This window comes from Mytilus californianus, unplaced genomic scaffold (genome assembly GCF_021869535.1).
Source record: "Mytilus californianus isolate M0D057914Y unplaced genomic scaffold, xbMytCali1.0.p SCAF_1, whole genome shotgun sequence".
Classification (NCBI taxonomy): Eukaryota; Metazoa; Mollusca; class Bivalvia; order Mytilida; family Mytilidae; genus Mytilus; species Mytilus californianus.
Window position 1 is genome coordinate 139,230,358 of NW_026262581.1, and position 130,940 is coordinate 139,361,297.

At 32.5% G+C, this 130,940-nt stretch overlaps 1 protein-coding gene across 1 annotated transcript; it reads right to left on the reverse strand.

Moving 5' to 3' along the window:
- Positions 1-34,277: 34,277 nt before the first annotated feature.
- Positions 34,278-90,192, reverse strand: LOC127736765 (hemicentin-1-like). Its single transcript, XM_052247359.1, has 25 exons — positions 89,893-90,192; positions 88,777-89,082; positions 86,927-87,226; positions 85,627-85,932; positions 84,927-85,223; positions 84,289-84,585; positions 82,099-82,395; positions 79,673-79,978; positions 78,906-79,208; positions 77,194-77,496; positions 75,717-76,016; positions 75,291-75,590; positions 74,395-74,691; positions 70,809-71,108; positions 69,932-70,237; positions 68,502-68,756; positions 65,343-65,621; positions 58,533-58,784; positions 57,792-58,055; positions 55,814-55,924; positions 51,889-52,039; positions 49,757-49,804; positions 42,358-42,393; positions 35,727-35,801; positions 34,278-35,547 (listed from the first exon to the last, which is right to left on the reverse strand). Exons 1-25 carry the CDS (start codon positions 90,047-90,049, stop codon positions 35,331-35,333), a joined length of 6,063 nt encoding a protein of 2,020 aa, XP_052103319.1. The 5' UTR covers positions 90,050-90,192; the 3' UTR covers positions 34,278-35,330.
- Positions 90,193-130,940: the final 40,748 nt, after the last annotated feature.

The window sequence follows — 130,940 nt, forward strand, 5'->3', positions numbered from 1 at the left end:
ATTTAATAAAATTGAAATTTAGATTAGTATTAATTTTTTGTATAGGGATCCCTCAATGATATATATAGCATGGACAGAATGAGAAGAAATGTTATTCATCCTCAATTTCTTGCCTATTACAGGATAGGGAAATGCGTTGTTTTCTTTCAATATTGGTATAACGCCCCCTTTCAATTGCTAGGGAATGGGCACTGAGTACTGAAAAACTGATCTGTCAGTATTTAATTTACAAATATTCATATACGGGGGCCTTTTTCCATTTTTTTAGTCTTTCTAAAGAAATTTAGTTTTTTTCACATTTAAGGATAGAACAGTTCATAATCTGATAAGCCTGGTCAACGATTCTTTGTTGGATAGTATTAATATAATATCTTATATTAATGGGGTCAAAAGTAAGATGGCAAAATCTTAATTTATTTAACCAGCCTTTTACAATGTTAACCCATTTACTTGTTTTCTCTACATTATTATATATTTGTATAGACTAATATTTGAGAAAATTGTCTTTTAACATGTTTAACAACTATATTTATTTTTGACCAGACACAAATTATTAATACAACAGCAGTATGGATTTGAGAAAACAAATCTTGTCATACAGCACTCATTAAAATAATTAATAAATTGTTAGAAGAAATAGACAATGGAAATGTTACTGCTATTCTATTTTTAGATTTTAAGAAGGCATTTCATACTGTAAATTACAATATCCTATTGTCAAAACTAAAATTATACAAATGTGGTGACCACTCTGTAAAATGATTTTCATCCTACCTCTCTCCACGAGTGAATAAAGTTAAGTTAGGAACCACTGAATATAAAACTATAACTTTTGTTGGAGTTCTTCAAGGTTCTATACTTGGACCTTTATTATTCCATGTTTATATACATGCCTTACCATCAACTTTAGAATATGCAGAGCCTGATCTATATGCTGATGATACAACTTTGCATTTGTCATCTAAATCTATTGTAAATTTTAACATATGTTTAAATAAAGACTTAGAAAATATCATTAAATGGTGTAAAGAAAATGATATTATGATTAATAACTAGAAATCAAAATGTATGCTTGTTGGATCAGACAGAAAACTTGAAAACTGCAATGAATATTCACATGTTTTATCACAAGATAATATCTCTTTAGATAATGTAGAGGTTGAAAAAACTTTTTGGAATTTATATTCAATTTGATAAAAATCTGTCATGGTCAAATCAAAATGATATAATATATGAAATTATTTCAAGCAGAATATACCTGATAAAAAGGTTGAAACACTATTTGCCATTATTATAAGGGTGTTTTTCTCTTTTACAATAGCTTTATATTACCCATTATTGACTATTGTTGAACAGAATTAGGCCTTACCACAAACTGCAATCTGGAAAGAATTCATTTAAGCTCCAAAAACATGCAGCAAGATTAATGTTATCTGTTTCTTTTTATTTTCCGTCAACTTTAATGTTTAATAAGCTTGAATGGATGACTATATTTACGAGGATACAATATTTTCAAGCTGTCTTAATGTTTGAATGTAGGAATGGTTTAGCACCTGGTTATCTATCTAATACATTTACTGCATGTGCTGATCTTTATATTAATTAATCGCTCATGTCGACAACATCAAGACTAATTCATGTACCAAGACCTTATTTTGAATTTTTAAAAGAACAATTAGATATTCTGGTTTTATTACCTGGAATAATTTGCCAAAAAGTATTAAGGAAACAAATAATTTCGATACATTTAAGATCAAATGTTCAAATTATTTTTTTTAACTTTACAGAATGAAGATACCACAATCTAATGTATTTTTTCTTCTTTTGAATTCATATGTGCTTATTCAATATTTAAGCTGCTTTATATAAATTAACTGTATTATGTATTTTATTTGTCTGTATTTTTTCTATTTGTATAAATAGTTTATGAAGGGCTCAGGAAAGATTAACATGTTATTGTTTTAAAATAGTTACCTTCGTTAAATGAAGAATTTTATTATCATTATTATTATTATTATTATTTATATATTTCACAAGAGAAAGATTCTCCAAAACGAAAACCAGGTAGTGACTTACTATCTACATAACCCTTTAGATTATTTACAATACCTTGTCGGACAGAACACACATATTGCTACATATATTATATTGAAAAAAAAAGTCTTTTGTACCAATGCAACTCTTGAGTGCATCATAAATGTGAAGGCTTAGGTGAGACTGATACAAATTAAATGGTATATTATAATGGTTCATTTAAAGGATGTAAAGACTTAATAAAGTTAGATTTTAGAAACACTGTGTCTAGTCTGTGTCTGTTTATTAACCAAACGGAAATAAATGATATGGGTTCAAATAACATTTTTTTTATGTAGATAAATATAAAGCTTTGGTTAAACAAGAAAATTCTTTTAAGAGTAAGGAGAAAGAATTAAAGTCCAGAGAGGTTCATCTGTAAGAAGGAAAAAGAACTGGCAGGGACACTTAAAAAAATCTGTAATTGTCAGCCATTTTTCGTCGAGCTTGGATCTCTCAGATTGGGAAATCTCCTGTTGTGACTGTTGCTGATTCGACTGAAAAGCTGTAAGTCTGTCCATCACTGTAATTATGCTGTTTAGACGAGTAATATAGCCGCTTTAATGGAATTGTCTAACTCCGTGTCTATCATGACCAGTTCGAAGTTAGCGAGAGAATGATCTAATAGGAAAATTAACCCGCGAAAATTTACCAGTCATGTAATATAACAGTTATCATCACGTGTTCAAACATTTATATATGAAAGAACCGTTAGTACAATACTTTTCTTCTATACTTCGAAACGCGAAAAATTATGTATATCATTTACTAGGAGATAAAGAGGGTAATAAAGTTGGGTGCAGAAGATATGCAATCGCGCAAGTATTAAAACTAGCTGAAATTTTAAAATACAAGTACCGTACAATCAAATGATGTAAAACTGAAGAGAAAACCGAGTAGAAAAAGATAACATCAAGAAATTATTTCAAATAAGTAAAAAAGAATAAAAATAGAAAAAATTAAGAAGGGAGAAGGACACTATTTTATAAGTGGAATGTGATGAGTCAAAAAGTGAATAAAGGAAAGCTCATAGACAGCGGAAAGCTCAAACACAGAATTAATATATATTTTAAAATAATTTTGGAGAGCCACGAATATAATCAAAATCTTTTTTATAGACTTGTACGCAGTCAGAGAAGTAACCCAGTACAAAGATAAACCAGTTTAAAAGTTTTGGAAGTATTCATGATATATGTCTCGTGCTATCGAGAATGCTTGCCAGCGGGCGGATTATTTTGAAATCTTAGTAAAAATTTGGTTTGGAAGTTTGGCTGTATCTGTAAAACTTATTTCAAACTGGATAGCACATCTTCCTTTTTTACGGAGATGATAACTGAGCCCGGAAATTTAGGTACGACTCGGGTAAACTTATTAATCCTTTAAACAAACTTAATATTCTAAAAGGTTACCAATTCAACATTGTAATTAGATCTCTAAATTGTTGTTTTTATTGGTTTAGATATTGATTTTGTTATCAGTAAATTAAAATCAAACTAGATATTATTGTTAGGTATATATATACATATGGACATTCACGGTTCTACAATCTGTCAATACCTGTATTTTGGCATTGCACAAGGTCGTGTTTTGCTCTGCTTTTTAAAGACGTCTTTATACTAAATCCATTGGATGTTGGATATGTACTATTGATATTTTAGTCTTAGATACATGATTTTTATTATTAGTTGTCATTGTCTTTGAACTAGCTGTCAGTAACTGCGAGTACTCTCAGATCTGTACTAGTGTCTTTTTTGTTGTGAGGATGTATAAATACCCTGCCACGTCCGGTCTGTGTTACTTGTTTTTCTGCTTTGTTTTGATCTGATGAGCCCTTTTCCACTGATTTTTATAGTTTGTTCATATGTTATGCTGCTACACCAATTTCCCAGTCTAGGGGAGTGTTGGGCACCCGCAAACATCTTTAACCCCGCCACATTCTGTATGTGCGTGTCTCAAGTCAGAAGCCTGTAATTCAGTGGTTGTCGTTTGTTGCTGTATATCATATTATTGTTTTGTACATAAACCAATCCGTTAGTTTTCTCTTTTGAATTGTTTTACAATTGTCATTTCGGGGCATGTTATAGCTGACTATGCGGGATCGGTTTTTGTCATTGTTGAAGGCCGTACGGTGACCTATCATTGTGAACTTCTATGTCATCTGGTCTCTGGTGGATAGTTGTCTCATTGGCAATCAATTGTACAGAAGTAGCCGAAGCCAAAGATGGGAATTATCCATCTTATGCAGTTTTTATTGGTTCATCCAAAATGATTGGAAAGTACTTGATGATTGTTACAAAGAACTTCAAAACTATTTAAGGAAAAGCAAGGCGTTCGACAAAGTTATATTTTCTCACCCTTATTGTATAAAGTATTCATAAATCCATTATTGAAATAGTTTGAAGACGAACATATTGGTGTAAACATTGGTTAAATTCACGTAGGATCGCCAACATGTGCGGATGATGCATTTCTACTGTCACAGAGCCTATTTCAATTAAAAACTATGTTGCTGATGCAAGAATATTCTGAGGACTGTGAAAGTTTCATTTTGTCCAATGCAAAGAGTAAGTCTATGACTTTTAATAATAATAAATATACGGTGGTCGATGGGGTAAACTTAAAGCTGCATGGCAGTCAGCTTGAAGAATTTAAATTTATACACACATTGGTATACAGAGAAACTGTTGCAAGTGAAACCTTATATCGGAAAGAATAAAAATGGCACGGAGAACATCCTATGCGTTCATGGGAACAGAATTTCATGGTTATAATGGTGTAAATTCTAAGGTTAGCGTCATGTTATGGAATAAATATGTTATGCCAAGATAAATTTTTGGACTTGGAATCAGTAGTATTAAAGATAAAGGATAAGAAGGAGCTACATCAATATTACAAGAAAGTTCTAAAGAATATACAAAATCTTTCAGATCGAACAGCAGTATACATTCTCTCTAGGCAGTTAACAATTGAGTCTAAAAAAAATAACAAACATTGATCAGACTCGGCAGTATCATGTGAAATGATGTATTGAGAAGGAAATTTGCATTCGTCAGATACCTGTTAAAGATGACACTTCGAATAGCTTATATATATATATATATATATAGTTGGTTTATCTTTGCAAGGACATTACTAGATCAGTATGATCTTGCATCCAATTTGACTCTTATTGATATCTCCAACTGTATTGAAGAACATATGGTAGATCAGAAAATAAATTGCCACTGGAAGAAAAAAGTGGAAAAAGACGCAACAAATAAGTCAATTTATGTACATTAAAATCGCAGTGTGACTCCTGGTACACTTCATAATATTTGAATATCTGCAGGTTTAGAAACCGTGTCAATCAAGAAGACTATTGTATAATAGCCAGAATTGTTACTGGAGTATATGTCCTACAGAATGAAAGGTCAAAATTCTATGGAAACAGAGGGAAACCAATTTTTAATTATAATTATATAAATACATTTTTAATTATACGTCAGTTACATCAGACGTCATTTAACCTTAAAAATTCATCAACTTATTACTAAGAGGTAAAATGGCTAAAAGATAAAGTCGACTACTAGCGCACCTAGCACTTGGACTAGCTCCAGTCTCACTCAACATGTATATCAAGTCTGTAAAAACTTTCCCGGTGCAAGGCAAAACATAAACATCTAGATCTAACTGTTGAGATATTCCCCTGGTTTGTAGTACCATTGACAAAAACGAATGTCAAATGTCTAGTATCATGCAGCTGTAAAAATAGTCTACTTCACTTTATAGGATTTGTAGAGAACTCGATTTTTTTCATCAAATTTTCTAGACTGTTGATGAAATGTTTCCTAATATTTTCTAATGTCTTACACTTTCATATATTATGTTCAATATCTACTTCACCATCGTTACAGAACGGACAATATAGGAATAAGGAGATGTGGTGTGATTGCCAATAAGACAAATATCCTTCAAAGTTCAAATGAAGTGGATGTAAGCAATTATAGGCAACCGTTCGGCCATAAAATAAAGAGAAAAACCATACCGTATAGTCGGCTGTAAAAGACCCCGACATGAAAAATATGAAGATAGAGGACTACACATTCATCCTGTAGACCAAGCAACCATCCTGAATAAGCAGTTTCAATCTGCATTCTCTTCCAAGGAAATATATAGTCCAGATTAATTCAAATGTAGTTGTAATATACCAGGCCAATACCCTTCTGCAGAAGAACTAAATATAACAGAAAATGGAGTGCTGTAACTACTCACAATCAAAGCGCGAATGCGATGTAAGGCAATTACCTACATGTTTTGTGATTTTATAGTCCAGATTGATTATAATCAAACATATTTCTTTTGAGAAAAGGCTAACAATACCAGATATTTAGACATTTTTCAATTATTATGATAACATTGATAATGGAAACGGGGAATGTGTCAAAGAGACAACAACCTGACCAAAGTGCAGAGAACAGCCCAAGGTCACAAATGGGTCTTTAATAATACAGCGAGAAAATCCCACACCGGAGGCGGGTTTCAGCTGGCCCCTAAAAGATAATATAAACGGACATCACACTAAACTCCGAAACATATAAATGAATCCAAATTAAAAAAAACACACTAGACTAACATTTCTTGCCGACTTGTTTCTTCATTATTATGAGGCTGACTTCATACAGAAACTTCTTAGGAAGAAAGATAAGAAGTTAGCAATATCCTTTAACTAGATACGTTCCGCTATATAGATGATGTTCTCTCACTAAATAGTACAAAATTTGGTGACTATGTTGAACGAATCTATCCCATCGAACTAGAGATAAAGGATACTACAGATACAGTTGAGTCTGCCTCATATCTTGACTTACATCTAGAAATTGACAATGAGGGTCGGTTGAAAACAAAACTTTACGACAAAAGAGATGATTTCAGCTTCCCAATTGTGAACTTTCCATTTCTATGTAGCAACATTCCAGCAGCGAGTATATATCTCCCAATTGATACGATATTCCCGGGCTTGTGTTTCCTATCATGATTTCCTTGTTAGAGGATTGCTGCTCACAAGGAAGCTTTTAAACCAAGAGTTCCAAATGGTGAAGTTGAAATCATCCCTTCGTAAATTTTACGGACGCCATCACGAGTTGGTTGACCGTTATTGAATAACCGTTTCACAAATGATATCGGATATGTTCCTTATGTCGTAACTACAATACCCTTCCCTTTTCACGAATGTGACTTACCGAATTAGACTATTTACCGGATTTGTAATAACATAAGCAACACGACAGGTGCCACATGTGGAGTAGGATCTGCTTACCCTTCCGGAGCACCTGAGATCACCCCCAGTTTTTGGTGGGGTTCGTGTTGCTTAGTCTTTAGTTTTCTATGTTGTGTTATCTGTACTATTATTTGTCTGTTTGTCTTTTTATTTTTGGCCATGGCGTTGTCAGTTTGTTTTCGATCTGTGAGTTTGACTGTCCCTCTGGTATCTTTCGTCCCTCTTTTAATGCCAGAGGTTCCTGACTTGGGACAGCCGCAAAAATGCGTTAACATGTTTTGTGAGATCTCAACCCTCCCATATTATGGCATGGAAATGGTAATGCTACATTGCATTTCCAAACAACATATTATTGCAGGAGTATATTAATGCGCTAATATATTTTAAATAAAAAAAATTACTGGCTACAGAGCAACTTATAATTGACTTTTTCGTCATAGTTTTATTCATACTCAACAAAGTGCAATTGAATATTTAGGGCCCATTTTGGTTTTAACTATTTTGTGGTTATTCACATCTTGAGTTTGAGAAAAACCATTCCAGTTCATCATGATGGTCTGGTGCGAAATTATCTCAAGACACATCGAGTTTAATAATGCATCTAGAAGTGTCAACTCTTTCCAAGAAAATCATTATTCTTTAAAAAATTACTCCGAGCAAAAAAGTTAATAATTCCTAGTAGGACTCCAAGAACTGGCCATTCCAGGTCACCAATTATTGTTTGTGATTGTCAATGTACAACTTCGAGAAAACCTGATAGCACCATATTTTTGTTATGTATGTAAGTCTGGTAACTTTAGAAAGAAGTAAACTTGCTTCAGATAGTTATTCTAATGCAATTATTTTATATCAATGGTTTTGATTGGATGAAAGTACGCGTATCTCTATCTCCCTGTCTGTAACTAAGGAAGCCGACATTTTGAATTCCGGAATGTATTGACATGTATTTTCTCAAATGATTAGCAAAAAACTCACATTTTGCATCTTGAAATCTTCTTTATATAACATTTTATAACATTTTGAGGCGGCCAAGAAGCAAGAAAACGGCCGGTGTTTAAGTTTGACGCCGGACGCATACCTATGGCGTCACCTAGTTTAGGGGCCAAAGAAGATAACATCATTTCGCGGAATTTTCGTTTAATGAAAATTTTATTATTTTCATCCAATCAGAACCATTGATACGCATCGCCAGGTAAACTAAGTTTGCGACAGTAAAACTACCGATGGACGTCCGCAAAGCTTCAAGTACAATACAGTTATATCTCTAAATTAATCCAACATTTTCTACATTAGGAAATGCCTGTACCAAGTCAGGAATATGACAGTTGTTTTCTATTCGTTTGATGTGTTTGAGCTTTTGATTTTGCCATTTTATAAGGGACTTTCCGATTTGAATTTTTCTTGGAGTTCGGTATTTTTGTTATGTTTTCTTTTTACAGGGATGTCATTTTGCTGGATTAAATATAACTACACAATTTCAGTTAAAGTTATACAAGGCTTGAGCATGTCTTCAGAAGCAATTACTTTATTTGAAAGATCAAGGTTAAGGCGCTCCGAATTATGCCTGAGTGGCAAGAGAGTCAAATTAGAAAATATAATTTCACGACAGAGATTGGTATACTAGCCTGTGTTTGTGTTTGATGATAACATGCCTATTTATATACTCCACATTTGTAAGACTTGACCCAGTTAGTTTTGCATACAAGCCTGCTGCAGTGGTTTTTGTTATTTCTGTTGTTTAAAAGATTTTATAGACACGGTTTTTCAATTATCACCCGTAGTAATAATCTTCGCCGCTTGGCGCGATTTAATTTCGTCCGCCATTACAGTAATGATAAAAGTGTAAACAAAGCATTCAGTCGTAACGAGAAATATATAAACAAGTGAAGTTCATCATGTCTACTGAAGTTAAAAGTTCAATGCCAGAAATGTTCAAAGAAATAAAGGACTGGAATGACGATATGAGGAGTTGGCCAAATTTAATGTACGGTGACATTTATAACTACTTGATAAGATCAAAGGCAGTTGATGGAGAAGAAATGAAAAACTTTAAGAGTTTACAGTGTTACAATTATTTTCAAAGCGGAAATGTAGACAAAATATTGCATTTCAATGCAACAGATAACAAACTAGTTATGAAGGCGAGTGTACGATCATCCCAGACTGTGAGTAGACTTAATGATGCTTATGTAATGTGCACAAGAGAAGGTGCCGTGGAACAAGCCTGGTGTACGTGCATGGCTGGTTTAGGACTTTCATGCAGTCATGTCGGAGCATTTTTGTGGAAGAACGAGTATGCTGTGAGAAATAGCATGACTGGAGTGAGTTGCACAGACGAAACTGCCAAGTGGAACCGAGGAACTACCAGGAACATTGAACCAAAGCCACTTGTCAGTATTCAGCTGAAAAAACCAAAACTTGGTGAAAATATGATAGGTAACGAAAGTGTCCCTGCTGCGAGATACACCATTTTATGTTTCAAAAGAGGAATTTAAAGAAGCCATCAATGCCTCACCAATGCTACCTTTATTTGAAATCAAAGGAACAATCATGAACAAAAGTTTTAAAAGTAATCCGTCAGTTCGTACTAAAGAAAGTATTGAACAAGTTCATGGTGAACATAATGATTTGTCATCATGTGCTAAATGTGTGCAGTTTTTTTCTAAATATGTGTTCCTGACGGATTCCCTAGTATTTAGATTACAGACTGAAACAACACTTCAGTCCAAAAGCACATTATGGAAAGACTGTAGAAAGTTAAGAATAACTGCCAGCAGTGCTCACAAAGTGCCAGTTAAGGAAACGACAGACAGCACGAACTTTATACGTGAACATTTACACCCAAAATTTGTTGGAAATAAATAACCTGAACATGGCCAGCAGGGAGAAATAGATGCAAAAGTGTATCTGAGCTCTACTGGACATCAAGTCCAAGAGAAAGGCATTTGTGTGTCGCAACAGGAAAATTGGTTGTCCGCAAGTCCAGATGGAATTTTTGATGGACAAAGTCTACTAGAAATAAAGTGTCCAGTGCCTTCTTCTAGTTGGTCAACATTAGATCAACTATTTGAATCTGGAAAATATGATGTCGGAAAAGATGAAAATGGAGATCTTGTTGTAAAGGAAAAAGGGAGCAGGGGAATTTACCTACAAGTTCAGCTCACTATGTATTGTACGGGATTAAAACAGTGCAAGTTGCTTGTATGGCTGGGCGTAGATGAACATAAATATATTGACATTTTGTATAATGAGACTTACATTAATAACCAAGTCACCAGATTAAAAAACTTTTATGTAAAAAAAGTTCTTCCATGTTTAGTTAATGAAATCCAGGATGACCGTCTGATGATGAGCAAAGCTTTTGTAAAGTTTATGCATATTTAATAATATATATAAATACATGTACATTTGCTTAATTTGAGCAGTCAGATTTTGAAGGGAATGTATAATTTATAAATGAACACCAATGTAAGTGCTTATTTTCAATTGAAAATTATTTCATTTATTTTAAACTAACATATATATTATTTGCGAGATGTGGTATGATTGCCAATGTGTGTATTCTTCAAACAACTTGATTGTCACTCGTGTGCTTACTATGTATATATACATGTACATTTTGTACATGTATATTATGTAAAAAGCATCACTTCCCTTACCGAAAAATAAGCCCTGCGGCAAACATTTGCCGCAAGTTTGCAGCAAACATTGCCGCAAGCTTGCAGCAAACATTTGCTGCAAACTTGCCGCAACCATTTTACGATGCAAATGAAGGTTGCGGCAAGCTTGCTGCAAACATAATTATGCAAATTAGATTTGCCGCAAGCTTGCGGCAATTGTTTGCTGCAAGCTTGCGGCAATTGTTTGTTGCAAACTTGCGGCAAACTTGCAGGAACTACACATATACCAATGTCATGTGTGTAGACACATTCAATTTATCTCTTTCAAATTACACAGCAACATTTTTAAAAGAATTTCTGTCTGTATACAAACAGGCATTGAAAGAATTCTTGCAAACTTAAAGATTTAAGGAAATACATACATGCATTTGAGTTTTGAAAAAGGGGGCAGGGGTTATTCTCAAATGACATCATATACCTGTATTAAGAAATGAAAAAGGAAAAATCTCCAATGTGTATTGGGTATAAAGCTATAGGTAATAATTGCATTACAGAATTGAACTTAATTTTAATAAACATGATACAGTACATCAGTTACAAAATTCAAACTTATAATAGCTAAAGTTTTTCAAACACACACATAATTATATATATATATAGTTGCTTACTTAATTATGTATGATGGTGACATTAATTATTTTATTAAAACATGCAGTTCTATGAATTATTTGTACTTACAAAATTACCTATTGAATATCCTATATTATTGAACCAAAATGCCTCCTTGATCTCTAATATGTGAAATGCATTTTCCAAACACAATCAGCATGACCTAGACACAATTTCAAATTGTAGCTTCCAGGAAGTGCCAACTAGGCATGCCCAGTCAATATTGTGTAATTCTTGCAATGTTCTGGCAAACATATAGAATGGTCTAAGTTTTCTGCAATCTTGCGGCAAACATATTATAGAATGGTCAAAGTTTTCTGCAATCTTGCAGCGAACATTATTTATTATCTTAACTTTCTGGCAATCTTACGGCAAACATTAATGTTTCTGCAAACTTGCCGCAAGCTTGCAGCAAAAATCTGCAATGTTTGCTGGAAGTTTGCAGCTAGCGGCAAGCATCTGCAAACACTATTTTCAGTGTTCCTGCAAACTGTTTGTTTGCCGCAAGCTTGCAGCAAGTCTGCTGCAAGTTTGCGGCAAACAATTCAGTTCCATAAGGGAATTGTTGTGTAAATTAAACATTCAAGCCTTTACACTTGGATTGATCATTTTAGGAGACCTTTCATTTTGTTGTGATTTTTCAAAGTTGCTCTTGATACATGTACTTTTATTTTTATTATATTATTGTATGGTCAGTCTTTCTACATCTCTTACATGTCTTAGGATAAATTTACAAATATGTGTCTAGTTTGGTTCAGATAATAATAGCAGGGAGCCTTTAGTTGTACTTGTTTGTTTACATTCTTCAATCAGAAATATGTCAATTAATTGCCCTACTGTGTTAAGTAATATTTACACAGTTAATACCATGGTGTGTCTTAATTATCTAACACTGATTTTCCCCATAGTTGTGTGGTCTGGCTTATCACATAGAATATGAGGCGCCGTTTTACTATTTATTACCTATTTTCTGATATCAAAAAATTATTTTCTGATATCAAAAATTCTATTTTTTGATATCAGAAAATCGATTTCTTGATATCAAGAAATAAAGAATATTTTCTGATATCAAAAATTCGAATTCCTGATATCAAAAATTTATTTTTTGATATCAGGAAATAGATTTTTTGATATCAGAAATTCGAATTTTTGATATCAGAAAATATTTTTGATTTTTTGATATCAAGAAATAGATTTTGTGATATCAAAAAATGATTTTGTGATATCAAGAATTCGAATTCCTGATATCAAAAAATGATTTTTTGATATCAGAAAATAAGAAATAAAAGAATGATGGCTCCCTGTGTGTCATTTGAAACATTCAGGCTCACCAATGAGGCCAACCGTCAGGAAATATCTGAAATAATGTTTTCGGTAGACCAATTGTTTTATAGTGTGGAGTACCACTATACACGGTATTGGTCATTATATTGATGACATTGTGTCCCTTGTTACAAAAACAAAATGCTTATACACTTCAAGTTTTATAAACATGAATAAGACTTCAAAGTCTCCGGAAAACTGCTATTTAATAACAATATTTGAAAAAAATATTTACACTTATCTTCAGTTTGATCAAACTTATTACGAAATTCAGGACACATGCACTTAAAGACAATAAATGGAAGATTTTTTTAAAATTATTCCTGAATAAAACATATTTACTCTCTTGTGTCGTACAATCCGAATTGGCGGGATATGTCGACCTAAGAATTTACTACATACTGGAAAATGTTACGATTGCTCGATAATATATTCAGGTTCAACTGGCGATATACACGATCTTTTCACCTTATATATCTGATACAATGCATAAACAAGTCTAAATTGAAAACAACGTTCAAACCTATGATTGCGTTGGATTAAAATCGCAATTTGTATACGGGCGCATGCAAAACAAATTTCTTGGTAGAGGGGTGTTAATACAGCACAAACAACATTTTCCAAAAGATCAAAAAAGTGAAAAAGTATATTTTAACAAAACGCATTTGACTTACAGGTCGAACAACGGATGTTCTTAAACCCTGCTGACTGCCATTGGCGATTGCCAAATAAACGGATCACAAGATGTAACAAAATTGATCTATATTATTAATTTAATACCAAACAGAAAACAATAAACTTGCGGAAAAGATGGTATACCGCAAACATGAGGTGCAAAAATTTGTACACCATATCCGGATTTCGACAATTAATGTCTCTTCAGTGATGTTAGGAATCGAAGCGGTATTTGGAAGACCATATAATTTACCTCAATTTAAGATAGACTCTTGAATTTTGAAGAGTCGAAATATATACCCTACTAAATTGTACTTACCACTTTTCTCAAAATGAAGTAAAAATTTCTTGACAATCCTTTCAATATAAAGACAAACTTTTCCAAAATGAAGGTATTTTAGAGATGAAAACGTACATCCAACCTACTAAAACGTTTCATTACTTCACAGAAAAAGCTCATATGCATTTAAAAGGTTTATGGAAGACGCGGTTCATAAGAAATACTAGCAGTCTCGTAAAAAGACGAAATAGACAAATCTTTTGAAAATACAAGACATGCATTTTTTTTATGTTGTTGTTGGCTTTGAACTAGTTGTCACTATCACATCTGTAATTTGCGTCTTTTTGTTGTTGTTACCCTACCACGTTTGTTCTTACACTATGTTGTAATGTTGCGGGATTAGACATGTTTTGTGAGATCTCAACCCTCCCCCTATACCTCTAGCCAATGTAGAATAAACAAAACATAGCAATACACACAGTAAAACTCAGTTTAAAAGAAGTCCGAGTCCGATGTCAGAATAGGTAACAAAAGAAACTAAGCAAAATGACAATGATACATAAATTAACAAAGGACTACTAGCAGTTACTGACATGCCAGCTCCAGACCTCAATTAAACTGATTGAAAGATTATGTCTTCATCATAAGAAAATCAAGTACAATCCCTCCCGTTAGGAGTTTAGTATCATACCATCATAAAATATATGAGAAGAACATAAACCGTATCATGCCAACAACTGGTTTTAGAATAAATGTGTTTATTTCCGATGCAAAAACCCTATGAGTGAATCAATATTAATACCAAAATATGCAATCATTAATGACTAATTGACAACAGTATCGTAACTACCGGTATATCCTTTCCGAATAAGTCTGTTTAAAGACTTAATGTAAGGGCTCATTGGTGAACGTTGATGCTTTTATTGACACACAGGGAGCAATCGTTGATATTTTTGTTATTTTCTGATATCAAAAAATCATTTTTTGATATCAGGAATTCGAATTTTTGATATCAAAAAATCATTTTTTGATATCAGAAAATGTATTTCTTGATATCAAAATATCGTCAGTAATATATCTAATTCTTGATATCAAAAAAGGCAATTTTTGATATCAAAAAATTGAATTCCTGATATCAAGAAATATTTTTTTATATCAGGAAATATTTCCTGATATCAAAAAATCATTTTTTGATATCAGGAATTCAATTTTTTGATATCAAGAAATATTTTTTGATATCAGAAAATAAGGAATAAATAGTAAAACGGCGCCTCATAATAGAACCCTGTGTTATTTTTAAGGACATTTAAACTGCTTGTCGGTTGTAACAATTTCATCCCATTACATCAGTTAAAGAGATGGATGTGAAGTTAGCAGCCGGTTCGTTATTCGATATTCGATATTCAATATCCAACCGGCTGCTATCAGTCGGTTCGATATTGAAATTTAGTTGAAAATCATTAAAAAATATAATATTTGATAACATTAAAAGCATGATTTTTATAGTTGAAAGGAGTGAAAAGATACGTAGGAAATCGTTTTATGACCCCTTCAAGTTGTCTTAAACTCTCGTTGTCCTCAAATATAAACCCTTATCAATGCTTATGTAATTTGCATATTTGTCTTTATGTAATATAGATTTTTATCAATAAAACGATATCAAAACTGTAATTTTATATCTAATATTTCTTAAAACAAAAACAAAAACCGATCACTCTAGAAAAAATTTAGAAATACAAATAGAAATATATATGGAAAGCCCCCAAAAAAGAAATACATAGTGAAAACCTACCTGAGACCGCTTAAATGACGGTGAGACCCCCCTGTTCTTTCAATGTCCATAAAATTCGACGAATTCATAGACTCTGTATAAATAAAGTTTGCCCTGTGCCCTTTGTCCCAAAATTTTGACAATTTTTAGATGAAAAGTGACAATTTAAGCCCTCCGTAGATATCGGAGATGACATTATTCTGGGAAATCCTTTTAATACAACCTTTACATATACAGAGTCTATGATCAAGTTGAATTTTATGGACATTGAAAGACCAGGGGGGTCTCACCCTCATTTAAGCGGTCTCAGGTAGGTTTTCACTATATATTTCTTTTTTTGGGCATTCCATAAATATTTCTATTTATATTTCTAAATGTTTCTAGAGTTATAGGTTTTTCTTTTTGTTTTAAGAAATATCATATATAAAAGTACATATTTGAAGTTGTTTTATTGATAAAAATCTATATTACATAAAGACAAATATGCAACTTAGAAAAGGGTTTATATTCGGGACAACGAGAATTTACGACAGCTTGAAGAGGTCATTAAACGATTTCCTACGTATCTTATCAGTCCTCCTAACTATGAAAATCGTGCTTTTAATGTTATCAAGTATTTAATTTTTCTTATGATTTTCAACTTAATTTTGAATATCCAACCGACTGCTAGCAGTCGGTTGGATATTGAATATCGAATATCGAATAACGAACCGGCTGCTAACTTCACATACATGTTAAAGAGTAAAAGATCTTTAAAGGTTTATCATGAAACCATTTATTGATATAAAAAGGTGTCCAAGTTTAATGTTTTCATTTAAATACCTCCAATGATGTTTTTACTCTTTGATTGATGTATTGCGATGAAAGTTTTATTATAAATTATGAATAAGAGGAGATGAGTGGGACAATGCTTTACATCAGTGCGACAGACACCCAATTACAAAATAAATTTGACCCTAAACAAAACAAACACCAAGGTAAATTTAAAAAGGGAGAGTTCATAAAATAACCAAAAGACGTCTAGAGGGAAACAAACAGAATTCTATTCAATTCATGTATATGTCATCCTGAATATGCATAAACTATTTGCCACTGGACGTTAAACAACCAACAATCAATGGATCTATACTATAATACAATCATAATGCAATGTACGTCTATAGCATTTACATTATTCAACGACTTAAATATACATGTACATGTACAGTGTATACCCAACCTGTTTAACAAACAAAGAGAAAAAAATAACAAACTAATTTCACTCATTACTTTCATTAGTATCTCAGATCAGATCTGACCGTAAATTAACCAAAGCAGAGCATAAAAGCAAAATGTCATCAAACAGTTTTAAGGATGATACAGGCACAGTCCCACTTAGAATTTTGAAGACCTTCAATCGTCGAATTACCCTTTCAACATGTATCCGTACTCTGGCAATCCTTCTTGTGGTTGTCACATCCTCTGCACTTAACTGAGGTTTGTTTTTTTGTGAACGCTGGAATGTTCAGCTTGACACGCAATGGAAACAATAAGTCGTCTATTGTAAAGCCACGATCTGCCATAATCTCGTCGCCTGGAAGCAAGTAATATAATTCATGAATCCACTTTTTTCTACAATAAATTTGTCACTAACACGACCACCAAAAGCTTTGGATATGAACATAATTTGTCCATGTGGGGATATTCCTACTTAATATTTAGCTGTATTATGGGACTTGTTATTGCTGTACGTTTCACCCCTACTCCTTAAATTAGTTGGTCTCTGAATAAATGTTTCAGCACAGTCAATAATACAAGGGATAATTTTCCCTAAATGATTCGGGACAACAGTCTCTTATTACTTCTCTAGGGAGCCAAACAATCAAGGACTTAAACTTATCTGCCAACACAGGAATCCACGAATTAAATATTTTGCAAGCTAAACCACTTGATATACCAAATCTTCTGCATAGATCGTCAAAAATTAAATTTAACTTTAGTCTCATGAGCACAAGGAGTAATTGATCTGCTACCTCTAATTGAAAACTGAATGTATTGAAAGGAGTAAAACATTTCACCAGCGTGAAAAAGACCTCTTTTGTGACCCCTGTATACAATAAAGCGTCATTGTCCGTTATTAAATTTTGTGCAGCAGACATAGTTGCTCCATCAGATTTACTTTGAACTCCCTTTTCTTCCGTTAAAACTATATTTGTTTGAGAAAATTTAGTCTGAAAATCGGTCCATTCTTTCCCGTACGTGTGATCTTTCTGCGGTAAGAAGTCCGATTCAAGATATTGTGTACTAACAAGCAAACGATTGGAGTGATACTTGTAAAAAGTCTTAACTATAAATCAAATATGTATAATATTTTAATTGATGCCGGATTGATATTCTTTATCATATTTTCTATAACTGGATCTGCTCCTGTTTACAAAAATTCAAAACATTCTTCAAACAACGTGTATCACTACCATACACGTGATGGACTGTGAAACTCATATCATGAGTCTTAATGTAAGCGTCTGATGTACAATTTGTATATTTGTGTGTCTTTTCTTCAATCTTTCATCTGCATATAATTTAGTAATGTGTTTACAGTAGCCTTGTAGACTTTTCATCAATCTTTCATCTGCATATAATTTATTAATGTGTTTACAGTAGCCTTGTAGACTTTTCTGCAATCTTTCATCTGCATATAATTTATTAATGTGTTTACAGTAGCCTTGTAGACGTTTCTTCAATCTTTCATCTGCATATAATTTATTAATGTGTTTACAGTAGCTTTGTAGGAGACGTTTCTTCAATCTTTCATCTGCATATAATTTATTAATGTGTTTACAGTAGCTTTGTAGTAGACTTTTCTTCAACATTTTAAAATAGAACAAATATGCTGACTCTTTTAAATGTATGCTATCTTTTATATAGACATCACATTCATAAATTATGATTTTGTTAATTTGAAAAACACAGTCTATGTTTATGATACAAAAGAAACAAAGATATATATAAACAATATTATATTAACGATATTAAAAAAATGAAGATATATAACTGATAATAGTTATTTCCTTGAGCTTTAAATTTAGTTTTTTTTGCAGGTTCTTCTCTGTTGTGAAGCTCATCAATTTTAAATTGAATTCCGCCTTTTTAATAAACCCATTGATAATTTACATATATTTTGCTTTCAAAAAATTAAACAAACCTTCTGATTACATAATAGATTGAAATTCTTAACACTACAAACCAGAAAAAGTCAGAAATGGCCTATATCTGTACTCGACTGTACTGATTAAACTCGACCAGTCTGAATTCGTCTGAAATTTACTCGACATTTCTCATCCCCAGTCTTAACCATACTCGACTTGCTGATTTGTACTTGACCCTTATCTTTGCCTTTTAAAATAGTCTGAAGAATTACTCGACCAGTCTGAAACAGTCTTAACCAATTCTCGAACTGTACTCGACCTATTGGTTTCAGTCTAAATCATACCCGACCAAAGGTCTGAACAAAACTCGACCAGTCTGAACTATACTTGACCAAATAACCTCTACTTTTTGTACTTGTACTGCTAAAATAAATTTCTTTTTAATTGACATGACAACAGCCACAACAAAATAAAGATATATATAAAAAAAAAAAACACTTTACATTCTCACATGATTCTCAGATTTATCAAATAGAGACAGGTAAATCAAATTATCTTTTATCATAATTTAATTATATTAATTGTAAAGTTTTAGAGTTTAGTTACATTAAAACCACACCTATACGGAGAGTAATAAAACCTTTTTAAGGTGCTTCTTGTTTGGTATATGGTTTTTTTTCCAACTTTGATTTCCTAAATTCTAATTAAAAACTACATGAGGTAACAACAGCCAATAAAATCACTGAAAATGTTTAACCTTATACTAGAAATATATCTATAATATATATCAAAAAGGGATAAAACTGAAAGAAATGAATACAATTGTTCTTCTGATTAGCGGTGAAGTATAAAGTAATACCTCCTGCTTGGGGCAAAACTCATTAAACAGATCACACCTGGTCAGAGAGTATTACATTCTAAATTAAAGTTAGTTACTCTATTGCTCTTGCAACTGACAAACAAACATAATTAGACAACAGAAAATTGACCAATGACCCATAAAATGAGGTCCACTTATTATGCTCTATGACTTCTACTCTATATAGTGGAGTAAACACAAAAAAAGAGTGTATAAACATTATTTATTAAGGACTTTTCTTTTTGAATTTTCCTCGGAGTTCAGTATTTTGTCATTTTGATTTTTCTATCACAGGTCAAGTACTTTGAAATTTTTTGTTGCTCTTAAATTCTTGAGGATTATGGTTGTTGAGGTTTTTCTATGTTATTTCACACTGAGTATGCTAGAAATATGTCTATATGTTGAGATATAATTATATCAGGATACATACTGAGGTGAAATAATTTTCAATAAAAAGTCCATTTTTTACCTCAGTTTTATAAATAAAGGTAACAGTAGTATACCGCTGTTCGAAACTCAACAATCGATAGAGATAAAAACAAATCCGGGTTACAAACTAAAACTGAGGGAAACGCATCAAATATAAGAGTAGAACAACAACACAACAAAAACACAACATTAAAATGTAACACACACAGAAACGAACTATAATATAACAATGGCTATTTTCCTGACTTAATACAGGACATTTTAAGAAAAAATTGGTGGGTTGAACCTGGTTTTGTGGCATGCCAAACCTCCCGCTTTTATGGCAATGTTAAATATAACATTAAAATGACAACATTACATGACATGACTACAATACAAATAAATGGGAGAACATATGGGACAAAGAAACACACAAATAATAGCTAACAAAAGGTACTAGGTTTAGAATTTAATACGCCAGACGTGCGTCTCGTCCACACAAGACTAACCAGTGACGCTTAGATGAAAAAAGTTTGAAAGCCAAAACAAGTACAAAGCTGAAGAGCACCGAGGACCAAAACTTCCAAAAAGTTGCGCCCAACACGGCCAGGGTTTTCTGCCTGGGACAAGAACATCCTTATTATTTAAAATAATATATACTTTTGCAAACAGTAAATTTTATAAAATGACTATATAATAGATATACATGATAAAACCGAAGTGGGGACTAACTACAGAATAAAAACGGATACATTACATAAAACAACTTAATCCAACACATAAAAACACACAGCCGAGTTAGCCAAAGCCTCAACGCACAAAATGACGTCACATTTGAAATTCTATAAAAAAAACACACAAACTGACGTCACGTCATATAACTCATGTATACCCATAGTCCAAATAATAATGACTTCTTAAAAGGTATTAGGTCGATCCAGCCACAAGACAATTTTAATAGAAAATAAATAATTCCAGGATATTTCGAACAGTTTTGTGAAGTATTTAATTTTCTGAATAAAAGAGTGCCCTTTTTTTTCATTTGAACCACCGTAACCAATTATGTTTGAATGTGTTAAAACATGTTTGTGGTCATAAATTCAAAAGAAAGGTAGTGTCACCTAAATTTGTGACTACTGTAAATTCAGAAATTATTGCGTGCATTTATTTTGCGATTTTGTCCTTTTAGACTCAAATGCGATTTTAATTTTTGCGATATTGAGACAAATCGTGTTTAATTCATATAAAAAAAAATCAAAATGCGAGTTTAAATTATTGCGATTATAACCCAGTAGCATTTTTCGAAATAATAAAAACATCGCAATAATTTCTGAATTTAATATAGAGATATTCAAACGGAATTCATCAAACTAAAAAAAAAAGATATTTGATTTTACTGTCGACATAGTTACCTAAGAACTTCATTAAAATAATATAAATTGGTTCGATTCTTTCGGTTTTATAGTTCTATGACCTAGATTGCTAGTGTAAACAAATCGGCAGTTTATGCCAAGTTCGTGGAAATATTGTTTCTTCTAAAAATGACGCAAGACGAACACACAATATGGAAGCCCAGTGGAGAGCATAGAATTGAAATTTTGTATAAGCAAATGCCTGTACATGATTAGTCAGTATATCTACATTAACGTTAAATATGTATATCACATATAATTGAAAAATATATTTCATACAACTGGCAATGAATTGGTTTTGACTAGTTGTTGAACACAAGGAATGCAAATCATGATAAATGTGTACTTTGTTGCCGAAAAACAAACGTAAGTATTAAAATCAATGAGCGATAAGAGTGGATGCTGACTTAAAATTTCAAGTATAAATGCCAAAGGAAATTTTACATTGTGATTACGCACCACATTCGGGCATGACATCTATCTCTCCCTTAAACCATGACTTCAGTAGGAGATAAAAAAAACTATGTACGGGAGCAGATTGACCATGAGGTAGTCCGTAAACTGGGGTTGTAAAAGTAGAACTGGGTTTGCGGAATATGTAAGGTATTTGACTGATAGTGTGACAACCTGACAGTACCTCAACTCAGTTACGAATTATATATAAGAAGATCGATAACTATCGCATATATAGGTTTATTCATTAGAATATTAAATTTGGAAGACATTATGCGTAATTTACATGAAATAACAGTATGAACATGGGTCTACATGTTAAAAGTAAATCAGCAAACTTACCAAACTTCAAGGAAAACTCAAAACTGAAAGTCCTTTATCAAATGGCAAAATAGCTCATGCACATCAAACGAATGGAAAACAACTGTCATATTAATCGTGTAGAAAATTGTAGATTTTAAAGCTAGCCAAACCTCTCGATGTATGACAGTCGTATATAATTCCATTACATTAAAATCGATGTGTAAGCGAAACAAACAGAAAATTTATTATACAAATTCGGTATCAATGACACAATTGTGCAATCGTCGATAAAAATATTAAACAGAAATTCTTTATTCTGGTGAATTTTTTTAGCATCTAGTTTTCTGCCCTCTTTATTCCATACTAGTTCTACATTTACCCTCCAACTTCCCGTAAAATCTGTTGTCTTTTAAACCCTTGTCTTTTAAATTGAAATTGTTTTCAAAGTACAATTTTATTATTATGTGTTTATATTAACATTTGAAATCAAGGTATGAATTGGTTCTGCAATCTAAACCTGAAAAGGTTTGGTACCACTAAAACGTTTAAACCCGCTGCATTTGTTTGCACCGGTCCTAAGTCAGGAATCTGATGTTCAGTAGTTGTCGTTTGTTGATGTGGTTCATAAGTGTTTCTCGTTTCTCGTTTTTTATATAGATTAGACCGTTGGTTTTCCCGTTTGAATGGTTTTACACTAGTAATTTTTGGGACCCTTTATAGCTTACTGTTCGGTGTGAGTCAAGGCGCCGTGTTGAAGACCGTACTTTGACCTATAATGGTTTACTTTTTTAAATTTTGACTTGGATGGAGAGTTGTCTCATTGGCACTCATACCACATCTTCTTATATCTACCAATTGTGTTCATACGATTCGCTCGTGTATGTAACAACGTATTAGATTTTAGCGAGAGAAATTTATATATTACAGAAAAATTATTTCGATATCATAAACTAGTCAAAACATTTACTAAATTTTATCATCGGTATAAGGACATCATTCGTAAATATAACTCAACATGCAGACATCTTATACGTTCGGGTATTTCACATCCAATCTTTTATGGTAATATTCTTTACAAAGCACAAAAATGTCAGTATTCACCTCAAAAGCTAACAAAACCTTTAAAAAGACTTATTAAGAAGGGATATATTTACGATACTCTTGTTAGGTCATTAAAAATTGCATATTTTGGCTTTAATATTGATTCACTTATAGGGTCTTTGCATCGGAATTAAACATATTTATTCTAAAACCAGTTGTTGGCATGACACGGGTTATGTTCTTCTCATATATTTTATGACGGTATAATACTTAACCCCTAACAGGAGGGATTGTGCCTGATATTCATATGATGAAGACATAATCTTTCAATCAGTTTAATGAGGTCTGGAGCTGGCATGTCAGTAACTGTAGTAGTCTGTTGTTATTTATTTATTATTGTCATTTTGTTTATTTTCTTTTGTTTCCTATTCTGACATCGGACTCGGATTTCTCTTTAACTGAGTTTTACTGTGTGTACTGTTGTACGTTTATTTTTCTACATTGGCTAGAGGTATAGGGGGAGGGTTGAGATCTCAAAAACATGTTTAACCCTGCCGCGTTTTTGCGCCTGTCCCAGGTCAGGAGCCTCTGAACTAGTATACATATTTGTTTTTGGGGCCAGCTGAAGGACGCCTCCGGGTGCGGGAGTTTCTCGCTGCATTGAAGACCCATAGGTGGCCTTCGGCTGTTGTCTGCTCTATGGTCGGGTTGTTGTCTCTTTGACGCATTCCCCATTTCCATTCTCAATTTTATAGCATGTAATTACTACAATGTAACATTTCAAAAGAAGAACGACAATTGTTTAAATATGTTCTATATGATAAATCCATGCAGAACAGACTTAGTTTACCTGAGCTAGGTATAATATTACTTTAAACATAATAGAACACTATTTGCTGTCCGTGATCTGTAGAAATTGAATCCGGTTCGATACAAATCTAACATTATTATCTAGTTTTAAAAAATATCGTTTAAGCACTACGTAAATAAATGTTTCGTTGGGGTGACGATTTCCAGAATTTCAAATGAACTTTCCTAGTATTCTATCATTTCCAAACTCCCATGCTTCACAGTGTTATAGTGAAAGGGTGTTTTCTATAATATAAAATAGCCTGAGCTAACTTTAGTTAGTCCTCAAATCTTAGTTTCCAATGAATCACAATACTTTAACTGTTAACAAAACTTTGACTTCTTGAAAAACTAAGGATTTTCTACCTCAGGAATAAATACTTAGTTTTTATTCTGTAGTTAGTCCCCACTTCGGTTTTATCATGTATATCTATTATATAGTCATTTTATAAAATTTACTGTTTGCAAAATTATAAATTATTCTAAATAATAAGGATGTTCTTGTCCCAGGCGGGAAACCCTGGCCGTGTTAGGCGCAACTTTTTGGAAGTATTGGTCCTCGGTGCTCTTCAGCTTTGTACTTGTTTTGGCTTTCAAGCTTTTTTCATCTGAGCGTCACCGGGTGGTCTTGTGTGGACGAGACGCACGTCTGGCGTATTGAATTTTAAACCTAGTACCTTTTGTTAGCTATTATTCGTGTGTTTTTTGTCCTATATGTTCTCCCATTTATTTGTATTGTGGTCCTGTCATGTGATGTTGTCGTTTTGGTGTTGTGTTTGACGTTGCAATTAAAGCGGGTGGTTTGGCATGCCACAAAACCAGGTTCAATCCACCAATTTGTTCTTAAAATGTCCTGTACCAAGTCAGGAAAATGGCCATTGTTATATTATAGTTCGTTTCTGTGTGTGTTACATTTTAATGTTGTGTTTTTGTTGTGTCGTTGTTCTCCTTTTATATTTGATGCGTTTCCCTCAGTTTTAGTTTGTAACCCGGATTTGTTTTTATCTCTATCGATTTATGAGTTTCGAACAGCGGTATACTACTGTTGCCTTTATTTAGCTTTATTTGGCAAAACTTTTAAGAATTTTTGGTCCTTAATGCTCTTCAACGTCGTACTTTATTTGGCCTTATTGACATTTTTTTATTCGAGCGTCACTGATAAGTCTTTTTTAGACGAAACGCGCGTCTGGCGTAAATATAAAATCTCAATCCTGGTATCTTAGATGAGTTTATTTATAAACTTGTCAACATAAGTTTGTAGATCTTTTTTCTTATTTGGTCAAAATTGTTGAGTCATCTGCCTAAAGGATAACTAAAAAACTGAATAAAAGTATTTACCAGGTTTACAGTATGTTGCATTTCGATTGTGAGTTGAACCGGACACTTTTTTAGATATTCCTCTTGATCATCCAAACAAAATGAAACTAAAAACGAGAATACAACCTTACATTGTCGCAATTTAATCTATCATTCGAATCATTCTGATTTGTACGTTGATGTATCTATCGTTTACACCCTTAATCATAAGTTCATGTATTTTTGTTATACTTTCTATTACCAATGTTTACCAAGCCTACAAAGTGCAGATTCATTTCTATTTTTTTCACAAGTTTCCAAGATTTCAAATAAAGAGTACACAATGACCATATAATTAACAGTTGAATAACCTTTTCGATTGCATCTATTAATTGGAGTACTTATACATAGTTTGCCAAAATATCTGACAGTATGGAGGCGGATCATATCGAAGGAATGTTCAAATGATAACGCCATGGCAAAAAACAGACAACGACCAAAGACAAACAACAGTCTACCAAACACAACGGAGAAAACTAAATACTAAGCATAACGAAACCTGATAAATATCGAGAGTGGTCAAAAGTGCGCCGGAAACGAGGGGGAAGGGGGGGGGGGGATGCAGATCATACTTCAAACGTGGCATACATAATAGGACTACAATTGTTCGGTTTATATATAATCCCTAAAAATGGCTTGATAACACAAAGATCCACCATTCTATATTTTTTCCAGAATAAAAAATTATGTTTAAATATTTAAAAGAACATTAAAAAACTGATAAACTGTTGATTTTATATATTCTTTTATATATTTGTTTTCGCGCACTCTTTATTTTAACTTGTTTTGTTATTTGTCTTTATAATTTAATTTATATTATCTAACAAGAAAGCAATAATGCTATATTTTTTTTTTTTTTTAGTTCTTTGAGCTCGATGTCAATCTTTACAATGTGAAAAACGCAATATTTAAGGGCCCGGATTGGTCTTTTTTAATTCACAATTTGTGTTTAAATGCTCAAATATTCATATAATTTTTATAACAGGACGTAAGTATTTATTCGTGCCATTCAATAAGATAAATTTCTAGGAATTTGGTTTCACATTCATTGTTATTAATTAGCGACACGGACATTTCCACCATGCTTTTTTACGGTATTATGTATTTCGAATGAGAAAATCACCAAAAGCAATTTTTATTATGTCTTTTCAGAGGTATATATGTTTTTCTATTATATATAACGTAAGCTCTTGTGTCCTTATTATTCATTTCTTTTACGATAGAATTAAGACCTAAAACATAGGATAAAAATTAATATACTATTTGACAAACCTTTGTGTTATGGACAGCAACATCCGTATCATAAAAAAATAACCAAATGTTGACTACCTTTTACACCAACATAGAATAATAAAATATAAATATCTAAAAATAAACTGGCGGACAAATTTTTTCACTTTTGCAAGAATTGATTCCAATCAAACAAAATGTTAGTGTCCAATTGTGCTTATTATAGCAGGCAGTCACAGCTCAAATCCCAAAAAAAATTAAAGATGTAAACACACATAATTAGATTAGCTTTTGTTATTATCATAATTAAAGATCTTTTTGCAAGAAATACACCAATAAACAAATAACCGAAGCACTACATATTCTCTTTGTTTTTGTCGTGCAAAAATGTTTAAAATTATAAATAATGTATATACATATATATAGTTTTGATGTAATGAATTAAATGTTCATACCAACTTTTAGTGCGGTGACTTACTTTATTTGAGTTTTTTTAGCTACCAAAAAATAAAATTACAAAAATACCGAACTTAGAGGAAAATTCATAGTGGAAATTATCTTACCAAATAGCAGAATCAAAAGCTAAAACACATCAAACGAATGGATAACTACTGTCATATTCCTGACCTTATACAAGTATTTTCTCTTATTTCTGTGCTATTTTCACATTTCATGAGCGGTGTGAGAAAATATTTGTCCTCACTAGTGAAATATCTGTTCTCAGCAAATGCTTGGTCTAAATCTAATTATGACGTTAATTTTTTCTTGATTTCTTCTGAATTGTCTATTGTGATGTCATAAAAAAGGCGACCATTCCTGACGACGTCACGTATAAAGAACACAACTCTGTGGAAATCTATGAAAAGAAAGGATAAATACCATTAGAAAAACAGATTCAACACACTATAACTCGTGTTTTACGATATTTTTCAACTCTCAGCATTAAAATTTAAATACTTAAAAACCTCAGCAAGCCTCATGCTTTAAGTATTAGAATTAAATTGTTTCGAGTGGAGAAATATCGTAACACACTTGTTGCAGTTATAGAATCTTTATTTCTTATGTAGAACATATTGGTTTAAATCTGGTTATACAGCTAGCTACATCTCTCCCTTTTAAGACAATTACATACAATACCATTATATTGACAACAATGTGGGAACAAATAAACAGACTTAAAAGGCACGATTGTCAAAAATCAGTCAGTTATTTTGTTATAAGCTTAGTCATTATAAATACAAACAAATATGTCAACAAAGATAAACGTAAAGGTTAGATATATAGAGAAAGCACATTAGCAAAAACCAGAAAGACCAGAATAAAAAGAATAGTACAACAACTAAATGACGGAAAGTATAAGAACCGAACCATATTAAAGGAATATTGCCAAAAATCGACTAAAACAGTTAAAGTAATAATTAACAAAGACCAACAAAAGACCTCTATGACACGTATATAAGATGATAAACAACGGCAGTACCGATAATCTATACTTTGTTGACACGGAATATTTATCAACATGTCTTGGTATCTTCCAAAGAACTGTTTTAGAAAAATGAACTAGACGTTCTTTGGCATAACCCTGGTTCATCAACTTTTTGCTGAGAAACTGGTGACGTTTTATAAAGTCTGAGTAGCAGCTGCTGAATACCGAATGAGTAGGGATATATATATCCAATAAGTAGGTGAATTTGGTATATTGCTACTAAGGTGGCGGAAATTGACTCAAAATTAGAATCCTCTCGTATGTCATACATCTTGGTACTAAGACGACCAATTATGTCAAATTCGGGAACTAATTCTAAAAATGAGGCAAAAGAAGCCTTACATGTTGTTCCTTTAATTCCTAGTTCTGGAGAATTTATTAATGGAACCCAATCAGAAAAAGTTTGGATTGTTAATAGAAAGAACAACATAAATATATCTTAATGGGAAATATAATGATTTACTCTTCTGGTATTTGATAAGTGTCTGAAGGAACTCCAATTCATGAAAATAAGAAGAGGTCGGCTTAGACAGGCGCTTAGTTCGTTCCTACAGAAATGCCGACAGTTTGTTGAACAAGGATAACTCTAAATACAACATACAATATGTCAATAAGAAACTCCTGCATACTGATCACTTGTCCCTCTGTGTAGCATGTTTAACTTGTTTGTTCACTTACAAAATGTGCTGTATGGTATCCCTAAGTAATACATTTATAGCGTATGCTACTAAATGTGACTTCAAATGCAGATCGTGAGTGGTTGCAGTTTGACTTGTTATTCAAAGGCCGCACTCAAATATTTCTTTGTTTTATTTCACTCACACATCACACATAATTCATCAGGCGAACTTTTTTTTTATCATAACAGCCTTTTGGTGACAAATTATGAAATTATTAATTACTGTAAATCGAGACATTTTGCATTTCACAGGATTCCAACATCATACTATACTGAATAAATTGCATCGTGACTACTCTAAATTAATATAACTGCAATTTTGCTTTTCAGAAACACACATTGTTATGATGTAATATTCATTAAAACGATACTTTTTAACTTTCAAAATTTCTAATATTCAATCTTCAGCTTAAAACATTTCCTGAAAGCTGTATCCCGTTTCAGTTTTGGTTGAATATCTTGTTTTCCGCATATATTTAGAACTTAATATTTGTTGTACTCGTATTTGTTAGTGTTTTTTTGTTCAGTTGATTTTTTTTAAATAGTTTTATTTTTATCAGTGGTAAAATAAGCTTTTCGGTCATATATTGTAGAAATGGGGATCCGACAACATCCCAAAAAGGTGACAAATTAGGAAAGTACCAGATCAGATCTGAAAATTTACCATTTGTGTCCCATATGGTTTTTAACATGTTTGTGATTGTTATTTGCATTGCGTGTGTTGCTTGCTGTTGGCTTAATAAATTTTTGAAGTTCATGGGATTCCGCAGTTTTTGTTTGAAAAATCGAACATCGGGTAACTACCGTTGACCTTAATTTCTTGTAAAGACATACAGATAAAATAGCTGCCGACTCAAGTCCAGAAATCGAAGTCATGAGTATGAAAGTTTGAATTGATTTATTATTTGTTATATTGTAATAAAAAAGCAACAAGCAAGACAAGGGAGTACATACATTACATCAAAAATTGATTAAAATGAATGCCAGCTTATCGAAAAACAACTGTAAAGGTTTATAGTGACCTTTACAGTTGTTGTCGTAAAACCACTGTAAAACTTTACGTGGACTCCAACTTTATCCATTAATTGCAGAGACAAATTTACAGAAAATATTTTTTACCATCAGCAGTGCAATATTAATGGTAACTGTAGTTCATATATCAGAACTACTTTTACAGACCAGAACGACAATCACGAAAATCGGAAACATTCCAGAAACTGCTATCTTGTGATTATGTCAACCATATTATAAGGACTTGTGGTTTAATTTTGTCTCTTCGTTAACTACGAAAGTAAAACTTCCGACCAATGTTGATTATCGAGATTTCGTTGCTCAGTCTTGCATGTACATGTATGCACATATATATTGCAGCCAAGTATTAGAACCTTGTTATTTTGTTCCCACTATACAACATGCATTCATGGACTGAATTACAAATTAGAGTAACGAGTATTTAGTGTGATGTAGAATTATCCTGCACAGAAAATCATGTATTATCTTGTGTCATTTAGTTTTCGATTGAACAACCAAAACTTTCTCAATTTCCAAACGAATAACAGGCGGTTCTTTTCATCAAAAATATCTTTTTGAAGTTGTTTCTTATTAAAGTAACATATATTTATTGCAATATTAACCTTTCGTTTTTACCTCTTATAGCTGATGTGTTTCCCTCGGTTTTAGTATGCACCGCTGATTTGAGTTCTCTGTCGATTTACGACTTTTGAACACTGTTATACACCGTTCCCTTTATTAACTTCAAACACAACGTCATGACTCAAATATAATTCTGTTTTTAAAAAAATTTGTTTGGTAGTTTTGCATGAAATAACATATATGCCCTGTTATAAACGGATCCACGGATCATTTTCTTCCTGTTGAACGTCTTTAAATTTCCTTTTTAATATGACCTGCTTCAGATTCATCCTGGTCACGGCCCCAAAATGGGACACAAATCAGGTTTTGTTGTTGTTGTTGTTATACTTTGTTTATATACATCTATTGTTTACATGTGTGTAATAGTAGATTAATTATGTTTTATTCATATAGTTGATTTGTATGTAGAGAGCCTTATTGAAAATTAGTTTAATCCAAATGAGTTACTCTCTTTAAATAAAGATATTATTATTATTATTATTATTATTATAAGAAATAAGAATTTCTGCTTGCAATTATACTTGAATTGGAACTCTGCCTAGATAACGTCACAACAACGGTGACGTCGTGTACATAGAGAGCGGTAGCGGGAACACCTCATGTGCAATCCTTAACAGAAATGTTACCAGTAAATGTACATATGCATATCGGTCTAAATAAAATCTGTGGAAATCCTAAAGTCAATGTAGGGGTAGTACATAATTTAAGTGTCAGTTCAAACTCTTAGAAGTTCGGGGTATATAAACGTTGAAAATATGTCGCACAGCCCTATATTTTGACCTTTGAAAAAAATAGTAGTTCATATGAACTTTCTATTCTAGGATATATTTGTTTTCAAAACTTCATAGTAAAAGTAGTACATGTTTAGCCGTAAAAGGAGTTCCTATGGGACATTGCATTGTCGATTCTACAGAATTGCAACCTATAGAAATATTAAATTGAAGCTTTGGATTAAGTTAATTGTTAACACTAAAGGTACAATGACAAATGCAACAAAAGGCTCAAATAAGACAAATAAAAGCATTGTATGCCAAAAACAAGAAAATGAAACACTTATATGATAGACAGCAACAACCGAACTGATCAAATGTGTGGGGCCGTTGATTTTATTGCACTACAGTGTTCCTATTGTTCCTTTTTTTCCTCTTATAATTGATATGTTTCCCTTGGATTTGGTTTGCACCCTGATTTGCTTTTCTTAATCGATTCATGACTTTTGATCACCGGTATACTACATGTTGCCTTTTTTATCTACTGGCTCCTGAATGGGACATGCACAAGCATAAAATGTTACATGTTTGTTGGCGCGAAACGCTCTCTCTCATTCTGGAAAGTACAACATAAAAAGTCACTTGAAAAGGTCTTAACCATTAAGAAAATACAAACTGCATAAAAAAACAGTTTCTGAAAGCTTGTTCAAAGACAATAACAACTAATAAAAATCATGTGTCTTGTAATGGTAATGAAAATGTAATCAGTACACATCCAACGTCCATTGATTTATTGTAATTACGTAATTAACAGCCGGATAAGACATGACCGTATGAAAAAATATATGTATCAAGATATTGTAGAATTGTTTAATATGTACATATTTGTTTAACAATAACTGGTTTTAATTTACTGATAACGAAATTATTATTATATTTTATTCGAGAACAAAAAGAAAAATAGGAAAAATATGGCATACGTCATTGAGACACATTTAGCAACCCCTATAAAGAACAACAAACACAACAAGATACAAAACACAACGTCAAAAACAAAACATTGAGCAAAACTAACCACACCAAGACTCATAGCTCGACGACTTTGGTTAACCAGCCTAAACTACTACACAACATGAGATTATTTAGATTGTGGTGTATTCAGACAGTACACAGGACCTATATATTTGTGGAAAATCATAGTAATTGTTTAATAACAGACAGAGTTCAACAAATTGGCACTCATACCACATCTTCTTATACCTTGTTTTTCATTGTTACATGTTCAAATATGTTCATCTTCTGTACTAAATGATTATCATACAAAATCAAGGCGATCATTATATTCTTTAATTATTCAAAATGGACGATTTTTTATACTGCAATAGATTATTTATGCAAAACCTGTGATCAAGATATTAAGGACGAGTTCAACTCTATCTTGTGTATCCGGCATGGATAGATTTGCGGAAAACGATCATTCTACATGATTATTACTATCATAATATGTTAGTAGTGAAATGTACAGGTGGACGTTAAGTGTAAACAGGAATAAAACAACAAGATATGATCAAAATAATGTGTTTTAGTATGAGGCTTTCCTTTTTTTATAATAAAGGTCAACTTGTTTTATAATGTTCTGTCCAAGTTTCATAATGAGGGTCAATTTGTATTATAATGAGGGTCAACTTATTTTACAATAAGGTCGAGCTTGTTTTACAAGAAGAGTCAACTTGTTGTATAATGAGATTAAACTGGTCTTTTAATGAGGGTCAACTTATTTTATAAAAAGGTAAACTTATTTTACAATGAGGGTCAACTTATATTATAATTAGGGTAAGTTTGTGTTAAAATGAGGGTCAACTTATTATTTAGTTGGGATGAAAAAGTTTTATAATGAGGGTAATTTGTTTTATAATTAAGGTCAACTTGTTTAACAAAAAAAGTCGACTTATTTTACAATAGTGCGAACTTGTTTTAAAATTAGAATCAACATGATTTGATATAATAAAGAAAAGCTTTATTGGCCCTAGAAAAACGGTAGTGACAAACTAACATTTTCTAAACTAACCACTTTCTATTATAAAATTTTTGACAAAACATGTGTTATTTGTAATATTAGTACAATAACTTTATTATTCTGTTTCCGAAATTGAAGTCAAATGTCACATTGAGGTTACTGCTTTCTAAGGCATGAAAAACATTAAAAAAAAGTAAATCATATGGAAATCATAGAATATACTGAAATGTAGTATAAGACATGTTATATGCATATGTCATTGTTTTATCCGTTTGACGTGATTCGGTACTTGTACATCCCGTTAAATTGTGTTATTGTGCTAAGGTAAATGTGTGTATTCTTGTCTTTCATTTTTGCTTATGTGATTTTTTTTTATATGGCTTTCTGTTTTTCACTATTTACATTTTTTTTTAAATTTGTTTTTATTAGTGATTAAGATTATAACACACTGTTGACTGTTGTACCCTTATTTTTTACATTTTACCTATTAGGTCTGTTTGTGTTGTTCACACATCTTTGTCAATATCATGGAATTTTATGCGACTATCATTCTGATAGAGGTTTAGCTAGCTATAAATCCAGGATTAATTTACAATTTTCTTAATACGAAAATGTCTGTACCAAGTCAGGAATTTGACAGTTGTCCTCCATTCGTTTGATGCGTTTGAGCTTTTAATTTTGCCATTTGTTTAGGGACTTCCCGTTCAGAATTTTCCTTGGAGTTCTGTATTTTTGTTATTATACGTTTTACCTAAATTCATACGTCTATCAATATGAAGATTGTAGAGCTGAACCAAAGGTTTGTTAAATCGAGTCTAGTTTAGCGATAACGTTGACAGTGAAGGTACGAGTTATTTAATCTTTTGTATACGTTCAAACTTTTTTTGTTTATATTGTAGATTTACCAGAGTTAGTTATACAAGAGGTCAAACATTTCATTTTGAACACGTTAATCTTAAGTAGTGATAAGATAGAAATAGCTCGTCTGTGTATACAATGAATTAATTAAAATAAATGAAAACATATAAAACTTATTAAATTTATTCAGATATATGTTACATGAATTTAAAAGTTACCATTTAAGCAAAGTGTTAAAATAAAATCAAAAAGAAACAACATACACAAATGTTTTAAAACATTGAAACACACAATTAGAAAATGAGACTAAAGATAACCAAACAACACATTATTAAATCCACAGACAATAAAAACTATGATTAAAGAGGCATTAGCTGTCAAATTCATGTTCACCATTCCGACTCAAAATCAAATATTTTAAATTACATAACGTACTAAAGAAACAATTAGCAATGCATGGACTCGTTAAAATGTATCAGTTTCATAAGTATTTTAGAATAGACGCCAAATAGTAAACAATTTAGTTGATCTCTAAGGCATTTGTATTGTTGATGAACTGATGCGGACATAAATATAAAGGCAAGCACGTGAAATCGTATAATGCCATAGGTTAAAAGTATTGTAAATCATCAATATTTGAATGGGTGTATGTGTGCAGAATCAGTCAACGAAAGGAATCTTTGTGCGCAGATTTTGACAAAATGAAAGAAACTTGACTGCTGAAATCCAAGTTTCCTTTTCACAACTCCACTTTGATAAATGTTTTAAACAAAATAAATATTAGGTAGATAATGTCCCTTGAAATTTATAGTACCTTGCAGTTTATGAAAAATATTATTGATGATTGTTTTTTTCTATGAAACATTGCCTCGATATCCTTGCATTAAAAGTATACAAAGTAGATAGTTCTGACAATATACTTTTCTAAAACTTTTAACATATTTCTCTACAACCTAAAGCCTTTATGTTACATTAACACCTACTTTTCTCTATGTAGATACAATCATATTCCGTCAAAAAGTATGTTACTCTAATGACAAATAATTGTAATATCATTCACAACTGGTATGCCAAACTTTGTATGTCATGCTTACTATAACAACGCTTTATCAAAATGTTCAGTTCCATTAGTACACACAATATCTTATATGTCAAACTTCTCATGTTCAAAATGAATTCTTCACCGGTCATTATATCATGCTCATGATCACTCAATACCCTCAATGTTTCATGTTCTCTATGTTTTGACCTAACCGAGGAACGTAATACCTCACATCGTCTTTTTCTAAAATATATTCATTGTCACGCATCTGCTGATCTTGAAGACGCTTGTTCTTCTTTTTCTTTCTAAGCCATCGTCTTCTACGCTCTTCTTCGTCATCATATGTGCAAGTTATATCAGAATATGTGTTGTCACTTGCTAGTTGTCTTTCATCACTGTAAGAAGACGATGTTATGAGTTCTATGATATTATCAATTTGATATGAGACTGAGCAACTATTAATAAAAATATATTACATAAACAAAGCAACATAACATTGTGTAGTAAAAAAACAACTGTTTTAAAACAAATTAAATTAATGACTTAAGTATTAGAGAATGAAAATTCTACTTACGGTTGTTTGAAATCTTCAGGCTGAAGGACCTCAAACTTGTTAATGTCAAAGTCATAAGACGTGTCAGAGTATCGACTAGAAAATATAAAATTTAAAATTAATTAACAAACTAATATTTACTAAGAATCAGATGTCAATTATGATAATATGCCTACCGAAAGTCATGCTAAGAAAAGATACTAAGGTGAAGCTTAGAAAATATGCTTAAGTCGTTATACTAAAGAATAATATCTGAAGGTTAGACAAAGAAAGGGTGCTTACCTAACTTTTTGCTAAGAAAGGATGCATACTCAATGTCAAGCTGATAAAAGATGCTTACGATGCTAACATACAAAGTTCTGATTCATTGCCTGGTTTTTGCGCTACTTTTCGTCCTTTTTTATGCTCTTAATCTTTTTATAAGCTTTCGATGTTCCAATATATTGGCCTTGCACATCATTGAAGAGACATTGATTGTCGAAATGCGCATCTGGTACAGAAAGATTGGTACCGTTTTGTTATAACTAAGTTCAGGCTCAATACACACACCTGATTAAATGGGCATTAACTGTGCACCACTTATTGCGGACTTGTTTCTGTACAATGATGTCATGAGTTACAATTTATGACAAAAATCAGCAGAGACCCATCAAAACAACATCTGATTCAAAAATTTAATAACACTTTTAGATATTTAGATGATATATTGGCTCTCAATAATTACCACTTCAGTATGTATGCTAAAGAGATTTATTCGGCCGAATTGACTTTAAATAAAGCTGATACTAACAATGAACACTCCCCTTTCCTGGATCTTGATATGTATATCTATAATGTTTGCTAATATGCTTGGTCTATATGCCATTTTGTGCTTCTTTGTTACATACAGGTATTTGTTTTTTGTTTTTTTAGTGATTCAGATTATAACACAATGTTTACTACTGTACCCCTATTTTTGACATGTTTACCTATTATGTCTGTTTGTTTTGTTCACACATCGTTGTCAATATAATGGAATTTGATGCGACTGTCATACAAATGAGAGGTTTAGCTAGCTATTAAACCAGGTTCAATCCACCATTTTCTACATAAGATAATGCCTGTACCAAGTCAGGAATATGACAGTTTTTATCCATCCGTTTGATGTGATTTTGGTTTTGATTTTGCCATTTGCTAAGGGAATTTCCGTTTTGAGTTTTTTAGTGATTTTACTTTTTAACGAAAAGCTTAATATCAAAATTTATGATAAAAGAGATGATTTTTCATTTCCTTTTGTTAGTTATACATTTTTACATTTTGACGTTCCCTTGTCGCCATCTTATGATGTTTATATATCTCAACTTGCTCGATTCGCTCGTGAATGTAACAACGTATTTGATTTCAACGAAAGAAATCTATGTATTACTGAAAAATTATTACACCAGGGCTTTCGATATCACAAACTGGTAAAAACATTTACTAATTTTTATCATCGGTACAAGGAAACATTTCTAAATATAAATCAACATGCAGATATTTTATACGTTCAGGTATTTCACATCTAATATTTTATGGTTATATACTTTACAAAGCACAAAATGTCAGCATTCACCTCAAAAGCTAACCAAACCTTTAAAAAGACTTATTCGGAAAGGATATAGTTACGATACTGTTGTCAAGTCATTAAGGATTGCATAGTTTGGTATTAATATTGATTCACTCATTTTGTCTTCGCGTCGAAAATAAACACATTGATTCTAAAAACCCGTTGTTGGCATAATACGGGTTATGTTCTTCTTATATATTTTATGATGGTATGACACTAACAGGAACAATTTCACTTGACTTTCATATGATGAAGACATAATCTTTCAATCAGTTTAATTGAGGTCTGTAGCTGGCGTGTCAGCAACTGCTAGTAGTTTCATTTCCTTTGTTCATTTATGTATCATTGTCATTTTGCTTAGTTTCTTTTGTTACCTATTCTGACATCGGACTCGGACTTCTTTAAAACTGATTTTTACTGTGCGCATTCCTATGTGTTTCTTTTTTCTATATTGGCTAGAGGTATAGGGGGAGGGTTGAAATCTCACAAAACATGATGCACCCCGCCGTACTTTTGAGCCTGTCATAAGTCAGGAGCCTCTCGCCTTTGTTAGTCTTGTATGTATTTTAATTTAGTTCATTTATATGTTTTTGAGTTTAGTGTGACATCCATTTTCACTGAACTAGTACCCAATATTATTTAGGGGCAAGCTGAGGAACATCTCCGGGTACGGGATTTTCTAGCTGCGTTGAAGACCCATTGGTTGATTGCGGCTGTTGTGTGCTCTTTGGTCGGGTTGTTGTCTCTTTGACATATTCCCCATTTCCAATCTCAATTTTATGAAAAGATGTGAAGGTGATGGTCAGAAGGAATAATTGCTGAACGTCAGGCTAAGAAATGATGCATACCGAATTTCAGTCTAAGAAAGGATACATACTGAAGGTCAAGCTAAAATAAGAAGCTGAGGGCAGGATAAAAACAAGTATTACATATGGTGTAGCATTCTACTGTTTTCATTGGATATGACGATCACGTATTTCAAAGGTTATTTTACGTATCTGACGCCTTGTTTCTATGTTTACGTATATTGACGCTATGTTTCTATTGATATGCATATTGGTGGTCAATATAAAAAAAAAATTGCTAAATTTAGATTTATGACGTCACGACGTCACACATAACAACCACGGAGGAAGCGCCGCATCAGAAAAGGAAATTTGCAAGTTTATCAGGAAATTTCAAGAATTTTATGTTAAATGCAGACGATAAGAATACAAGAATGCTAATTCAACAAGCTATGAAGTTGTTAAAAAAACCAAACAAAAATGATATTTTCAATGACATGTTAAAATTCTTGCAAAATACAATTTAAAAATACACGGAAAGAACATTGAAGTCCATCTTCCTAATACATTATTTACATATGTAATATAAAAATTAATGACTTTCACTCGGTCAATACGTTATATATGACCCTTTAGTTCATATTGACATCGGTCAGTATAATCTGAACAGGTCCATATATAACGTATTGACCTCGTCTAAAGTCCATAGTTGATAAATGTCTATACCAGTCTTAGAAAAGATGCTTACTGAAGGTCGGGTTAAGAAAGGAGGCCCACTTATTTTCAAGAAGGAATACTTACTGACGAGAAGACCCAGAAAGGACGCTTACTAAAAGTCATTTAAGAATAGGATTCCTACTAAAGGTCCGGCTACGAAAGGAGTGATTAACGAAGTCAGGCTTAACACAGTGCTTACTGAAAATCAGACTGAGAAAAGATGTGAAAGGGAGATTACCAACAGATGCTAATATCAAGCTGAGAAAAGATGTTTATTATATCGGGCTACGTAGTATATCTCCAGAAGGACAGGCTTGGAAATGATGCTTACTGAAGTTCACTCCAAGAAAATGTGATTACTTAGGTTCAGGCTACGGGAAAATGCTAAGGTAAGAATAATAAAAGATGCTAAGATTAGGTTAACAAAAATGCTCAAGTCAGGCTAAGTATGATACTTACTAAATGTTAGGCTGAGAAGGATGCTTACTCAAAATCAGGTGGAGAAAATTTAATAAGATAAGACAGATGAAGGATGCTAATTACCGGTTACGTAGGACACTTGCTGAACGTCAGGGGCGAAAAAAAGATGGCCTACTGAATGTCAGACTGAGAAAACATGTGCATGTCGAGATAAGATAAGACGCTTAGGATATGACAAGAAAAGATACTTTCCGAAATGCATGCTAAGACAGGATGCATACTGAATGTCAGACTGGGAGAAGATGTTCATGTTGAGCTAAGAAAAGATGCTTAGGTAGGATAAGGACACATACTTACCAAAAAGCATGCTAAGAAAGGATGCACACTGAAGGTCAGGCTGATTAAAGAACTTAAGGTCAGGCTTCGAAAAGATGCGTAGGTCAGGCTTGCAAATATGCTTACTGAAGGTCAGTATAAAAAATTTTGCTCATAAAAGGTCAAGTTAAGAAAATTGAAAAACTTAAAGCTGCGACTATTACACTAACAGGAATGGAAACTGATCGATCTGTTGAGATTTCATTGCCCCGATAGTGGTTTTTGAATTTTTGTTTTGATTGACAGCTTATGGTGTCACGTAGGTGAAAAGTAAAATCACAAAAATACTGAACTCTGAGGAAAATTCAAAATGAAAAGTCCCTAATCGAATGGCAAAATCAAATGATAAAACACATCAAACGAATGGACAAGAATTAGCATTCGGTACATGAATAGATTTCGGCAAACAAGTCAGCATATATAGAATACTGTTAAAATTGGTGGATTTGAAAAAAAATAACTATTAAATTAATTAGTTTAAATGCAAAAAAATATAAATTGTTTACGAAAAATTATTAATAAGTAGTCAATATATTAGTGTTGAAAATAAACCAGATATAGTCGAAATGCCTGCGATTTACTTGACCGCTAAGAAAACAATGAGTCAAAGGTTAACAGATCATAATTAATCCTGATAAAATTAATAAGTGTGGAATAAAAGCAATGATGACAATTTCAATTCATAATTAATTCATTTAACAAAAGTTACCCGGGTCTCATAAAAAGTGACAATAAAAATAGGCAAATCCAAACTTTAACCTATAAATATGATTTTACAACAAACCGAACTGTTTTCAATCAATAGTTTTAAGAAATTTTATGAATCATATACTTTTTTCCACATCGTCCCCACGCTATTTTCATCCTGAAAGTTTCAATCTTTATATGTAATTTTTTACACTTAAGACGGGATTTGGTGATTAATAACAACTGTCAAAGATCGAGATATCTTTTATTATTATAGTAATCATGTGTATATTAAGGATTATCATTTGGAATAACTATAAAATAAAAAAACAAATTACCGAAATTATAAGATCAAGGCACGCTGTCACTGTCTAAACAATATGGCGTATCGATAAATAGCGCAGGTAAAGTCTCGTTCTAATGACCGTGATGTTGATATTATTACACTGATTGGTGTAACGGTTTCCAGTCCCGTTAGTATAATGGTCCCAGCTTAAAGTCAGTTATGTACTTATTCAGCCACTAAATGTTACTAACATACACTTGCATGCCCTTTACATTTGTAATTTAATGCCAACATAAGGGCGATCGAGTAAATCCCTTTTTATAATACCTTTCGTATGACAGGTATACTTATGAATTCGAAACATAGTTTCTATTTGAATGTATACTTTGCTTTGAACTCACAAAATAAAAAGAACAGCCTCAATATTTTGGTATTAAAATTTACAAAATTAAAGAAAAAAAATGGTTCGAAGTCAAAAAATGAAAGGTATCACTTATTTCAATGTTCCGTCTGAACGTCATCCTCAGTGTGTTCATGTTTATCAGTTTCTACATTGAATAAGGCGTACATCTATTTACAGTTCTTATATCTATTTACAGTTACGGAATATTTAAAAAAAAAAGCTATTTTCAAATAACAAAAAAAAATCAATTTAGGTCAAGTTACAGTAAATGGGCTATGTCACAGATTTTCTTAAAATTTGGCATACACCTTTGGCTCGATGAACTATCTGAAAATCGAAAAAAATTATGCCTTTATCTATTTTTCCCCTTAAATATTACTAATTGATTTTTGTTTCAAAACAGATGTCCATTTGTATAGAAAGCACATAGAAAGCACATAAAATCGGCGAAAAACGCTCCTTTTTACTCCATCGATTTTTTATAAAAACTATGTTGTTGATACAAAAATTTCGTTTTTAATGATGTACAATAATAATAGGGTCACCGATCTCGATTTTACGGTATACATCAAGCAAAGTGGTGTACTTCGTGAAAAAATAAACAAAAACGTTTTTTACTACTGAAAAGGTAACGGATTTGTTAACACACCAAAATCGTCAAAAGAGATACATGTATTTTTTTTTTCGATTATCAGATATAATTCAACGAGCCCAACTGATAAGCAAAATTTTTACCAAAATCTGTGACATATCCCATTTACTGTTCCTTGACCTTAAAACAAACACGAAAGATCAACATGACACACATTTCGCAAACATAAGGTGACTACAGAAAATACAGAGAACTCTCATTGAAACAAAAGAAGGGGTACGAATAATACACGGCCATAATTGTAAAGCATTCAAACAACAATATATAATTATAATAGTAAATAAAGACAGCATTCTAACATCAAAACAAAAAACCTGCATTTTATAAGGGAATACATTATCCTATATTTACACCTCACAAGCTTACTGATCGATGCTTAATGATAATCATGGAATTAAGGCCGTACTGCTGTTGGTAATCTGCATTCTCGTTCGTTCTGTCTCTAAATCGGTTAACTGGTTTATTTCATCTGTTTGTTTGCTTGAAATGCAATATTTTATTGTTCGACCATTTGTACTAGTTAGGGAACCTAACAAAATATTTTCTAAACTTTAGGCGATAGAGCTTAAACTATTGTTAATGTACATCGACACCTGTTTTTGTTTACTTCTCGTCGTTTTTGTCGTATCGACATATACTCTGAAACTACTTTTACCAGAGGCGGGACAAGAAACAAACATGTAATGAAAAACTTGAAATGTGTCACACCGAATCAATAGATTCCAACATCAAATATAATTACCTGTACTTATTACTATTCTTGCGATGTTTTGTTCGTCTGAAAAAAAAAGATTTTCAACTAGAAAAATGATACAATTCGATGGTAAACACAAAGATTTTTTTCTACTATTGTGGAAGAACATAATAACTAAATTCATGAATAGCGATCAAATTAGGCTGTATCCCTAACAAAGTGATATCAAATGGTAAATCATAAACCTATGTTTACCGTAATGTTGATACTACTTACATGTTTGTATATGGAGATACGATCTAAGAAAACCTTGGAATAACGTCACCATTTTACCCCTGTAATATTATCTTCTTAAAATAGTATATATATACGAAAACAATAATTGATTGTCATCATTAATTCTTACGAAGTAAGAATCTTGCATGTATATGTTCTTTATCGGTTCCCTTTTTAGTGTACCACACATTGCCTATGTCACAAAACGTATTCCTAGAGCGTTGCCAAAGACGGTTATTTTCAGGATGCAGTTTGAAAATAAGGTTTTTTTTAGAACAAATTTGCTAATGCACAAATTATGTCTGTGACGGGACATCGATTTGTTAACTCTATGGCTGTTTCCCATCATGTGTCTGACCAAGAAATGGAAGAACAATTCAATCTGCTGTTTAAACAATTCATTCGGGTTTGAGCGTATAGGTGAATGATTTACTCGTTAGCATTGATCTGGATTGTAATATTATGCTAATGGTACGGCTATTCTTTTTTCACATTCAGATGCACGAATAATTTCTAGAAAGCTATCACCTATGTTGCAGAAATGAAAAGATTGGCTTGTTGATAATACATTTTTTCTACATTTATGAAAGACTGAATGCAATTTCTTTGGAACAATGAAGGTATCATTTTGGACAATTTTTTTATCTGGAGAACAAGTTGTTGATAATATTATTAAGAAGGATAATCAGCGACTCAAAGTTTAATATAGATATAAAGAATGTTTTTTTCAACAATCTAGAAAAACATTGTGTACTGCATTATTACAATGTCATCTTGATTATGAATATGCTTGTTGGTACATACATTATGACACATCCTCTGATGTAAGTTGATATATATGTCAAGTATAAACTTTGAAATCATAACGGTTCTCAAGATATAGAGCGGACACAATCTTAACCATATGACACGGGGCTGTGAACTGAAACCACGGTTTTTGACTCTGACCTTATATCTAGGACGTTCTACATATATAATGACTCACCCTCTGGTGTTGGTTGATATACATGTCAAATATAAATTTTGAAATCATAACGGTTCTAAATACATAGAGCGGGCACGAACTTTACAATAGGTCATGGGGTTGTCAGCTGAAACCAAAAGTTGTTGACCTTGACTTTTGACCTAAGAAGTTGTACATACATCATGACACACCTTCTGGTGTTATTTAATAAATCTGTCAAGTATGAACTTTGAAATAATAACGGTTCTCAAGATATAGAGCGGACACGATCTGTTCTCAGGACAAGGGGTTGTCAACAGAAAACAGAGTTTGTGACCTTGACCTTTAACCTGGGAAGTTACACAAACATTATGACACACCCTCTGGTGTTAGTTAATGTACATGTCAAGTATAACGTTGGTCGGCTTGTTGTCTCTTTGACATATTTCCCATTTGCATTCTCAACTTTAATAGTATATTGCTAGGTTAAATATTTCATAATGCATAAGCCATTTTTCCTAATGTGTAAGGAAAATTAAGGTAAAATAGGGGAGGGGTCAAAATATTTCAAAACTCTGAAATAGAGTATACATTAAATATTAATCTATTGAACATGTGTAATTTAAATATAAAAAAAAACAATTGTTAAACTAGAATATAAGTAATTAGTCTTAGAATATGTTTATTTTAACAAAAAATCAGGAGCTATTGATGAATTAATTGATTAAATGAGCTGCTTGGATGCTTGGATAACTGTACTGAATATCAAGCAGAACTAGGTGTATTAAGCATTCCTAGTTGGGAGTCCTGATACATAAATTTTGATTTAAAACAAAAAGGAAGAGACCTTTACATATGCCTATGACAAATGGGACGATTTCAACTTCACAACTATCAATTTCCCATTTTTCAGCAGTACAATACCCTCTCTACCATCGTATGAAGTTTAAATATCTCAGCTGATAGTTTATGTCCGTGTATGTTTACACTTTACGGAATTCATATACAGGATTGTGCTCCTTAAGCTAAAACTGCTCGAACAGAGTCATGAGGAGGGAAAATTAAAAAGGACACTCCGTAAATTTTAGGAATACCATCACGAATTGGTTGATCTATACGATGTGTCTGTGCCTAAACTAACTATCGACATTTTAAACACTTCTTAGATTGTGGTTTACCATCTAAGTCGTCTGTCTGGACTTCTATTCCCGAATATGACTGTTTGGTCGAGTGTGAATTCGCATTGCCTTTAGACGTGTCTCGTCATTTATACATCCAGTATTTATGTATTTAATCATGATGTTTCTTTTGTAAGTCTGCTATGATATTGTATGAAACGCCACAGCTGTCTTATGTGGAACTCTGATATTACGTTATGTTGTTTTATTATCAATTGATTATATTTTGTCTTTACATAATATGGTTTTGACATTACGTAATGATGTTTTGATATAACTCAATATGGAATAGTCATTACTTAATGATATTTCGATATTACACGATATGGTTTCGTATTGACTTGATATAGTTTTGTCATTACTTAATATGGTTTTGTCATTACTCGATGTGGTTTCACCATTATTTAATGTGGTTGTGTCATTAGGCAATGTGGTTTTAACATTACTTGATGTGTATGTGACTTAACGTAATGTAGTTGTTTCATTACATGATGTGGTTTTGTTATTTCGTAATGATGATTTGCCAATTCTTTATATGGCTTTAACATTACGTAATGATGTTTCAAAATTTAACGATTTTACACTACATGATGTGTTTGTTTCAGTATTTGATGTGGCCCTGTCATTCTTTGATGTGGTTATCACATTACTTGTTGAGGTAAAACCACGTGACCATTTTGGAAAAAAAAATATGTTCTATTTTTAAACCGATTTCCATATGTCGTTTGTTTGTTGTGCTTTGGATGAGTATTGCTATCCATTGAGTTAAAGTTCAAATTAAAGTTCGATTTGTTGTTCAGAGTTATTTGGTATGAAAAAGGGGAACGGCAGAGAAAAATAAGAAAAAAAGTACTAAAAAATTAACAGTATTTCGGACATAAGAGGGATATCCCCAAACCACTTGGTCCGGCCGTTTTTTTCCTTAGTTCTCAAATGGAAGCAGTATATAATAAATTCGTAAAAGATTCCGCCGAACCCTGAGTCTCGCCTGATATTGCTGCTGTCAGTGTAAAAGGGTAATGTTGACTGTACATTTATCGGAACATTTATTGGTAAAAAAAAGATGCTTTATCTTGATCTTGAAGAATAACTCCTATACAAGTTTTATAACAATTCATGGAGGTTTACAAATTTATCATGTCAAAACAGTTTAATTCGGTAATATTTAATGCCCAAAAAAAACCTTATATAAAAATAAGAAAATGTGGTATGATTGCCGATGAGACAACTCTCAACCACATACCAAATGACGTAGAAGTTAACAACTATATATGACTGTATGGTCTTCAACAATGAGCAAAACCCATACCACATAGTAAGCTATAAAAGGTCCCGAAATGAAAAATGTAAAAACAATTCAAACGAGAAACCTAACGATCTAAATGATGAAGACGCCGACGCCACTACCGAATACGGAATATAGGTTTGTTGTGTCTCACTGCCGCTACAGGCTCGACACAAATCAAAAGACTTGTACTTTATTGTCAACAAATGAGACACTTTAAATCAACTCACACTAAAGATACAGTGAAATGGGGGATCGGACTAAGCGACAAAGCATCAATTCTGTAAAATAAGAATACTCCGATTTTTTTTTAGCGTGTATGATCATCTGAACATATACGAATATCAATCTTTTATTTTATAAATTGCATTCTCTGATATACCTCGCACTAATTGAAAAAACAAACTTTTTTGGAATATCTGTTTCACAGGTGACGACGGATATGTTCCAGTTGTCGAAACCACAATCCCGTCATCTTTTCCTCGAATGTAAACTACCAAATAAAACCAAATCACTGGGTTTATACTTTCACGAATAACACGACGGATGCCACACGTTGAGCAGAATCTGCTTACCCTTCCGGAGCACCCGAGATTTATATTACCCAGTCATACCGATCTATTGAGTTAAGCCAATTGAAACTGTTTTTTACATTTTTTTCTTATGTTGTGCTGTTACACTACAGTCCGAGGTTAGTTTAGGGTTTAGCGTTCACATACATGTTAAACTCCACCACGTGCACTTTCTTTAAGTGCCTGCCCCAAGTAAGGAGCTTGTAGTTCAACGGTTGTCGTTGTTTCATGTGTGTCATATTTGTTTTTCGTAGATTGTTTAGTTATAAATTAGACCGTTAGTTTTCTCGTTTGAATTGTTTCACATTTTTACGTGGCGGCCTTTTGTAGCCGACTATACGGTGTGTTGAAGGCGGTACGGTTGCCTATGATTGTTTACATTCACTGCATTTAAACTCTGGTGGATAGTTGTCTCATTGACAATCACACCACATCTAACTTTATTTCAATTTCTATGTTGTGTTTTGTATACTGTAACATTGTTTATCTTTTGTACGCATACCCCTGAGCCCTCTTTGCGGAAGCCCGAGCAAAAGCCATTGATCCGCGATAGAAAATTTAAATACGAACTCATATTAGATAACTCGAATTTCAACTCAAAATCTTAATCTAAATGAGACTCAAATTCGAGTCTTACTCGAACTCTACCGTTAAATGTGACTCAAAATCGAAGTTCAACTCGAAACTCAATGCTAACTAGAACTTTAATTCTAATAATGGCTTGAATTCTAACTCGAAATCGAAGACTTACTCAAAGTTTAACTCGAACAGTAACCCGAACTTTAATTTGAACTCTAACTCGATGGATGGCCACACTCATCCAAGGCACATAAAACATGGAAATCTATTTAAAAATAGAACTAGTTTTTCCGAATTGGTCACGTGGTTTTACCTCATCAAGTAATGTAATAACCACATCAAAGAATGACAGGACCACATCAAATACTGAAACAAACACATCATGTAGTGTAAAATCGTCAAATTTTGAAACATCATTACGTAATGTTAAAGCCATATAAAGAATTGGCAAATCATCATTACGAAATAACAAAACCACATCATGTAATGAAACAACTACATTACGTTAAGTCACATACACATCAAGTAATGTTAAAACCACATTGCCTAATGACACAACCACATTAAATAATGGTGAAACCACATCGAGTAATGACAAAACCATATTAAGTAATGACAAAACTATATCAAGTCAATACGAAACCATATCGTGTAATATCGAAATATCATTATGTAATGACTATTCCATATTGAGTTATATCAAACCTCATTACGTAATGTCAAAACCATATTATGTAAAGACAAAATATCATCAAGTAATACTAAAACAACATAACGTAATATCAGAATTCCACATAAGACAGCTGTGGCGTTCCATAATATTGTTTTATGTCTTATCGTGTGTGGTTTGAATTATATTTCTTCATTTTCGAAATATATGTAAAAGTTAAAATTAATTTATCAGCTAGTTCATTTATATGATTTTTAGTTTAAAGCAACTTCATACACATGATTTATTTGTTTTTACACAGGTTTCTTTTTGGATGAAAAAACGACATTGTTAGTAAAATCAAATCATTACACCATTACAAATACATCTCTATATATTTATTCTTGTAATGGTTTGAAAATACATAAAAAAAAACACCTTAACAAAGTCAATCCCAATTTCATATTCTTTTTTTAGAAATTTACTTGTGATAAAATAAACGTCACAAACAAAACGTCACTTGCTGTTGCATTGAAACATTAGTGTGACGCACAGTTAATTGTCATATTGTGGTTTACTATCGTAAATTAATGGGAAGTGTCCGTTGTTATTCTTGGGTTTACATGTTGTTATGTACTATTATAAAATATTTTTTCTATTTACTTCTCTGTTCTGAGTGTTCTTGTGTTTATTTGGACTGTATTCCTGTCACGTAATGTTGTCATTTTAGCGGTATTCTTAACATTGCCATATCAGCGACAGGTTGGTTAGCCAAAACACCAGGTTCAACTCAACAGTTATACTTAAAATGTTTTGTTCCAAGTCAGGGATATAACAGTTGTAATCAAATAGTCCGTTTCTATGTATGTTGGAGTCTGTTTTATCGCAGTTCAGTGTTTCTATTGTTCCGTTGTTTTTCTCTCATGTCTGATGTGTTTCCCTTGGTTTTAGTTTGTGAACCGAATTAGTTTTGCTTAATCGATTCATGACAACTTACATCGGTATACTACCGTTGCCATTTTTGGACCAAAAATAAAATATCTTTATCTGACACATAGTTTAAAGTATACAGCTCATGTGATAGGTTCACTGTTTGAAACATGTCTGACTCTGAATATCCATACTGATAATTCTAAAATTATATCGACGATATCCATCATCATTGCATTGCTTATTTTTCAGTCAAAAAATGTTTCACCCATAGGAGACCGTGATCATTTTTGCGTGTCCTTACAGTTATTTATGTTTTGCCATTACCCAATTGATTAAAATGATATTTGCCAAAGAATAATTCACACATATGTTATCATTGCATTATATGTTTAAAACATATTCATTTCATCAAATACCTGAAATTAATACATATATACCATAGTTGTCTTATAAACAGAATTGGTTTATGAATGCGCTTCAAGAAATATTCTAAATAAGTCCATGAACTTTATATGAACAGTTCAAGAAATACAAATGGACAAACAATGGGCATGATCTAAATCACTGAAGAACAGTCCTTTAACGTAATAGTCCGTGGACAAACTGGATTTGTTGTTGAAAAAGTGAACTACAAACGGACAAGTACGTTCATGAACTATTGTATGATGAATAATTCATGAATAGAAAAAAGAATTTTATGAACCAATGAGGTCATGAAAACTTTATGTTCGTTGAAAAATCATCAGTCACTGGTTCATGAACATTCTTGTCCATTTGTATTTTATGTCTTTTTCATCAATAGTTCATGAATCTTCTATAAATTATTCTTGAATTCTGTTTACGTGTGCGATTCCAGGTTAAATTATTGTTAATGTACGTTGACCTTTAAATGTTTTTTTTTTTAAATTGGATATCTGTCTCATCGAAATAGCCCCGACACTAGAATAAAAATATCAATGAAAAATAATATGTAATTTAAAAACTTAAAATATGGCCTGAATCACAAGTCTTCCGACAGCAAATATAACTTACCTGTTCTTTTTGTGTTTCTTGGAATCTGTTGTTCTAGTTGGTTGTTCTCTGCAAAAAAATAAAATGAAAAAACGGTAGAATTTATCTGGTAAACATATTGTTTTGGCAACCAGTGTTGAATTAAAACATTACTAAATTCAATAATAACGATTTGGTTTGGTTGTTTCTCTAGAATCGTGATTAGAAACGGGAAATGATTTTCTAGTTTTTACAGTAATGTTAATTATATATACACTAGAACAGACCCGCGAAATCGCGGTCATTTAGAGCGAGGTTGAAAGTACTATGTTAATTGTTGTAGGATGAATTTTTGTAAAAGATTTTATGACTGGAGAATTTCAGGAAGGGCATCAAAAGTCATAGGTACTTGGGGACAGGACTTTTTTTTTTTATTTTAGCCCTCCCCCTTTTTCGAAAGTCTGTTATTTTTTGTTTTCTGATAATTTCAATTATTTTCGCGTTTTTCTGTACACTATGAACATTATATATACTATAAAATAAAGTGTATTTGCTATTTACTATCAAATCCAAGTTTACTATCCACGGCGGTCACTGATATATTATATAGAGACTCTCTATTATATTATATGTATTATCATAGTATACAGAAAAACGCGAAAATAATTGTCCTGTCCCCACGTACTTATGAAAATTATGTGTAATTTTAAAACAGTCCTATACGGAAATATTGTTTATGACTTAAAAGTCCCTCCGATGACGGAAATAAATTCCGGACGCCTTTATTTTCGTTTTTCTCCCAAAATAACCAAAACTGAATAATCATAAGCGAGGATGACAAATGCGACTATGCATGGTACCTATAGGACACAAAGGCATGATGATTAATTCATTGTGGAAGGAGGAGAAGCGACAACCAGTATGAGGTCTTCTCATTTAATAGTATAGATTCTATGTAGATTTAGAAACAATCCAATAAAATATATCGATCTCGAGAATAAAAGTCACCAATTCAACCCTGTAACATTATCTTCTGATAATAGTATTTTTTGTTTTTTTTATTTATGAACCTATCTGGAAGTAATCCTCGATTGCATTGAGATACATAGATCACTATTATTTTTTCGTATGAAGGAGATTGTAATCTGATTATAAACTAGCCGGGTTTTAATAGCATTCCATCCCATTTCACCCGGGGATAAATAAAAAGTAATATTAAACTACGCGCTGCAATATAAAATAACATATAAACATTTTGATCAGCTGAAAAAAAATGTATAATGTATTTTTTTCTATTAAAGAATTGAGCAAACAGATATTATTTTTCAATGCACTGTTTTTACTTGCGTATGATGTTCTGAATATATAGGAACACATATGTGACACCCTCCTGGCTATACTTTATTTTGACATTAGTTGAAAAACAATTGACAACGCCATGTTATAAAGGACAGGACCAAAAGAAACACTACAGTTTACATAACACAACATCAAATACTAAAAATAGAGCAACACAAACTCTATTAAAAACCTGGAGTGGTCTTAGGTGCTTCGAAAGGATAAGCAAATCATGCTCCCCACTTGAAATCCGTCGTGATACTCATCTAAGAACAATTGCGTTAATAAGTCTAATTATGTAGGTCAAATTCGGCAAAAAGAGGACGGGATTATGGTAACGACAATTAGAAAATATTCCATAACGGTCAGCCAATTCGTAATGGCGCACGAAAATATTTCGCCTGGGAAATCATGATTTATCTATTAGTTCTATATTTACTTTGAACTAGGTTTTACTAACCGCGAGTTGTAACCCATTCGTTTGATGTGTTTGAACTTTAAATTTTGCCATTTGCTTAGGGACTTTCCTTTTTGAATTTTCCTCGGAGTTCAGTATTTTTGTGATTTTACTTCTTTTTATAACAACAATTTTGTCGTAAACTGCTTTGTTGTAGTATTTTATAATTTAATGATTTGCATGGATTTAATAAGTTTAGTCCTTTCCAACTAATATTTCACTTTGTTTCTATATTGAGCTGTTACCATCCGTCGAATGTTACAGGTGAATTAAATGCTAACTAGCAATTTAACCGGGAAATATTCCATTATTCAAGTTGAAAAATTGCAGCTATATTCTTTAAAAAATGCAGTTATTTTAACATATTTGTTTTACTTACGTATCCTTCTTGAATGTTGGTATTTCTAATTTTCGTAGTGAAATAACCGATTCATCCGGTTCTTCATAGTACACAGGTATTTCAACTCTTTTAGGTTCTGGTTGTGGACTAATTCTTTCTTTCTTACCACCACATAAAGAAGCACATTTATCTGTAATTATTAATTGATGAACGTGGCTTATCTTTCAATGGGCACTAGCCACGAGATATGAAAAAAAATATATGATTTAGTTTGGTTCAATCATTTATATAAGTGGAAAAATGAAATAATAATTCGCTTGGTTCAATTTTGTCAAAACAAGCAAAGAAATATATCTGATGAAGTAATCACTTGCAAGAGAATAATTCGACCTCATTGAATCCGTATTTATGTGACCTTTAATTTAAATAGCTAAAGATTGGTTACGCTTGTAACAATCGTTGTCAGTCATTTATAGGAAAAGAATGTCAACATTAAAAGTGAAACAAAGGTGAACCATTTCTTTGACTGATTCGATCCACAAAAAAACCCTCATTCTTATACAGGTAAATAAAATAATAAACTTTTTATTTAAAAGTGGGGCGAAAGATGCAAGAGAGACAGTCAAACTCATGGGTCGAAAATAAACTGACAACGCCATGGCTTAAAGAAAGAAAAAGACAAACCGAAAAATATAAGTACATAAAACACAACATATAAAACTAAAGACTAAGCAACACGAACCCAACCAACAACTGGGGTTGATCTTAGGTGCTGCGGAAGGGTAAGCAGACCCTGCTCCACATGTGGCACCCGTCGTTTTGCTCATGTTATTACAAATGAACTACAAACACGGTTGATAGTCTAATTCGGTAGGTCACATTCGTAAAAAGTTAACGGGATTGTAGTTACGACATAAGGAACATATCCGATATCATCTGTGAAACGGATATGCTATAATGGTCAACCAACTCGTGATGGCGTCCGTAAAATTTACGAAGGGATGATTTCAACCTCACCATTTGGAAATATTGGTTTAATAGCTTCCTTGTGATCAGCAACACTCTATCAAGGAAATCATGATAGGAAATAAAAGCCCCGGAATATCGTATCATTTAGGAGATATATACTCCATATACAGGTGCTGCTGGAATGTTGCTACATAGAAATGGAAAGTTCACAATTGGGAAGCTGAAATCATCTCTTTTGACGTAAAGTTTTTTTTTTCAACCGACCCTCATGTTAATAATTTAGAAACTTTAGAAGTTTATTGGAGCACTTAGAAGACCCAGCAATATACCGTTGTTTGTAAGGACACTTATGTAGTTTAGGTATCGAATAAACTCATCATAGATACCAGGATTAAATTTTGTATTGACGCCAGACAATACAGTGATGGAAGATCCAGTTCTTCATATTTAGTTGAAATTCCAAAGAAAATAGAACAGACCAATGATTATCCAGGATTTCCCCTTTGGTAAGTGTCGTAAGGGTATATGTTGAGTTTCAAAGTGAATTGTCAATACCAAATTCATTTATCAAGCAGTTGATGTAATGAGATTTACACACAAAAACGATGTTATTTGGGGCTTTATCTGAGGGACAACAACATATTTGTCATGAGGTAGGACAAGTGTTTGCAACATTTGGGTCTTTAAGGATTGACTTAGCATGTGTATTGATAGACCCATTCAATTTCTGATTTGTATCAACGACCTCACATCCTTAATCCATTCGGAAAGAGTATCTACTTCTTCTTTCTTGCATTTAGCCCATTGCCTGGCATAATCTTCGACTGAATTCATCAGTATTTTGAAGTTGTGTTTCCAGTTGATGGATTCAGGCTTACGATATTTCGGACCTTTGTATAACACATTTCGCAGGAAAGTGTTATTAACTATGTTGAGGTCACTGGTAATAACGTGGCCAGCCAGATTATATGTGAATTGGAAACTAGCACAGGTGCAATCAGGAGGTTAAGATTTAAAGTCGTCAATATTGAGATCCTGCAAACCGTGTTTGACATTGAAAATTTTAGTTGCAATTGGTTTGGTATAGGTATACGAAATGATTGGTACAGACTTATCTTTAAAATAAGGAGGTATTTTCGATTGAACTAATTTATGATGAAGGATACTGCCAAAGTTGACGCCATCGAGACTTTTGTTGGCAAAGGAAAGTTTAAGAAAAGATCTTTTCTCTTTTTCATCTTTTCCAATGCGAACTGGTTTAAAAAGTCTGTGACTTGCAATATGCGAAATGATAGCTGTAAGTTTGTATTGGTTTGAATAAGGCTCTTTAACATTGGTTTCCAAACATAAACAGAGAATGAAGTTTTGAAAGGGGTAATGTATAAAGTTTCGTGCGAATGCGAATGTGATGAATACCTAACGGCGTTTGTATAAATGGCAGTAGGTCATTAATAGAGACATCATGCAGAGTAGGTGATGTAAAATGACGATGACCATGACTGCGTCTACGTTGAGGAGCAGAGTTGAAAATATTCATTACATTCACCGAGCTACAGGAAGGACTAGATAAAATACCTATATCATCAATTCTATCATTACAACCATATGGTGTCGCAGTTCTCAATTGTCAAAGCCAGTAGTTCTTTTTTTGTCTACGAAGAGGCATTGCAAGATGAGGATTGTTAGTCATGTGGTATATTTTTTCGATAATGCGAACTGTCATAGAAACGATGGAATGATCAGAATGATTAAAATGCAGGTAACGAATGTCGCTTGCATTGTTGTTGATGTCTGATCTATGGCCGCACATACGTTTGTTTAGTTTTTCTTTCGTTTCCCCGACGTATACCAATCTGCAAACGTTACACTCTAATCCGTAGACGACATTAGTAGATTAACAAATCAGATCATCGTAACTTCTGGTAAAATAAGACGTTCTAGTTAAATTGCTAGTGAATTGAGCATCTGTTATTAAAATTCCACAAGTTTTGCCGCCGTTGGCTTCACATTTCGAAATAAGACAGTGTTGTTTTAATTTAACATATAACATGAAATCAAACAGACCTAGAAAAATCCAATTGCACCTATTTATATCTATGTAGATATAGGAAGATGGTGTATGAGTGCCAATCCGACAACTCTCCATCCAAGTCACAATTTATAAAAGTAAACCATTATAGGTCAAGGTACGGTCTTCAACACGGAGCCTAGGCTCACAACGAACAGCAAGCTATAAAGGGCCTCAAAAATTACTATTGTAAAATCATTCAAACGGGAATGTGTATGTTTATATCGGGTTATATGACAATCGGCAGTCTCCGGTGGTCATCTCGAAAGTTAATTAGATGGCGTCTAGACTAAAATATACACAAAATTCTGATATATATTTTCTTGTACATGTAGTGTTAACTCACTGTTTCAGACTTATTGTAATTTGAATATACATTTTAGTATTTTATAAATCAAATATACAAATTCGAGTCAAATCAGTTAACACCAATCTGATAAAAATTTGAAAGGGTCTTGGAATAATATGTAGATAAGTATTGTCTACTTTTTACGAATTATGACCATGATTTGTTTTCAGTCGTTTTGTGTTGTTGGGTTACTGTCTCATTTAAAGATATTTTGAGAAAGAGCATCAACATAACACTTTTAAGATTTAAGAATGATTGACCTATTTGTTATTCATTTTGATGAAAGAAAATGGATAAGTTTTATGATATAAATGTCTCTGAATCGTCAAACTTTGGTCGTCTGTTTCGTTGAATTATTGATTAACTGATCCTAATTAACGCACAAAGGTAATTTTTATATAGAATGCAATGTCGATACCATGGAGACATATGAAGATGATATAGATTTTTGCTGAGGAAGCTCCAAATATTACATCGATATACATAGCGAGCACACTTATATCACATCACAATTAAGGCAGTGTTCTCATTTTGAACAAGTGCGATTGTCAATACTGTAACAGTAAAGTAATCCGTACCTTGACAATAGCAGCACACAATGCCTCCGACCACTAACAGTACCACAAAGACACATGCTAGGATGATTGCCACTACTTCACCATCCTCCAGTGTATTTGTAGGATCGGGAACTATAAAGGAGATACATCACAGTAAACCTTTAACATTAAATATACTGGAGAATTGATTGTCTTGGTGGTATTGAATCTGAAAATTGGTACCCACGAAAATGTATGAATCTACTTGATATTTAAAATGGTTATTCAATACTAATGTTTGATTACAATCAATAACTATCTTTTTGTTTTATCAATATAGGATAAGTGAGTTTATATTGTTTTTATTGGTACTTACATTGATTTTTTTTATGAAAAATTAAAACATTACTATAGATATATTGGTATGTGTGTACAGTTATGAGGACTCATCATCCAACATTATTGCGATACTGTTTACTTTAATATTTAGGGGTCGCTTAGATATTTTCCACATCACAAACTTTCAATTTAACGGAAGTGACCAAACATGTTTGCTAAATGTCGAAAGTTGTTACGGCAGACCACACTTGCACTGTTATAAATGCATTGCCATGGTAATGTGCTACAAGGCGATATTTTTAGATGTGGCCCAAATATTTTGGTCGCAGCGTCCGCCAATCTAAGGTATGCTGTTTATACGGAGACGTACAAGGTCATGCGTTTCTTAGACTGTGTATGACTTATTTCGAAATCTGTACTGATTGGGACTTCAGTCTGGGAGCTCTTTCTTAGATTTAATAGCCCTGAACTAGATTTTAGTTACTGTGCTGACTCGTATTTCGATGATTTGTGTCTTTTGTTTTGATATCATTTTCAGGGTTGTCTATAACCGACTATACGGTATGAGTTTGTATCATTTTTGAAGGTTGTACAGTTGCCTTCATCCACTGTATTTGAATAAATTAAATTTAAAAAAATGTGACTGGCTCAGTAACATTAGTAGAAGACCCAAATTTTAATATCTTAATAAAAAATTTACAAAATATAAGCAGGGAAAATAAGGATAAAGATCTGTGTCATTATGCTTTCGATGAATTTATATGATCAATTATAAAACTGTATGCACTGCTCAAATAGACCCCTACTCTTAAAACAAGACATGCAAACACAGTCACACCCATTAACTGTGCGTACTGCTGTGTGTTTGTTGATTCTTCATTGGCTAGATATATAGGGGGATGACACTGCAACTGTCGTAGTCGACTGTTTTGTATAAAATGTCTTAAATTTAATTCTTAAGACATATCTCTAAGCTAAATGCAATATTTTGAGAATAAAAACGTATATGTAATGTATGTAAACTTTTGTAAGTATCTTTAACTTTCAAAAGCCATAGAAACAGATGTCAATAATAAATAAATATACCAGCTTTGTCATATTAACCTTCTCAAAAGAAGAGTATAATTTCAAATATAATAATGTGTAAAAAAACACATGGAGTTGGTTTCACGAAAAACTTACTACTAAGATTAATCTTAGGTATTCTGAAATGTAAAATAACAAAAATACCGAACTCCAAGGAAACTTCAAAACGAAAAGTCCCCTTTCAAATGGAAAAATCAAAAGCTCAAACACATCAAACTGTCTGATTGCTGACTTGGTACAGCAATTTTCGTATGTAGAAAATGGTGGATTATACATGATGTTATAGCTGAAAGGTAAAATCACAAAAATTCTGAACTCCGAGGAAAATTCAAAACGGAAATTCCCTAATCAAACTATTTAAACAGAATTGTGCATAACTTAGGATCAATCTTAGTCAAATTTACTGTGGTATCACGGTATCATCGCTCTCCTTTGGACATATAACATTTTTTACGCCTTGCCTTCATTTGTTTGGTTTTAGCTTTCATGATGAAGGTAAAAATAAAAAGCGCACCGGACTCACCTTTGTTTTTTAGTGTAAAGTTCATGAATTAGTATGTAAAATGATGTCTTGTTTATAGAACAATAAGCTTACCGGTCGTCGTTACTAAAGGAATATTGAAGTTAATTTCAGGGGATATTCCTATAACGTTTGTAGCTTTACAGGTATACGTTCTAGCTGCATTAGTGACATCCATAGCAACAAATATCACCTTGCTGGTTTCTTGCATGGTATCACCGTTATTAAACCATTGCCATGCAGTAGCCGATGGGTTGGCACGTGTGTCACAGCTAAGACGGGCAATATTAACGCCAGTTTGTGTAATACTTATCTGTGTAACATTACTCACTGGTCTATCTGCCAATTATAAAAAATATTAGGTTAATGAAAATGTTCGAATGATCGATGTGAAAAATGAAGGGTAGTGTTAATACACATAACTTGCTCAACATAGGCAAAAAAATACTGACTATTTCCTCATATATAGATAAACTCATCATACCAGGATTAAATTTTGTATTTACGCCAGACGCGCGTTTCGTCTACAAAAGACTCATCAGTGACGCCCTAATCCAAAAAGGTCTTATAAAGTACGAAGTTGAAGAGCATTAAGGACCAAAATTCCTTAAAGTGTATCCAAATACAGCTAAGGTTATCTATTCCTGAGTTAGAAAAGCCTTAGTTTTTCAAAAATTTTAAAGTTTTGTAACCAGTTAATTTATAAATATGACCAAATCAATGACAATTCATGTCATCAGAATTAAACTCTACCAGCAGTGTACTGATGTAACAATTTCGATGATTCCATTGTCTAAATGAATAAATACAACTCACGTTGAACATCAACATCTTCATTTGCCTGCTGTCTCCCGAAAGTATTGAAAGCCTCACACAGAATTAAACCATCGTGTTCAATCCAATTGGCAATAGAAATGGCATAGACAGCTCCTTCACGTACAATCTTGTCATTTTGATACCATCGGTAGTTTGGGGCAGGATCACCATCAGCCTCACAAGTAAGGGTGAAACCTTGACCTTCTCGTACTACAATACCTGCTGGTACTATTCTAATGATTGATGGTGCAGCTGTAAAAAAAATATGTATTAAAAATTTCTGTTTCCAAAGTAATTATAGAAACATCAAGTTTCTCTGAAAACACAAATTTGAAGAAATGGGATAATGATATTTTATTAAGATATATAACCGGTTTTTCTTTTCTAAGAAAAGGGCAGCTAAAAACCATTCATACATTGATACATTCTTCCACAGTGCAAATAGAACGTAACAAATTATGTATATCCGGAGTGATTTTCCGGATATATCATGATCAGGATCGCTCAAAACTAAAAATAAATTGAATGCTGGGAATGTATAATATTCTGATGAGTCATATAATCAATTGACATCAAAACAAAATAGCCAAAAGAATTAGGCCAACTTTGCCCAAGGAATTCCATACAGAACTTTTTCAACGGAAATTTATGGTATAAATCATATAGTCATATAGTCATAGACTACTGGACTGACGTACTCTCTAGTGATGAAAAGCCAAGCGACAGCAATATCCGCCAACTGTTAGAAAAAAAATTATGAATTGGGTGCGTTTTTCCTGAATAAATATAACCGGAAGAAAAGTGACGTTAAGAACTTTTACAATATTTCAAAAAGTGCTTTATATAAATATAAATTTAACAATACCTTTAGATATTTGGATGATATATTTGCTCTCAATAATGACGACTTCAGTATGTATAGTAAAGAAATTTATCCTGTTGAACTTAATCTTAATAAAGCTAATACTAACAATGACCACTGTCCTTTCCTCGATCTTGATATCTATATCATTAACGGGAAGCTTAATACAAAAATTTATGATAAAAGAGATGATTTTTCATTTCCTATCGTTAATTATCCACTTTTAGATGGTGACGTTCCCTTGTCACCATCTTATGGTGTTTATATATCTCAACTTGTACGATTCGCTCGCGTATGTAACAACGTATTAGATTTTAGCGAGAGAAATTTATGTATTACTGAAAAATTATTACACCAGGGTTTTCGATTTCATAAACTAGTCAAAACATTTACTAAATTTTATCATCGGTATAAGGACATCATTCGTAAATATAACTCAACATGCAAACATCTTAAACGTTCGGGTATTTCACATCCAATCTTTTATGGTAATATTCTTTACAAAGCACAAAAATGTCAGTATTCACCTCAAAAGCTAACAAAACCTTTAAACAGACTTATTAAGAAGGGATATAGTTACGATACTGTTGTCAGGTCATTAAAGATTGCATATTTTGGCTTTAATATTGATTCACTTATAGGGTCTTTGCATCGGAATTAAATATACTTATTCTAAAACCAGTTGTTGGCATGACGCGGGTTATGTTCTTTTCATATATTTTATGATGATATAATACTAAACCCCTAACAGGAGGGATTGTGCCTGATATTCATATGATGAAGACATAATCTTTCAATCAGTTTAATCGAGGTCTGGAGCTGGCATGTCAGTAATTGCTAGTAGTCTGTTGTTATTTATGTATTATTGTCATTTTGTTTATTTTCTTTTGTTTCCTGTTCTGACATCGGACTCGGACTTCTCTTAAACTGAGTTTTACTGTGCGTACTGTTGTATGTTTGTTTTTCTACATTGGCTAGAGGTATAGGGGGAGGGTTGAGATCTAAAAAAACATGTTTAACCCCGCCGCATTTTTGCGCCTGTTCCAAGTCAGGAGCCTCTGGCCTTTGTTAGTCTTGTATCATTTTTAATTTTAGTTTCTTGTGTATAATTTGGAGTTTAGTATGACGTCCATTATCACTGAACTAGTATACATATTTGTTTAGGGGCCAGCTGAAGGACGCCTCCGGGTGCGGGAGTTTCTCGCTGCATTGAAGACCAATTGGTTGCCTTCGGCTGTTGTCTGCTCTATGGTCGGGTTGTTTTCTCTTTGACACATTCCCCATTTCCATTCCCAATTTTATTAATGAAATTGAACATTAATTTTCTTGTTTTAAATGTTTCTTTACTCTTTAATATAATGTTTCTTTATTTCAAATACCTAAATACATTAAAAATTTAAATAATTTACAACTTCATCTGGTCACGTGGTATAATATATGTATATTACACTGAACTACAAAAGAAGCAATTACCGCTATTTTAATAATAATCGATTAGTATTGCATACGATTGGACAATAATGGATATATTTTATCAGAACCTTTTGTAATGTTTTAAGATCATAAACTTTAAATTATTTTAATAATTGTAAAATGTTGCTTGGACAGTATTCCTCTACCTTTCAAGCTGTAAACTTGTGCGAATAAATTTGTATATATTGAATACGGTCTTGCGTTGAAAGCAGCTTTAGCGTTTACTATAGACGAACATACTTTAATGTTACCCGTATACAATTATGGGGTTATATATACCTTAACCTGAACGATAAAACATTGAAACCAGGAATCCAATTCTTTAAAATTCAATTACCTTCCCCTTTCACTATGAAAAGACCGAACTATGCTTCCATAGAACGTTACGCACGCTGTTCCTACAACCCATAGGAATTAAAACAGAATATTTGAAATTTCCCCCGCAAAACAAAATAACAAACATTTTAGCAAACACTAACCACTATAAAAACTAAATTCAGTATATGTTTTTAATTATGTTCTTATAGCTCTTGGTCATATGCTTATATTATCAGTATATTTGAGGAGTAATACAACAAAGCTATACCACGTGTGTCAGTTCTTTGTACTGTTTTGGCCGTTTTTTGACAGATTTTCTTTATGAGTAGATATTTGTCTAAAAAAGCTAAGATCACAATAAATCTACGAAATGTACAAATATTTGCCTCGTTGTTCGTTAGTTCAATACAAGATCTTCTCTATACAGTCATTTTGTCCAAATTAATATTTAATATACCTGATATTTCAATAAATAATTTATTAATTATTAAATACACGAAGAGTAAAAAATGCCTAGATTCTTATTTTTTTTATCTACATATTCGCTTCGTAAAGGAATAAAATGCTATGGCACATTACAAAACGGTAGTCATTTCGTCAAAAAATCTGAAAACGTCGAAAAATCTGAAAAACGCCTATTTACGACGTGACATGTGCTAAATTGGTTTCAATAAAATGTTTCTGATAATACAAACAAATCGTGTGATGTAATTTGAAAAAACGATAATAATGGTTGTCAAAGAAAGAATGATGCACGTTGCTTGTCTTTGAACATATTTTTGACGCAGATTGCATTTTGTTATTTTTATAAACCATTTCTTAGTTTAAAGGGATTCATTTACAAGAATGGTGCAATGATAAAGATAATATCTTGTTACATATACGTTATCTTTTTTCAGTTTTTACATCTGGAGCAGATAAGGTTGAATACTTCAGGGAGATGAAGCGACTTTAATTTTGTCCTTTTTAAATGATTCAAAGTGTTCAACAGTTCAACAAAAGAGAATCATCATATGTAAAGAGTGTTGAAGTGCTGTGAAAATGTTAGAAAATCTAAAAGCAGAATATATTTGTCCAAAAAAACTCGGATTCAAAGTCATACGAATGTAAGAATATATGCTATCAATATAATTTTCTTTATCTATAAACGAATATCAACCATATACAGTACTCTTAAAAACATCATTTTGATATTTGTATAATACATATACAAATAAGACGATATGTTATGAGTGCCAACAAGACAATTCCCCATCAAAGTCATAAAGTATTTAAGGTTAACAGTTATAGGTCAAAGTACGGCTTTCAACTCGCAGCCTTGATATTGCCTATTTTATATCGAAATGCTCATTACATATATATAAACTTAATTACTTACATGTGTGTTCGCCCTTATATCCGGTTATGTATTTCAATCATAGTATTCTCACTCTATTACCGGTTATCGGTAAGACAGATGCAGTGCTTAATATAGATTAGAATATGTTGTTTACGATGGTCAAATACACTGTTTTGCAATATGATTTGAAAAAGCAGATACAAAATCTGTCGTTTGCAACTGTAATAAAAAAAGCTTTAAATGGCAATCGGTAACACAGATTTTGTTTATGTCGTTGTGAACGCCGGTAATATGGTGTGGTATTGTATAGACGAATATGTCTTCCTTATTTATTAGTTGGTTTTAAATGACGGTCATTTTGTAAGGAACAGAGAGGTTTGACAACATAAGTCTTAGCGTGGACATACACATAAGGAAATACAAGTACTGACGCTTTTTTCTGAAGACGTTCAACTGAAAATCTACGAATACTAAATATCTCTTGACAATTCGAGACCCACTGCAAATAAGAGGAATATCAAATGTGAAAGATTAGTTCCTTAATTATACACCAGTCACATAAAGTACATGCTTAATACAAATTCAGACAGATGTCGATATCAGTTTCAAAGATAAATACCTGGATTAAAAAAAAATTAAAGAGATTATTTGAACTGTTAAAGCTATATTGTGTTGTACCTGTACGTCTGTGTGACCGATCACGAGAAACCTGTCGCAGTATCATATAGAGGCTTAATATTTATCTAAAATTTGCATGGATTTTCGAGAAAAAAAACCACACCAACATCTGAACATTTTCCAATAACCACTCATCTCACTGACCTGACAAATCATACTTTGTGTCCAAAAACCGACGGCTAATACAAACATCATTTAAAGTGAGTGGAGTGGAAGTGCGAGGACTGCGACGTGAACAAGTTGCATTTATCGGAGGAAGAACTCTCCCTGACTACAAAGGCACCAAATGTACTTTCTTGAATTGATATCAAAAATGTCAGCACACGTTGTTTGTGCAAATTGGCAAACAAAACAATTGAAATTACGAGCAACTTAATAAAAGAAAATGAAGCTATTTGCATTCCTAATTTTTCTGAAACCTATTCGAGTAAGGATAAAATTGAAATCCAATTCAGCTTTTTGCAAAAAACTGAATGTTCGATACATGTATTCGTGATTTATAAGCATCCAATTGAAAATGTTGACGGTCCGTCCGATACTAAAGTTAGTGATGTATTATTTGAGGAACAGTTCTTTGTTACAAGTCCTGAAAAGGTTCATGATCCTCATTTTATTCAGGAGGCGCAATGGCAAATACCGGATCACCTACAGACTATTAACTATGATGTGAAAATCATGCACAAGTTTATTGACGGTTGCGCATCGCAGTATAAATAAAAGCACTGTTTCGGGGATTTTAGGTATTCAAAACAAGATTTTGGGTTCAACATAGTCAGAAACTGTTTCGAGTACAAGGATGCCGCTGGAGGTTTGATAAAACAAATCAAGTTGAATTTGCTGTTGTTAGAGGCAAATGTATACTTCAGAATGCCAATGATATGTACAGCTATTGCAAAGATAATTTAGAGTCACCAAGACAATCCTCTATATTTAAAAGGCAAATGTTTCGTTATGTTGCGGAAGTATATTGAATTACGGAAGTATATCGAAATAGATATAAATTTAAAGTCATCCTTTTAATAAGGTTAGTAAGATGCATTCACCAAAATGATAGTACAAGTCTTCGAAATGTTTAAGTTAGCGACTTGTTCTGCTACTTATGTTATAACTGTCGAGATGAGACTAATACCTGCACTAGCGAAGTCGGACCTTTTCTTCAATATAAACTTGGGCATTAACGGAGATGACTGAAAGACTAATCACAAACAGTGATGAAAACAGGTTCATTGATCTAATGCAATCTGGGATTATATAGCCGTTTTTACGGACGCTCCAGGAAACGATAATTACATTTTGAAATGTTCATTAGACGTTAGAAAACTTAAGCAAGAAACATTAGATAACTGGGGAAATAATTTATAATCTGGGGTTCAATTAATTGAAGGGTTGCATTTAGACAAATTATATGTCCAGAAAAATACGATTCTATTCAAATTAATCAAGTGTAAAAATGTTTTGATTTACTATTACATAAAATTGAAAATGGAAATGGGGAATGTGTCAAAGAGACAACAACCCGACCATAGAGCAGACAACAGCCGAAGGCCACCGATGGGATTTTCAAAGCAGCGAGAAACTCCCGCACCCGGATGCGTCCTTCAGCTGGCCCCTAAACAAATACGTATACTAGTTCAGTGATAATGGACGTCAAACTAAACTCCAAATATAGTTTCAGATATTTTTGTATTTGGGTTGAATCAATATATGAAAAATGTACAATGACAGATGGTATGCACCATGCAATTTTAGTAGCATGTGATTAAAGTTTTGTACATCGGTAAAAAAACATTACAATCATAAAAGAGAAAGAATCAGCCAGCATATAAAAAAACAAATAAAAATTTCAAATTTAATTAATCGACGTCGCATTTTAAGTGAAACGTCGTGTTGTAGGAACATCGCGCGCAACGTATATACGAAGATTCGTAATGCTTTGATAAAGTGTTTGTATCAACAAACACTCTACATGACGCATTTGATCAAAATCAACATTTTATTTAATTATTTATCCAATATCAATTACTTGATGGCTCCAAATCTGAATGAGAAATATATCATACTACTAGTATTACGAATGATGACATACAATCATTCAGAATATACCTAGAAAAATGATTTTCTAATGACGCTTGTCACTTACCTGATGTATTAACCAAAAGAGTGACATATGGTGAATCTCCTTGTCCCACGGAGTTCACTACTGAACATTTGTATGAACCCTCATCAGATGCAGTTAGATTAGTGATTGTAAGGTAAAGATTACCCCCTACGTATTTGTTACCATCAACAGTAATGCCTTGATTTTCTTTACTCCATGTAATATCGGTCGCTCCAGGGTTAGAAACGTAAGAGCAATTTATTGTAATTGCCTGCCCAATAGCGCCTTGGGACGGCATTGCGATAGCTACATCTGGCACATCTGTTAAAAAGAAAACTTCAATAACAGCGTAGCAGTCTTTTTGGAGGTTTTTTTTTAAATTTCTATTTCTTAACATTTTACTGGTTTAGGAAACCTCGGCCGTATTGGGCACAACTTTTTGGAAGTTTTGGTCCTCGATGCTCTTCAACTTTGTACTTGTTTTGGCTTTTGAATTTTGTTTTATCTGAGCGTCACTGGTTAGTCTTGTGTAGACGAAACGCGCGTATGGCGTATTCAATTATAAACCTGATACCTTTTGTAGGCTATTATTCGTGTGTTTCTCTGTCCTATATGTTCTTCCATTTATTTGTCTTGTAATCCTGTCATGTAATGTTGTCATTTTAATGGTTTATTTAACATTGCCATAAAAGCGGGAGGTTTGGCTAGCCACATAACCAGGTTCAACCCACCATTTTTTTCTCAAAATGTCCTGTAACAAGTCAGGAAAATGGCCATTGTTGTATTGTAGTTCGTTTCTGTGTATGTTACATTTTAGTGTTGTGTTTCTATTGTGTCGTAGTGTTTCTCTTATATTTGATGTGTTTCCCTCAGTTTTGGTTTGTAGCCCGGATTTGTTTTTTTCTCAATCGATTTATGAAGTTTGAACAGTTGTTGTCCATTCGTTTGATGTGTTTTGTCATTTGATTTTGCCATGTGATTAGGGACTTTCCGATTGAATTTTCCTCGGAGTTCAGTATTTTTGTGATTTTACTTTATACTACTGTTGCCTTTATTTATAATGCCATACACCTATTTGTGTTTAATTATGGTTCTATTTTAGTTCTACTGAAGTTTGAAAGCATATGTCGTGTGGCCTATTGTTTCAAATGTATAACGAAAACGAAAAAGAAAAACAAAAATTCCTTATTTTAGACGCAAACTATCGAGTGAAGAATTTGAAGCCATCAGACACAAATAAAACATATTTTGTTTAAAAATTATTGTGGAACATTACAAAATAAGGTGTTCATTTGTTGGTTTTCATTAGTGACAACTGTCATCAAATCTTTAATAAAAAAATTGCTTTCGGAAATAACATGATTCATCTATGTCTACAGACTATCTCGATTGAAGGAAATTGCAATACAAGGATTTTAATTGTTGTACATGTGTGACTAGAAGTGACGATTCTTTTTTGCTAATTGAAAAATTGAAAAGTTACAAAATGTGTTAATTAAGCTATAAGCAGGTCACTTAAAGAAACAATTACATGATAAATGCTACACAAGTACTTTGAATCTATGAATTTATTCTTGTGAATACAAAAGCAATCCCAATACGAAATTTTATATTGAGAATTGTTAGGAGATGAAATAAACACTTCGTCGTCGTATATATTCTTCTAATGAGAATTCAGAGATTCAAAGTTGTACAGTGTAGAGTTTTTTTTAATGATGAAATAGGTAAAATCATGTATGACGTTTTAAATAGAGTTCATAGTGCGATTCTTGTAATTCGATGTTTTCTCTGCGATTATATGGAATTGAGAATGAAAATGTGGAATCTGTCAAAGAGACAACAGCCCGACCAAAGAGAAAAAATAGCCGAAGTCCACCAATGATTATTCAACACATCGAAAAAATCTCGAATCCGGCTGCGGGCTTCAGCTGGCCCTTAAACAAAAATATGTACTAGATCAGTGAAAATTGACGTATCCATGTAGTCAAACCTGCATTGGGATATGTTCTTGTCTTGATTTGGGAAACAGTTATCATATTTCGTTGGACACTTGAATTTATTGGAAATCTACTTCAGTGTGCAAAATAATTAATTAAAATGTGATTTATCAAAAGAAATGCTAGTTATCTGAGATTTGTGATAGCATAATAGTTAAGCTGAAAAGATTGATTTATCTGGGTTTTTTTTATTTTTTATTTTTTGGTTTTTTGTGTTAAATTTTGACTGTTTCGACTTGTTTGCAACTGATATCTTTTGTAAACGAATGCACATCTGACCAACCAACATGCAAGAAAAGTACATTATATAAGTTTTCACAATACCAAGGTAATGACATATTAATGATGTGTTCATGTTCTGTTAATTTATCGTTCATGACATAATGAATACATCTGGACTAAAGTTGTTTCTCTAAGCACAATTTGTCCGTATTCTGCACATTTGGGAATAGATTTTTGTTATGCTTTTCAACATCGTATTTCGTACCTTAAAATATTTCGAGTGCAACACTGGAGTCAAGCTTTCGTGGCAAAAAGTATTGTCTGACGTAGCAAATAATAAGTTGAATGTGACCTACCGAATAAGACTATTTACCGGATTTGTTATAACACGACGGGTGCCACATGTGGAGCAGAATCTGCTTACCCTTCCGGAGCACCTAAGATCACCCCTAGTTTTTGGTGGGGTTCGTGTTGCTTATTCTTTAGTTTTTTATGTTGTGTCATGTGTACTATTGTTTGTCTGTTTGTCTTTTTCATTTTTAGATATGGCGTTGTCAGTTTATTTTCGATTGATGAACTTGACTGTCAATCCGGTATCATTCGTCCCTCTTTGATATCCTTGAAGATGTCTTACACCCACAAGGTCGAACACATCGCTAGTAAAGGATTCGTTACCGATCGATTGTATCAGTAGTTAGTAATGTTCATTTGATATGAAATACAAAAGATGACTTTATTTCTTTCATCCTCAAGGGATAGACGTATTTTTCTGATCGGTTCAATTTGTGTTTTGTTTTATTAATTAGTGCTCTTCAATATTATATCTAATTTGCATTCCAGCTGTTTTGATTTGATTGATTTTTAGTGGAAAAGCGCGTATTTGTCATACCAACTCATTTTACATGGTGTCTAATAGGATTTTTTAAATTTGTTTTACTTATGAGGAGTTTCTGTGATTAATTAATGATACAACTATATTTACGTTTAACGTCCACGGAAACAGTTGCGTTTATATTTCCAAAGGCGTTCGCAGCTCTACATTGGTATGTTCCAGCATCCGTCCGTTTTACGGATATTATTTGAAGAATAGAACCATTGGAAAACTGAGTAGTGGAATTTCCCTTAAACCAGGTGAATGTTATTGTTAAACTGCCATCGGCTGTACATGTAGCTGTTATAGTCTGGCCTTCATTGACAGATATTGCACTTGGTCTGATAGCAATGGATGTAGGTGAATCTAAAAATTAGAAAATAAAATTAAACTATATATACCAAGATGTAATGCATTATATACTATTTATATTGGAAATATCTGTATAATTCAAAGATTTGTTAGTTAAGGTTATCTACTTCTCAAAAAAGTTGTTTTCTCTAAATACAGAAAAGAACTATTGCAACGAGTGGGTTTTTTTAATACTGAAAAACACTAGTGCAATCATTTCTTTCAAAATATAACAATAACATATTACTCCAGTAACAGTCAGATAGACATTGTTACTAGTTCCGGTTTCCTCGCTATTTGAAGCTTGACAAACATAATGTCATTGATCGCCTTCTTTTACAGTGTTAATAGTGAGAGACGGGTTAGATGTCATTCATCCACAGTATTTGTTACTACCTAAATCCAAAGTTGTAGTCACACTATCAAAATATCTCTGCCAGACTATCTGACTAGCTGCGGTTGATGATATCACGGTACATCTAATTGCCACTGGATTTCCCACTTGGAAAGAGAAGACAATTATTATCGTAGCTATATTTGGGATATTATAAGTTATATGATTCACTAATAACCCCCTACGGAATCATAGAGGGTTAGTAAGATCCATAGGGGGGAGGCCGAAGGTCGAATCTTCTTTGGATTTTATTCACCCTATATGGTCCGTAGTGGTCAGTAGGGAACCGTATAACGAATTTATCGCAGGCGGAACTTTTTCTGATGTGTTTTGTAGAGAAATAACCCCCTTCAGATCCATAGAGGGTCACTACGTGACGGCGGTAAACCAATCACAACGTGATAATTTACCCGCGATTTGTAAGAACATGTCACATATTTGTAGTATCGACTGACCTTGTCATTTTTATTGAAGTTGCTTTCAGATCAAAAGATCAATAAAATTCACTATCTCAAAACACATATGCAATTGGAATCCGGTTCATCAGCGCCATATTAATATGATTTATGTATAGACGTGTTCTGATTAAATCGGTATATAAAAATGGAAACCATATGTCTCTAGATGTTTCTTTAAGGAAAACTTACTATCATATAGTGTAGTGAAAAGAAAACATTCAAGAGAAGATGCAGCCATTACGATGCAGAAGTCAAATTGCTCATTTAATCGTGCACTTTTTCTTGACTTTTGTTATCTCAAATAATTATTTGATACTTAAGCATCTTTGTATACTTACTTCCGACAACACCAAAGAACGCCTTTGAGCTTTGACCTGTACCAACCACATTAGTTGCATGACATGTATAATTGCCTTCATCAGATAACACTACATTATTGATAGTCAGTGACGGTGACTGTGTAGTTGATCCAGAAAATTTAGTAGAAGAAGCAGGGTTTAGCGTTTCTGAAATGTTATTGATGCTTTGTCGTGTCCAGTAAACAGCGGTGTGAGCAGGGTTTGCCAACACTTCACAAACTAGTGTTATGGTATTTCCAATCTTTGTCGAGTAAGTTGATTGACGTACTGTTACTACAGGGAGGTCTAAAATAAAATAGAAGAGGATGTCACAGGCTACAGATTATCGAAGTAGATGTAAAATTGATTTATTTACATTAAACAATAACACAAATAGGATAAAGCAACTACATTCTATAAGGAAGTAACATTTTTGAATGAGTTCAAGTCAAATATCAGTATAAAATGATATAATTTATATCATATTCATATGAATGTAAAGCAAAATAAGTATGTTGGCTTGAAATGTTTCTTATCTGAGTGTCGGGCATTTTATAGCTGATTATACGGTTTTGGTATTGTGTATCATTTACGGTCGTAACGTGACACAATGTTGATTTCATTCACTTTGTTTTGACTCAGATAAAGATGTGCCATTGCCAATCTCCCTATTGGTTAATATAATGACTGGTTATAGGCAAGCATATTTTAAAACGCAATATGTTTTCATCGTAGTATGACATAACTGATACTATATCTTTTGAAAACTCATGAGCTATATTTTTTGTTTTGATATATTCTTTTTTAGTTTTAAAACTAATGATTACATTGCTTACCTGAACCAAAATGATGATTTCTTATTTAAATATATACTCACTTCCAATAACTGTTAAAGTTCCTTGTCTACTCTGACCAGTTCCAACAGAATTAGCTGCTAGACATGTATAATTTCCAGCATCGTTACTATTGAGATTAGTTACGGTTATGGATGGTATACTGACAGATGATCCAGTATATCTAGAGTTAGACATCTCTACAGTAGAAGTTGTACTTCCCGAAACTTTATGCCAGTAAACAGAGGTAACATTAGGATAAGCAGAAACAGTACAACCAAGTATAATTGTTTCACCATAATTACCAGTAAAAAATGTCCGTGTAAGACTTACACTAGGAACATCTAAAAAATATAAGTTACATTTAGAAAAAACGATTCTTTGTTGTGTGTTTTTATTATTATTCAACACCTCACAAACAGGACATTTTAAGAAAAAAATGGTTTGTTAGACATGATTTGATCTCTACTAGAATTTCCTGATTTATTACAATGTAAAAACAATAACGCTAAAATGACACTACGTAACAGAAACACAGCACATACACACACAAGAAAATTCATCGAAGAATAATGTACAAACAAATAATAGTATAGTCGACACAAAATGCAAACCGCAGATCAAAAACAAACATATTCCATCAAATAAAAATCCCATAGGATATCAAACTCAATGACGCGCTTACGTAACGTACATGCAATCTCAAACTTCATACAATTATTTTTACAATACTCGTCCAAACAATTTTCACGACAATCATGTTAAGGCAATTTTATTATCATTTGGACTACAAACGATAAGACATAATAGATTATCAAACAGAAACCCCAAATATAAATACATGAACGTTGGATGTACAAAATACCGCGACACGTCCCATAGAGATGCAAATTCACACTCATTGTAACAGCCATTTTCGTGAATATGACACGTTCGGTATTTAGCAGACAGACAACGTAGATGTAAAACTACAATCTAAGAAGTAATAAAAATTTCATTAGTTAGTAAGGAACAGACACATCGTAAAGATCATCCAATTCGTGGTGGTGTCCATCAATTTTACGGAGTGTCACACACTGAAAATATAGCATTGTGTGATTATTTTTTAACATTGGTTTCCATTGGTTAAAGATGACATAGAAAATCCTAATTAAAAAAATCAAGAACATTTGATCATCCCTACACAGATAAAATAGCTACGGGCAAAAAACGTACGTATTAAACGGATATTTTACGGACGTTTAGCACCATGGACGTAAACCGTCCGTTGCTTCCCATCCGTATTACTTCCGTTTACACCTAAATTATGTCCGTCATACATATTATCAAATAAACGTCTTTTTCACAGATTTTAAAATGGTAGTGACATAAAAGAGGGACGAAAGATACCAGAGGGAGTGTCAAACTCATAGATAGATAATAAACTGACAACGCCATGGCTAAAAATAAAAAGACAAACAGACAAATAATAGTACAGAAGACACAACATAGGAAACTAAAGACTAAGCAACACGAACCCCACCAAAAACTTGGGGTGATCTCAGGTGCTCCGGAAGGGTAAGCAGATCCTGCTCCACATGTGGCACCCGTCGTGTTGCTTATGTTATTACAAATCCGGTAAATAGTCTAATTCGGTAGGTCACATTCGTGAAAAGGGAAAGGGTATTGTAGTTACGACATAAGGAACATATCCGATATCATCTGTGAAATGGTTATTCCATAACGGTCAACAAACTCGTGATGGCGTCAGTAAAATATACGAAGGGATGATTTCAACTTCACAATTTGGAACTCTTGGTTTAATAGCTTCCTTGTGAGTAGCAATCCTCTATCAAGGAAATCATGATAGGAAAAACAAACCCGGGAATATCGTATAAATTGGGAGATATATACTCCGTATGCAGGCGCTGCTGCATAAAGAAGGTGTTGATCATATCACTCTGATCGTCATTTTACCTTGACCTCTGACCTTAATGCAACAATAATTGGTATTTTATCACATCTTCTATCCTTTACCTCACTTTTAAATCCTTTGACATTATTTTTTGATCAATTGCCAAATGAGAGCGGCACATACTTTTGAAGATAACCTCTGAATTTTATCTTTGTAAATGTCAAGTTATAATTGATATATATAATCACACTAAAACCATATAAATTCGTATTAGCCATGGCTAGACCGTTGTAGTGAAACACAACTTTAATCTTCTAACACAGGTATATATCGTGAACTATTTTTAAAAAACATGAATCCACCCATACACATTATCTATTCTTTATCATTATGGTAAGACATTTTAATACACCAAAGAACTGAAAGGCCCCGTTGACTAGCTTGCAGGTGGCTTATTTTGATCACAATGTTTTTTCGTCACCACATCGATGTCTTGCGATATGTCAAGATTGTCTCTGCAGCTTTTTTAAACTTTTTTCACAGAGTTAATACCAATAAATTGAAAGGACCTATTTTCGGTAAAATTTTGACAATAATTGTGATAAACCATTGGTTTTTGTTGAATAAGAATCTTTCAGAAGCATCTTCTTGCACTTTTATCATTTAAAAAGTTGAGTTATGGGTGTCATATGCTAGTTAAAATTAAAAAATAAATAAAGAAGGGGTTGAATTTTTAAGAAATATAAGATATTAGTTGGAATATTTTTTTTCAAGTTTTACAATGATAAAAAATATGTGTGTGTTTAGTTGCAGGTACAAGTACCGAGAAACTTAATTTCTGTTACAAATCAAAGTGTGTTTTTTAAATACCTTTTGGCGGTTGGATTTAAAGAAATACTGCCGTAAATATAAATACTATATGTTATCCAAGAAAGTTTCCAGGCCCCCAAACTTGTTTTGCTTTTGTTTTTAAATAATGACCGGGATAACAATAAATGTTGTCAAAAAAATAGAATGGTATGAACTACCTTTTTGTTAAAAAAACGTAAAACGTCCGCAGTTATTTTACCTGTGTATAGATTATCTTACAAAATCGAGACAAAACTACAAGACGATTGTCTACCTTGATACTGTTGGTAGACTTTAGAAAAACTAGAGTTCCTCGATCGTCATTGTGAATGCGACAAAAATTTCTACAGTTGATCCTGTTTTATTTTGATGTTTTTCCCACTTATGTACTTCTATCTTCAAACACAAAGTGTATTTTCTTTATTGATACATGCTAAAGTGATAACTATATTACAAAATAGGATTAATTCCTAATCTGTTGTAATTTGCCAACAGTACTGTTTCACTCATTTCTGGGTAAACATGACAAAAGTATGTCAATTATAGAACAATTGTCAATCGGATACATAATAATTTTGAATTATAAGGTGGAGAGAAATAACAATATAAAACCAAAGCTTCAAATCCGTCAGAATAGCTATTTAGTGTTAATTTTCATGATTTGTCGTAACCCAGATTTCAACTTGATTCCTATTTCACTTTTACGACCGGACAAACTGAAATCTGCAAATTTATTCTTTTTAAATGATACATACAAAAGTCGATTGTACGGTAGGTATATTAGAAATATATTTGGTTCAGAATGTCACAAGCTGCATATTCTTACAAGCAATTTAAATGGATTGTCTCTTTCTAAAACGATAATTTTGAATTTAATTTTTACTTACTGCCAATAACAAGCAGTATAACATTTGCACCCCTTCCTGTTCCTACACTGTTGGTAGCATAGCAAACATATGTTCCCTGATTTGATAACTGTACATTTGATATTGTTAGGGATGGTGAGTTCACAGATGAGCCACTGAATCTTCCTCCAATGTTTACATTGGTTGATAAACCACCAGATATATATTGCCAGTAAACGGTGGTGTGTTGTGGATTAGCTGTCACGGAACATGTCATGGTAACAGAATCACCAATAGTTACTGTATATGCTGATGTAGGCGTTGTAACAACAGGTATATCTGATAAGAAGATAAATAATGCAAATTCTAGTATGATTGATTCTGATAATCAATTGATCTATAGTTGAGGATGCTGTCTCTGTCGGCACAGACATGTCCTGCCTTTCATTATTCAAGTGATTCCCTCAATTGCACGTAAAGAAAACCCAAATCGATGTAGAATGCTGTTTGTGGTTAAGTGTTGGTAAACTCACTGTTTACACACAACTTTTTTGTACGACGTCACCAGTGAACCATTACTTACAAGGTTACATTTTATTATGTATTTCCATGTTTTAGAGGAAATGCTGTCAAGTGACTGTCTCACTAAATGAATCCAGATTTCGTTCATTCAAATATGGTAAATTGTTTCAAGGTTGAAACAGAAACGATGCTTAATGATTAAAATGGGTTTGTTACCAAGATACATAAATATCTTAATATAAGGTTTTGCTTGTCTTATTTCGTTGTTTTTAATAAATGGCGTTCCAAGCATTTAATCATCATAGAAATGTGCAAAGTGCGGATTAAAATTTGTGGTTTAACATGTTTGTAATTCAAAAAATAATATTAAGAATTTAACAATACGTGATGCTAGTTTATATATGAAACATACTTACTGCCTAAAACATCAAGAAATGTAGAAGAGCTGATTCCAGTCCCTACGCTGTTGGTTACTTTACAAACATAATTGGCCTCGTCGGATTCTTCCGCGGTATTTATTATCAAAGATGGTGACTCTGTGGTGGAACCATCATATTTACTGATAGCTGTAGATATTATTGTGACCTGGTTGGCTAAAGTCTTTTCCCATATAACACTGACAGCTGCTGGATTAGCTATATAGATACATTGTAATGTAACAGCTGATCCTCTGTTGACTGTGTATCTAGGTTGTGGAACAGTGACATTTGGAACACCTTAGAGAAATCAATGTAGGAATTAGTGATTTGCAAATCTATATTTTTTTATTTTGCCTATTCAATATCTGATAATCATAAAACGTCACAACCAAAATTGAAAAAAAAAATATATGTTTTACTTACTTCCAATAACATCCAAGAATATTGGTCGACTCTCAAAAGATCCAACATCATTAGTAGCTGTACATATATAGAACCCCTCGTCTGACATAACAGTATTACTTATGACCAATGACGGTGAACCCACTGAACTTCCGCCGTAACGACCGTTAGACATGTCAATATGCATTGCTATATTATTGATGTAACGCTTCCATGTGACACTTATCGCTGTTGGATTGGCATTCACACTACAATTTAATGTGATGGAATAACCGACATTGACAGAATAATTGGTGGATTGTACGGTTACTACAGGAACGCCTAAAAAAAATAGATAGACGCACATTAGTTGTATCTGAATCGACAGGACAAACGTAAATAATATCACGATCGAATTGCTTCATTTGCATGTAGTGTTTCATTGATATATTTTTGTAGTCGTACCAAAATAAAATCACTGCAGGCTGACATCCAGTTAAAGTTAAAAAAAGATTGCCGTTCAAAGTATGGTCAAAAACACCGTTTACAAAAACAACTCCTTGACGCCATTCCTGCAATGTCTCCTATTATCATAATTGAATAATATTAATGGAAGATCGTTTTGATGAAGGTGAATCCTGATTTTTTTTATAAAATGAACGTATATCATTATAATAGAATTTTAATTGATGTCTATAAATACCAAAATCTCCTAGTTTAGTATAAAAGATAAAAGAGGGACGGAAAATAGTAGAGTGACATTCAAACTCAGAAATAGAAAATAAACTGACAACGCCGTTGCTAAAAACGAAAAAGACAAACAGACAAACAATAGTACACAAAACACAACATAGACAACTTAAGACTTAAGTACACGAACCCAAAAGAAACTGGGGATGTTCTTAGGTGTTCCGGAAGGGTGTGCTTTTGTTAGTATAAATCCAGTAACAAGTCAAATTCGGTAGTTTACATTCTTGTAAAGGGAATAGGGTCGTAGTTATGACATAAGGCATATTTGTGAATAAACTCATCATAGATAATAGGATTGAAATGTTATATATACGCCAGACTCGCGTTTCGTCTACAAAAGACTCATCAGTGACGTTCGAATCAAAATATTTTAAAAAGGCCAAATAAAGTACGAAGTTGAAGAGCATTGAGACCCAAAAATTCCTAAAAGTTTTGCCAAATACAGCTAAGGTAATATATTCCCGAGGTAGAAAAGCCTTAGTATTTCAAAAATTAAAAGTTTTGTTAACAGTTAATTTATAATTAATATAAGTCAACACATAAGTGCTGACTACTGGGCTTGTGATACCCTCAGGGAATTAAAACTCCACCAGCATTGAAACGGATAAATATATGCCAGTCAACCAACTCGTGATGTCGTCCGTAAAATATAGATTATTAAAATGTCTTATTGATACAAAATACTAAAGACGTGTTAAACCAATCTTTGTTATATTTGTTTAATAATTACATTATATTTCTCTCCCCTTTATGGATAAGCTTAACTTACTTCCTAATATTCCCAGGTATGTCTGTGAACTGGTACCTGTTCCGACACTATTCTGTGCACTACATGTGTAATATCCTTGGTCAGCAGTGACAACGTTGATAATAGTCAAAGATGGTGATGTGATAACAGATCCTGAGTATTTACTCGTCTGAGAGAGATTGATATTTGCTGCTACTCCATTTAGAACTTTTTGCCAAGAAACTAAGGTATAAACAGGATTGGCTGATACGGTACAGCCCATGGTAACGGAAGAACCTACAGTAGCATAATACTGTGATTGGGCAATGGTTACCACTGGTAATGCTTAAAAGATAACCAGGTAAAAAATGAATTATTAGTTGACTTTAAGTCAGGAGCCTGTTATTCAGTGGTTGTCGTTTGTTGATATGTTATATAATTGTTTTTCGTTCATTTTTTGTACATAAATTAGTCCGTTAGTTTTCTCGTTTGCATTGTTTAACATTTGCCATTTCGGGGCCTTTTCATGCTGACTATGCAGTATTAGCTTTGCTCATTGTTGAAGGATGTGCGATGATCAATAGTTGTTAATTCTGCGTCTTTTGGTCTCTTGTGGAGAGTTGTCGCATTGACAATCATGCAACATCTTTTTTTTATAATCGGAAATGATACACCTTATCTATTTCAAAAATGTATTCTACAAACCTGGTTGTCCATCTATGCTAACTATAATGTAAGACAAAATCGTTAGACATATAGGTTAGACTTAATCCTTTGTTTTGTCTCAACCGGACGTTCTGTTCCAAACATCCGATGTCATTATATTGTTCCTTGCTAAATACTCAAGGGATAGTCAATCCTCCTGAATCAGCTGATAATGTTTGGCTGGTCTTATTAAGGTCCGCTTTTAAGTAAGAAATTAATGAACATTTTGCAGCAAATGTGCAAAATGCAGGTACGTATACGGATACATAAGAAGGACAGTAGAACGGACAGTTACTGTCAGTTGAATGGATAGTCTAACGGATAGTCTACCGTACTCAAAAATCCTTTTACACTTTATACCGCCCAATTAAAATATTAGAGTATGCATTGCCGGTACCACATTATCATCATCATCAACATCATCATTAGGTATATAACCATCTAACCAGTAACTTGATGTTTCATGGGAAATATATCTTCGAATGACTCTTAGAGACCTATTTGTTTTTCAATGTACATGTGTAAGTCATAACAAATTAGTATTATTGTAATATTATTTTCAAAATAGCAATTCAAACTTCATCATTTGTAGGTTGCACTTTGTAAATACAGCTGTTTCTCAAAACACGCCCCTTATGGGGATTCTTAACGTACTGGTTCCCATTGATGATCTCTGTGTTTCATCTCATAGAGACATCACTGCGGAATGTAACCAGTATAGAAAAACATGGTAGCGTCTAAATTTTAATTCTTAGGAGGTCCAAAAATGGAGGTAAGGGTAGTATAGAATTTAAGTATAAGTTTAAACTCTTAAAATTTCAGGGCATATAAATGTTGAAAATATGCCGCACAGCCCTATATTTTGAACTATGAATAAAATAGTAGTGTATATAAACTTTCCGTTCTGGGATATTTTTTTTCACGAAACTTCATAGTAAAAGTGTCACATTTTAGCCGCAAAAGGAAGTTCCTTTGGGAAATGCATTGTCTGTATTTACAGAATTGCAACCTAAACAGTGGGATAGATGGGAAAATATTCATATACTTACTGCCTTGAACATTAAGGAAGGTCTGGGTACTAGTTCCTGTTCCGACGGCATTTGTTGCTTGACAAGTATAGTATCCTTCATCTCCCGTATCACAGTTATAAATTGTCAAAGATGGTGTAGTTATAGTAGCACCAGAATATTTAGTTGGATTTGTTGGAACGTTTATAGCAAAAGGTACATTGTTTATAATTCTATTCCATTGAACGCTGGAGGCTGATGGGGTGGAAAATATAATACACGTCAAATTAATAGAATTTCCAATCTCAATTTTATATCGTTGTCCAACATTTACTGAGGGTACATCTACAAAAGATTTACCATACTATTACGTGCAGCCTTCAATGTGGATATCAATAAAAGCGCTGTTCCTTTGCTTTTTATGTTTTTGCTGTGCTTAAACTGATTTTGAGCCATCGATGGATACCGATGTGTAATTGTCTATGGGTAATGTCAAATAAAAGCTATACAGTTCTTATTTTCAGATGAGACGTATTACTAAAAGAGTTATTACAAGGGCCTTTTTTTGCCACTTGAATTCAAAATGAAAATGATTCAGTTATCTAGTGAAGACATTACTTTGTCGGACCTTAGCCTTTATATTTTATGGTTGTGTTTTTTTTGTTTTTTTTTTGGTTGATTATGTAGTATTTTGTAAACTTTTATTTCTTTCGATTCTTTTTTAACATTTTTATCAATTTTTGATCGATATTTTTAGAATTTAAGTTGTTAATTTATAAAACATCTTCAAAAGTTTAAGACAAACTTACTGCCAACTACAGAAAGCTGAGTTTGTTGACTCTGTCCAGTTCCGACAGAGTTTGAAGCGTAACATGTGTACGATCCTACGTCATCACTGTCAGCATTCAGAATTGTCAGAGACGGGGTTCCTATTGTGGATCCAGAATATTTGTTTGCGTTAGTGGTAGAATTGATATAACTCTGAACGCCATTTGTGATCTTTTGCCAGTACACATTTTGTACTGCAGGAGTTCCGGTAACTGTACATATCAATTGTACTGACTGGCCATAATTCACGCTATATGATACCTGTGGTACAGTGACTGTTAATATACCTAAAACGCGATAAAGCACAATTTAGATAAACATAGATTATACCACTGCATCGAAATATGGTATGGAATCTCTTTTTTCTATTGATCTGTCATAACATTATGTAGACGTTAATCCCCCTATTTCAATGATCTCAAACATTATATGTTCTTGCTATCTTGCTTTGTGACGTAATAAGACATGATCTCTAATTCTTAACCAACTGGGTTTTTTTTTTTTTTTTTTTTTTTTTATTTGTTGATTATATCGTTTTAATCAATGATCGAAGTCCTTTTTTTTCGAAATTCAAATATTTCTTGTGTCATCAGTTGAATAAGTGTCTGCAAGAACTGTTGTGTCCCCCTGCTTTTATATTATATAGTTAAAAAAAACTAGATTGATACCTTCCACGTATATTTTAGTACACAGACAATCGTAATACAAAATACATTCCTATTGATTAAATAAATTTTATAACTAGTTAAAACATAGTTAATTTCTTTTCTTTAATTGATATTTAATAGTAAGTCTTCTATATTGTGATGTTATACTACTATTTAATGTTAGGGTAAAGATTATCGATAGTTCAAACGTTTGAACCTGCTGCTTTTGTTTGCACCTGTCTTCATTCAGGAACCTGTTAACCAGAGGTTGTTATTTGTTGATGTTGTTCATTAGGGTTTCTCGTTTCTCGTTCACCTATAATGATTTACTTTTTACAAATTGTAACTTGGATGGAGAGTTGTATCATTGGCATTATACCACATCTTCTTGTATCTATTTGATTTGAATAAATGAACGCTGTGACCTGTACAAAGACATCGTGTTTTTTTTTCTTTTTTATACATTTATAATTTTATACTTTAGTAAGTCGGTGAAGAATTATTTTGACGTAGGACTGTTTTTTACTTACAGGAATTTGTAAACTTTCTTTAAATACTTCACAAAGTATGTAGGGCCTATAACGTCGTATTTATTGTGAATGACTATATCACTGGTCCTTTTTGTTTTATATAATAGAAATAAAATATGTTTAAATGAACTCACACAAGCGAAAAAATACCATGGTTTTGAATATATATAACGGAAGACTTGCCAAATTATTCAAAATAATTTGTCAATATCCGTAATTTTGATCAAAATATTTGCACTATAGAAAATGCATAAAATAAGATAAAAGAAGCCTAAAAAAATTAGACATACCTAGAGGCTCTGTGTCTCTCGCTTAGATATAAGTGAATATTCAACAAAAGACACTCTTCAACTTTGTAGTTGAGAACAGAATTCATGACAAAAATCTGTGTTTTGTTGATCTTGTAATGCTGATCATTTAGTCTATTAAGATTCTCTCTATCGTCTTTAGTTTTAGCTCAAAAACAAAAAAGGTAAAAAAAAAATCATTATTCAAGGGACTTGGCAATCGCTCCTATAAAAAGAGTGGCAGCCTACTGCCTTGTGATTTGCTAGTAGATCTTGTTTTACTGATCATTTTGTGATTTAAAGTGTATATGTATCCATTATAAGTTTTATCATGTTAGGCAAAACCCCCAAAAAGATATCAAAGGACAAAAACTCTAATAAGGAGTCGGCTGACGAATTCGACAATTGATCTTATTTTTAAAAATTGTCTATCTGATCATTTTTGCAATTTAATGTTTCTCCTTGCCTTTTATTATTTTCAAGATAATGCGCAAAATGAAAAAAAAAAGAAATGACAAAATTTGTCATTTAAACGCAATAACTCCTATTATAAGTCGTCTGTCAATTTTGACGTATATGAACAAAAGGTAAGGCTAATAATTCTGATATTTTTGCTATTCTCAGATTTTCTCTATTCAAAACGGTTTTCAAAATAATAGATTTATTTTTTACATTATGTTTTATTTTTTGCCATGACAGCCATGTTGATTGGAAGGACACACTTTTTAAAAACAAGATAAAAAAATGATTGTGGCCAAGTTTGGTTAAATAAGTCCAGTAGTTTCAGTGGAGAAGATTTTTGTAACATTTAACAGACGACGACGGACGACGAACGACGCCGGAAGACGGACGACGACGACAACAACGGCAGACGACAGACACCAAGTGATGAGTTGAGCTCACTTTGCCCCATATGCTACATGTAGGTGAGCTAAACACTTACCTCCTATAACGTCTAAATACGTCTGTGAACTTTGACCTTCTCCAACTACATTTACTGCGGTACAAATGTAAAATCCTTTATCGGAGTCAACAGCGTCAGAAATGGTTAACGAAGGTGTAACAGTACTTCCCCCTGTATATCTACTGTTTGATCCAATATTAGTTTGCTGTCCATTAACTGTCTTATTCCATGTCACGTTTGTATGAGCTGGATTAGCTGTCACAGTGCACTGGAGCGTGACAGACATAGCAATTTCCACTGAATAATAGTTGGATAATATCTGTACGGAAGGAGCATCTGCAAACATTAAGATGATTTATAAAAAAGTTGTCTTATGTTCATTTTCGTTTTTTGCCATGGCGTTGTAAGTTTGTTTTCGATTTTTGAGTTTGAGTGTCCTGACGGTATATTTCACCTGTTTTGAAATCAACAGAGAAAGCTGATGTGAAAAGTAAGATTTTATTATAAAATAATTACACTGACCTTTTCGTCCTTCAAAACAAATTGCACGTGTTTACACTTATCAGCTAGTTTGACATTCCTACGGGAATAAACTGTGTGCCTCTACTTGACTGAGAGTTCATTCAGACACTTTTCAAAAAACGAGAAGATCAAAGAAACCATATCATTTACTTTCACATTCAGATATTTTGATGATGTTCTTACCATCAACAATTTAATTTTTTTGATTGTGTTCAATTTATATATATCTTTCAGAACTAGGTGATGAAGAAACAACAGACGCGGCTTCCTCCGCAACGTTTTTTAGCATGCTTCGAATTTGATATAAGCGTTCATTTAAGAACCAGCATCTATGATAAACGAGACGATTTTAATTTTGAAATTATCAATTTCTCCGACCTAAGTAGCAATATACAATCTTCTACTGCATATGGGATACACATCTTTCGTTTTTGCTTATGTGATTTGCTTATGTGTCTTTTTTTTTTTCTTTTTTTTTTTTGAAATATTTGTTTGTTTTATAGTGATTTGGATATTATCACAATGTTGACTGATGTTCCCCTATTTTTGACATTTCTACTTACTTTTAGTATTATAAAAGTAATAGTAGTATACCACTGTTCAATAATCACAAATCGTGAGAAACACATCAATCACAAGATGAAAAATAGAAAATAGAAAAATACAAGTATGTGTCCATAGTACACGGATGTCTCACTCGCATTATCATTTTCTATGTTCAGTGAACCGTAAAATTTGAGATTAAAACTCTAATTTGGTATAACAAGTAGAAAGATCATGAAGGAGTAAACATGTTGCAATTTTTACGTTGACTGATCTTCCACTTCATCAAAAACTACCTTGACCAAAAACTGTAACCTGAAGCAGAAGAACAAACTATCGAACGAACAAATGGAAAATGAACGAACGAACAAACGAACAAACGCACAAACGCACAGACATAGATGTGGCAAAAAAAACGGAGCAACAGAAACACTGAGCTGCCAGAAAAAAAATGCAAGCATATATTAACACGGACCATGTGAAAACAACTGCAACATTCATGACTTGTTACAAGACATTTTAAGAACACATGCTGGGTTGATCCTCACGCTTATAAGACAATGTTAAGCGCTAATATAATAACATTTAATGATAGGAATACAATACAAATAAATGCAAGAATATACTCAGGGCAGAGAAATACATAAATAAATAATATAAAATAATAAAAGTACATTCCAACATGTAAACTGCAGAGTAGAAACGAACATCTAAAATCAATTTACTTCAGAACACAAATACAGCACAATAGAATAATGATGTCAGTTATTATGGGTGGGAGAAGCCGAAGTGCCTGGAGAAAACCACCGACCTTCGATAAGTAAACTGACCATCTTAGTCAATTAAGATTAGAGTCGAATGCATCCACACGAGCGGAGTTCGAACTCACGACCTCAGTATTGACTGGCTAGTGATTACAGTAGACCACTTGGCCAGCGAGGCCCTTCAATAAAATAATTATCTGTACTTTACACGAATATTTCAACGCCACAATAAGTGACGTCACAAGGAAATTTATAGAAATAGAATATAAAATTGGTATTAAGTTTGTTATTGTGTTTTTTTTAGTATTTACTCACTATTACAAGCATATCAATATAGAATTGTGTTACATGTTGAAATGCAATTTTATATTATGGATCTTTATACTATATAAATACATACCTCCCTGTACATCAAGGTAGGTCTGAGAACTTTGTCCAGTTCCTAAACTATTAGTAGCAAAACATATGTAGAATGCCTCGTCCGTATTGTCAACATCAGTGATAACCAAATTAGGGGAAGACACGCTACCACCCTGGTATCGCCCTGATATAAGTACTGTTGATGGTATAGTATTTTGTATTTTCTGCCACGATATACTGGTTTCTGTTGGTGTAGCAACAACATTGCATTCAATGGTTGCTGTTTGTTCGTAGTTTACTCGGTAGTAGTCCGACCCTATAATTACTGTAGGGATACCTATGGAATAGTTGGTTTATCGTTTATTTTACAGAATTAATACTAATAGGACAAATTGATTTAATTGTATCAGTTATTCAATCTTACGGCCCATCGTATCTTGGGTACGGAAAATTTAATTGTACCGACACTAGTTTGTTTTATATGTATAGACTAGAGTCACTAATGCAAGAATCATTTTATATCTTATTGTTTTGGTAATCTAAAAGCTCAAAATGTGTATATGAAGTGATTTATATAATATCAGTTAAAAAAAACGACAATTATTATCATGATAACAAAGTTTATTGCAATGTAATTTTTTTTTATTTTTTGTTATTAACAATCATTGTTTTACTTACTTCCAAGGACATCTAAATAACATTGCGGACTTTGACCGTTTCCAACACTATTTGTTGCAAAACATACATAGTAGCTTTCATCGCCAAGAGTTACATTTGATATTGTAAGGGTTGGACTGTTTACTGTAGCACCGGAAAATCTCCCAGATATTGTAACCGTTGTTGTGCCTCCATTTTTTATTTTCTGCCACGTGACTACAGTATGAGGAGGGTTGGCTTGTACAGTACACACAAGATTGATGCTACCTCCGATGTCGACAGAATACACACTTTCTTGAGTTGTCACTATGGGTATATCTGGTAAAAGTTAAAAAAAAAAGTTATCAAATATCCATTGTGAAGGAAGAAATAACAATCAATTAGAAAGACCAAAATTGAGTAATTGTTGCTCCAAAATTCCGATTCTTTTTTTTCAAATAAAGCTAAAAAATAAAGTAACAAAAATATTGCAAACTGTGAGAGAAATTCATAAATTTGTAAAATTGAAAAATCAAAAGCTCAAATACATCTAACAAATAGAAACAGCTGTCATATTCCTGACTCGGCACAGATATTTATACTAATATTATTCAAATTATTATTTATTACGATTGAAAAATATTGAATAAGTACGCAGTATTTTGAGCTAATTGTACATGATAACTGTTTTTAAAATATTATTTATCGAAACTTAATATGTTTCGTTCCGTACAAAACTTACTTCCAATGACATTGAGATAAGTATGTTGGCTGTGACCAGTTCCAATTATATTTGTAGCATAACATATATAGTTCCCTTCATCCAACGACTGAGCGTTAGTGATGACCAGTGACGGATTAAGGACTGTAGAACCACTGTATCGTGAGTTGGAGGAGGTTGTATTAATACTTTGTTGTAGATTGTTAACAATACGTTGCCAGTATACATTGGTGGCAGCAGGGGTAGCCACTACAGTACAACCAAGAGTTACAGTCGCACCAATGTTAGTGTTATAATTTGGTAAAATTACAGTAACAATTGGCAAATCTGTAAAACAAATTTCATTCACTCAAATGATTTCGCAGAAAATGGAAATATAGTTCTGTGAATTAAACTTTTTAATGCTTTATAACCTTTATAAATTATTTAAGAAGAAATAATTAATGCAACATATACTTTATTGTAGTTTTAACATGGGTAGTCATTATAATCGTGATAGTTTTCACCCGAGCGATAGTCAGGGCTAAAATATGACGAATATAATGCCTACTCATGTTAAAACTACAATAAAGTATAGCTTGCATCAATTATTTTGATTCTGGTTAGGACAATTAAGGTTATTTCTATGTCCGATGTGTATAAGTGTAGAGCGTTTGTGTAGTATCTTCAATGGACTTCCCTTTTCTTGTTTGTTTACAAGCAAACGACTGGCAATGTGTTTTTACAGAGGGATGGATTTTGAACAGCCAGAATGAATGTGTCGTATCTAGATCAAATAGGTCAATTGCAAATTAGACACATTGTAGTCATAATATATATGTTTTAAGTAACAACATTTGCATCTTTTAAGAGTTTGAAAGTGTTTCAAGTTAATTAAATATATTAAGTGCATGCCAATTTGATCAAATTAATTTTTCTGCAGCAGTAAATATACGCATGTACAAAAGTTTTTATTGGATTTAGGGCATAGGTTCATTCACAAAGCGAAAGAAGCACGTCATATCAAAATTCAAATTAAGCAATAGCAAAATATAACAGTTTTGTATGGTTAAAAAACAAACACAGACACTGAATGTGCTTCTTTTTATAACAATTATCTTATATAATCGAAATTATATTAAGAGTGTTTTTTTTCTATGTCTCACAAAAAAGGAAACAGATTCTATTTCACGCTCGCAAATCCATTACCTAATTTTTCTTAATCATTTCAGTACTTTTTGTTCTTAATTCTAACATACACGGATCCCGATAGTTTCAAATTTGCAATGTTTCAAATTTGCTCAGTAGCTGGTAATTTTCATTTTTGCTTGAAAACACTCACTTCCTGTAACAGTCAAATAAGTCTGAGATGAAGTTCCGGTTCCGACAATGTTAGTTGCTGTACAGACATAGTAGCCGTCATCACTCTGAGCAGCGGTGTTGATAATTAGATTAGGACTGCTGACAGTTGGTGTGTTATATTTCATAGCATTGATAGAGAGAGAAGTTAGAACTCCATTTATAACTTTATACCACCGTACACTCGTGGCATTTGGGTCAGCGGATATTGTGCAGACAAGAGTAACTGTCTGTCCAAGTAGTACGCTGTAACTATTGGACTGAATAGAAATATCTGGTACAGCTAAAAAAAAACATAAAGAAGAGAGGCATCTTCATAATGATAATTTATTTATATGAAAACACATTCACATATTTATAGTTGTCTTTAATTATATATATATATATGGATTTCAGTATTTGAGTGATTTTACTTATACTATTATCACAGGGAAAATTTCGAAAAATAAAATAGCTATTTGTTCTATTGTATACATGTAACACTCAGAAAAGTGTTCATCCCCAAAACGTGTCCGACTCCCTCAAACGTGTCCATATGACGTCGCTGAACTGCAAAACATATATAGTTGCTAAAGGGCGCCAAAATGAGTTTTGTTTATAAGCGCCAAATTGTGTCCATTTAATACAAAAAAAATCCAAACGTGTCCGGTTTATATGAATCCGTAAAGTCTCCTTTTAAACTTCAAAAAAACGTTGGTACGAAACAAGTTGTGCGATACCTACATACATTATATACACATTTAGATCATGACTATTGGAAAATATTAGAAAACAATGATTTAAACTTTACAAAACTAATAAATTGCAATGTTTATGGTTTTCGTTTATTAATACAAATGACATACTTGCCACTGGACATAAAGCAATACATATTTAATAGTTAATTATGTGTTGCAAATTTAGCTTGCAATTATGCTTAATGACAAATAAACGGCGTTGAACAAAGTAATGCTAATAAATTATCACTTTATTAAGATCTATTAACAGTTAAGCCTCGTGAAAATGTACAAGATAACATGTGTTACATTTTAATTTAGAAATGTCTCTGCCAGAACTATACATAAAAAATATTAAAACCGCTGCAAGTTAAAATATGTTTTGTGGAATCTTTTTTAACATGCTGTCTTTTTATATGAAAGGAGAAGTGACTGGAACACTGTAACTTGTCTTGAACATTTATCTTTACGGATTACTAAACAAAACCAAAAGAAACCTTTGCATATAGTAGTTTTAAACATAAAATCATACCAATGAAATAGCTGAGTTATTCAGGAACACCTGATATGACCCCGATTTTTGGTGGGGGTCGTGTTTGATTAGTCTTAAGTTTTCTATGTTGTGTCTTGTGTACTATTATTTTTCGGTATGTATTTTTCATTTTTTAGCCATGGTGTTATCAGTTTATTTTCGATCTATGAGTTTGAATGTCCCTTTGTTATCTTTCGCTTCTACCAGGCCATAGACGAACCGCGAGTAACTTGATTAAGCTTACAGTTAAACATATGTGAAATGTACCAAAATACAGAAAAAGTACCCATGGAATACATTTTACATATTGTAAAAAGATAGCCATCCAACAAAAGAAGTAGTTTCGTCAGAAATGTCTTTTTACAGAAGATTTTATATGCTTTCCCTCAAATACAAATATCACAGTTTTAGTTTTCTGATCTTTTAACTTAACGTAGTTTAAAATCATAGTCTCATTTTTACTTTAAAATGTTTTTGTATTTCCTCTTATTATAATGAGTCGAGTAAAAAATTAAATGCATAAGTATACTATGAAATGCATTATCATAAACTGTATGATAACTGATAAAATTACGTTATACATACTTCCCATTACATCTACAAAGATCTGTTGAGGACTCTGTCCAGTTCCCACTGTATTATTTGCATAACAAATGTAATAAGTTTCATCATTTTGATCAACGTTATTGATAGTAAGAGATGGATTACTGACAGTAGAACCGCTATATTTAGCTGAGTTTGTCATAGAAATGGTCACTGGCAGTCCGTTCTGGATTCTAGTCCAGTAAACCTGTGTATGGGTGGGTGCGGCACTTACACTACATACTAGCTGCACCAACTTTCCGTATTCAACAAGGTAATAAGTTCGTTCAACAGTCACTGTTGGTATATCTGTATCAAAGAAAATAAAATGAAAGTACACATTATACGAAATCAAAACCGTAAGGTACCTTAAAGTGGTTAACGTCTACTTCATTTGATCTCCGGGGGAGAGTTATCTCATTTGAAAAAAAAAAACATATCAAATCTTCTTTTTTATATGGAACAAACCTTCCATAGATATATCAGACAATAGTTCGACAAATAAAATGTAATGTAGAGAATCTACTTAATATAGCGTTAAATCATTAGAACTTCTTAAAAAACCTGATTACAGTTTCTCAATTGTGAACTTCCCATTTCTATGTAGCAACATTACAGCATCATTGATATTGTAATAAATATAAATTAACTGTTTACCAAAATTTGATTTTTTAAAGTACGAAGGCTTTACTTCCTAAGGAATAAATTACATTAGTTGTATTTGGCAAAACTTTTAGGAATTATTGGTCCTCAGCGTTCTTCAACTTTGTACTTTATTTGGTCTTTTTAACTTTTTTTTATTCAAACGGTCTCTGATGATTCTTTGGAAGACGACAATTCAATTCTGTTATCTATCATGAGTTTTTTAATTGGTATTTGGTAAAGTTATATACGAATAAGAGTACGTGAAGACAGGAATTTAGATGCATTACATTTCTGAAGATTTTGAAGGATAAAGGGTTTTCTTTTAAATGGTCTATGTAAATGTGGTTTAAATTAATACTTAGCCGTGTAAGTTCATATAAGCAAATTCAAGTTTTAGAAATCTTTTAAGTATCATACGTATTTTTAAGAAAGACATCCATCTTTCCCCCTTATATTAGAATAGTCTGTACTTACTTCCCACAACATTAAGTGTGGTCGGATTACTGTGTCCAGTACCAACATTATTTGTTGCATGACATCTATAAACACCAGAGTCACTCTGATTCGTACTGAGAATGATCAGTGAAGGGGAGTTTATAGAAGATCCCTGATATTTCTGTGTATTCGTCATAGAGATGGTCTTTTCTGCGTTGCTGCCGACTGTTACGGTCCAGTAGATTTTGGTCTCTGTGGGAATGGCTTTTACAGTACAAGGAATTGTAATTTGACTACTAACGTTTAAACTGTAAGCACTATGGTTTATGCTTACTGTAGGTATGTCTACAAAAAAAGAAATTGTGTACATATCATTCAGTGTTTACACTAGTATAACTTAATGGTCAGATGACCTTATGACTTGTCCCTTGTTATATAATATATAATATATAATATAACATTGCATAACAGTGACAAGAGCACAATAGTTAAAAAAATGAGAATTTAGTTTTTTAAATAAAAAAAACCATGTTTGATTTAGTCTTGTAAAACAGAATATTACACACTATCTTTGAGGGAGGGTTTACTGAACAGTTTATGTGTTTACACAATCAAGCTTGACAGTAAGTGCAACAAAAAAGCGGCAGTGTTTTAAGTTACTTTTCCTAAACAAAATAAAATACTTTCATCGTATTGAACTACTACCTATTCATAAGTGATGTGTTCTTTCGTCTATATATACATTTAAAATATTTATTAATTCATCAACTAGGTCTACCATATGTAACGTTGCATTTTGCTTTTTCCTTTGCCATCTATATATAGCCATTTATTTTTATAAATTTCTGTGTATTTTAAAAAGAAGTATACATTTTGTGAATTTATATAAGATTTTTTTTTTCTCTAAAATCTATAGTTGTAACATCACGTACTGCCTATAACATCCAAAAATGTCTGACTGCTTTTCCCTGTTCCTACTGCGTTAGTAGCAAAACAGACGTAATCCCCTTGATCTGCATTTGTAGTACTAATGAAAGTCAGAGATGGAGATTGTACTGTAGATCCACTGTACTTGGAAAAGTTATTTGTACTCATATCAATTGTTTGATTTAGCATTTGCCAAAAAACTTTAGTGACCGATGGATTGGCATTTACTTTACAAACAAGTACAACAGTGTTTCCAAAAATCACTGAATAGGTGTTAGACAATATCTGTACTGATGGGATATCTGAAAAACAGTAAGGTGTATTCGTCGTTTATTGCATATAAACATTTCAACATCGAACTTGATATAAAGGATATCACAGATGCAGTTAAGTCTGTCTCATATTTTAACTTTCATCTAGAGAACTATACGTTTATGATCGATTGAAAACATAACTTAACGAAGAAAAATGATTTGAAATTGTTTATCAACTGCGAATATTCTATCTGTAAAATGCCATTCACGTGTGCATATGGAGTTTATATTATTCCAATATGCTTATGTTTCCATTCATGATTTCCTTGAAAGTCGGTTAAAAAAGGTGGTAAACCAAGGGTCCAAAGTGGTTGAAATTATTCTTCCGACGGTTATGTGGACGCGTTCATTGTTAGTTGACCATAACGGAAAAAATGTGTGTAACAAATGAACAATAAAATGTTCCACTTGTCGACTTGGTGGTGACAATCATGTACTTTATATTCTTCAATTTAAAGTGGCCTTCCTTTATATAACGGATGCCACGAGTTTTCTTTTAAAAAAAGAAGATGTGGTATGATTGACAATGAGACAATTCTCCACAAGAGACTAAAATGACACAGAAATTAACAACTATAGGTCAACGTACGGCCTTCAACAATGAGCAAAGCCCATACCGCATAGTCAGCTATAAAAGGCCCCGAAACGACAATGTAAAACAATTTAAACGAGAAAAATAAAGGCCCTATTTATGTACAAAAAATGAACGAAAAACAAATATGTAACACATAAACAAACGACAACCACTGACTTACAGGCTCCTGACTTGAGACAGGTACAAACATACATAATATGGCGGGGATAAACATGTAAGCGGGATCCAAACCCTCCTCCTAACCGGAGACAGTGGTATAACAGTACAACATAAGAACGAGCTATAAAAATCAGTTGAAAAAGGCTTAACTCATCAGATGGACAAAAATACAAGTGGACGTGGCCGGGTACTTGTACATCCAAACAACAAAAAGACACTAAGTACAGATACAATGTATGAGAGTACTCGCAGTTAACTGACAGCTAGTTCAAAGCCACTAACAACTAATAAAAAAATCATGCATCTAAAACTTAATTATCAATCCGTACACATCCAACATCCAATGGATTTAGTGTAAAGACGTCATAAACAGTCAGAGACAAACATGACCTTGTGCAATAAACCTTACATAGAATCTAAAGTCATGACAGATCATTGGTGTGACTTCATTATGCTCATTCCTTAGTTGTTTTGCTTACAATTTTTTGAACTATCACGTCTGTTGGTCATTTTTCCCGCCGTTGTGTTATTGGGCTATGGTAAATAAAATTGAGAATGGAAATGGGGAATGTGTCAAAGAGACAACAACCCGACCAAAGAACAGACAACAGCAGAAGGTCACCAACAGGTCTTCAATGCAGCAAGAAATTCCCGCACCCGGAGGCGTCCTTCAGCTGGCCCCTCAACAAATATATATACTAGTTCAGTGATAATGAACGCCATACTAAACTCCAAATTGTACACAAGAAACTAAAATTAAAAATAATACAAGACTGACAAAGGCTAGAGGCTCCTGACTTGGGACAGGCGCAAAAATGCGGCGGGGTTAAACATGTTTATGAGATCTCAACCCTCCCCCTATACCTCTAGCCAATGTAGAAAAGTAAACGCATAACAATACGCACATTAAAATTCAGTTCAAGAGAAGTCCAAGTCTGATGTCAGAAGATGTAACCAAAGAAAATAAACAAAATGACAATAATACATAAATAACAACAGACTACTAGCAGTTAACTGACATGCCAGCTCCAGACTTCAATTAAACTGATTGAAAGATTATGTCTTCATCATATGAATATCAGGCACAATCCTTCCCGTTAGGGGTTTAGTATCATACCATCATAACATATATGAGAAGAACATAACCCGTGTCATGCCAACAACTGGTTTTTAAATAAATGTGTTTAGTGCCGATGCAAAGACCCTATAAGTGAATCAATATTAACGCCAAAATATGCAATCTTTAATGACCTGACAACAGTATCGTAACTATATCCCTTCTTAATAAGTCTATTTAAAGGTTTTATTAGCTTCAGAGGTGAATACTGACATTTTTGTGCTTTATAAAGAATATTTCCATAAAAAATTGGATGTGAAATACCTGAACGTATAAGAAGTCTGCATGTTGAGCTATATTTACGAATGATGTCCTTATACCGATGATAAAATTTAGTAAATGTTTTGACTAGTTTGTGATATCGAAAACCCTGGTGTAATAATTTTTCAGTAATACATAAATTTCTCTCGTTAAAATCTAAAACATTGTTACATACACGAGCGAATCGTACAAGTTGAGATATATAAACACCGTAAGATGGGGACAAGGGAACGTCACCATCTAAAAATGGATAATTAACGATTGGAAATGAAAAATCATCTCTTTTATCATATATTTTAGTATTAAGCTTTCCGCTAATGATATAGATATCAAGATCGAGGAAAGGGCAGTGGTCATTGTTAGTATTAGCTTTATTTAAAGTAAGTTCAACAGGATAAATTTCTTTAGTATACACACTAAAGTCGTTATTATTGAGAGCCAAAATATCATCCAAATATCTAAAAGTATTATTAAATTTGTGTATCAGATGTTGTTTCGATGGGTCTTTGCTGATTTTTGTCATAAATTGTAACTCATAGCAATACAAAAAAAGGTCCGCAATAAGTGGTGCACAGTTAGTCCCCATTGGAATTCCGATAACCTGAGGATATACGGAATCTCCAAAGCGAACAAAAATGTTATCTAGTAAAAATTCAAGGGCATATATAGTATCAAAGCATGTCCAATTGACATAGTTTTTTTGTTTATTGCTACTAAAAAATGACCTAAAAGAGTTTGAACATATATATTCACATTCTGACTTTTTAAATGCCCATTTAATTAGGTGTGTGAATTTTTTCTTAATGAGAATGTGAGGCAATGTGGTATATAGGGTAGAAAAATCAAAACTTTGAACAGATTCAAAATCACCAATATATGCATGCAATTTATCAAGTACTTCCAACGAGTTCTTGACACTCCAAAAGTAATTAATTCCACTATTTTCGAAGGCCTTATTTGAACAATTTATTATCAGGTTTTTGATTGTACCAAGTGTACTGGTAAGAAGAATAGACAATTTAGTAGTGGAACAATGGCTTGAAGACGAAATGAATCTATATTTGTAAGGTGTTTTGTGTAGCTTCGGAAGCCAATACATAGTTGGGACTTTCATTGTATTTGGTTCTGCTTGTAAAGCGGTAGCTAAAAGTTTATGTTTGTTACATATGTCGTTTTCTGAAAATGGAGTCAGTTGGAATGTTGGTGAATTGGTGATTTCTTTTTCCAGAACCTCAATGTAAAATTTACGTCAAACAATAATAATATTATTAGCAGCTTTATCGGCCGGGACAAAAACAAATTCCTTGGCTAGTTCTGTTAGTTTATGTTTGATACGAGAAATAGGTTTATTGTGGTTATTGTTAAGAGTAAAATGTTCTTTATAATGTTGAATACGTATATCAACTATGTTCATTACTGATTTAAAAAAAGAGTCCAAAGATTTTTTGTCAGCTTTTTCCCGTTTTATCCATTTCAAACAGTAAGTATGGAGTGAGTCGTGGATGATATTACGACACTCATTCCAATTAATAATTGACGGGGGACGATACTTAGGTCCTTTACTGAGGAATGATTTTAACTCTCGGTCTTGAACGATGTTAAGATCTCCTGTTATAACATGGGAAATGGGTCCATAAATGTATTCGGAATTACTGCAATTACATGAAGTAGGTGTATTTTCACTGATATTAACATCTTTACACAATTGGCTATAATTAAACACAAATTTCAGGGTAGATTTCTTGTAAATATAACAAATAAGAGGGAGCTCAGTATTATCAAAATATCCCGGAATTTGTTCTTTAACAGAATGGTCGTTAAAAATACCGGCAATATTTACAAAATCAAAACCTTTATTGACATACTTTATTTTAATAAACTGTTTTTTATGATCTTCAGGGCGATCAATTTTGGGAAACAGTTTAAAATAACAATATGCCATTATAATTTGAACGATTTCATACTTAGGACTGCTATATGAAATTGTGTTGCAATTCTCTAAAATTTTAATTAACTTATTAACCGGTAATGAACAGAGATTTGTTAACAGATAATGTTTGTATTCTTTTTTTCCATTTTCCGTCTATAAGCTTTTTTTGTTTATCGTTGTTGACATATTTGCTTGTTTTATAGTGATTAAGATTGCAACACAATGTTGGCTGATGTACCCATATTTTTGTCATTTTTATCTACTAGTACTATACTTTCCTCGGAGTTCGCTACGTTTGATATTCCACTGTTTATAACAGATACGACTATGATCTATCATGAGTGTAATTTTCGTTTGTTTGATTGCCGATTTGATTTGATTTGATTTTTTGTGTTTTAACGCCACTTTTAAGCACCGCTCTTGGGCTATTTCGTGGCGGCCAGTGTTTATTGGTGGAGGAAGCCGGAGTGCCCGGAGAAAACCACCGACCTACGATAGGAAAAGTTTGATTGCCGATATCAAACATTTTTTCGTTGAGTTCTCTCATATTGAAGCTTCCTATGCAGCGTTGTAAACCTTGCCATATAATTTAATAGACAATTAAATACTGAAATAACATGAAACCGTTTGTTATTGAACTTTTGCTACTGCAGTATGTCTATTTATGTTGAAATTGTTCCCAGATATCTCATTTTGTCAAGTTTGGAAATTAAATGAGCAAATATAAAGTGGACTTACCTTTATAATTTTAAAAACTAAAAAAAAAACAATTCATACAAAATACGCAAATTGAATCAAAATTAAGAAAAAGGGTCTAGTTCAGCAATTCTTTAATTTCTTACCTCCAATCACATCTAAATATGTCTGTCCACTTCTACCAGTACCCACACTATTCTCTGCAGAACATTGATAGTGTCCTTTATCAGATAACTCCAAGGCAGCTATAGTCAGTGAGGGTGAACTTAAAGTAGATCCAGTGTACCGCAAATTGTTCATATTTATGCTTGTTGCATTTCCATTTACAAATTTTCTCCATATAACACTTGTTACCATTGGATTAGCCTGTACTGTACATATCATTGTTACAGTTTGACCGTAGTTAGCAGTGTACTGATTCTGACCAACAGTAACTGTAGGAATATCTTTTGAAAAATACAAGTACTGTATTAAATAGAATAAAGTCTTATTATTTGAAAAATGAGAGTATTTGCATTTGATAGAATGAAACACTACACATACATGCTAACACAAAAAAACTCACAAATCATAACATGTGATAAAAGTATAAAAAAAATAACATCGAAGCAGTAAGTTTATCATGTTTTAACATAATAAACAATACTTTTGTTTTCAATGTGCAGGACATATCATATTCAGAATAACTGTCTATCCATGGGAAATAATGTAATGGAGCGCGTAGGTCAGACGCCAATTATCTCCTAGAAAAATGGATTTTACTAACTTAAAATTCAACCCTAAATATCAAAAATGAATCTTCAGAGTATACTATTGTAAAGAATTTTATTTCATATAATAATGAATAGTAAAATATTTGCTATGAAACCATCTCCAGTACAGTTCATCCAGACTTTTGTTATAAGTCATTGGATACGCATTGGTCTTTCTTGCAGTAATATTGAAAATATGTTTATTTGTGTATTTATATGGGATATCGGGATAGAAAAAAATCCTATGTTTATGAATATATTCCTATTGTTTGATAAATATAGGATATATAATTGTCTAGAGTCGTCTAGAAATAATATTCAGTCATTGAACAAATTATTCTAGGTTATTTAACATATAAATTTGCGCTCGAAGAAACCAAAATATGACTATATATTCCAAACCATTCTGTTAGATGAAATAATATACAATAAAAACAGTGTTTCATGAATATTCCATCATTTTGTGTTGATCTCTGCTCATTACAACAAACAAATATTTTATGCATTTATTTTTTAGATAAGTCTAAAAAAGCAATCTAAGCAAACTGCAAGGATTTTCCATTCTTCAATATTATTCGAAAGAAAACAGAAAAGTAAAAACACAGTTTTGTATGTACTTCACTTTTTTTAATTTCATTTAAAGATATCAATATTAACTCCGTCGTTTGCACTACTGATTTAAGTCTGATATTCATCACTGCTGATATAACTGTTATATTTGCCACTGGACATATCACGACAGCAGTGATTAAATTATTAATTTTACGCGTTTCTGTGGAAAACTGAATACAAATTGGGTCCTTATATTTATCAGAAGCTTTATTCAAATGTTATCCGTACCCTTTAAAATTTATTCATTAGTAATATATACAAATTATTAATTAAATCACTGCTGTCGTGATATGTCAAGTGGCAAAAAAAAACATTTGAATAATATACGAAATACGCCATGCTGACTTTTTCAGTTTCCGGGGATTTTTCATTTCATCCAAACCACAATTTTATTGTACATGTAGAAAATATCCGATTAATTCTTCTGTTTTAATATATGTACTAGAAAGAAACAAACGATTTTATGTTTTCAAAATCAAAATACAGCAGTTTTCATTTCAATAAGATGGATATTTAAACGTTAAAATTAAAGCAAATCTTGCATTGAAATATGTTTTGTCTCTAAGTTTATTATTGAATAATGTTGATATGTTCGATGTTTCAAAACGATTTATCTGAGATAACACAGTTGAATATATGTTGATATGTAGAAGAGGAATTATACTCAATGTATACTGATATTCGTTTTCACTATCTGTGACAGAAATTCATCAAATATTTCATAGGAAAAAATATTGTTGTTGAATATTTGTAAATACGATACTATGATTTAAACGATGGAATTACAACTCGCAAATAACATCTGTTTGCATTTGCTCATACTGCGATATTTGGTGTCCATTGTATGACCACAAAAATAACACCAACACTTTAAGGAATGTCCATCGAAAAATCCAAACAAAAAACCTCAAGATGACTAAAATGACAAACAATAGAAAATTGATCTGCATCCCTGAAAAATAGTGGAGAGTTCGAACAAAATATTTATATAACGGGTGTATTATAGAACCTGATCGAACCTCAATTTTGGGAAAACGGTACTATCTATTCTACCAAGGGCGACAAAACTAACATTTTCTAAATTTACCACTGTTTATAAAAAAAAACTTGGATATAACAGTTATGGTTGGTGTTAGTACTTTATTCTAATATGACGACCTATTATCGTCAACCAGTATAATCACAATATATCTACCTTTAGCGCAAACGCAGTGATACACAAAAACGGCTGTTCTGCGTTACGACCAACTTATTTATACTACCAGATATGCTCAATTTTCGACATCAAAACCCACAGTTTACGTAGGTCAAGATTCAGATACAATATATTTATCTGTATTCTACAGCAAAATAAACAAATCAGTCCATTTCATTTTATTTTTCATGCTTAAATTTCATAAAACGAAAATTCAGCGAAATGATGTTATTGTCTTGGCATAGCAACGACACAAGGTCACGTTACAAGTATGTTTCCGTAAACAAAAAATCAAATGTAAATACTGGGAGTTTTAAAGCTTTTTGTACGCCTCATAACGAAGAAAATTACATTGGAAGAAAATTAAATACATAAGTGAAAAATGCGATTAAAAAAAAACTCATTGAATTATATAATATTACTAATATTATCAGAACTGGGTAAAACGGAACAGCCAAGACAGTATCGTATATATAGGGCTTTCACGGTTAACAAAGTACCGAATTTGTCTCGTTAGAATCGAAATGATTCATGGCAGCCGTAGATTTGTATTCATTTAACCATGGGTTGGACATTTATATTCGTATTTTTCTCCCCGCTAACGCTCACGGTAAAATAATCGAATATAAATGCCTGACCCATGGTTAAATGAAAACAAATTTACGGCTGCCATGAATTATTTCTTAATTATTCTGTTTTCAAAAATTTAAGCTAAATAGTATCATGACCAACTTCCAACGGAGCTTGTTTGTGTTTATGAAATTTTGGAAGTTTTTTCGAATAATTCCATAGGTTTAAAAATTTATATTGTAAATATACACACTGCAGTTATTCATAGATAAATAAAAAAATATTGTACCCTTACATACAATCACAGCACTCCTAAGTTGATTTTCTTATCCCAGGCATAGATTACTTTAGTCGTGGTTGGCACAATTTTTTGGAATTTTAGGTACTCAATGCTCTTCAATTTTGTACTTGTTTGGCTTTATAAATATTCTAATCTGAGCGCCACTGATGAGTCTTATGTAGACGAAACGCGCGTCTAGTGAATTGAATTATAACCCTGGTACCTTTGATAACTATTGACTTCCTTCACCTGCCTTGGGTACAAAAAAGGCTAACCTAATGCTGGGAAAAATGTAATAGTACCGTTTTCCCTATATATCATGACACATTGTATTGCAAAACGTTTATCAATGAATTTTAACATGTCATAAAAATTAAACAAAATACCCGAACACACGTTTTATCGGTGCATAAAAAGCTTACCACCTGTGACGTCTAAGAATGTCTGAAGACTGGATCCGGTTCCAACAATATTGGTAGCAGTACAGATATAATTTCCTTCGTCACCAGATACAGCATTTCTGATGGTTAGAGATGGTGTACTGACAGTGCTACCAACTATTCTGGATCCATTTACTGTTACTGTAGTGAGTACACCGTTAACGATCCTTTGCCATGTGACTGAGGTATGAGCTGGGTTAGAGGAAACTGTGCACAGCAATGTAACTGTCGTGCTGAGTAATACGGAATATATGTTGGAAGATATAATAACCACAGGAATATCTGCCAAATAAAAATTAGTATGACGCTATTAAAAAATTAATGCAAATGCTTTTAATGTTCTCAAATAGAAGTCAAATTCGTATATGAAATACTAAAACTGTTTAATTATGAACATTGTCGCCAATGCAAATATTGAGATAATACTTTTCAATTCCAAACTTGATGATAATACTTTAAAACTGAAACAACTATATCAGACAAAAAGACACAAATGATTATAATATTTCATTAAGGCATTGGTAATTTACCTCCATTGACATCTAAGAACGTCTGTGGACTTTGTCCCGTACCAACATTATTGGAAGCAAAGCAAACATAATATGCTCTATCGTTAAGATCAACGTTATTTATTTGTAGAGACGGGGTACTGACTGTGGAACCATTATACTTGTTGTTACTGTTAGCTACGTCTATAGCTGTAGTCACACCATTCTTTATCTTTCGCCAGTAAACGATTGTATGAGCTGGATTTGCTGTGACGGCACATACAAGAACAGCAGTACTACCATAGTTAACGTTATTTATTAATTGTTGTATTGTTACAGTTGGTATATCTGAAATTCATCAAGATTTATATTTTATCTAGTCTTAATTTCATAGAGTTTTTAAATTGCCATTCGCTGAGGGAATTTCCGTTTTGAATTTTCCTTGGCGTTTAGTATTTTTGTTATTTTACTTTTTAATGGGCCTTTTAGATATTCTGTAATGTAAGTGCTTATTTACAAGAGTGAATACATATACTATCTTTTATAACTTTTATTTTAAAACTATTGAACATTGTAAAGTTATATCAAGAAATTATGTCTATATACCAGCTTTGATAAGTGTTTGGTATTACTATAAATTTTCACTTCTTCGTACTATTAACATCAAAATTATTTATTTTGTAAAAATATTTCCTTTCTCTATTTGAACTGTACACGTATACCTAACAACAAAATTATTGTCATTTACCTGTGTTTAAAATAATTGCAAATGGCTGATATTTTTGTTCAAGCATATTGTTTTTCTTAAATTGTTTAACATTTCACAGCGGTATAACATGTTACTTTAATTATTCTTCCCTTAGTTTATTTATTTTGTATTTACATTGTATCATAGATCAAATTTATTTGTTCAGTGTATGTTCACTGTTGTTAATATGTCTTTTAATTAAGTTAAGCCATTTCAATTGATATTTTATAGTGTGTCTTTCTATGTTGTGATATTACACTATTGTTTCAGATAAGGGTGAAGGTTTGGTACCACGAAAACGTTTAAACCCGCTGCAATTGTTTGCACCTGTCCTAAGTCAGGAATCTGATGTTCAGTAGTTGTCGTTTGTTGATGTGGTTCATTAGTGTTTCTCGTTTCTCGTTTTTTATATAGACTAGACCGTTGGTTTTCCCGTTTGAATGGTTTTACACTAGTAATTTTTGGGGCCCTTTATAGCTTGCTGTTCGGTTTGAGCCAAGGCTCCGTGTTGAAGACCGTACTTTGACCTATAATTGTTTACTTTTATAAATTTTGACTTGGATGGAGAGTTGTCTCATTGGCACTCATACCACATCTTCTTATATCTATATATTATATAAAGATAAAAAAGAGGAGAATATCAATGATTTAACCCAGAATTTCTTTAAGAAAGGCCTGTACAAAGTCAGGATTTGACAACTGTTTTCCAGTTGGTATGTGCGTTTATATAGTCGAAGGTTTGGTTTCGTCAGTTTAACGGATTCCGTCTTTTGATATATCTTGAAGTTCGGTATTTGTGTCGTTACGTTTTTGTTTATTTCATGATATGAACATTAAAAATGATTTCTAGAATGACATATCAGGCTTTGATATTTTCATTAAAAGTATAACAAAAATACTGAAATCCAAGACAATTTCAGAATGGGGATGTTCATACAATCTGACAAAATCAAACACTAACAATCATCGGAACAAGTAAAATGCCGTATTCGTGACTTGGTACATGCATTTTTCAATGAAAATCGTGGACTTAATCTTGTTTTATAGCTAGCTAAGCCTTTTACTTGTGTGATAATTGTTTATAGTTACGTTATGATGATTTGTTTCATTCAAGGATACTAGAATCGTATAAAACATGAATAGTTATTGAACCAGTAAAGAAATAGAAATTGAGTTCTATCTAGAAAAAATTAATTTCTTACAAAAAATGTTTTTTTTAGACCCAGCAAAAAAAAAACCTAGTTATTTTACTTTTACAAGAATGAACTAATTAAAATAAATCTACATTCGATTGAAATACTAATGTGAACAAATGCAATCTCCAATACTTACTGCCGATGACATATAATGAGATAGATGTACTCTGTCCAGTTCCAACACTGTTTATGGCATGACAGGTGTAGTTTGCTTCATCACTTGGAACCGCATTGTTGATAGTCAGGGATGGAGTAGAAATCGTGGAACCGGAATATTTCCCGCCACTATTAGTGACATCGATATTTGTTGTTGTTCCACCTACAGTCTTCCTCCAGTAAACTTGTAATGGAGCAGGTTGCGAAACAATGGAACATGTAAGAGTTATTGAGGAAAAAAAATTTACATTGTAGTTTGGAAAGTTAACCCGTACTGTTGGGATCGCTACAAAAGAAATATATACAATACATTGTTATCATCTATACAAAACCATCAACCACTTTAATAACCTCGAAAATGGCAATCATAGCCAGGATAATCATACAGTGACTTTATTTTAAGATCAGAAATGATTGAAGGTACCAAAGAAGACGTGACAAGTAATAGTTATCTTACCTCCTGCGACAATAAGTGATGTCTTTTGACTTGAACCAGTTCCTATAGAATTTATGGCGAAACACTGGTAATTGCCTTCGTCACTAAAGCTAGCGTTAAATATAGTTAGAGATGGTTGTACGGTAGTAGACCCGTTATATTTACTAGGATTGAATGATGGCCCTATATTAGTTATCAGACCGTTCACATCATGAGTCCAGTACACACTTGTCACAACTGGATTGGCGGTAATAGTACATCCTATTGTAATGGAATTGCCCACTTGAACTTGAAAACTAGATCCTCCAATTGTCACATTGGGGATGCCTGGCAAAGAAAGATAATCGTTGTATAAGAATTGAATGGAAATTAAATTAAAATGTTAATACATCGATTATTGATCTTCTATCCAAGTTTTACTCGTCTGATGTTGTTTTATTATTCTTTATAATAAAATAAGAAAAAATAGATTGTACTACATATGATAGTGTTTATGTTAAACGAAGTAAAACTTTTGAAGAAAAAAAATTATCATAGTTTTGTGAACTTTATCATTACAATACTATTAACTTATAATTTACCTACCTCCAATAACGTTCAAAGATGTGTATTGACTATTAGATGTACCAACAATGTTTGTAGCATAGCAAACGTATGTTCCGTCATCGGATATCTGTGTGTTGATAATTGTGAATGATGGAGATGCAATGGTACCTCCATTATACCTACTGTTACCATTTATAACTACGTTAGTTGGAACACCATTGACCACCTTTCTCCAGAACACGTTAGTCTGAGTAGGAGTTCCGGTAACAGTGCAATTTATGGTAACCTGATGACCAATCAAAACACTGTAGGATGATTGTGGAATGGTTACAGTAAGAAAGCCTGAAAATATGATTCCTTTTCTTTAACAAACTTATACAGCTATAATGAAAAAATAGCATAGTTAAAAGAGCTTGATCGACACGAATCAGAAACAAATAATTGAAAAAAGGACACAAATATCGAGCTAAGAGTACTCAGAGCAACCTAAATCTAGTTCAACTAAATTGAAATCATATATGTTAAGAATGCAATATCTATCAGAATATATCTATTATATTTTAAGGGGCAGACTCTAGATATGCAAGCAATAACTGACAACGGACATTTCACAATCTCTCCAATCAATCGTTGTTTTATTACGTCATTAACCGTGTGAGAAAAATTACGACTTTGTGCAGGACAAATATGCAAATTTTGTGTTTAAAATAATCACTTATACAAGGCAACAATTCTCCACTACTTTTTCCAACAAAACAGACATCTTAGGGAGGGCTCCACATCACTTACTTCCTGTGACGATGAGTGATATTGCATTACTATTTTCGGTTCCTACAGTGTTCGTAGCTGTACATGTATAGGTTCCGATATCAGTTGAAGACAGATTTGATATTGTCAGAGATGGCGTAGTAATTGTTGTTCCTGTATACTTTGTTGTATTGCTTGACTGTGTAATGTTATTTGTAGATGTACTATTATTAAAAATCCACGACACAGACTGAAGAGTGCTATCTGGTGAGGAAACTGTACATTGTAAAGTAACAGACTGTCCGGTAGTTTCTGAGTATATGGACTGAGAAATGGTCACTACTGGTACGGACCCTTTAATAAATAGATAACAATCAAAATTAATAAGAGAAAGTAAAGAAAAAGAAAGTAAATGTTGTTGGTACAATTGTGCGTAAAATATTGACAATGAAGCCAAAGCATTTGTCAAACAATTCTAAAAATAACACAAACAAATGTGTTAGTTAAAATGTGTGAGGTTCAAGATTTATTACTGTAGTACTGTAGTACTGTGGGTTTTTTTTTTTTTGTTTGTTTCGCAAACATATTGCAGCTTATAAGTTCCACAAGTAAGAATATAAATATTATTTTCCGTTTGGGAATTAGACGTTACATAGATGTTAGATCACTGCTTTGTAATTGTGCAGGTGAAATAAAATGTTTAGCGACTGACATACAAGTGAGAGGTAAAAATAGCTATAAACCAGGTGTAATCCACCATTTTCTACTTAAAGAAATGCATGTACCAAGTCGGGAATATAGCAGTTGTTTTTATCCGGTTGGTATGTGATTTCGCCATTTAATGATTTTAATTTCCGTATTGACTTTTCCTGGGAGTTCTGTATATTTGTTATTTTACTTTTGACTATCTACTGCATAAAATAAAAACCCACGGTCAATATTTTTTAATTCCAACTTCCTGTATAATACAGTAGATTTGTTTCAGGCAAGGCACATATGATAAGGATCATGTTTTGGTACACCTTGCTATATGAAGAAAAAACTAATTGGTTTCAAGAATTAGAAAAACAAAATAATATACAAATTAGGATATAAGAACACAGTATCTTGTTTTTCGATCGAAATATATTACATCCGGTTACAATCGAAATACCATGCAACGAAAAGTATTTAACAAAATTCGGGCAGTTTGGTGATTACTATAATGTGTTACAAAACAATAACATCAAGGAAGTATCGACAAATAATGTAAATCGTGAAAAAGGATAGAAAATGAAATATGAAATTAAAGTTATGAATAACCATACGCTTGAAATGTTATTGTTACTAAGTAAATTTTATAGGATCTAAAATATAATTAAGCATACCACCAACTATTAACTGAACACTGGCTGTCTGGACGTTTTGACCACGTGTCTCCTGGTGCTTCACATCACAATAAAGTGTCAGACCGTTGTAATTAATGTTTGGTGTCCAAGATAGTACGACAGTAACAGTAAAGGTGTTATCCAATTGCTGTCTTGATGTTTGGGTGATACCAGTACTCAACTGACTGTTGCCAATCCGCATGGTCATTTTCGGTTGGGGGTTCCCTCCTGTGCTGATACACGTCCAATTATAGGTAGTGCCAGATAATACAGTTGATGGTCCTTTTAACGTTGGTTGGTCTGGTTCCTCTGTAAAAGGTTAATGGTAACATATTGCATTGTCATTTGCAATAACTGGAAAGTATTTTAAAACAAGAACATACAGACACGCAACATATTGCAGCATTCTGCTTATATCGATTCATTTAATGTTTTGCTTTAGACCTAAATTGAACAAAATTATGTTTTGTATAGTTAAGGAATGAAGTCAAATGCTATAACAATAAGTGAGTTGGTTTTTTTTGCAAAGCTTGAATACTTTTTAAATGTTTGCAGGTGAAAGCTGACACAGTAACACAGTGTGTGAATAACCGTAAATTGTATTATATATATATTTATTCTAAAAATAACTTTTGTAGATACAATGGTATACAGAAACACGTAGACATACATAATAATATTATAAGACATGTGATGAGGTACCAGCAAATAGAGACTTTTTGTAGAGAAGAATGCATAGGTTTGAAGGTCACATTTTTATCAGAGAGAATCCATTTTTTTCAATTATTCAAAAATAAAGCTGTACTTCTTTCTGATGAATGAAAGTTGTCAAATCGAGTTTTATATTTACATTGATGGTTTTTTATAATGACCTTGATAGTATCTTATAATTACTCTGACTAACTGCTTGGAATATTTGAATTTATTATAATTTTGATTAATCTCTTTGAAGTTTAAATTATCTCTGAAAACATTGGTACATACTGTATACTTGTAAGAAGATTGTTGCACTCAAATAGCTCTGTAAAACTTTATTATCAACCCGACATTCAAACACAGCCAGGTGGTAACCAATATCAGCTGTATAGCTATATGTGTTTCTTGTAATGTTTGTTACTGTTGGTGTGTCTGTTATATTATCTACCAAAGAGTCGTTCCGGTACCATATAACTGTTGGCACAGGGTTACCACCAATTGATGTACATGTCAGATTTCCTGCTCTTCCTTGAAATGTCAAATTCCGTCCAAAAATTATTGGAGTGCCAGGAGCTTAAACAAATATAATACATCAATATTTGTCTGACTAAAAGAAGTAGAAATAACCTAAGTCACCTGTTTTCGGAAACATTCCGAGTATATATTTTTTTCCTTTTTGAGCGAATAAAGGGTACTGGAAATATATCTGAATAAAAAAGGGTCATGTTCCTTAAAACAATTGTCTGGAATTTCAACTCAGGATTATCATTTGAAAATATATCAAATTGTATATTTCATATCAGTGTTACATTTGTTAACATGAGAAGGACATTCCTCTCAATATGATAACATAGCGTGAAACAATTTTATTAATGATCAATGAATAAAAAAAAACAGTGTGCAACAGAAAATAATCATATAATCTAAGGTTCAATAACAAATTGGAAACACAGCAGTAAAGGAACCTGTAGTTTAGTTTGATTTTTATTATGTGTTATGGACTTCCCCCTATTTAGATTTACCTTTGAGTTTTTGGTAAAATTCTTTAACTCAAAGCTATGAGGGTGAAACTGCATATTGTTTCCCTGGAAAAACATTGTTAAACTTTGCCTTTATTTTGTATTTTCCTCTTTTTCTTATTTCACCTCAGCGATGATATATACACATTCATTATTAATATTCAATGATAAATATTATTCAAAATTGATACCTATTAATGTTTATTAGTTTACAATTATATCTCATTTATGTAAATAGAATATGATACTAAAGGATAAAAAGACATCTCTTAAAATAAGTAATTAGTGTTAGGTAATAAACGGAAAGGTTAGATGGTCAACTTCGATTTCTTTATAAACCCATTAATCATAGATAAAAGATCAACACGGGATTTTTCAAATTACGTTCTTTAATTTTAAATAATTATATAAAATGACTACCTTTAGTTCATATTTTGTTCATCTGAATCATGCGACTATCTATTTAACTTAGTTGAATGTAGATCATAGATATTTAGAGTTTTATTTTTTTTGGTAATTGATTTATTTTTCATGATGAAACATGTGAAATTACATACTACAGTATTAAATACACATTATAAAAAATTAAGTAATGCTAGAAAGATCAATCAACTCATAAAGATATAATAAGATATAAATATGATTATAAATATTACAATTGATTTTGTTAATTAATTAAATAAAAGCTGCTTCTAACAAATGCCATTTCTGATCCAATTTTACTTTTGTACAGGGGTTAAGAAACATACAGAGTATTTTTCTGTATTAATCCAATATCTTAAATATTCTATCCCACCATATTTTGTGGGGGATATGTTCTTACATCTACATTTGTATATATAATATTTGAATAACAACAAAATATCATTAACTGTTTTACTGTTGACAAAAACCTCAGACACATCTAAAATGACTTCTTTTGCACTGAGATGCAGGAGATGCCATAATTTTTAATCCAATCCATAACGAATAGCCAGAAGTTTTGTGTTACATTACATTCCCAAAAAATGTGAAAATATTTTCTTTAATTTCTGAACATAATGTACATAGTTCAGTTTCTTTTAATTTACATTTCAATAAAAATGAATTACATGGTAGAATCCTATGAACAATCTTAAATTGAAAGTTTTGTAAAAAAGATTTTCTGTTTATAATGAAGGGCATGGAATAAATAGCATTTTTTTCAAATTCATCATATGAGAATATTGTATTATTATCTGACATCAGCTCATTAATAAAGAATATACAATTTTCAATATATTTGAACCTCAAAATCATCTTGCCATCCATTTTGATGTTTGTGTTCAGCCATATGGACTGGGCCAGAATTTTAGTATTGTTTTCAGCTTTTAGCTTATTTTTTAACTTGGAAAAATTTACCAGGATATCATGCCAAAAGTGATTGACTTTTTCAGCTAAATAAAGCAATCTTTCTTGACTTAAGTGTACAATTTTGTTCCCCCCAAATTTTTGTATATAACTAAGTAGCAAGACTTTCCAAGGAGAGTAATTCTGGGGATCTAATAATTTATACAGCCAAGACATTTTTACACTATAGCAAAAAAAATAAATATAAGGCATCTTAAGACCACCATCACAGTGTTCGGACATTATCACTGCCCTTTTCACTTTATCAGGTTTACCTTTCCATAAAAAATTGAAAAATATATTCTGAATCTCCTTCAAAACCCCTTCTGGGGAATTAGGAAGGACAGTCAGAACTTGAACCAAAATGGAAAGTGCTAAAGCTTTAATAACTACAACCCTTCCAATATATGTAAGTTCTCTATAAGCCCAAGTATTAAGCAATGACTTGATACTGTTTATCTTGGCTGTAAAAATTACATAGAGTCTTATCCACTTTAGCAAGCTCAAACCATAAACTAATAGTTTAAACCTACCAGAATGGTTCCAAACAAGATTTTTTTCTGGCAAACGTTTTTCCATACTACCCTTTTTTGACCCAATCCATACGGCTTCGGTTTTGTCAACATTACACCTAAGTCCAGCACATTCTGACAATTTATTAAACAAATATAAACACTGATTTAGGGACTTTTGGTCACCATCCAGGACTACGGAAGAATCGTCAGCGTATTGACTCAACAAAAATTCAGAGTCATTAATTGTTACACCAGCAACATCAGGGTCATTTTTAATAGCTGCACTTAGTAATTCAAGCACTAAAATAAATAAAAAAGGAGACAGAGGATCCCCTTGACGGACCCCCCTTTTCAATGAAAAACATTCTGAAATATAAGCGTTATTTAACACTGCACTAGAGGCATCACAGTAGCATGCCTTAATCCAACTTATAAATGTATGGTCAAAGCCATAAAACTGCAAAGCCTCTAATATAAAAGACCACTCGACTGTGTCAAAAGCTTTTTCAAAATTGACTAAAAGTAAAAGTCCAGGAATGTCGTCTTCTTCCATCTTTTCCATCAGATCATAAATAAATCTTGTACATTCGCCTATATACCTACCTTTAAGAAAACATTTTGTGTTTGACTTATTATGTTTACCAAGACCTTTTTAAATCTATTTTCTAGACTTGCTGTAGATATCTTATAGTCTACACACAGTAGTGTGATAGGTCGCCAGTTCTTTAGATAAAATTTTGACTTACCCTCCTTTGGTATACAGGTAATGAGTCCTTGTCTTTGAGTGATAGAGAACTTTCCATATTCTAAAGCCTTATTTTAACATCTTGCCAGTGGTATTTTAATATCATTCCAAAAGAATTTATAAAACTCAACAGTGAATCCATCTATACCAGGTAATTTAGAGTTCTTCATATGTTTAAGAGAAGACAGACATTCCTGCACTGATAAAGGTCCCTCACAGGTACCTACTTCTTCCTCATTAGGTTTTGTAATAAAAGGATTGTCATGCTGAAGAAATGTGTTCCTGTGAGTTTCAAGTAACAATGGGTCAGAACAAGAATACAATTTTTTATAAAATTGTTTTTGGTCATTTCTAATAATACATGGATCTGTTATCTCAGACTCGTCGTCCAGAATAAGTTTGGGAATAATTTTTTCTGTGTAATGTTTTTTTTTACCAAATTACAAAAAATAGTTACTTCCCTTTTCCCCCTCTACTTGCCATCTTGCCTTTGCTCTTGTAATTATCCCATTGACATTTTTTCCCCTTATTATTTTTAATTCTAGTTTCAACCCATCCCTTTCTTGGTGTACCGATGGCAAGTTATTCTCTATGAGTTTTTATCTAATAATAATATCTTATATAATAATTCTTTTTCTTTTTTATTTTGTTCCTCCTTCTGAAATGACGAAAATGAGATTGCAGATCCGCGAACTTTCAACTTAATCATATCCCATAAAAGCTGATAGCTTATATTAAACGGTTTATCCTCTGTCTCAATATCCATAGATGGATCAGACTCGTATTCTTCGATGACAATTTTGATGTCCCCTTGAACTTTTTCAATAAATTCAGTTTCCCTCAAAAGACTGTTATTAAATTTCCATGTACCCTTCCCTCTAATCTGGCTTGAAAATTTTAAATTAATAAGTACTGGAGAATGATCCGGTCTATAACTAATCCCTATATCTGATGAAATTACAAATGCTTCTATATCAGAGGTAATCATGAAGTAGTCCAAACGACTTTGTTTGCGATTTGGACCCCTCCATGAGTACCTCTTTTCAAAAGGGTGTTGCAGGCGCCATATATCTAATAAATCATTACCTCATGTATCTTGGCTTTTGACTGGGGGTTATTTTTATTTCTATAATATAATGTGTCCATCTCATAATCTTGAACAACATTCCAATCTCCCACAACTACAATTGACAGATTGCCATAGTGGGATATTTTTTTTTATGTTCTCAAAAAAGACTGGTTCATCATTATTCGGTCCATATATTGCTGCCAAAGTTATACGGTAGTCCTGAATGGTGATATCTAATATGATAAAATTACCAGACAAATCTATAGTGTCCCCATGGATTTTAAATTCAAAAGTATTTTTGAAAAGAATAGCTACCCTCTACTTTTACTAGAATAAGAACTAAATTTCCCCACATAATCCAATTCATGCAGCCATTGTTTTCTTTTTCAGATGTGCTATGGGTGTCTACTAATATAATTATATCATATAAGTCCTTATATTTTGTAAATATCAATTCTTTTAACTGTTTCTGATAAACCCCTGCAGTTTACACTACCAATAGTTATAGTTGACATAATATAATCAAGTGGTTAAACAAGAATAGCTTAAATAATAATAAATATAAATATCTATAAGCCCAATATATCCAAGCAGTATTAACAAAACATACACATGTGCATCTATATGTAAAAATGTTATCACAATGTTTCAACCCCCAGTTACCCCCAACCCCCAAAAAACTTTTGTCGAGAGCATCATAGTATAAATAAAATGAGCAAATAAGATATATCAAAAAAATTCTGTGAAACTTCATTTTGTACTTTGATTTGCACGTTTTAATTTTTAAATTTGTGTATTGTTTGTTTTTAAGAGAAGACATACCAAACAATAGTATATAATAATAATAATCAACAGAAAAAAGAAACAAAATACATAAGATCAACAACACAGCATATTTACCAACACACATACATGTATTCATACAATCGTAAACAAAACACATACAAATATACATATACGCATGCACCCCTACATCCTGATACAAGAACAATCATCTATATATACAAATGAATCAATATTGTTGAGCCCATCTTGACTGTACATGCACCTCTCATTTCAGTTTTATTTTTCCAGAATGAAACTATCACTTAAATATATTGTCTGATAAAATGTGTTGACAAGGATTTCATTTTATATGTGTTTGTTTATTAATAGATATTAAGAGTTGCAATTAAAGGCAACAGTAGTATACCGCTGTTCGAAAGTTATATATCGACTGAGAGAAAACAAAGGGAAACCGAGGGAAACACATCAACTATAAGAGAAAAACAACTGAACAATAGAAATATATGTAATATACATAGAAACGAACTATATTTCAGTCAGTACTACAAATAAATGTTTTTTATTGTTGTCTTTCATATTTTTTATTGAATATTTACATTTGTTTTTTATGCATTTTTGTTTTTTATTCATTTGTATATATGTATATACAAAAGAACTTCCTAATCCCAACCAACTGGACGCCGAAACATTTGTTCGATGTGTTTACTATCATTCATACATAACAGACAGGAAGATTTCGATTCCAAGTGATGGAAGGTAAATATTTCATAAGTTAATTCTAAGAAGATTTTGAATTCATTTTATTTCTGAACAGATATCATTTCATTAGCAAATTCATTATCAATCTAATAAAAAACACAAAATAAACACTTAAATACAATTTCGTGAGTCCATTTAAGTGACAGATTAAGGAACATTGATTCTAGCAAATGAAACCACAGTAAATGAACTGGCACACATCATAGCAATGGTTTTATTTGATATAAATGTTAAAGCACAAGATGAAATAGGCGAAAAACATGATCACGAGCTTGTGATCAAAAATTAAATGCAGCCAAAATCCAAAGAAAATAGGAATTATTTTTAAAAATTCAAGTGTATAAACGAAAACAGTAACTAGTTACTACAACAACTAACAACATAAGTTAGATACATATTAGTAAATTATCAAAGTTTGTAAACGTTATGTAAGCACCAAAGAGTCATGATAGGATGGGATGACACAAAGGTAAGCCCAAAAAGAAACATTTGGATTTCCCAGCCCATGTCCGAGGTAAATCCCATCATTCCTACATTATGTCCCTAACTTATTCTGGCTATCTGAACCCGTTCTATTCTTGATATATGTCCCCTGCATCTTTTTTATTTAAAATGTTCATACCCTTGACCCCTTGAGTCTCAAAGCTATTCTGCCCCTTGTCCCTAATCTGTTACGGTCATCCAACCCCGTCCTTGTTTTTTTTCCCTGACAATCACTATCTGTCCCCTCTCTATTGCAAGTATTGATCATCTTGTCACATATCCTGTCTTGACTTAAAACCCCAGGTGCATTAAGTTTACCTTAGTTATGAAATAATTCTGTCAATTTTATATCATGGTTTTACATTACATATTCCCTTAAACATATCGGATATTTATAAAAGCCTTCTTTTCAACTGTCTTCGACCTTTTCTGAACATTCCCCTCCTCCCCCATTTCATTTCTATTCTAGGTATCCATCCCTTGCTTCGCCCGGTCTATACTTGCCTTCGATGTGTATGCAAATACTATTATAATGTGATTGAGAATCAATGGTATCTGGTGAGACATGTCTTAAAATACGTTCGTATCAGATATAACATCGCAGTTCATATGTTACACTCCTGCATGTTCACTATTATGCTGACGTCGGTAATAGGGGTGTGGTTCTTACACAAAAAATGCTCTAACAAGGTTGCGTGGAAGAACGACTGAAATCGTCTTTAAAAATGCATTAAATTGTCACTATCACGAATTGTTTAACCAAACGATGTATCGGTATCTCAACTTACTAGTAACATGTATTAGCATAAACGGTTATATATGTTTAGGTACCAATGTAGTCGTCTTATCTATAAATTTACGAAATGTCCAATTCTCGGTTGTAATCTTTAGACTAATTTTCTATTAACATTGCAAAGATGCATGTATAGCCTGAGACGCTTACCCTTTTGACGCATCCGATCTCGTCCCTTTAGAAGGATATGCAATTCCCATTGTTTGTGTTTACTGTATTGATTTGATTTATTTTGATCGACATACAAGATTTCAACATCGTTAAAAACACTGTCGCGTTGAATTTTTGTTATGTTTGGGTGACACTTACATTGACAAAAAGATGTTGCTGTTAGTGATAAAAGCATCAGTATAAGAAGAACACATCGGTTACTGGTCCTCTGAAGGTTCATCATTTCTTGCCAAGTGGTGACAACCATCTTGTTTTTAGTAATGTCCTCTAATGAATACTATGAATAAAAAAGAATAAAAACATTACATGAAAAGATATCTAAAAACAATTCAAAGAATTCAAAACAAATGTCACAACTGTCTAAAGCGTTTGTTGGAACAATGGAACTATTTTAAATTAGATAAATTTGTATTAATTAAGATTGAGAATTAAATGTGGACATAAATAAATGTCTATGACAACAAGAATAGTAATCATAGTGTATTGCGTACCATGAGTTTTCTTTAACAGTGGTGTGTATATACTGATAAGGCTGACAATTGTCATATATATCATATGAGAAACACAATTTTTACATATACTTAGATTCAATTGAATGATGATTCATACCACAAGTTATATGATGTCATGTGTCATTACAGTTCATTCAAATATCAAATAGTGAACATGATTCACCAACATTACAAAACTAAATACAAATAAAAACATAAAATTTACTTCGGGGTATAAATTTCAATTTATGACGACAGTAATCAAACATGTTTTTTTTAGATTGTGGTGTTTAAAATAACAAAAATATCACATCTGGTTTCTTTTACAATGCCCTGTGTATTGCTCCACGAATGTTATAGTAATTGAAAAAAAAATCGACAATAAATTGCTCACGTCTTTCAATATTCCACTGTTATCTATGTATGATAAGCCTTTGTATAACATTGGATCTAAAAGAGGCGAAAGATACCAGAGGGACAGTCAAACTCATAAATCGAAAATAAACTGACAACGCCATGGCTAAAAAAGAAAAAGTCAAACAGACAAACAATAGTACAAAAGACACAACAAAGAAAACTAAAGACTAAGCAACACGAACCCAACCAAAAACTGGGGGTGATCTCAGGTGCTTCGGAAGGGTAAGCAGATCCTGCTCCACATGTGGCACCCGTCGTGTTGCTCATGTTATTACAAACCCAGTTAATAGTATAATTCGGTAGGTCACATTCGTGGTGAAAAGGGAAGTAGATTGTAGACATAAGGAACATATCCGATATCATAAAACGGTTATTTCATAACGGTCAACAAACTCGTGATGACGTCCGTAAAATTTACGAAGGGATGATTTCACTTTCACTCTTGGTTTAATAGTTTCCTTGTGAACAGTAACCCTCTATCGAGGAATCAGGATAGGAAATACAAGCCCGGGAATATCGTATCAATTGGGAGATATATACTCTGTTTGCAGGTGCTGCTGGAATATTGCTACATAGAAATGGAAGGTTCACAATTGGGAAGCTTAAATCATCTCTTGTGTCGTAAAGTTTTGTTTTTAACCGACCCTCATTGTCAGCTTCTAGATGTAAGTCAAGATATGAGGCAGACTTAACTGTATCTGTTGTTTCCCTTATCGCTAGTTCGGTGGGATAGATGCGTTCAACATAGTCACCAAATTTTGAGGTATTTAGTGAGAGAACATCATCTTTATAGCGGAAAGTAAAATTAAAGGATATTGCTAACTTCTTATCTTTCGTCCTAAGAAGTTCCTGTATGAAGTCAGCCTCATAATAATAAAGAACAAAGTCGGCAAGCAGAGGGTCACAATTGGTTCCCATTGGAATGCCGACAATCTGTTGAAAAACACGTCCTCCAAACGTAACACATATGTTGTCAATTAAGAATTCAAGCATCTTGATAATGTCAGTTTCAGAGAATTTTTTGTTTGAATCAGAGTGATTCTTTACAAAGTAGGATTTATCCCTCCCAAGACAAGAAACTTGTAGCTACGTTCGCCATTCTTTTTTATGAAACAACTTAATACCAACTCTTTCAATTTGTCTTTTAGTTTGGAATGGGGAATACTTGTGTAAAGTGTAGAAAAGTCAAATGTTTTAATACTATTACAAAATGAGAGAGTCTTAGATTGTATGTACTTTAAAAGATCTTTGGAATTTTTTAGTATCTACATCTGATTCACGCCACCTCTAGAATAGGCAGTTTCACAATAACTTTGAATCCCTGCTTTGATTGCTGATAAAATAGATGTTAATAATTTAGAAAGAGGTTTCGTGGAACACTTGGAAGACCAAGCAATATAGCGTTGTTTGTAATGACACTTATGTAGTTTAGGTATCCAATACAGTGATGGAAGATCCAGATCTTCATCTTTGGTTGAAATTCCAAAGGAACATAGAACAGATCTATGATTATCCAGTATTTTTTCGTATATTCCATTTCGTGAGCATGAAACAGGTAGAAAGACATTCAAGCTTCTCTTAACAAATAATTATTAATTTCGGTATGCAGTTGTAATGGCTATTGATTCATCTTCAGTTTTTTTGACAGAAAAGTATTGGATGATTTACAAATGTTATCAGATGCAGGCTTCATTTAAGGGGCCTATTAGTGAACAATTGGCAAACACCGGTTTTAAACATTTCTTTCCTTTTGTTAGTATTTTTTTTTACGTGATTTACAAATGACATTTTGCACAACAGTCTAAATGTAGACGTTACCACCAGAAACATATTATTTAAAGTAGCGTGAAATTAAGTACGGAATAGGGTACCTGTATAGGCTATTGAATGAAAAGTATATACCAAACTTTGTGTAGCAGAAGGGTTTTAAAAAATGTCCAATACGGCGATGCACAAGGAAAAGGTTAAATATTTGCTTTATATATTGATATTTTCCTCGATTTGAAAAAAAGATGTCGATTTCATACTTTACACTTGTCATTTTCTCAATAACCGGCAGTAATAAATCTCCTACTCCATCGTGTGTCGTTAACATATATTGGTTTGCGTCACACTATGAGGATTTCATTCACAAAATGTGCTCTAAAAGAGTTATGATTGAGAACAACCTAAATCAACACATAAACGTTTTACAGTCACCATAACCCTAGCTTTGACTGATTGACACGATGTACTGTTAACGTCTTTTTGGCAGTGAATTCATTTTTACGAATTTCACAGTAGGTAAAATTTCGCAAAATAAATATATACACAAGCACAAATGCAGTTAACATGCATATTAAAACAAATTAATAGATATCATCGGAATTTACAAATTTACATGCATGTTTTCATTGTTTACCTTGCATAACCTCAATTGGACTGTGAAACTGTTCAAACAATACCAGCGATCCCAAAATAAAACTAATTAAGGACAAAAAGACAAAAGGTAATAAAAATGCTGAAGCCGACAACTTTTTTGTGCTATTAACAAATTAATCCGATAATAATCCCTATCTAACAAGCAACCATTTTGATGATTGATAAAACTTTAATACATTATTTCATTTTGTTAAACAAATGAATAGTTATTTAATGAACATTTAAATAATTTACGTCTGTAGATTATGTTATAATATTCTCGAAAATTTCTTGGTAATTACGCGAAATTGTATACACGCAAATTTATTGTGAATATCAAGTTCGTAAAAAAAAGTACATAAACAGTATAATACGTGTATCAATTCACTACTTGGCTTGTCAGGCAGTTTGAGGTCTTTCTCTTTTAATATATGATTGGGTTGTATGGTTAAGCTTCCTTTGTGTCCTAATTTTTGGGATGATGTTATATTTGGAGAGAAAACACTTATATAAATATAATTATCCCCGAATAAAATTCGACCCTTAGACATTGTTTAAAATTAGAGGAACCCAACTCACTTATCATCACTTGATTTGGCCCGGTGATGTTGCACACTTTCACCTCTTTCTGTATATTTATTTTCATGTCTCCAGATAAGTTTTTGCAAACGTTCATGAAAACAAACATTAGTCGATGTCTAGCGAAATCTTTCCACATTTCTAGATCTTGAAATACGTGAAAAGTCTTTATGACATTTTGACAGAGCATGAATTGCAGGGGATGCATGTATAACAGGAGCCATGCTACTGTTGACGAAACCTTTCTCACTTTTTTTAAGCTCAAGCAAGATTCTATATGTGTATATTACTGATTTGTTTTTGTTTTTTATTAATTCATTAGATTTGAATATTGGTAAACTCCTGTGATATAAAAATAAAAAGATGTGGTATGGTTGCCTTTGAGACAATTCTCCACCAGACACAGGACGTCGAACGTTAGCAACTTTAAGTCCCTTATTCAACCACGAGAAACACCCATACCGTACGGCAAGCCTTCAATATAGATAATCGTATTTACAGTTTCATATTTATGATAAATTACTGCAATATAAATTACCAATTAAATTTTGATAGCCGGAAAATTTATCAAATATAACAAGCTTTGTAAATCATTTCAATCACGGTTTTTTAAACATTAAAGCTAGCTAGCAAACTTGATTTTCTAAAAACCATATTCGTTGAACTACTAACGTTAAGGACGATTAAAAGGACAGTTACAATGATAAAGATAGGTATGTACATACCCAGATAATATTTTTATTTATGAATATTTTATTGATAGGGACAGTGTGTTATTTCCGTAGCCATCCAAAGCATTTAAACATTCAAACTACATAAATAGAATATGGGTTTTGAATTGTTCTGGAATTTTTGTGTGTGGATGCAATTAACTGAAATAATTCCAAAATCCAATCCGGGCATATCAGTTTGATCGTTTGGAGTATAATCTGTTTTTTTTTTCTATTTTGAGTTTTGATACACATAATTGTTATTATTCAAACTCAAATCGGTTTTTAAAATCTATATAAATAATTAAAGTGCTTCAATCTGATTTGGCGGATGTTACAAGGGTATGTAATATAACAAAAATTGAAAAACAATAAGACAATTGACGATGCAAAGAAAATAATAAAACACTAGAGATGTGAACTATATATTTAGATGTTACCAACTAATGTCAGATTATTAGTTGTTTACCGAAGGAACACAATCTTTCATTTTTGATGAGGGATGTCAAAAGATCTGAAATTTGATACTCAAATACTCGGTCATGATACTCGGGAGTACTCGAGTACGCTGATTAATCTTTAACATATTGTGAAAAGTAACGATTTTTGTTGGGATGCAGTATTTTTAGGGTCGTCAAGTTGGTTACTTATTCCTTATTCGATATTCGTTACTTATTCCTTATTCCTTATTCGTTACCTATTCGTTACTCATTCCTTATTCCTTATTCGTTACCTATTCAATACTTATTCCTTATTCCTTATTCGTTACCTATTCAATACTTATTCCTTATTCCTTATTCGTTACCTATTCAATACTTATTCCTTATTCCTTATTCGTTACCTATTCAATACTTATTCCTTATTCCTTATTCGTTACCTATTCGATTTTTAATATATTCTAATGCTTCTTATTCTTATCTCTGGTAATAGTTCTTACCGGTATTTTGTTGAGGTGAATTTCCCCTTTTACACGTATGTATCCGTTATGCTCAACTGATACCCTGTTACTTTACATTCGATATTTATGTGTTTCTTATTCTATTTTAAAACGTCATACCTTTATAACTGCTTTATTTTCGTGTGTCTGGAGTTGGTTCTTGGTTCGAATAGGTATATAACCCTATTAGCGCGTGTGCCTCGTTTCGGAGCTCGATTAATACCTTGTTTCTAATTCGTTCTTTGTTCGCTTATAATACGAGTGTTATACGTTGCACCATTTAAAACAAATCTTTTCAATTTTTTTCTTGTTTCTAGTGGTAACTATTGGTTCTTAGAGGTGCAATAACCCTACTAGCGCGTATGTACCCGTTTCAGCGCTCGACTGATACCCTGTTACTCATTCGTTCCTTATTCGCTTATAATACGTGTGTTATACGTTGCACCTTTTATAAAAAAAAATTTCAATTGTTTTCTTGTTTCTGGTGGTAACTATGAGTTCTTAGAGGTGAAATAACCCTATTAGCGCGTATGTACACGTTTCAGCGCTTGACTGATACCCTGTTACTTATCCGTCCCTTATTCGCTTCTAACACGTGTGTTATACGTTGCACCTTTTTAAAACAACTTTTCAATTTTCTTCTAGTTTATGGTGGTAACTATTGGTTCGTAGAGGTGAAGTAAACCTATTAGCGCGTATGGACCCGTTTCAGCGCTCGACTGATACCCTGTTAATTATTCGTTCCCTATTCGCTTATTATACGTTTGTTATACGTTGCACCTTTTAAAATAAATTGTTTCAATTTTTTCTTCTCTCTGTTTATAACTATGGGTTCTTAGAGGTGAAATAACCCTATTAACGCGTATGAACCGGTTTCAGCGCCCGACTGATACCCTGTTACTTATTCGTTCCTTATTCAATTCAAACACGTGTGTTATACGTTGCACCTTTTAAAAAAAATCTTTTTAATTTTTTCTTGTCTCTGGTGGTAACCATGGGTTCTTAGAAGTGAAATAACCCTATTAGTCCGTATGGTCTCGTTTCAGCGCTCGACTGATACCCTGTTACTTATTAGGTCCTTATTTGCTTATAATACGTGTATTATACGTTGCACCTTTTAAAAAAATCTTTTTAATTTTTTTCTTGTTTCTGGTGTTAACTATTGGTTCATAGAGGTGAAATAACCCTATTAGCCCGTATGTACCCGTTTCAGCGCTCGACTGATACCCTGTTACTTATTCGTTCCTTATTCGCTTATAATACGTGTGTTATACGTTGCACCTTTTCAAAAAATCTTTTCCATTTTTCTCTTGTTTCTGGTGGTAACTATTGGTTCATAGAGGTGAACTAACCCGATTAGCGCCTATGTACCCGTTCCAGTGCTCGACTGATACCCTGTTACTTATTCGTTCCTTATCCGCTTATAATACGTGTGTTATACGTTGCATCTTTTATAAAAAATCTTTTCAATTTTTTTCTTGTTTCTGATGCACTACAAAAGTCTAAAAGTCTGAAAAGACCAGTTTTTGTCTTAATTTGCATGAACTTTTACTCGACATTCTCCAAAAGTATGACTTGTGTCTTAATTTTTCTTGACAAATTCTCATTTATATTAAATTTGTATGAAATTTACTCGACATATTCTCGACATTCTGAATATGGTCTTAAAATTTCTTGACATTTGAATACTGTCTTGAAATTTCTCGACATATTCTCGACATTCTTATTTTTTCTCAGTATGGCTTGACATATTCTGAACATTTTGAATCGTGTCTTAAATTTACTTGACAGTTCTGAGTTTTACAAATCATGAACAATATTCATGATATAACTTTAATCTTTATTTCTCTTTATATGATATACTGTTGTTTCAAGTTACACTTCTTTACAACAAAAATAAAAGTTGGGCATGTAAAATAATTGAAAATTACGGTATATAAATATTTTTACAAATGCAAATATGGCTATGAAATCTAAAGTATAAAATAATTCAAATGTGGGTGTGTTGATATAAAACAATTTCAATGTGGGTTTTTAAATAATTACAAATTTTGATTCCTAAATCTTATAAATTAAATGATTCAAACCAATCATACTGTAGACATATTTCATTCTACATTCATAATATTCAATGTTGATATGGTAAATAATTATTATACCAAAATGTGGTTTATATAAATAGCAAATTATGATGATATACAAATCATTCATTTAACAGAAGAAAAATTTGTGTAATGTCATCTGTTGGAATATATTAAGTATTACACATGGACAGGATGTTCCCCATAAAATTAAGGTATTCCACACCCCAGAGTACACGCAACTGTCAAATAGAAGTTATTGCTTTACCTGTAATCAGCCTAAAACTTATCAGTTGACCGACCATGCCACTACAATTTAAAAAGTTTGTTGATAGATGAAAATGAAAATCATCATTTTGATGAAAAAAAATTGAATTGAAATGGATTTTCTTCATCAAAATTATGAAGTTAATTATTTTAACATAAAAACAAATTGAATAATTCCCAAAGATTAAAAGAAAATTATTATCTACTCCAAGAATAATAAAAAATATGTATTTATAATGGGTCCCATCAATGATTTCTATAGAAATCATCTCATCGGTCTTATGAAATGGTTCTCAAACAGACATGCACAATATAGATCTAAACATTTTTTTTCTTTTCAGGAAGGAGTTATCACAAATATTTATTTTTGATAAAAAATTATAAATTTCAACACTCAAACATGTCAAATTTGAATAAAAAATGTTTTTGGGTTGTTCTAAAAAATGAATAAGGTTTTTGAATGAAGATGGGAACAAATTCTTTGACCTAAACGAAAGCCCCCCCTCTTTTTTTAGCCACACAAACCCAAAAGATGAATTGTGGGGTCCAAAAGAGATACAAGACACCTATTTTAGTAAAGCAAATTTGACTGGCAGTTTTGCGAACGGCAAAAATCTAAATGCTGTTTGTCAATACCTTCGACTTATATTCCAAGTGAAAACAATTACTTAAATGTTTAATAAAAATAAATCAAAATTAAACTACATGGGGGATTATTCACAGTATTCCAACTTAGTTGTACCAAAAGGGTATCTTACTATACCAAATTAATCCTTGATTCTTCAAATTTTAGTTTAGCCATAATAAAAAGGAGGATTATAACAGCAATATAATGTCATAAACAGTGCAGAATAAGTCTGTTCACATTTCAGGCGAAATTTATACTGTTGAGATAGTGTCAAGACATGTTTAAGACTGTCAAGAATGTGTCGAGAAATATTCAGACATTATTTAGAATGTCAAGAATATGTCGAGACATATTCAGACATTATTAAGAATGTCAAGAATATGTCAAGACAGATCGAGACAAATTTAAGACAGTCAAGAATTGGTCGAGACTAATCCAGACTCTTATCAGATGATACAGGAAGTGTCGAGAAATTTTAAGACAATATTCATACTGTCAAGACACTTGTCAAGAAAAATCAAGAACCTTATTAGACAAATTCATACTATGTCAAGAATTTTTAAAAATTATTCAGACAAATTAAGAATGTCGAGTAAAAATTCATGCAAATTCAGACAAAAACTGGTCTTTTCAGACTTTTTGACTTTTGTAGTGATGGTAGCTATGGGTTCTTTGGGGGAAAAATAGCCCATTAAGCGGGTATGTAACCGTTCCATCGCTCAACTGATACCCTGTACTATATTCGTTTCTTTTTCGCTTATAATACGTATGTTATACGTTGCACCTATTAAAAAAAAAACTTTTCAAAGTTTTTCTTGTTTCTGGTGGTAACTATGGGTTCTTAGAGGTAAAACATTCCTATTAGCGCGTATGTACCCGTTTCAGCGCTCGACTGATACCCTGTTATTTATTCGTTCCTTATTTGCTTTTAATACGTTTGTTATACGTTGCACCTATTAAAAAAATATCTTTTCAATGTTTTTCTTGTTTCAGGTGGTAACTATGGGTTCTTAGAGGTACAATAACCATATTAGCGCGTATGTGCCCGTTTCGTCGCTCGACTGATACCTTGTTACTTATTCGTTCCTTATTCGCTTATAATACGTGTGTTATACGTTGCACATATTAAAAACAATCTTTTCAATGTTTTTCTTGTTTCTGGTGTTAACTATGGATTCTTAGATGTGAAATAACCTTATTAGCGCGTATGTACACGTTTCAGCGCTCGACTAATACCCTGTTACTTATTGTTCCTTATTTGCTTTTAATACGTTTGTTATACGTTGCACCTTTAAAAAAAATTAAATTTTTTCTTGTCTCTGGTGGTAACTATGGGTTCTTAGAGGTGAAATAACCCGATAAGCGCATATGGACCCGTTTCAGCGCTCGAATGATACCCTGTTACTTATTCGTTACTTTTTCGCTTATAATACGTATGTTATACGTTGCACCTATTAAAAAAATATCTTTTCAATGTTTTTCTTGTTTCAGGTGGTAACTATGGGTTCTTAGAGGTACAATAACCATATTAGCGCGTATGTACCCGTTTCGTCGCTCGACTGATACCTTGTTACTTATTCGTTCCTTATTCGCTTATAATACGTGTGTTATACGTTGCACCTTTTAAAAACAATCTTTTCAATGTTTTTCTTGTCTCTGGTGGTATCTATGGTTTCTTAGAGGTGAAATAAACTTATTAGCGCGTATGTACCCGTTTCAGTGCTCGACTGATACCCTGTTAAATATTAGTTCCTTATTCGCTTTAATACACGTCTTATACGTTACACCTTTTATAAAAAAATCTTTTCAATTTTTTTCTTGTTTCTAGTGGTAACTATGAGTTCTTAGAGGTGAAATAACCCTAATAACGCGTATGTACCCGTTTCAGCGCTCGACTGATAACTTGTTTCACATTCGTTCCTTATTCGCTTATATTACGTTTGTTATACGTTACACCTTTTAAAAAAAACATTTTCAATGTTTTTCTTGTTTCTGGTGGTAACTATGGGTTCTTAGAGGTGAAATAACCGTGTTAGCTTGTATGTACCCGTTTCAGCGCTCGACTGATACCCTGTTACAAATCGTTCCTTATTCTCTTATAATAGGTGCGTTATACGTTACACCTTTTAAAAAATATCTTTTCAATTTTATTTCTTGTCTCTGGTGGTAACTATGGGTTCTTACAGGTGAAATAACCCTATTAGCGCGTATGTTTTCATTTCAGCGCTCGACTGATACCCTGTTACTCATTCGTTCCTTTTTCACTTATAATACGTTTGTTATACGTTGCACCTTTAAAAAAAGTCTTTTCATTTTTTCCCTTGTCTCTGGTGTTATCTATGGATTCTTAGAGGTGAAATAACCCTATTAACGCTTATGTTCCCGTTTCGTTGCTCGACTGATACCCTGTTACTTATTCGTTCCTTATTCGGTTATAATACGTGTGTTATACGTTGCACCTTTTAAAACAATCTTTTCAATGTTTTTCTTGTTTCTGGTGGTAACTATAGATTCTTAGATGTGAAATAACCCTCATAGCGTGTATGTACCCGTTTCAGCGCTCGACTGATACCCTGTTACTTATTCCTTCCTTATTCGCTTATAATACGAGTGTTATACGATGCATCTTTCAAAAAAATCTTTTCAATTTTTTTCTTGTTTCTGGTGGTAACTATGGGTTCTTAGAGGTGAAATAACCCTGTTAAGAGGAACAACGTATAACACACGTATTATTACCAAATAAGTAACAGGGTATCAGAATCAGAGACAAGAAATAAAATTGAAAAGATATTTTTAAGAGGTGCAACGTATAACACACGTAGTATAAGCGAATGAGGAACGATTAGTAACAGGATATCAGTCGAGCGCTGAAACGGGTACATACGCGCTAACAGGGTTATTTGACCTCTAAGAACCCATAGGCACCACCAGAAACAAGAAAAAAAATTGAAAAGATATTTTTAAAAGGTTTAAAGTATAACACACGTATTATAAGCGAATAAGGAACGAATAAGTAACAGGGTATCAGTCGAGCGCTGAAACGGTTACATACGCGATATTAGGGTTATTTTACTTCTAAGAACCCATAGTTACCACCAGAAACAAGAAAAACATTGAAAAGATTGTTTTTAAATGGTGCAACGTATAACAAACGTATTAAAAGCGAATAAGGAACGAATAAGTAACAGGTTATCAGTCGAGCGCTGAAACGGGTAAATACGCGCTTATAGGATAATATCACCTGTACGAACTCATAGTTACCTCCAGAAACAAGAAAAATATTGAAAAGATTCTTTTTAAAAGGTGCAACGTATAACACACGTATTATAAGCGAATAAGGAACGCATAAGTAACAGGGTATCAGTCGAGCGCTGAAACGGGTACATACGCGCTAATAGGGTTATTTCACATCAAAGAACCCATAGCTACCACCAAAAACAAGAAAAACATTTAAAATATTTTCTTTAAAAGGTGCAACGTATAACACACACATTATAACCGAATAAGGAACGAATAAGTAACAGGGTATCAGTCGAGCGACGAAACGGGTACATACGCACTAATAGGGTTATTTTGCCTCTTAGAATCCATAGTTACTGCCAGAAACAAGAAAAACATTAAACAGATATTTTTTTAATAGGTGCAACGTATAACATACGTATTATAAGCGAAAAAGTAACAAAAAAGTAATAGGGTATCAGTCGAGCGCAGAAATGGGTATATACGCGCTTAATGGGTTATTTTACCTCTAAAAACCCATGGTTACACCGAGAAACAGAAAAAAAATGAAAAGATTTTTTTTAAAGGTTCAACGTATAACACACGTATTATAAGCGAATAAGGAACGAATAAGTAACAGGGTATCAGTCGTGTGCTGAAAAGGGTTCATACGCGCTTATCGGGTTTTTTTTTTTTTACCTCTAAGAACCCATAGTTACCACAAGAAACAAGAAAAAAATTGAAAAGATTTGTTTAAAAAGGTGCAACGTATAACACACGTATTATAAGCGAATAAGGAACGAATAAGTAACAGGGTATCAGTCGAGCGCTGAAACGGGTACATACGAGCAAATAGGGTTATTTCACCTCTAAGAACCAATAGTTACCACCAGAAACAAGAAAAAAATTGAAAAGATTTGTTTTAAAAGGTGCAACGTATAACACACGTATTATAAGCGAATAAGGAACGAATTAGAAACAAAGTGCTAGTCGAGCACGGTGCACACGCGCTTATTGGGTTATGTACCTCTTCGAACGAAGAACCAACTCCAGACACACGAAAATAAAGCAGTTAAAAGGTAGGACGTATTAAAATCGAATAAGGAACAAATAAGTATCGAATATAAAGTAACATGGTATCGGTTGAACGGATACGTGTTAAAAGGATAATTTCACCTTAACAAAATTAGAACTAATATCAGAGATAACGAATAGGTAACGAATAAGGAATAAGAAATAAGTAACGAATAAGGAATAAGGAATAAGTAACCAACTTGACGACCCTAGTATTTTTGTTATTACCTTTCATAAACCAAAATGAATTTGATAACATTGCTTCCCGAAAGTCATTGCAGAACTCTTTCTGTATGGCTATAACATATAATTTGATCCTTAGTTATGTGTATCACTCCTCCTTTTTTGTGTCAATAGAACAATGAATAGATGACCACCGTTTCCAAAAATAACCTATCATAAAAGCAATAATAATTTGTGTGTTCATGTAACAAATCAGAAACATCCTAAGAAATCATTCAAAATGTAAGTAAAGTCCCACTTGATTGACAATCTGTATAATCTGTTCCCGTTGAGGTAGTAACTTTTATATTAAGACTGGTCCCATATTTTGTCAACAAAATATTGAACTTCACATTACTTGTAGAAAATGTTATCTAATCATGCTAATTATAAATTAAAGAATAAGTGCGGGGCACTTTGATTTTGTTCTGGTTCAGAAATATGATTAGTACACAATTTCGGATGAAAAAGGAAACGTCTCCAGAGTTTTGAAAAGCAAACGAGTATCAGAGTACTACAACTGTACTTGAGTACTCAGCCTTCTTAGAGAATACTCGACTCGTTGCCATTCCTATTTGTATACGCATATTTACAAAGTTCTCTTAATTTTAGCTTTTTAAAGTCATACTGAAACCTCAAAGCATTACCAATGTTAATTTCGAATTCATACAGTCTATCCTTATCAGAAATAAATAATAAAGAAAGCATTGATATTCGTCCCAAGTGTTATAGATAAAGTTGACAAAAAATTATAACAAAAATACCGAACTCTCAGACAAATTCAAGGGGAAGTCCATAAAAACTGACAAGAATGAAACACTTTTAATCAACGGAACAAATTAAAAACAACTTCCATATTCCTGACTTGCTACATGCATTTTCCGAAGTAAACTGACGGTTTCTCTTGGAATGATTGACATATTTTCACATTTAATTTGCCGAAAATGATGTACTACAATACAGAATGTGCAGAGGGTGAACATATCTATATCTTCAAAATAGAAGTATAATAACATAAATACTGAACTCCAAGGAAAATTCAAAACGGAAAGTCAAAAGGCAAATAGTAAATTCAAAAGTTCAAACACATCAAACGAATAGAAAACAACTGTCATCTTTCTGACTTGGTTCAGACTTGCATGACAATGTGTGAACAAAACAAACAGACATATAGGAATGATTTGTCAAAAGTTGTCTACAGCCGTCAACATTGTTGTATAATCTTAATCGCTATAAAAATAAACAAATATGTCAACAAAGAAAAACTAAATGGTATCAAGACACTCTATAGACACCGCAGATTTAAAAAGAATTTGAAGTCGATACCAAATTCGAATACTTTTGATTATATTTTCAAAATCAGGAATAAGATTTGTTACAAACGTTTTCCGATGATAATAGTGGATTGAACCTGGTTTTTTATAGCTAGCTCAAACTCCGACTTGTTTGACAATTATTTGTTGGAAAGTAAAAGAGAAGCAAAATATACCAAAGAAACATCAATATCTAACAGGATAATTAAAAAAAAATTACACAATATTGCGCAAGAGCACAGTATTGCGCAATAGCAAGAAATCCTCAAGTGCACAGTATTGCGCAATAACAAGAAATCTTCAATTGCACAGTATTGCGCAATAGTAAGAAAACTTCAATCGCTCAGTATTGTGCAATAGTAAGAAATCTTCAATTGCACAGTATTGCATAAATGAACTTTTTCTAGTATGCCGTAATTCCCAAATCCCCGTAATCACAAGCGTATAATAAAAAAGGTTTAACTATATGATCGAGTTGACTTTTCATTGGCTTTTATCGCCTTTTCTGCTAAAATATACTCAAAAGAATTTGAATTTGGTATCGACTTCAATATCATTTTCGTGATATTTAAAACTGAGATTACGTGATAATCAATCTTTAAAAAAAAATCTAGTTTTCAACATTTTGTTTCAAGGTATTGCAAAACTTTGACAATTTGTCAAAAATCGTAATGCCATCTGCATATATATAACGCTAAGTAAGGAGTATATGAAATTTTGCTGGGGAGTGTCTTAAACAGCACACATTTTCTTATTGAAGACATTCTTTTCAATCATTCAAACTTATTGAAAATAAAAACATTGCTAGATGTTTTTCCTTCCCTAATATATAATTTTGATATATACAATTTTTACCAGATTGCATAAAAAGGTAAAATAACAAAAATTTCGAACTCCGAGCAAACAAACATACATAATAGGTAAAAATGTCAAAAACAGGGTTACAGCAGTCAACATTGTGTTATAATCTTAATTACTATAAAAACAAACAAATATGTCAACAAAGAAAAACAAAAAGGCATACAGACAAAGCAAATTACCAAAGACGAAAGACAAGAATACAAAAATTTACGATAGCACAATAACACAATGACGGGATGTATAAGTACCCAGCCACGTCAAATGGGTATTACAAAAAAAATGACTAAACAGCAAAAGTAATAATTTACAAAGACAAATAAAAGAACAGTATAACACGTAATTAAGATGATAAAATCATATCCAAAAACCCAATTGGTATTCTTTAATCAAAGAAAATGTTTCCGATTAATCATTGAATCTATTATCTATAATACTCTTAAATGATGTATTGGAACATATGACAAAAGTGATAGGACGATATTTTTAGGTTGATATTTATCTTTTTGTTTTATAAAATGACCTGATAGTCACACTGAACAATGAGACAAATACTTTGTTAAAAAAAACTAACATATACATCCATAAACGGATCAACAGTTGATAGTATATATCTATACATATTTTATCTTATTGACCTCTTTTGTTATTTGTCTTTTTTAGTAACTACCTATTATTTACATCATCTACCTCACTAGCACGAATAGGAGATACAGACATGTTTCTTTGTATATATCCTTTTAAAGTGTTCAATTCTTAAAAAGGATTAACTTTAAAGCTATTTTGTAATAAATCTATTTTGTTGGCTCTTGTGCTCATGCTTACTCAGTATTTTCCAATAGTATTTCCAATTGCTTTGTCTAAACTGATCAAACTGTTTTGTCAAATCATTTCCATATCTCTTACACGTTTTGAACATAATATGTTTAAAATATTTTCTGCTGCTTCGGCAAAACTATACATGGCATCGAACTCTTTTTACTGCCATAATATTTTGGATTGTTTTTTCATTTAGCATTTTTACAAAAACCATTAAACAAAGGCTTAGTTTGTGTTTTTGGTTGTGTTTGTTAGAAGTTCTTTCTTCCATATGTTTTTTAGAAGCAGAGTCAATGTAAATATTTCAAATTTCATCAGCACTAATTAATAACGCTTTGTGCAACACTCTTGGGTTTTTAGTACATTAGCACGTTGACAATCTTTTTAATGTGAATATCAGAGTCCCGTTTATTTATCTTCCTATCGTGGTTTCCGGGGCTTAAATCATCAATTTAAAGTACGTGACCAAGAGCATTTATACGTTTGAAAAAATGAGAAATGAACAACAGATTATACAGACCTTCCAAATTCTTAAATCAATATAAAATCATGTCAAAACGATCGATTTCGTATAAAGTAAACTAACTAAACATGTTTTGCTCGCCACTTTCTGTACGTGCCGGTCCCAAGTGAGGAGCCTGTAATTCATCGGTTGTCGTTTGCTGTGGTATTTCATTTTTTTTTTTTTTTTCATTTTTTTTGGACATAAATCAGACCGTTAGGTTTCTCATTAGAATTTTTTTACATTTGTCATTTCTAGACCTTCTGTACCTCGTATGGGGTTTTATCGTTTTTTAAAGATTTCTAAAAAGTATGACGGGTGCCGCATGTCATATATATCATAGATTGGGAATTTTCCATAGATCTGGAACGCGCCATTGATGTGAATCCTAGATATATATCAGTTGACGATATTTATTACGAAGGAATTAGATCGTTATGAAAAACTTAACTGTACGCAATGAATATATTACAAATACGCCTAAAAAGTCAACACTAATAATATTATTAGAAACGTAAAACTAGTATCAATAAATATACAGATATCCTTCATCGGTTTGATATTAAATGAATCATATCAATCTATTCTGATTTTTCTTAAATAATCTTGAACGAAATACAAATTAAAAAACCAG

What these genes read in the sequence shown, in the direction of transcription:
- LOC127736765 (XM_052247359.1), bottom strand. Translation starts at nt 90,049, where the DNA reads ATGACGAATACACAGAAATATCAGGGATCTTCTATAAACTCCCCTTCA. An exon ending in TTATCTCAATGTCATTGGAA is followed by an intron (nt 85,224 to 85,626) that starts GTAAGTTTTGTA and finishes AACTTTTACCAG; the next exon opens with ATATACCCATAGTGACAACT. An exon ending in AAGAAACACAAAAAGAACAG is followed by an intron (nt 42,394 to 49,756) that starts GTAAGTTATATT and finishes TTTTTTTTTCAG; the next exon opens with ACGAACAAAACATCGCAAGA.